General features: G+C 45.8%; 1 protein-coding gene across 3 annotated transcripts; it reads left to right on the forward strand.

Moving 5' to 3' along the window:
- Positions 1–15,126: 15,126 nt before the first annotated feature.
- Positions 15,127–115,839, forward strand: LOC147112523 (uncharacterized). 3 transcript variants are annotated; one of them, XM_085996851.1, is made up of 12 exons: positions 15,127–15,791; positions 32,070–32,168; positions 36,362–36,446; positions 44,985–45,158; positions 70,237–70,482; positions 76,643–76,717; positions 83,357–83,455; positions 92,334–92,449; positions 93,808–93,924; positions 102,042–102,155; positions 105,140–105,290; positions 111,395–115,839. In XM_085996851.1, exons 1-12 carry the CDS (start codon positions 15,489–15,491, stop codon positions 111,460–111,462), a joined length of 1,647 nt encoding a protein of 548 aa, XP_085852977.1. In that variant the 5' UTR covers positions 15,127–15,488; the 3' UTR covers positions 111,463–115,839. The 3 variants fall into 3 exon arrangements, with proteins under 3 accessions (XP_085852977.1, XP_085852978.1, XP_085852976.1); XM_085996850.1 differs by having other exon boundaries at positions 15,135–15,797; XM_085996852.1 differs by lacking the exon at positions 83,357–83,455 and having other exon boundaries at positions 15,134–15,797.
- The last annotated feature ends 28,340 nt before the right edge of the window (positions 115,840–144,179 follow it).

The raw sequence follows: 144,179 nt of genomic DNA on the forward strand, positions 1-144,179 counted from the left end.
AAATTGGCTGAGGGATAGGAGGCAGAGAGTTGTGGTGAACAGATGTTGTCCCGACAGGAGAGAAGTATGCAGTGGGGACCTCCAGAGATTGGTATTGGACCATTGCTTTTCTTGTTATATATAAATGACCTGGACTTGGGTATAGGGAGTACAATTTTGAAGTTTGCGGATGATACAAAACAATGCAACGTCGTAAATAGTTAGCAGGATAGTAGCAGACTTCAGGAGGACATAGATAGACGGACTGGTGAAATGGGCAGACACATGGCAGATGCAATTTAATGCGGATAAGTGTGAAGTGATGCACTTTGGGAGAAACAACACGCAGAGGCAGTATAATCTAGAAGCGCAATATTTTGAGAGGGAGTGCAAGAAGAGAGGGATCTGGTGGTACATATTCACAAACCTTTGAAGATGGCAGGACAAGTTGATAAGGTGGTTAAGAAAGCGTATGGGATACTTGGCTTTATAAATAGGGGCATTGAACACAAAAGAAAGGAGGTCATGCTAAACCTTTATAAAATCTCTGGTTAGGCCTCAACTGGAGTATTGTGTACAATTCTGGGCACCACACTTTAGGAAGGATGTCAAGACCCTGGAAAGAATACAGAAGAGGTTTACCTGGATTATACCAAGGCTGATGGAATTCAGTTATGTAGAGATACTGGAGAAGCAGGGATTATTCTCCTTAGAGCAGAGAAGGTTAAGGGGAGACCTAATAGAGGTATTCAAAACTATGAGGGGTTTGATAGAGCAAGTAGGGAGAAAATATTTCCTCTGGCAAGTGGGTCAGTAACTAGAGATCATAGATTTAAAATAATTGGTAAAAGAAGTAGAGGGGAAATGAGTAAGTTCTTCACAGAGGGTTGTTAAGATCTAGAATGGACTCCCTGAAAGGGTGGTGGGATCAGATTCCATAGGAACTTTCAAAAGGCAATTGGACATGTACTTGAAGAGGAATAATTTGCAAGGTTATGGGGAAAAAACTGAGGTATGGGACTAAATTGGACAGCCCTTTCAAAGAGCCGGCACAGGTATGACGGGTGGAATAGCCTCCTTCTATGCTATAAGATTCTATAATTGTATGATTTAGCATATATGTAATCTGTGTTGTAGCTTCACCAGGTTGGCACCTCATTTTCAGGTACGGCTGGTGCTGCTACTGACATGCTCTTCTATACGCCTCATTAAACCAGGCTTGGTCCCCTGACTTGATGATAATGGTAGAGTGAGGGATATGCTGGGCTATGAAGTTATAGATTGTGGTGGAACACAATTCTGCTGCTGCTGATGGCCCACAGCTCCTCATGGATGCCCAGATTTGAGCTGCTGATTTGTTCTGAATCTATCCCATTTAGCACAGTGGTAGTGCCACATAACACGATGGAGGGTGTCCTAGGTGTGATTATACAGGTCACTAGTTAGACCACGTAGAATCCTAGAATGATACAGCACAGGAGGCCATTCAGCCCATCATGCCTGTGCCAGCTCTTTGCAAGAGCTATACAATTAGACCCACTCTCCTGCTCTTTTCACATAGGCCTGTAAATGTTTCCACTTCAAGTATTTATCCAATTCACTTTTGAAAGTTATTATTGAACATGCCTCCACCACCCTTTCAGGCAGTACATTCCAGATCATAACAACTTGCTGCGTAATTTTTTTTTCATGTTGTCTCTGGTTCTTTTGTCAATTATCTTAAATCTGTGTCCTCTGGTTACCGACCCTTCTGCCACATGAAAGTTTCTCCTTATTTACTCTATCAAATCTCTTTCCGTAAATGCTGCCTGATTTGCTGAGTGTTTCCAGCATTTTATATCAGATTTCCAGCATCTGCAGTATTTTGTTTTTGAATCAGCAGAGTGATAGTAGGAATCAGCAATGGTGCCGTCAGACAACAGCTGCACATCGCTGAGTTCTTCACCAATGCTAAATTCAAGTTGACGTGTGGGCCCCTTCAAAAATGTGATCCCATGAATGGGCGATGCAAGATCATGCGGGGTGCTGTAGCCATTTCTCTGAGGCTGAATTTGACAAATCCAGAGCATTGACTATTTTCCATAATTTGAGCTGCAAGGTTGGTTTAGTGAGGCACACTTCATTCAATGTGAACAGGTGAGGATGACGTCATTTCAAGTGACATCATTAGCAGAGCCGTAGATTTTTAGCATGTGTTGAGAATGACATCACCGAGTGACCCGGCTCATGCGCAGGATGACACCGGGGGTCGACCGAAAAGCAGAAGTACCTACACTGTCGCTAATCACACCGTCATACTAAACACTCTGAGTGAGAGATGCGGTGACTGATGGGTCATTGTGTGTGGGTCATGGATTTTTAACAAGTTTATTGGGTAGAAAGTGTAGGGATGGGTCACCTTTTACATTACTGAGAGAATATTGACAGTGTCATGACTTCCGGATTTAATCAAGTCCAATGATGTCACTTGCCGCACACGCGCCAGGCTTTCCCAGAAATCAACGTGCTGCTGTTCATGGTCAAGAGCGTGATCCAGGTCTGGGGAGGAGGAGAGGAAGAACGTGGTGCAGGTGTATAGGGGGTGTGGGAGGGAGGGAAGAAAGTGATCCAGGTCTAATAGCGGGAGGAGAACGTGATCCGTCTTCTCATCTGGATCACATTCTACCCCTCATCCCTCACCTTTAGACATGGAATACATTCTCCAGCCCCGCATCTGTTCTCTCCGTGCTCACTCCCCACAAGCTCCTGACCTTGCCCCCTCCCATCTCCTCCATCCCTCCCTCCTCCCGATTTCCACTCTCACCATGCCTTCCAATCCCCTCTCTCCCACTCCCCTCCAGACCCCTCTCTCCCTCCCCCCTCCGGTCCCCTTCCGGTCCCCTCTCTCCCTCCGGGAGAAAACAAAGAGTAGGTATAAACGGGTCTTTTTCAGGATGGCAGGCTGTGACTAGTGGGGTACCGCAAGGATCGGTGCTTGGGCCCCAGCTATTCACAATCTATATCAATGATTTGGATGAGGGGACTAAATGTAACATTTCCAAATTTGCTGATGACACAAAGCTAGGTGGCAGTGTCAGTTGCGAAGAGGACGTGAAGAGGCTTCAAGGGGATCTCGATAGGCTCAGTGAGTGGGCGAGAACATGGCAGATGGAATATAATGTGGATAAATGTGAAGTTATCCACTTTGGTAGAAAAAACAGAAAGGCAGAGTATTTCCTAAATGGTGAAATATTGGGGAATGCAGATGCTCAAAGGCACCTGGGTGTCCTTGTACATGAGTCACTGAAAGTGAATGTGCAGGTGCAGCAAGCCATTAGGAAGACAAATGGTATGCTGGCCTTCATTACAAGAGGATTTGAGTACAAGAGTAAAGAAGTCTTACTCCAATTATATAGGGCCTTGGTGAGACCACACCTGGATTACTGTGTACAATTTTAGTCTCCTTACCTAAGGAAGGATATACTTGCCATAGAGGGAGTGCAACGAAGGTTCACAAGATTCATTCCTGGGATGGCGGGACTGTCGTATGAGAAGAGATTGAGTAAACTAGGCCTGTATTCTCTTGAATTCAGAAGAATGAGAAGGGATCTCATTGAAGCATACAAAATTATTACAGGGCTTGATAGGATGGATGCTGGGAAAATGTTTCCCTTAGCTGGGGAGTCTAGAACCAAGGGCCACAGCCAAAAGATAAAGGGTAGGCCATTCAGGACTGAGATGAGAAGAAATTTCTTCACACAGAGGGTGGTGAATCTTTGGAATTCTCTACCCCAGAGGACTGTGGAGGCTCAGTCATTGGGTATATTCAAAACAGAAGTTGATAGATTTCTAACTAGTAAGGGCATCAAGGGATATGGCGATAACGCCGGTGAATGGAGTTGAGGCAGAAGATCAGCCATGATCTCATTGAATGGCGGAGCAGGCTCGAAGGGCCGAATGGCCTACTCCTGCTCCTATTTCTTATGTTCTTATGTTCCCTCTCTGCCTCCGTTCCCCCTCTCCCACCCATCCGATTCCCTCGCTCCCTCCCTCCTCCGGTCCCCCTCACCGCCACCCCCGACCCTCGGTCCCCTCTCTCCCTCCACACTCCGGTCCCCTCTCTCCCACCCACTCTCCGGTCCTCTCTCTCCCTCCCCCACTCCGGTTCCCTCTCTCCCTCCCCCACTCCGGACCCCTCTAACCCACCCTCTCCGGTCTCCCCTCTCCCACCCTCTCTCCGGTCCCCTTTCTCCCTTCCCCCTCCGCCCCTTCTCCCATCCCCTCTCTCCCACGCCCTCTCTGGTTCCCCCTCTCCCCCACCCCATCCCCCCCACCCGAGTCCTCTCTCTCCCACCCCCCAGCCACCCCCAGTCTCCTTTCTCCCTCCCCCATCTGGTCCCCTCTCAACCGTAACATGCGGTGCGCATGTGCGGCTCCAGTGAGGGGCCGGACGGTGTTTAGGCTTGACCCCAGATGCCGTGCCATCAATCACAGCGGAGACTTTGCACGTGTTATAAAGTGCTGGAGAGGCTCCTACTCCACAGACTAGCCCCCATCATCGAGCCAACCATCCCTAAGGAGTAAGCGGGCTTCCGCAGCAGCCGCATCTGCTGCAACCAAGTGGTAGCTTTAACAACACACATCGAAGCAGGCTTCCAGCGCCAGCTCAAGACCGCCGTAGCACTCGTGGATCTATCAGCAGCATATGACACAGTATGGAAGCATGGACTGCTTTTCAAGCTCTCCACCATTTTACCCTGCAGAACAATGATCCATCTTTTCAACTCCATGCTTAGCAACCGACGCTTTTGTGTGTACACTGGCACCCAGAAGTGCAGATATAAGACATTGAACAAGGGATTCCCACAGGGTTCTGTCCTAGCACCCATGTTATTCAACATTTACATCAGTGACCTGCCCGAAACAGAGTCCTGCAAGTTCATATATGCTGATGACATTGCCTTGGCCACGCAAAACATGAATCTATCCATCACCGAGGAGACCCGGACCAGTGATTTGCTGAGGATGGAGGCCTACTTCCGCTGATGGCAACTTCGGCCAAACCCGCAAAAGACCATCACCTCAACATTTCACCTCAACACCCATCAAGCAAACCAAGCTTTGAAAGTCTCCTTTTGCGGCGCAGAGGTAATCCATGCCAAAACCCCTCCTATTTAGGAGTCAAGCTCGATTGCACCCTGTCATAGAGACAACATCTCCAGAACCTTGGGAAGAAACTAAAGAGTAGTCAACTTGATCCAGAAACTCGCTGGATTCAAATGAGGAACAGACGCTCAAACCTTCCATACGGCAGCACTAGCCCTGGTGTACTCTACAGTGGAGTACTGCTCTCCGGCATTGCTATCAAGCCCACGTCAAATCCATTGATGTCCAGCTGAATTACGTAGAAACATAGGAGCAGGAGTAGGCCATTTGGCCCCTCAAGCCTACTCCGCCATTTAATGAGATCATGGCTGATCATCCAAATTCAGTACCCTGTCCCTGCCTTCTCCCCATATCCCTTGATCCCTTTTGCCTTAAGAAATATATCCAACTCCTTCTTGAATATATTTAATGAATTGGCCTCAACTGCCCTGTGTGGCAGAGAATTCCACAGGTTCACCACTCTCTGGGTGAAGAAATTCCTCCTCATCTCTGTCCTAAATGGCTTACCCCTTATCTTCAGACTGTGACCCCTGGCTCTGGACTCCCGCGCCATTGGGAACATCCTTCCTGCATTTAGTCTGTTTAGTCCTGTTAGAATTTTATAAGTTTCAATGAGATCCCCTCTCATTCTTCTAAACTCCAGCGAATATAAGCACAATCGATCCAATCTCTCCTCATACGTCATTCCTGCCATCCCAGGTTATCAGTCTGGTGAATCTTCGCTGCACTCCATCCATGGCAAGAACATCCTTCCTCAGATAAGGCGACCAAAACTGCACACAATACTCAAGGTGTGGTCTCACCAAGGCCCTGTACAACTGCAGCAAGACATCCTTGCTCCTGTACTCGAATCCTCTCGCTATGAAGGCCCACATACCATTTGCCTTCTTAACCGCCTGCTGCACCTGCATGCTTACCTTCAGCGACTGGTGCACAAGGACACCCAGGTCTCATTGCAGTTCCCCTTCTCCCAATCTATTGCCATTCAGATAATAATCTGCCTTCCTGTTTTTGCCACCAAAGTGGATAGCCTAGCATTTATCCACATTTTATACTGCATCTGCTATGCATCTGCCCAATCACCCAACCTGTCCAAATCATACTGAAGTTTCTCAGCATCTTCCTCACAGCACACACGCCCACCTAGCTTTGTGTGATCTGCAAACTTGGAGATATTACATCTAGTTCTCTCGTCTAGATCATTAATATATATTGTGAATAGCTGGGGTCCTAGCGCCGATCCCTGCGGTACCCCACTAGTCACTGCCTGCCACTCAGAAAAAGACCCGTTTATTCCAACTCTTTGCTTCCTGTCTGCCAACCAGTTCTCCATCCAAGTCAGTACCTTACCCCCAATCCCATGTGCTTTAACTTTACACGCTAATCTCTTATGCGGGGTCTTATCAAAAGCCTTCTGAAAGTCCAAATACACCACATCCACTGGTTCTCCCTTATCTATTCTACCAGTTACATCCTCAAAAAATTCCAGTAGATTAGTCAAGCACAATTTACCTTTTGTAAATCCATGTTGACTTTGTCCGATCCTGTCACTGTTTTCCAAGTGCTCTGCTGTTACATCTTTTATAATGGACTCTAGCATTTTCCCCACTACCGATGTTAGGCTTACCAATTTTCTCTCTACAACCTTTTTTAAATAGTGGGGTTACATTAGCTACCCAACAATCCATGGGAACTGTGCCAGAGTCTATAGAATTTTGGAAGCTGACCAGCAATGCATCTACTATTTCTAGGGCCACTTCCTTAAGTACCCTAGGATGTAGATTATCAGGCCCTGGGGATTTATCGGCCTTCAATCCCATCAATTTCCCTAACACCATTTCCCTACAAATACTGATTTCATTCAGTTCCTCCCTCTCATTAGACCTTATGTTCCCCGATATCTCTGGGAGGTTATTTGTGTCCTCCTTTGTGAAGACAGAACCAAAGTATGTATTTAATTGGTTTGCCATTTCTTTGTTCCCCATTATAAATTCCCCTGGTTCTGACTTCAAGGGACCTACGCTTGACTTCACCAATCTTTTTCTCTTCACATATCTATAAAAGCTTTTACAGTCAGTTTTTATGTTCCCTGCAAGCTTACTCTCATACTTTATTTTCCCCCTCTTAATTAATCCTTTTGTCCTCCTTTGCTGAATCCTAAACTGCTCCCAATCCTCAGGTTTGCTGCTTTTTCTGGCCAATTTATATGTCCTCTCCTTGGATCTTATGCTATCCCTAATTTCCCTTGTTAGCCACGGTTGCGCCACCTTTTTTGTTTTATTTTTATGCCAGACAGGGATGAACAAATTCTGTAGTTCATCCATGCGATCTTTAAATGTTTGCCATTGCCTATCCACCATCAACCCTTTAAGTAACATTCCCCAATCCATCCTAGCCAACTCGCACCTCATATCATCGTAGTTTCCTTTATTTAAATTCAGGACCCTAGTCTCTGAGTCAACTACTTCACTCTCTGTGGTAAACCACTTTTATCGTTCACTATCGTTACACTATGGTTATCACTGTTTATATCGTTACACTATGGTTATCACTGTTTACACTGTTGTATCACTACACAAGGTCACATCTTGCCACGCTGTTATACCTGGGCTGACCACAGCTGACTCCGCCCATGGCTCCGCCTGCTTGCCCAGGTATAAAGGTGGTCGACTGGCTGGTATTCCTCCTTGTTGGATCCGATCACCCACGAGGGTGGGCTCTGTTATTTAGCCAATAAAAACCTATAGTTACTAACTTAACTCGTCGCTTTTCATGAACTGAATTGATAGGTATATCAATTTTATTGGCTAAATTTTGAAATGTCTACAACGGAGCAGCCAACGACCAGTCAGACGTACAGCCCCAGCCAAACGGCCATCTACAACAGCCCCAGCAGCCGGCCTGGCTACGAGCCCTCCAGCCGCCGTACCTGGATCTAAACCCACAGGCTGCGAATTCAGCCCTCGACTTCGAACACTGGCTGAGCTGCTTCGAAGCTTACCTGGGAGAATCCGGCGTGCCTCCGGCATCCAAACTAAGAGTTCTGACCGCTCAGGTGAGCCCTAAAGTATTTGCACTCATCCGGGACATTGCCACATACGAGGACGCCCTCAACCTGCTAAAAGAACAGTATCGGAGCCCTGTAAACTCAATGTACGCCAGGCATCTCCTAAGAACCCGCTCGCAATAGCCAGGAGAGTCGGTTGATGATTTCTTACGGGCGCTGCAAATACTCGGCAGGGACTGTGACTTTAAAGCCGTAACAGCTGCAGAACATACAGATGGAAACATCCGAGATGCCTTTGTGAAAGGCCTTCGGTCAGACTACTCACGGCAAAGACTGCTGGAATCAAAGGACCTCGACCTGAAAACAGCTGCTATCCTCGCTCGCTCCTTGGAAGTGGCCCATCGGGACCTCGAGGCGTACTCCAGGTACTGTGCTGCGCGACCCTGGGACTCGGGCCCGACCCCAGCCGCAATACCCCTCGCACCGCCGCCTCTGGGACCTACCACAGCATCGGTGTCCCGGAACCGATCGGGACCGCCACCCCCGGTACCGGCTGCGACATCGGAGCCCCGCGATCGGGCCGCCGGCTGCTTTTTCTGTGGCCAGGCGAAACACCCGAGGGCGCGCTGCCCTGCAAGAAACGCGACCTGCTCCGACTGCCACAAGAAAGGCCACTTCGCGAAGGCCTGCAGGGGGAAAGCCACAGACGCCAGCAGTGCCTCATGCGAGTTGTGGGGGCGGCCATCTTTCATCAAGGCCACAGATGCCAGTATCCCCTCGTGTGAGTCATGGGGGCGGCCATCTTTGATCAAGGCCACCGACGCCAGCAGTGCCTCATGTGAGTTGTGGGGGCGGCCATCTTCTCCGCCATTTTATTCAACGTCGTGGGCGCCGCCATTTTGTTCACCACACTCGACCGCCACCTTGTCTCCAGACCTGACCACCGCCTCACCCGCAGACTACAGCAGCTCGCTCAGCCATACACTAGCCTCCATCACACTTGACCAAGCTCGCCCACATCACCTGTCCAAGTCCATGATGGACATCAAAGTAAACGGCCACGTCACGACCTGCCTGTTCGACAGCGGAAGCACGGAGAGTTTCATCCATCCAGACACGGTGAGCCACTACTCCCTCACTGTCCGGCCAACGCGCAACCGGATCTCGATGGCGTCGAGGTCGCATTCTACAGACATCAGCGGCTACTGTGTTGTGACCCTGTCGGTTAGGGGCACGGAGTATAAAAATTTTAAACTTCTCGTCCTGCCCCAGCTCTGCGCTGCCGTCCTACTAGGGCTGGATTTCCAATCCCACCTTCAAAGTGTCACTTTGGCATACGGTGGACCCCTCCCCCCACTCACAGTCTACAACCAGCAGCTTTTAAACCGCCCACCGCGTACCACCTGCGGCCTATCCACCCTCAAGGTCCCGCCCCCCTCCCTGTTCGCTAACCTCACCCGCGACTGTAAACCCGTCGCTACCAAGAGCAGGCGGTACAGCGCCGGGGACAGAGCTTTTATTAGCTCTGAAGTGCAGCGTCTCCTGAAGGAGGGCATCATCGAGGGGAGCACCAGCCCCTGGCGTGCCCAGGTCGTAGTCGCTAAGACCGGCAATAAAAACCGCCTGGTCATCGACTACAGCCAAACCATAAACCGGTACACCCAGCTGGACGCATACCCCCTTCCCCGCATATCTGATATGGTCAATCAGATTGCACAGTACCGGGTATTCTCTACCATCGACCTTAAGTCGGCCTATCACCAACTCCCTATCCGCCCTGAGGACCGCCAGTATACCGCCTTCGAGGCGAATGGCCGCCTCTACCACTTCCTTAGGGTTCCCTTCGGCGTCACCAACGGGGTTTCGGTCTTCCAAAGGGAGATGGACCGGATGGTTGACCAGAACGGGCTGCATGCCACATTCCCTTATCTAGATAACGTCACCATCTGCGGCCGCGACCGGCAGGACCATGATGTTAATCTGGAGAGATTCCTCCGTACGGCCCAACGGCTGAACCTCACCTACAATAAGGAGAAATGTGTGTTTAACACCTCGCGTCTTGCCATCCTCGGCTGCGTAGTAGAGAACGGAGTCATCGGCCCCGACCCCGAAAGAATGCGCCCCCTCATGGAGCTTCCCCTCCCCCACTGTCCAAAGGCGCTGAAGACAACCCTGGGGCTCTTCGCCTACTATGCCCAATGGGTGCCCAATTATGCGGACAAAGCCAGACCCCTCATGAAGTCCACCTCCTTCCCCCTGACGGCAGAAGCATGCGCAGCCTTCTCCCTCATAAAGGGAGACATTGCTAAGGCCACAATGCACGCGGTGGATGAGTCTATCCCTTTCCAAGTGGAGAGCGATGCATCCGACTTCGCCCTAGCTGCAACCCTTAACCAGGCGGGGAGATTGTGGCCTTCTTCTCAAGGACCCTCCAGGGCCCTGAGATCCGACACTCTTCGGTCGAGAAGGAGGCCCAGGCGATCGTGGAGGCAGTACGACGCTGGAGGCATTACCTGGCAGGCAAACGATTTACCCTCCTCACCGACCAGCGCTCAGTTGCTTTTATGTTTAATAACAAGCTGAGGGGCAAAATCAAGAACGACAAGATCTTGAGGTGGAGAATCGAGCTCTCCACCTACGATTATGATATCTTGTACCGGCCTGGTAAACTGAACGAACCCCCAGATGCTCTATCACGAAGTACATGCGCCAACGCGCAAATCGATAGACTGCAGACCCTCCACAACGACCTCTGCCACCCCGGGGTCACCAGACTTTACCACTTCATTAAGGCCCGCAAACTGCCCTACTCCATCGAGGAGGTCAGGACCATGACCAGGAACTGCCAAACCTGTGCCGAATGCAAACCGCATTTCTTTAGGCCGGACAGAGCAAGCCTGATCAAGGCCACCCGCCCCTTCGAGCGCTTGAGCATCGATTTTAAGGGGCCCCTCCCGTCCTCTGACCGTAATGTGTACTTCCTCAACATTATTGATGAGTACTCCCGTTTCCCCTTTGCCTTCCCCTGCCCAGACATGACCAGTACCACGGTCATCAAATGCCTGAACGACCTCTTCGCCTTGTTCGGGTTCCCGAACTATATACATAGCGACCGGGGCTCATCCTTCATGAGCGAGGAACTTCGCCAGTTCCTACTAGCGAGAGGTATTGCTGCAAGCAGGACCACCAGCTACAACCCCCGAGGGAACGGCCAGGTGGAAAGAGAGAACGCGACTGTCGGGAAGGCCGTTCTCTTAGCCTTAAAGTCTAAGGGCCTCCCAACCTCTCGCTGGCAGGAAGTCCTCCCGGCAGCGCTGCATTCCATCCGGTCACTGCTTTGCACTGCCATTAACGCCACCCCCCATGAGCGAATGTTTGTTTTCCCCAGGAAGTCGACTACGGGAACCTCGCTACCAACATGGCTGACTTCTCCGGAGCCCGTCTTGCTGCGAAAGCACGTGAGGGCCCATAAAACAGACCCCCTGGTCGAGAGGGTGGACCTCCTGCACGCCAACCCCCAGTACGCCTATGTGGCATACCCAGGCGGGCGGGAGGACACAGTCTCCTTATGAGACCTTGCACCCTCGGGCACCCCTGAGACACCACCGTTACCCCCCACCACCCCCCCAAATCCAGCCCAGGTAGACAGCATGCCGGAACCCCACGAGCCTTCGCCGACCACGCAGACACCAGCATTAACATCGGATACTGCACCACCGCCGCCGCTGCTGCGCCGATCAGAAAGGCTTACGAGTCCTCCGGACAGACTGACATACCCGAACTGGTAGTACACTTCACCCCGCCGGACTCAAATTTAAACAAGGGGTGAATGTGGTAAACCACTTTTATCGTTCACTATCGTTACACTATGGTTATCACTGTTTATATCGTTACACTATGGTTATCACTGTTTACACTGTTGTATCACTACACAAGGTCACATCTTGCCACGCTGTTATACCTGGGCTGACCACAGCTGACTCCGCCCATGGCTCCGCCTGCTTGCCCAGGTATAAAGGTGGTCGACTGGCTGGTATTCCTCCTTGTTGGATCCGATCACCCACGAGGGTGGGCTCTGTTATTTAGCCAATAAAAACCTATAGTTACTAACTTAACTTGTCGCTTTTCATGAACTGAATTGATAGGTATATCACTCTCCATCTTAATGAAGAAGTCTATCATATTATGATCGCTCCTCCCCAAGGGGCCTCACACAACAAGATTGCTAATCAATCCTCTCTCATTACATAATCCCCAGTCTAAGATGGCCTGACCTCTAGTTGGTTCTTCGACATATTGGTCTAGGAAACCATCCCATATGCACTCTAGGAATTCCTCCTCCACAGTATTGTTACTAATTTGGTTAGCTCAATCTATATGTAGATTAAAGTCACCCATGATAACTGCTGTGCCCTTATTGCACGCATCTCTAATTTCCTGTTTAATGCCATCCCCAACCTCAGCATTACTGTTTGGGGGTCTGTATACAACTCCCACTAACATTTTCTGCCCCTTGGTATTTCTCAGCTCTACCCATACAGATTCCACATCATCAGGGCTAATATCCTTCCTTACTATTGTGTTAATCTCCTCTTTAACCAGCAATGCTACCCCACCTCCTTTTCCTTTTTGCCTGTCCTTCCTGAATATTGAATACCCCTGGATGTTGAATTCCCAGCCTTGGTCACCCTGGAGCCATGTCTCCGTAATCACAATTATATCATATCCGTTTACATCTATTTGCGCAGCTAATTCATCCACCTTATTATGAATGTTCCTCGCATTAAGACACAAAGCCTTCAGGCTTGTTTTTTTAACACTCGTAGTCCTTTTAGAATTATTATTTACTGTGGCCGTTTGATTTACACACTAGATTTCTCTGCCATCCACTTTTGCTTTTCTCCTTCCTGTCTTTTGCTTCTATCCTTGCTTCCCTTTCCTCTATCTCCCTGCACAGGTTCCCAACCCCCTGCCATTTCTACAATGAGAATTATCACCAGTACGCTTTTATCGACACCAACACCTTGGCTGCCCATGCTTGCAAACATCGCACCACCACACCTACACCGCGAATATGCAGTCTCCAGACAATATAGCCACTACACCAGCAAAGATATGCCGATCCAGGCCAACTTGAACAACCTACCACCAACCCGTCTCAAATCTAGGCCATTTTGGACCATTGCTGAAGCCCTTCAGCGATCTCTCCTCAGCCTTGATGACCGATGGCGAAATGCTTGGAAGAACTGCAACATACGGAATGGATTCCTTATAGAGGACCTCACAGTAACAGTGGACAACCATCAACTGCCTCAGAACTAGTCATGGTAGATGCTGCCACCTTCTCCATTGATGGAAGATTAAAGCATCCCCTTCATGCAACTGTGGAGCTCCTAATCAGACCCTGGAGCACATCATTGAGCACTGCCCTCAGAGGAAATTTGCAGGCAGCCTACAAGATATCCACACTTACACCAGAAGTTTTGGCTGGATATCCGACTTAGATATTAACATTTGATTTGCTACTACCATATGAAAGAAAGATGGCAGAGTGAGGATGGGAGAGTTATCTTACACTATCCTTGCGCACCTCCTGATATTAGATTCAGAGTAGTTTTGCTGGAGGGCTGGCAGCGGAAACCCATCTGATGTCTTAGCCCCAGTTAGTGTACGGCCTGTCCAGAATAGGAAAATATGGGGACAAATACATAACTGATATCAGAAGTTGCACTGATCAAACTGTTACTTTTAGTTTGCTTCCTTCAAACTGAAGATAAATTCCCTGAACTATCTAGTAACAGGGACTGTGACACAGTGATCCCCAGTTCTTTTGCCTCTGTAAACTGCGTTCGGCTGCAGTCTAAGCTGACGGGTGGAAATCTCTCTGCAGGCTCCAATGGTCCACGATGAAGCACATAGGGTGCGCAGCAAAAAACTGCCCCTGGTTCAGGAAAACTTGACAAAGGGTAAAAAATATCGCCAACAGCCAAGCCCCAGTCCGTCATTTTCCGCTCACTAACATTAATAACTGGAAACGTACAATTTGGCAATACGCGCTTTCATCTAGTGCCGGAGGACAGAAGCGGAATGTATACCCTTAAACTGCATGGCTGGCCCACAGGATGGAGAAATAACCTTGGTGCTCCTCTGAGGTTTGGATTAATACACACTGGGGTAATCATTGTTCTGGTCGCCATGTGCAATGACATTGTAAATGCCGTCTTAAAGATTTCCTCTGGCAGGCATTTCTAGCAAAATTGTAAATGCAAAAGAACTTGTTTGTGATTTCACTAATAATATCAATCAGATTAAATCTTCATATGTGCAACGTCGCTACACATAGCAACGGTGCAATTCCTACTCCATTGTAATGCTGTTTCCAGGTGTCGGCGGTTTGGACTTTCAACAGAATGATTCTTGGAAGTTTTTATGGCACCGCACACCTCCCCTCTGCGGCTTCTCTCCGTGGCTATGTAGTTAATACAAGTATCAAATCGTAAGGAATTTACAAGTCGTTTTTGTACATGCTAAAGGAATATAAGATGTAAATATTTTGCAAATTGAGAAAGGTCCTTCAGTACCCAAAGGGAGACAAAGCCTTTCCACATCGCGCTTAGAATAGGGTCAACATCTTTCAATGGAACTGTGCCTGGATGTCTTGTCACGGGTTTTGTTTTAAAAGCGGAACCACGAGACAGAAAGATTCCCGGTAAAAGCACATTTGGCGCTCGTATTCAAATGATCGATATTTCCTTTTGTTATTCCAAATTTGCGGCTGTAATTTGCACACTGCAATTGGCACATGATTAATCTGCTTTGCTCGAAGTCGAGTCTAATTCCCAGAGCTCAAATGTTCATCCTGTATCTAACAGACAAGCAAGCTGCACTATACAAACTAATCAATCGGGGTGGGGGGTGATAAATCGAGACAGTCGATTGCAATCGTCCAATCGACATTACCATCACGAAAGGTGATGAAAATAGTTTTTCCCCTCCCCAAATAGTTATTACATTTCCCACGATTTAGATCATCAACAAACACTGATACCCTAACTGCCTCCTCCTACCACAGTGTTACTACTTGCACTTGCCTGCCTACGACCAAGCTTTGATTTGAAGTGTGTTTTTGAACGATTTGGTCTTTCATGGCCACCGTCACATTTACAGTAGCACGCATAAGTTGAAGCATTGCAGGAAGAAAAGTTTGTGCAGCCCGTGAAAGTGAAGCTTTGCTTTGTGGAAGGTCGCAGGCTGCCGGGGCTTGGGCCGCGCGCCCATCCGCCTGGGCTCAGATTCGGATTTGGAACAGGCGGCGCCCAGGGCCCGGGCCGTTCCATTCGATCCATTGTCTCTCGCCATGCTCGAGCCGCTCGCTCGCTGGCTGCAGGTGCTGCTGCTGCGAGGCACGGAGTTGCTGTCCGGAGGCGGTCTCTCTGATCCCGCTCTCGTTATTTTGCCCTCGATCGCTCTCAGCCTGCTGGTAGGTGTGGCGGTGCTGGTGGTTGTTGTTTTTGTGCAGCAGAGTCGAGGCCATGCTGCCTCCGTTGCTGCGAGCAGGGCCCTGGCGATCGAGGAGTATTTGCTGCTGGAGGAAACCGCAACGACTTGGAAGAAACCCAAGCAGCACGAAGAGCCGAAGAAGAAAAAGAGAAAGGAGAAGGTGAAGGTAAAACTGAAGGGAAGGAAGGGGGGGAAGGTGGAGGAGATTAGAGAACGGTGTGCAACGGGTGGAGCTGGGCATTTTCAAAACGCCAATTGAGCTTCATCTGAACAATACGCAATGGAGTGTGGCGTCTGCACTGGACCGTTACTTCAGCATCTCATGACTGGGCAAAAATCAGGGCAATAACAAAACAAATCCAGTATTGTCAATCTGTGATGATGGAACTTTCACAAATTGGGCCGATGGTAAATAGAACGGACATTGTTAATAAATACAATCAGCCGTTAACAATAAGAGTGGAGTCCAGTGCATTACAGGAATACGCAGTCTGTTCTTCCTCCGTTATATTTATCTGGAAGAACACCGTGGTTGAAGCGTGCATGGCGCGATCGGGTTTGCATATAACGGCCTTAATGACATACTACGTTGAGTGAACCATATTTATCTTTAAGTATGAGGTTGGTTCTCCAAAAAAAAGTTTCTTACCCTATAAGTGCACGCGTACCTATGGAACTACTGCCCTGCTCCTTTTTATTCGGACTGGGATTTACCATTGATGAGGTTCCTGCACCTCAGCAGCCTTTAGCTATTTATTATATACAGGGTATATAATGATATACACTTGTACATGTGAGGGAAGGGACCCATCACACTCAGGATGACCGTGTTTGGAGACATTTTCACTTCTCGGTGGACAATTTGACCATCGTTAATGATCAATTTTACTCATATGGGGAAAAAAATCACATTTTCATTCTGGAACGAGCCAAAGTACGCCAGCGTCTATATGAATAGTTTACGCCAGAGAGCTGGCTCAAGTTGTTGCTGAGGCTAAATGTCAGTGCTAATTTTACCGGGTGCTATGTATTAACCAAGTAAGTAATCGCGAATCCTCACTTCAAGCACAATAATGCAGCCCTTGGTGTGTCAGATTGTGGTAAATATATATTTCACTACTATAAAACTGTGCAAACTAATAAACAATTATTAGTTATGAAGAATCAGCACTTTGTATCGTGTGTGCCACTTGTTCACTGGACTGAACCGAAAATCCAAGCTCACCTGAGTTTCAGAGATTGACTCAAACTGAGTTAACTAAATCCCAGTTCTGACGAAGGGTCATCGACCTGAAACGTTAACTCTGTTTCTCTCTTCACAGATGCTGCCTGACCTGCTGAGTATTTCCAGCATTTTCTGTTTTTATTAACTTAATCGTTGCTGGGCTAGTTAGAATATGAAAACAATTTTATTTGTAATCCCATCCCAAATATATTATAAAGCAGCTCTATGATTTAATGATGGCTCTAACCTAGAGTTTTTAAATTAAAGTACTAGTTGAATGCCTATTTTAGTACTTTACAACAACACTTTTTTATAGTAAATTTTTGTACCCCTCAAACTAAGTCTTTTTCCATTTTGGCATTTAATATAGGTATCAACCACTCCCATGCCAGGCATATGATGGCTTACTACAGAGTAAAGTTTCATTTCCACTGCCCCAAAATTCTCATCAACTCCAGCTCATAAGAGCATCCATTACTGTAATGGTGTGAAGTTTTGCTACCATATGAGTGGTTGAGGTGAATAGCACAGATGTATTTAAGGGAAAACTAGAAAGTACATGAGGGAGAAAGCAATAGAAGGATATGTTGATAGGGTGAGATGGAGAAAATAGAGTGGGAGGAGGCACGTGTGGAGCATAAACACCAGTTGGGCCGACTGGCCTAATTCTGGTCTGTAAATTCTATGTCATTTTCTGGACTTTTGCACTAGGAACTGGACTAAGATAGTTTCAAACTTAGCTCACACAGGACTCCCACAGCTGGTAGAAAAAAGAGACTAATCCTTTTAACATGGATTGAACTTGGAACCTGGTTCCAGAGATGGGAGAACAATGTGCTAACCAATTGTGCAAACTAGTTGTTTCTTGTTTATAAATTATGATATTTTAAATAAGAGATAGGCTACTATGGTACTACATTAAATGCATGATGAGACGGCTGTGCTTTTAAGAGCTCTGATTTCAAAATTGCAGTCCTGTCATTAAAAAGTCTCTTTTTAAAACTTTAATAGATATATATTTGAACTCATAGTATTTAAATGGGGACTGATTATTAAATAGGTTTTAAGAATGGTTACTTTAATTATACATAGAGTTCTTTTATTATGGTCAGGAATTAGAATTAGACTGTAAAATCTTAAAAACAATGTGTGCATCTTGAAAAAGCTTAACTGTCCTTTGAAAGCTGCCCTTTTCCATTAATATATGCAACAAAGTGAGAAGAACGGAATGTAGGCATTTTTCTCTTGTTCCCAATGGACAAACCCCCATGTCCGCTTCAGTCTGATCTTCTGGCACTCAGACTTTTTCTTACATTTACAAAAGCAAAATACTGCGGATGCTGTAATTTGTTTTGTTTGGCGAGAATGGAGTAGCTTTGCTTCAGAGCAACGGAATAGTAGAGATTCAAATCGAATGTATGAGCCTAATTTGGCTCACATGTCTTTCTGTACTGGCCATGCAGTAATCATTTTGCAGATCCTTAGGTGTAAGCATATGTGCACATTAAGATTTGAAGTTACTCCTTGTAGACCAACAGAGAGAAGGGCAAATGCAGTGCCTCTAAAATCATCAGTTGACAATGTAAATAATTGCTTCCCCACTCACGCACACACACAGGTCATATGTCGTACTATCTCAGCCTCTAGCTACTTTTATCCACTACAAGATGAAACCATACGATTTTCTTTACAACCAACAACAACAACTTGTATTTATATAGTGCCTTTAACGTAGTAAAACATCCCAGGGTGCTTCACAGGAGTATTATAAGACAAAACATTTGACACCGAGACACATAAGGAGGAATTAGGGCAAGTGACCAAAAGCTTGGTCACAGAGATAGGTTTTAAGGAGCGTCTTAAAGGAGGAAAGAGAGGTAGAGAGGCGGAGAGGTTTAGGGAGGGAATTCCAGAGCTTAGGGCCGAGGCAACAGAAGACACGGCCGCCAATGGTTGAGCAATAATAATCAGGGATGCTCAAGAGGGCAAAATTAGAGGAGCGCAGACATCTCTGGAGGGTTGTGAGGCTGGAGGAGATTACAGATTAAGGGAGGGGCGAGGCCATGGAGGGATTTGAAAACAGGGATGAGAATTTTTAAATCGAGGTGTTGCTTAACCAGGAGCCAATATAGGTCAGCGAGCACAGGGGTGATGGGTGAACATGTCTTGGTGCGAGTTAGGACACAAGTACTCGAGTTTTGGATGACCTCAAGTTTACTTAGGGTAGAATGTGGGAGGCCAGCCAGGAGTGCGTTGGAACAGTCAAGTCTAGAGGTAACAAAGGCATGGATGAGGGTTTCAGCAGCGGATGAGCTGAGGCAAGGGCGGAGACGGGCGATGTTACGGAGGTGGAAATAGGCGGTCTCAGTTATGCCGCGGATATGTGGTCGGAAGCTCATTTCAGGGTTAAATATGACACCAAGGTTATGAACAGTATGGTTCAGCCTCAGATAGATGTTAGGGAGAGGGATGGAGTCACTGGCTAGGGATGGAATTTGTGGCGTGGGCCGAAAACAATGGCTTCGGATTTCACAATATTTAATTAGAAAAAAATTCTGCTCATCCATAACTGGATGTAGGACAAGCAGTCTGACAATTTAGAGACCGTGAAGGGGTCGAGAGAAGTGGTGGTGAGGTAGAGCTGGGTGTCGTCAGCGTACATGTGGAAACTGACGCTGTGTTTTAGGATGTTGTCGCCAAGGGGCCGCATGTAAATGAGAAATAGGAGGGGGCCAAGGATAGATCCTTGGGGGACACCTGAGGTAATGATGCAGGAGCGGGAAGAGAAGCCATTGCAGGTGATTCTCTGGCTACGATTGGATAGATTTAGAATGGAACCAGGCGAGTGCAGTCCCACCCAGCTGGATGATGTGGAGAGGCGTTGGAGGAGGATGGAGTGGTCAACCGGGTCAAAGGCTGTCAACCAGAGTTAATGGCGCCACCACATCATTTGTCCAATCTCTTTTACATTCTACACTGCTAAAAGCAATAATGTCTCACAATTGCCAATTTAAAAAAATAACTGAAAGGTTCTCAACTAGTATGCCTGTAAGAGAGAGACTCTTTTGTTCTTATGCAGCTGTTTCTCAACAATTTTATAGGAATGTTTTGCCTTGTGCTTAATTCCATTGTATCATAATGAGATCATGTACACAATCATTCTCCCGCCAACCCCCTCCACCCATAATGGGCCAGATTGTGCTTGAGCGGGCCCCGTTAGACTTTCCAGCACCCTTCAGCTCCAGACATTTTTGCTTTGTAACTTGCTGGAAGTGCAAGCTGATAATGAAGTGGCAAGGATAATGGGACATCTGGGACCTTCGTTAATGGCAGGACCAATCGTGTATCTTCTTAACCAATGAGATTTAAAGATTGGGAAAGAAACAGCGGAATGAAGGAGAAGGAGGGTGAATTAGAGTCAAACCAGGTACATTGAGAGGAAAAAGGGACAGAAAGGGGAAGTAAGAAAAAAAATGTAAAATTTTAAATTTGGCATTTTAAAAATCTCTAACAACGATTGACTACATGCAGGAATGAGATTTAACACTTGAAATTGTTTCTTTTCTGGGCCAGAGAAGTTGATTGACATTGTATTAATAATTATCACATTGTTAAAAAGGTACTTACACTCTTAATTACCAGACTTAACTTTCTGTGGTGAGTTTAACGGGCAATTAATGTGAAAATCCAGCAAGTTCTTAAAAATTGCGAGGCAAACAACAGAGAGACAGAAATCGACCAGCAAGTTCTCAACTCATGGTGTATCTCTTAATCCCCTGAACTTGCTGGCTGATTTGCACATTTATAACAGCATGTGTTGTTAACAGGCCATTATTTTTGCAGCCCAACATATTTTCAAATCAAACTTAAGATATAACTCAATTTGAGACCATCTATGATTTATACACTGGCTACTACTGATTGTAAAAAAGCCCATCAGCTACTGATAATTAAGTTCTACCTGCAACACCCAAGAGGAACCACCCAAATGGCATTTTATAAATGAAAGCCAGCATTCAGACAGTGATAGTCTCTCTGGAAGGAGGCGTACTGTACCAATGAAAAGAACAAATGGTTGTTTTTGACTCTTATAATCTTGGTGGTTTCTCAGTATACTGCTCTTACCATTGATTTCTTTCTAGAGAGTTTTGTCCTGATGTGACAGGTCTTGTTTTAACAGTACTGCCGTTGCTTCTCACTATAGTTTGAATGTGTGAATGACTAATGATCATGTGGATTATGCAGATAAATAGCAAAATGGCTTGCATGGGATCTTACAACGGTATCGCCTTTAAGATAAGAACAATTCTTTTTTCTTTATATATTATATGTCACATTTGATATTGAACTCTCTTGAGCCCTCAGAATATGCAGATCTCTTTCACATAAGGTTAGCAAAAAATATTTTCTCCAGTTTCCAGTGCTGAGTATTGTAGAGCTAGGGAAGTATACAGAACCATAGAATACTTCTTAATTTATAGTGTTCGTAGATAAAATCCTTTGAAAAGATTACATATAAACATTATTATGTGCATATCAAATGGAATGATAGCATAGTGGTTATGCTACTGGATTAGTAATCCAGAGACCTGGACTAATGATCCAGAGACATGAGTTCATAATCCCACCACGGCAGCTGGGGAATTTAAGTTCAGTTAATTAAATAAATCTGGAATAAAAAGCTAGTATCAGTAATGGTACTATCATGAAACTATCAGATTGTCATAAAACCCATTTGGTTCAATAATGTCCTTTAGGGAAGGAAATTTGCTGTCCTTACCTGGTCTGGCCACAGCAACTCTTAACTGCCCTCTGAAATGGCCTAGCAAACCACTCCGTTGTAATAAACTGCAACAAAAAACGATAATAAGAATAAAACCGGATGGACCACCTTGACACTGACTTTGGTCATGACAACGCCACACCTGGCCCAGTTGACCCTGCAAAGTCCCCCTCACTAACATCTGGGGACTTGTGCCAAAATTGGGAGAGCTGTCCCACAGACTAGTCAAGCAACAGCCTGACATAGTCATACTCCCAGAATCATATCTTTCAGCCAATGTCCCAAACTCCTCCATCACCATCCCTGGGTATGTCCTGTCCCACCAGCAGGACAGACCCACCGGAGATGGCGGCACAGTGGTATACAGTCAGGAGGGAGTGGCCCTGCGAGTCCTCAACATCGACTCCGGACCCCATGAAGTCTCATGGCTTCAGGTCAAGCATGGGCAAGGAAACCTACTGATTACCACCAACTGCCCTCCCTCAGCTGATGAATCAGTACTCCTCCATGTTGAACACCACTTGGAAGAAGCACTGAGAGTTTCAAGGGCACAGGATATACTCTAGGTGGGGGAACTTCAATGTCCATCACCAAGAGTGGCTCGGCAGCACCACTGCTGGCCGAGTCCTAAAGGACATAACTATCAGACTGGGCCTGCGGCAGGTGGTGAGAGAACCATCACGAGGGAAAAACCTACTTGACTTCATCCTCACCAATTTAGCTGAAGATGTTTGTGATTTTGTTGGTCTCTAGATTAGATATTGTTTTAGACAATTTCATCAGGAACACCAACTTAAAAGTGCACCATGTCAGAACTGGCACTGCTGAAAGTCCTCTGAGGGGTGATACCAGCAACAGAAAGTTGTCAAGTATTCTCTTCATTATTGGAACCAGAGATGTGGGAGGTAATTTTAACCCCCAACAACTGGTGGGTTTGGTTCGAGTGGGATGTTAAAATTTTTATATCCTCAAACCCGAACCCAAACCATCTCGAACCCGCCCACTTTCAGTTTTAACGAGGATGGGACAGGACGGGCAACCAACCTGCTCCCAGGAGGCGGGTCAGTCATTTAAACATTTTAACAAGGCTGCATGCCTCAGATATTATCTCTCTTCCAGCTCAAAGCTGGCCGGCCGGGTTTCCCGGGCCTCGGGGAAACCCGGCTGCTAAAGGGAAGCAAGGACGACTGCGTGGAAGCGGTAAGTTCTCATCCAGCACTGCTTGTGGGCCAGGAGGAGCAGGAGTGCTTCACCCTAGTCCCTGAAGCTAACCTCGCAATCGGACACCTCCCCACCCCCCCCCCCACGGCGATCTGACCCCTTGCGCGTGATCGGACCTCCCCCCCTCGCGTGATCGGATCCTGTGATCACTGACCCCCTACCCCTGCGATCACCGACCCCCCTATCTCTGCCCCCGATCTCTCTCCGACCCCCTGCGATCACCGCCCAACCCTCCAAACCACACTGTACCCACCCCTTGCACCACCGCCCCCCAACCCCGTCCCCTCACGATCTCTATCCCAAGGAGATGAAAACCTACCTGCTCCTGGGCTACAGCCTCTTCTGGAGCATTCCCCGTCCAACAGGGCGCAAAGTCTGTCAATCAAGCTGGCTTCCGGAACCTGCTATAAAAAAACATGCATGCTGTGGTGTTAAAACTTGGGAAACCCGGACTTCGAAACATCGTCCCCCATGCCCGGCTTGGAAATCCCTCCCCAGTAAATATCGGGCCATAGTTTCCAACTTTTGTTTCACGACATTACAACTCATAACTAAAGAGAGGAAACAATATACATATCAGTATTTTACCAGATGTTGAAGAGAGTTTATCATGGTGCTTAAGGCTGTTGCAGTTTATGGAGGTGAAAGAACATTACCTAATTGTTTTTCTTTCCCACTGCTGATCAGTGGAGTTAGAGATAGTTGCATAGTAATACCTGATAGCTATCTTTTTAATACCTTACTAGTGGATCTTCTGTGACATTTTTCATTGAAATTTGGATGATATGCTGTTTTATGAAGATAAGGAGGATTATATGATCTATTGGATAATGTATAGTACTGATTATTTTAGTAAATGGGAATAAAGGAAATGTTGGTCAAATACATTTGATTAATTCAAATAAAGAAATTATGTAGGAATTCAAAATATGTCATTGTGAACATTTTTTAAAAACTAATTGACCTCCCATGGCATTGCGTTTGGCGAGTTAACACCAAGCCTAGTCTTCAGGTGAAGCAGGGTTAGAGGGAGGGGCTTAATTGGACCAGGGCACAAAGACATAACCCAAGATCATGCATTCTGGGGTTGAAAATCTGCAGCCCCTGTAAATTCAGTGTGAGTCTGCTGGAACGATCAGAAACTAGGCAGATGCCCAGTTACACTTGGTTTGGACCTGGTGCTGAAGATTCCGGATGGCCTTGTGGTGGCAGATGCTCTGCTGACCTCTTACAAGGCCACTGATGTAAGGAATGGGCTAGGGACTCTGAAAACTGGAGTTCCCATGGTCAGGGCCTGCTCAGCGATCTGGCTAATGATCATGGTTTTTATATCTCCTTTTCTCAATATATCAACTTGCCAATCTCAGCTGGCTGACCAACTGGCAGTTCTGGATCTCCCCTGGGGATCTAGGCCACGAACCTGATCTGGACCCCACCCCACCCCCCCCCCCCCCCCCCCCCCGCAAAGATTTTAAAAAAAACTTGTTTTCTTAAATGACTTTGAGGCGGCTGCAGGGGCACCAATATTTTCTTCTGGGGTACTTGGCCTGGGACTATCCAAAATTTCCAGCCTCATTGGTGGGTGGATGTCCCAGTTTTGCCCCATGCCCACTGAAATCATGCAACTTACATGACCTCCCCGACTCCACAAACATTGGTGGGGTCAGGTGCATTTCAGCATTTGTTGCTGAGAGGAGCCTCTCCATGGATTTTCAAGGCCTGTCTTCTAATTTTCATATTTCCACTTGTGCTCAGACTTACCATCCCATGGATTTTTGGAGCCAACATTTGTAAATCAGAGTTGATGAGTAAGGCCACTGATAAGTGATTTTCATAAACCATGGAATATGATCTATAACACAATTAAAATTTTTAGAAAATCCCATTTAATAAAGCAATATTTGACTTTGTCACCTTAAACTAGTAATCCTAATTATAAGCGGATGATGAAATCCGGGAGGATTGTTAATTGAATCTACAAAGTCAAACTACTCATAATTAGGCTTGAAAATAAATAGCCAGGATGTTTGCTATTTTACATGGGACCTAAGTAGCAACGAGTCTGTAGCGCTCTCTTAATAAAGAGTAAGATTTAAAGTTTGTAATCAACTAAATCCTAAAACAACAACAACTTGCATTTATATAGCGCCTTTAACGTAGTAAAACGTCCCCAGGCGCTTCACAGGAGCGTTATCAAACAGAATTTGACACCGAGCCACATAAGGAGATATTAGGGCAGGTGACAAGGAAAGTTTTAAGGAGCATCTTAAGGGAGGAAAGAGAGGTAGAGAGGAGGAGAGGTTTATGGGGGGAATTCCAGGGTTTAGAGCCTAGGCAGCTGAAAGCACAGCTGCCAATGGTGGAGCGAATAAAATCGGGGATGCGCAAGAGGCGAGAATTGGAGGAGCGTAGAGATCTCGGAGGGTTATAGGGCTGGAGGAGGTTACAGAGATAGAGGGGCGAGGCCATGGAGGGATTTGAAAACAGGATGAGAATTTTAAAATTTTAAGATTTGGATATAAAATTTTCTCTCTTTTTGCAACAACTTCAAACATCCTGCCAGAGAAACTGTTTAAGCAGAAGAAAACCAGTGATGTGTGTGATGCAGTGTTTCCTGTGATGGAACATTACTTTAATTAGAAAAGTGCATGCTGTCGGCTATTATTACCCAGGCGAGTTACTAAGTGCCCTCACAGATGTTTTTGCTTACAGCATTGTTCTCAGCAGGGTTGTTCCCCAGTCTCTCTTATATGATGGACTTGTGAGGAAGAGATTAAAATCTATACCAGTGGTTCAATAATATGAGAATGAAATGGTGGACAAAATAGTGTGAATGACGTAAGAAAACTACTAGGCACTTGGTCTGAGTATTAAACAAGGCTTTAATCAACTGTTTTTCAACATGGAGATCTAGTTGTGTCTTTCACTAGTTCCTGTTAAAGAATGCCCTGAGCAAGCTGGGCCCATGCCCGAGTATATATACTCTCCCTGGACAGCGCCACCAGCAGGCCACCCAGTATTACTTCATAAGTCATTTCCACATGAATGACAAGATTCATGTCAGTGAATATGTTAAGTATTTTGCTTGCTGAGGCTTACTGAACTGATATGGATCTTTTAAAGAATGCTCAATGTATATTAGATAAAATCTATAGAAAGTGCTCATTCAAAATGTCTCCTTTTTCCACCAATTTTGCTCCTTCCTTGCACCTCTCCTGAAGGTGTTGACTCCTTGTTGGGGTGCAGCTCCACAGATACTGGTTGCCTTTCAGTACTTTGCCTGTATAATCCTTCTTTGCATGTGAGCTCAGATAGTGAATGTCTGCAGACTATTTGACCATTGGGGTATCACAATTAAGCCTAGTTCTGTTTTCACCCCATGCCTACATATGCAGACTTCTAGTAGTTACTGCATAGTAATCAGAATTAGGAATCCCCGGCCAATTTTGACTCCTTAAATGAGGGTTGCAGAGGCTAACTCTGATGCCTGTATTGTCTCTCTGGCGTAGATCAGCTAACTCAGTACAGACTGAGGATCAAACCTGGGATCTTTCTGGTCCGTATGGTTCAGCTATTCATTGCGAGTAATCGGCGGCCCCCAATACACACTTTCACTATTGACTTTTCTCTGAATTGAAATAGCTTCTGCCCATTCCTGATTGGTATTTTGCAGCCAAATATTACACATCGATAAAAAAGACCAACTAGCAGGTTTTGTGGTCATAGATAGTTTGTCACACCCAGTGTGCACTTTTGTGAAGCCAAATAATACACAGAATAATTCTGTACTGCACTTTCAGCAGAACCTCTGACACATGCACCAACAAAAATCATACAAAAGCCCCAAACTATCAAAGCCTATTTTATTAATATCTATAAATAGATTTGAAGTTTACCACACTGTGTTTGTCCCGTATAGCACATGTGGTATGTTAGATAAAACCTCTGTTTTTTAAGTGCACACACATGTTTTCCACTGCTAACATCCATGGAACTTGACGACTGGACTGTTGTATGAGAAGGGATTGAGTAAACTAGGCCTGTATTCTCTTGAATTCAGAAGAATGAGAGGGGATCTCATTGAAGCATACAAAATTATTACAGGGCTCGATAGGGTGGATGCTGGGAGAATGTTTCCCTTGGCTGGGGAGTCTAGAACCAGGGGCCACAGCCTCAGGATAAAGGGTAGGCCATTCAGGTCTTCACACAGAGGGTGGTGAATCTTTGGAATTCTCTACCCCAGAGGGCTGTGGAGGCTCAGTCATTGATTATATTCAAAACAAGTCGATAGATTTCTGACTAGTAAGGGCATCAAGGGATATGGCGATAGGGCCGGTGAATGGAGTTGAGGCAGAAGATCAGCCATGATCTCATTGAATGGTCGAGCAGGCTCGAAGGGCCGAATGGCCTACTCCTGCTCCTATTTCTTATGTTCTTATGTTGACATTAAAAGGAGCAGAATACCACGGCAAGAAGACAGGCAGCATCAGCTGGTAATCTTCGTACCAGTTCAAGCTTTCCACCCTGTGAAAAATGATTTTATTAGCACCAATGTTCTGATGTTACTTTTAACGTCCTTTGCATCAACTTACACTGGGGCTGTGTGTACAGTACAAGAAAGCAACCTGTCCTTAATGGAGCAGCAGTGCATGCAAACACTCAGACCATTTAGGGAGATGTTTGCTGACCTGTGCCACCTACTGAACGATGAGTTGCTGGAGCAAGGGTAACATTTCACCAGTGGTTTCCTGATCTGCCACCATAACCATTGCGCTGTTTTTATGGGGTTTCTGCTGAAGTCACAGCGGGAGATCGAAGGAACCCCTGCGGAAATTCTGGCCAAATCTTCAGTCTGCATTGCTTCCTTGTGGTAGTCAAGATAAAGACAGCTCTCAGTTTCAATGCTACTGGTAGTTTTCGGACCCAGCAGAAGATATCACAGGGCTAAGCTGGCATTCAAAACACAGAGCCATAAATCAGGTGTCTAATGTGCTGTTTGGCCAGGAACACAGGTGCATCAACTTTTTCCAGGCTATAAAATACAAATTTGTGTTTATTAAGAAGCTTATATTGAAATACAAATAGATAAACAGATTGGAAAGCACTACTTAACTTTCACTGACACATTAAGTAGCTTTCCGCACCCAATATAGTAAGCTTTTCAGAGGTCTTGCAATCCTTTTGTTTTCAGAGCTGTCGTTCTTGAATTCTCAAGAGTAGATGCACAGATATATTTTATAAGTCATTTGTACAATCCGTGACAAGGTAGGTATGCATCCACACACCCATGTGGGATTGCCAGCCCCCCATCTCAGAGGCTTCTATTAGAAGAGTTTTGAAGCTGATTAAGTCAATTATAAAGGAAGGTGCACAGAGTTAGCCTGTGTAGTTGAGTCAGGGATAGTAATTTTGAATCCAGTGAGAACTTATGCCACTTATATCCTGTTGTGCCAAATCAAGCATAGGGCAACCCGATTCACTCATACTATTTAAAACACAAGGCATGAATAACAGTGAATAACACTTCTTTCCCATATAGCATCTCTCTCTCTCTATTTTCTAAGTATTATAAGAACATAAGAAGTAGGAGCAGAAGTAGGCCATACGGCCCCTCGGGCCTGCTCCGCCATTCAATAGGATCATGGCTGATCCGAATCTAGACTCACGTCCACTTCCCTGTTCTCTCCCCGTAACCCCTAATTCCCTTATCTGCTAGGAAACTGTCTATCTCCATTTTAAATTTATTTAATGTTGCAGCTTCCACAGCTCTCTGGGGTAGCAAATTCCATAGATTTACTACCCTCTGAGTGAAGAAGTTTCTCCTCATCTCAGTTTTGAAAGCGCAGCCCCTTATTCTTAGATTATGCCCCCTAGTTCTAGCCTCACCCATCAGTGGAAACATCCTCCCCGCATCCACCCGATCAAGCCCCCTCACAATCTTATATGTTTCGATAAGATCGCCTCTCATTCTTCTGAACTCCAATGAGTAGAGTCCCAACCTACTCAACCTTTCCTCATACATCAACCCCCTCATCTCCGGAATCAACCGAGTGAACCTTCTCTGAACCGCCTCGAGAGCAAGTATATCTTTTCTTAAATATGGAAACCAAAACTGCACGCAGTATTCCAGGTGTGGCCTCACCAATACCCTGTATAACTGCAGCAAGACTTCCCTGTTTTTATACTCCATCCCCCTTGCAATAAAAGCCAAGATTCCATTGGCCTTCCTGATCACCTGCTGCACCTGCATACTAGCTTTTTGTGCTTCATGCACCAGGACCCCCAGATCCCTTTGCCTGACTTTATTGGAAATTCTGTGCTTTCATTACAAATACGAATTGAATACCTTGCCTGTTCTAGGCCAAGCTGACTTACAATAGCAGACCTAGAACTGGTACAATTCCAGGAGAAGACCCTGCTCGCCTGGGAGGCTCATCAAGTTGACTTAATTAGCGTCAAAACTCTTCTAAGAATAGAAGTTAGGTTGCGTTTTCTCCATGTGTGGGAGTCTGCAATAATTGTAGCCAATTTACACATTAATTTCAACTGTCACTCCATATTTACACCACTTTGTGATAGCATAAAGGGAATTCAGAAGAAACTTCTTTACCCAGAGAGTGGTGAGAATGTGGAACTCGCTACCACAGGGATTGGTTGAAGCGAATAGTATAGATGTGTGGTGATTATTCTTGTTTTGTAAGAAGTATTGTGATTGGTTGCCTGTTTCCTGCCTTGAGATATATGCTGTAAACTCATTGGTAGTTGATGTCATGTGATTTGTGGTGGCCATCTTAAATTCAGTTCTCTACAGCCTTGGTTGGGACTGGGTGTTGAAGATGTGCTGCTGGGTTTTTAAGGTTAATAAAGCCTAGATTTAGAAAGGCAAATCTACTCTTTATTTCAAGATGCATTTAAGGGACGATTAGATAAACATACGAGTGAGAAGGGAATAGAGGGGTATGGTGATAGATTTAGATGAGGAAAGACAGAAGAATGCTCAAGTGGAGCATAAACGCCAGCATCGACTGGGTGGGACGAATGGCCTGTTTCTGTGCTGTATATCCTATGTAATGTAATCTAGTAGGACATTCACAGACTATGCAGGTTGCTACAGATGACCTCACAATCCGTTGACCCTTTTAAGTTCTAGTGTTGAGTTACCTTTGTCCTTTTATCCAAATCATTGAACCTCTTCTTGCTCTCATCCACGGTCTACGAGTGGAGGCTGGGGACACAGCGCTCACTCGTTGCAGAACTCATGCCAGGCATGCTAGTGCCTGATGTTTGGGGTATTAATTCCAACTGAGCTGAAAAGAGCCTTTGTCTTTTCCAGGTCCATATCTACATGTTTGGACAGAGCTTTTCTTGTATATTGCTGAGACATAATAGTGCCAGATTTGGACTCTGCAGCTGGCCTAACATTGCCGGGGGTGGCGGGGGAGGGAGGGTGGAGGGAAATCCCTATACATTTTGACTATCATTTGCCAACTCAGGTCAAAATTTTATTATCTTACAAACTGTACTCTATTCTATTGTTTTGACATACATCTGTCATCTGCAGAGAATGGAACAAATCCTGTCATTGTAATACTCTGAATAATAATCAAACATCATTTCCTTTAAGTCATTTTTCATAAGTGCTCTGCCTCATGTATCTCACATGGGAAAACACTAGCTCTGTAAGGGGTAAATAGCAAATATTTTAAGGAGTTTCAGTTCTCATCAACAGCTTTTAATAAATGGTATTTGAATCAGTAAAACCACATAGAAAGAATCTTGTAATCCTATTGGCTGAAAGAATAACTATTAATATAAGTCTACACTTGTGCAACAAACTTAAATGCCCCGAGCTTTACAGTTACATCATGATCCCTCTACTGAGGGCCACGAGGAACCATGTGGCATGTTTTATGCTGGAATAGAAGCTTCAAGCTAATGAAACTACTCAACTATACCTCATATATTTTGATCACTTCTTTGTTCCTTATTCTACTGTAAACGATGCTTCAACTTATTGAGACATTTACTGAGCTATTCTAAGATCAGAACCAGTACCAAAGGGATTCAACTCGATCAATTCAAATGGACTGCTCCTAAAAATAGCTTTTTCAATATCAGATCAGCTTTTGAAGCATATACATCTATAAAACTGATTTTCTGTCAGTTTTTTAAGTTGGTATTAATTGAGAGTATTTTGCAGTAGGTGCATTCAAATCTGATCTTCTGATCAGATGGCTTATGGTTGGCACTCCAATTAGCTAGTTAAAATTAAAAACTGATTTAATATTTTGGGTCCAACGGGGAATACCTGCTGAAAAGGCACAACAAGTGGTAAATGAGCAGTATTCCTGATAGTGATTTCAAACCAGAAAAGTTGTCTGTGGTATATATATTATTAACCTGCATGGTAACAGTAGCGTAGTGGTAATGTCATCTGGGCTAGTAATTCAGAGGCCTGGACTAATGATCCAGAGACATGAGTTCAGATCCCACCACGGCAGCTGGGGAATTTAAATTCAGTTAATTAAATAAATCTGGAATAAAAAGCTAGTATCAGTAATGGTAACCATCTAACTATCGGATTGTCATAAAAACCCATCTGGTTCACTAATGTCCTTTTAGGGAAGGAAATCTGCCGCCCTTACCTGGTCTGACTCCAGACACACAGCAATGTGGTTGACTCTTAACTGCCCTTTGAAATGGCCTAGCAAGTCACTCAGTTGTTACAAAACACAATAATAAAAATGAAACCGGACCGACCACCCGGAATCGACCTCGGCACCAGTTATGGACACGGCAACAGCACACCCAGCCAGTCGACCCTGCAAAGTTCTGGGTCAAAATCCTGGAACTCCCTCCCTAACAGCACTGTGGGAATACCGTCACCACACGGACTGCAGCGGTTCAAGAAGGCGGCTCACCACCACCTTCTCAAGGGCAATTAGGGACGGACAATAAATGCTGGCCTTGCCAGTGACGCCCACGTCCCATAAACAAATAAAAAGAATTTTTTAAAAACTGCTCATTACTCTTTTTAAAAAATAGTTTCTCCACTAGGAGCTTCTGCTTTGTATTAATGTAAACATTTTAATATTTAAAATGAGGTAGAATCTGCTACTGCAGTATTTGCTAAGTACAAACATTTCATTTGCCATGTACTTCGATTTTTATTGGAAAATTAATAAATCTATTTCCACTTTTCTTTGAAGGAGCCAGTGAATGGACATCCTCCTTTATTAAACGACATACAGCTGATTGCTATGGAAGAATCTAAAGGTTCACTAGCTACAGAGAAGAAAGCTCTTAAGGTACGTCGAAGACAATCATCATTCAGTTCATTCTTTGATTGGTTGAGCATTCCCAGTGGCTCAGTGGGTAAATGCACCTTAAGACATCATCACAGAATCACAGAAACCCCACAGTGCAGATAGAGGCCATTTCGGCCCATCGAGCCTGCACCGACACATATCCCACCCGATCCCCGTAACCCTTACACCAACACATATCCCACCCTATCCCCGTAACCCCACATATTTTAATCCCCCTAACACTAAGGGTCAATTTATCATAGCCAATCAACCTAACCTGCACATCTTTGGACTGCACATCATACCCATGTTCGAACAGAAAATGCTGGAAATACTCAGCAGGTCAGGCAGCATCTGTGGAGAGAGAAACAGTTAATGCTTCAGGTCGATGACCTTTTGTCAGAACAGAAGGTGTCAAGTTCAATTCCTCATCTAGTAGGTTTCAGCCACAGCAGTAGACAGGGTGCTATAATTTGTCTTAGTGGCCCTGGGCTAGAGAGGGGAAAAAATAGCAGGAGCTCCCATTCTAAATTGCTGTTCAATTACTCTTGGTAGCAAGTACAAATATGAGGATATTGAGTGAGGAGAGGATTGGGCTCAGCTGCAATGCCTTCCTCAGTTGAATAGCCTACTGACACTTCTGATTAGGCTTACACATGAAGAACGATGACTAAGGTAAGGTACTGGAGGAGCATCACCACCAGTGGATCCATACCCCAGCAAGAATCATCACTATCAGGGAAAAAATTGGCAAAAACAAACCTGTAATATCTGATGTAGTAAAATCAAATTTATACAATACATGTAGCATCTGGACCTAGTGATTTACACTGCATTAACTTGCATTTAAATAGAGTCTTTAACATAAAAATGTTCCTACAAATATAAATTAACAGAGAAATGGACACTGAGCTATGGGTGGAGAGATTAAGAGGGGCCTGGTTGAAAAGATGGGTTTTGAGAAAGCGTTTATAAGAGAGAGAAGTGGAGAGATGAATTGGTTTAGGAAGGGAGTTCCAGGAAGTGGAGCCAACACAGCTGAAGGCTCTTCAGCTGATGTGGAGCAAATAGACGATGGGGGAGAGGGAAGGATGCATTGAAAACCAGAGTCAGAGGACGGGAGAATGCGGGTTGGGGGGTCGGGGAGGCTGTATGTGGCTCAAGACGTAATATGCGGCAAGGCCAGGGAGAGATTTGAGATGAAGACATGGGGGTTTAATTTTAAAATATGCTAGGGGACAAGAAGCCAGTATAGGTCAGAAAGGACTGGATTGCTGAAAGCATAGAATCATAGAAATTTACGGCACAGAAGAGGGCCACTTGGCCCATCATGTCTGTGCTGGCCGAGAAAGAGCTATGCAGCCTAATCCCACTGTCCAGCTCTTGGTCCGTAGCCTTGCAGATTATGACACTTCAGGTGCATATCCAAGTATCTTTTCAATGCGATGAGGGTTTCTGCCTCTCGCACCCTTTCAGGCAGTGAGTTCCAGGAGATTTAATAGTGGTTTCTAAGATTATGATAAAGGTTTTGGTAGGGTGAAGAAGAAAAGACAGTGACAAAGGGGTCATGAATTAAAAATTGTCAGGAGAGACTTTAGGAAACCTTTCTTTACGCAGTGAGTTCCTATTGCATGGAATGCTTTGCCATAGAGTGTAATTGAGGCAGAGACTATTGTATCTTTTAAGGGAAGAATAGATAAACATTTGAAGTAAAGGAATACACAGGAATATGCAGAGAGAGCAAGACCACTGCTTTAGATTAGTTTTGGATTGCTCTATCAAAGAGCCAATACAGACACAATGAGCCTATGATATAAACTTCTGTGGTTCTGTATATTTGTCCATCTGAGACTTGATTAAAACCACATGATGTTCCCTTCTCTTACAGCTTGCTTCTAGCAGCATTAAAATACATTCAATTAAAGCCGCAGCCACTTGGTAAACATACATTATGTGGGTTTGCAGGACATGAGCAGAACAGCTGCATAAAGTATTTTTTGCATTTCACTTGGTCTGGTTGTCAGGAAAGTTCTCCAGCTTTATAGGACTTTTTTATTTCACCGATGATATCTCTCAAGTGAGTGTCCCAGCCTCCTAATAAGTACAGTGGTGGTATTGGTGATTCATGCTTTATGATTCCATTGATCTCACCCAGATCGCATAGCAACTGGCCAGGTTTTTAAAAAAAGGACCACAAGCTTAAGAAAAGTCATGTCCTAAACTCCAATGACAGTGTCTGTGGTTCAGTCAACTTGCATGAGATAGCAAGCCTTGTCTGTGCATCTGCCCACAGCTGCAAACATATCTGCCTCCATGATCAACTCAGTGTGGTGCGTGTTTGGCAAAGGGATGTGGTATGTAATTGGTCTGTTACTGAACCCCGTTGACTTGGAACGGTCGGATTTGTGTCAAATATGTTCTCTGCGCTTTCATTGTAAACCTCTCCTTCAGTTGAGACACCTCCAGCATAAGCTGTGTGGAACTGTCAACAATTGCACATTTATTTTCATATTATTGCAGTTGCTTCTTGTAATTTAAATCATATAAATAATGCCCTCCAGGTGTCTGAACTAAATGGCATTTGTGAAGCCCTATGTAAGCACCCGATAACAGAGTCTTCAACTTCTTCCAGGAAAAATGTCAAATATAGAAAAGTATATTTAATAACAGCCTGTAAATATAAACGAATCATCAAGTGCAACAGAGCCTTCAGGACTTTGCCTTGTGCATCTAACTTTCCCCTCCCACCACCCTAAGGATGGGAGGAGCCACAACCCCACTTTCCCACAGCTCAGTTCATCATGATTGTTTCAGTCGAGGGTGAGACTAAGGATGTGAAGGCCTTAGAGATTTACAAAATGGTTCCAGGGATGAGGGACTTCAGTTACGTGGGTAGACTAGAGAAGCTGGGGTTGTTCTCCTTAGAGCAGAGAAGGTTGAGAGGAGATTTGATAGAGGTGTTCAAAATCATGAGAGGTCTAGACAGAGTAGATAGAGAGAAACTGTTCCCATTGTCGGAATGGTCGAGAACCAGAGGACAGCGATTTAAGGTGATTGGCAGAAGAACCAAAGGCGACATGAGGAAAAACTTTTTTACGCAGCGAGTAGTTAGGATCTGGAATGCACTGCCTGAGAGGGTGGTGGAGGCAGACTCCATCGTGGCTTTCAAAATTGGGAATTGGATAAGCACCTGAAGGAAAAAAAATTACAGGGCTACGGGGAAAGAGCAGGGGAGTGGGACTAGCTGAGCTGAGCCAGAGAGCTGGCACGGGCTCGACCAGCCGAATGGCCTCCTTCTGTGCTGTAACCATTCTATGATTCTATTCAGATCCAGACAATTTGAGTCAGTGGCACATCAAGCCCCTTCTTCCTATGAACCATGTATAGTCTGCTCCATAATCCCAGCCCATTTAATCTGAGGAATTGTTCTGCAAATTTCTCGCTGCCCTCTATATAAAGCCCAAGAAAGCAAAACTCCAGAATGTCTATTCAATCTTACATCACACATTTTTTGACCAGTTATCTTCCTTGACTTGACATTTCCATGATCCGCACAGTTCAGCTATCACATGGCAAACAATGACCTCGATCCATCCTCATAACTCCTGAATCACCAGGTATTCTTGCAGCTGTTGTTTAAACTAGTTACTCAACACATTAACTGCTTCAGATTCCACTTCTTTACAAAGCTTTCGGTTGCCATATCTATGTTCAATATGTTAATTATTTTAAATACTTATTATTAGACATGCATTAGAGCTAAAAGTGGGTGTAAATTGATGGGTGGAGTGGCACAGTTCCAAACACTTCATTGTAAAAATTTACACAGTAACTCCAGAAAGACAGCCCTGATAATTTACAGCATCTGCATTTTGATGGCTTGACAATGGAAAATTAGCATTAAGCCACTGTGTACCTTGTCATTTGGGTTCATACTTCAGCCAAATTCCAGATTAAAAAGGGCCCAGAGACAACCTACTAGAAATATGTCACAGCCATTTGCAGCCCATTAGTATCTGATCTTGATATGAAAATAACAGGCAGCCACAAGCAGGAAGTTTAATCAAACAATGTTTTTTTTTCTATGTATGTGTGTTTGTGTTTGAAAACTCTGTGTTCTCCTCCTCCTGTGGTTAAATAAAGCATTCTGAACATTACAGAACTCTGAAGGCATTGTTTCTATTCTTTCGTAGGCCAAGAAGAAAAAGCAACGATTAGATGAGAGATCAAAGGAACAAAGTGTTTCAGGAAATAGAGAAAGAAATGAGGAGGAAGCTGGTGAGTTTGAAAACCACAAGTAAATGGGATCCTGAAATTGTGAATGTTCAGTTAAGGGAGGAACATTTTCTGTGGCATGGATTCATTTCCTTTCCCTTTACTTCATCAGTCAATAGATCAAAGAACTGTTTTCTGCTGAATTGTGAACAAAATACTTGTAAAAGACCAGTAACACCCCATCCTGACTTGGAAGTATGTCGCCGTTCCTTCATCATCGCTGGGTCAAAATCCTGGAACACCCTACCTAAAGTACTGTGGGAGTACCTTCACCACACAGACTGCAGCAGTTCAAGAAGATGGCTCACCACCACTTTCTCAAGGGCAACTAGGGATGGGCAATAAATGCTGGACCTGCCAGCGCGCCCACATCGCATTAACCAATAAAAAAGAAAAAAGTTTGGGAATGAGGGAGAGCACATGATGATTTCGATGATGTATGATGCCATCACCAATGCTAGCTATGTTGTGAGCAATGTTCCCTGTAATTTTTTTTTTCGTGGGCGGCCTCGTTAAGTGGCTGCACGGCCCATTCAAATCTTCATGCACACGTGGTTATTCCCATTGAAAAACCAGTGAATGGCCTGCGCAGGACCTTCAGACCGCCGGCAATGTTGGTTGAGAGGTTAATTAAAATTAACTAAGAAGTAAAATAAAGTAAGCAGATGCTCGCACATATGGGATTATTCTCAGTTAGAACATAATAACAAAAGAAATAGGAGCAGGAGTACCGCCATTCGGTAAGATCATGGCTGATCTTCTACCTCATCTCCACTTTCCTGCACTATTCCCATATCCCTTGATTCCCTTAATACAGTATTCAAAAATCTATCGATCTCTATCTTGAATATACTCAATGACTGAGCCTCCACAGCCCACTGGGGTAGAGAATTCCAAAGTATCACCATCCCCTGAGTGAAGACATTTCTCCTCATCTCAGTCCCCTTATTCTGAGATTGTGACCCCCGGTTCTAGACTCCCCAGCCAGGGGAAACATCCTCCCTGCATCTACCCTGTCAAGTCCTGTAAGAATTGTATGGGGAAAAAATTCAGCTGGTTTGCGCCTCCCGTTAGCGCCTTAAGAGGGCGCTAATGGGGCGCAATGCAACTCGCGCCCGGGCGCGGCGATATTTGCGCCTCGCGAAATGGACCGGACATTTTGCGCTGGCGCTAAACAATACCGCCCGATCTCCTGCGCACGCAGATCTTGACGTCATTCGAGAGTGCAACGCCCTTGTGACGCCCTGGGATGGAAATTGAGTGGCGCCCCCCTCCTTTCCGCCTGGCGCAACCAGCGACAGGTTGACTGGAACGCTTCCCAGTCGCTGTGGTGCTGGAGGTCACTATTTAAAGGGGCCTCTTCCTGGCTTTTGTGTGGTAGCCATTTGTGCACCACTCGTTCTGAGAGAGAAAGAGAGATTTTGAGAGAGAGAAAGAGAGACTTCTGCATTGAGTCAACACTGTCTGAGGTAGTTTTGGCTTCTGACCATAACTTTGCAGGTACTTTGGTTTTCGACCTTCATAACTTTGATTGCCTAGATACTATGGGGGCTGCAATGGTCATCGTCCTGCTCCATCACATTCGGAGAGCACAGAGACGCAGAGAGAGAGTGGCAATCATGGCCAGACTGAGGAGGGCCAACAGGCCTCTGTACAGGAGACCTTACCCTCCCAGGGTTTTTCGCCAACAGTTCTCCTACATTAATATGTCTGAGGAGCAGTGTTTGCGAAGGCTGCGCTTCAGCAAGGAGGTGGTCACTGAGCTCTGCCACCTGCTTCAGCCAGATCTGCAGCCTCAACTGAGGAGCAGGACATCTCTGTCGGTGGCAGTGAAGATAACAGTGGCTCTCAACTTTTATGCCACCGGCTCATTTCAATCAGCTACTGGGGACATCGCCAATATCTCCCAGTTCGCGGTGCATTGCTGCATCCGTCAGGTCACAAATGCCCTCTTTAAAAGGAGATGAGAGTACATCTCTTTCCCCATGACCCCAGACAAGCAGCAAGAACGCGCAACGGGCTTTGCGATGATAGCGGGCTTCCCCATGGTGCAGGGCGCCATTGACTGCACGCATGTGGCTTTGCGTGCACCGCAAGAGAATGCCGAGGATTTCCGCAACCGAAAGGGCTTCCATTCCTTAAACGTTCAGTTCGTCTGTGACCACAGACAGCTGATACTCGCTGTCAATTCCCACTTTCCTGGCAGCAGCCATGATGCCTTCATCCTGCGCCAGACTTCTGTGGCAGACCTTTTCCAGGCACCGCATCACCCAGGTGGTTGGCTTCTCAGGGACAAGGGATATCCTCTGCACCTGGCTGATGACACTGCTCCGTATGCCCAACACACCTGCTGAGCTGCGATACAACGAGAGCCATCAAGCTACCAGGAACATTGTTGAGCACACAATCTGCGTGCTCAAGCAACGGTTCCGCTGTCTGGACCGTTCTGGAGGAGCCCTTCAGTACTCGCCTGAGCGAGTCCCCCACTTCGTTGTTGTGTGCTGCATGCTGCATAACCTTGCAATCCTCAGGACCCAGCCAATGCCACCAGACATTGGAGCACCACCAGAGGAGGAAGAAGAGGAGGAGGAAGATGAGGAGGATGATCATCAGCAGCACCAAGGTAGGAGGGAGGCACACAATGTACAAAGTGGAACAGCCATCCGTCAAAGGCTCATAGCAAGTCGCTTCTAGGCCCCTTCTGAGGAAATGGCTTCTGCCATTCAAACAACCTGAATGAAACCATCCCGAAACCCCTAAGCCGGTCAAGGCAACAATGATTGCAAAGACCAAACATGTACATTTTGAATACAGAAACTTATTTATTTTACAAACGCTGTGTGTCTCATTTCCGCAGGACAAACTAATAGAAAGAAACACAAAAAAAAAGTCATTAACATAACTGGCTCTCACAACCTGGAGACAATATCCAAAGCAGTTTTAAAAAATTTGACCACGAACCTCGGCCTTTAATAAAACAATGAACAACATTTTGTCACACCTCCTACTTTTTGCCCTTCGAGGGTGATCTCCTTCCCTTGTGAAATTCCCCTCTTCCCACCCTGCAGCTCCTCTGTAATGGGACCCCAGTGGCTGCAGCAAGGCTGGTGGAAGGCTGCTGAGTGTCAGAAACTGAGACTGCAGATGCCCTTGAAGGACGGCCTCGACCAGCTCTGGGCCTGGAGGGCCCGGCTGCAGACTGCACCAACTCTGCATGGGCGGCAGCAGTCTGTCCTACAGGCGGTGGCAACTGCAGTGGAGAAGTGCCAGTGGTGGCAGCAGGAATGCTGTCATCTTGAGAGAGGACAGCACCTCCCTGCTCGACCGACACACTGGCACTCCCACAGGGCAGCACTTCAGCATCCGGAGCAATCTGCTGGAGCACAGATTGCTGGCCTGCTGCGGCACGGTGAGAGCCCCGGGGAAATGTGTCCGAACCAGCAAGGATGGCAGCAGTCAGTGCTCGCGTGGCCTCAATCTGAGTCTGCATGAGAGCAGTCAGAGATGGGGTCATGGCAGCCAGTGACTGAATTGCAGCACTAAACATTTGCGTGGCATCCGCCTGTGCTACAGCGAAGTGCTCCACTCTCCTTGCCAGTGATTCAATGGATTCGGGCACCCTTGCCACTGCAGCCATGAGCTCACTGTGCCTGTGCTCCGCCTGGGCGCTCATTTCAGCGAAGACCCGCTCCTCCTCTGCGTCCAGTGCAGCAGGACTCGATGGCATATTCTCCCTCCGGGGAGAAGGCCCCCGAGCTTCCCTACCCCCATCGCGTTGCTGCAGCCCGCTGGGTCCTGGAGCTTCACCCTCATCAGACCCTTCCCCCCTGCTCCCCTCCAGGGAAGGCGTGTTCCCAGTGTGGGCATGGGCTTCCTCGGGAGAGGGTGGCGCTGATGCTCCGGCTTCCTCTTCCTCCTCGCCTTCAGCTTCACTCCCACTGGCAGCTTGAGGGCCTGCCTCCTCACCTGGTGAAACACCATCTGAAAGCAGGGAGGTACAAGAGTGGCTTTAGCGTGAGGACAGGGTGGCATCAAGGGAGGCATGAGTGCAGCGATTTAGTGATTTGTATTGAAAGTGTCAAAGGCTGGTGTTGTGAGGAACAAGCGGAAGGAGAGAGGACAAAAACGTGATGACCTCACCATTGCTGTCCAGAACGGGGTCGGCGTCTCCAGTGGCGACGGGACCAATCACCCGGCTTGCCACAATCCTGTGGACGCGTTCCTCAAGATCGCTGAGGGGTTGCAGCTGAGGCCGCCCTCCACCGGTCCGTTGCTGCTGTCTCCTATTATGAGACAGCTTGGCCTGCAAGAAAAAGGACGGCGTCTGAGTAAATATACAGCCATGGGCTTGCCTGAAATGCCTCCCATAGTTGAATAGCCCTTACTGTATGCAGCCATGGACTTGCCTGAAATGCCTTCCATAGTTGAATAGCCCTCACTGTATGCAGCTATGGTCTTGCCTGAAATGCCTCCCATAGTTGAATAGCCCTTACTGTATGCAGTCATGGTCTTGCCTGAAATGCCTCCCATAGTTGAATAGCCCTTACTGTATGCAAAGTGTGGAATGTGCGTGTGTGTTTGATGAAAGGGCCATAGGTGTTGGATGAGTGTTGGGCATTGGGGCTTTCAAGATCCTCTGGCCATAAAGTGAGGTTGAGATGGAGGGATGGAGAGGTTTTGAAAAAAAGGCACTCACCCTGACGACCCGAGTGAGGTCGTTGAACTTTTTCCTACATTGCAGATGGGTCCTAGGCACCATGCTGCTTGAGGTGACTCTCTGAGCCACCTCCCTCCACACTCTTCTATACTCACGTGGCAAAGGCCTCCTGCCACTCTCTGGGTACAGAGTGGATCTTCTGCGCCCCACCGCAGCAACCAGAGCCTCCAAGGCCCGCTCACAGAAGCGCTGTGCTCGCTCCCTGGCCCTCTCCATAGTGTTTGGCTGCTAGATTTAGTCACAGCTCTGCCCAGGCCGAGATTCAAGGCTCCAATGAGCAGGGTGTGGTTGCAGAGCAAGATCGACCCTCCCCTTTAAGAACTGACCGGCGCCAATGTGTCTGTGTTCAATCGCTAACTGGCAGCACCTGCGCTGCGCCCGCCCTCTGAGGTAGCGCCTCGCACCTCGGCCTTTGCGCCTTAAGAGAGGTGTGTAGCTCCTGATTTAGCGCTCCAATCACCTCCAGGGGCGATAAAAGCCAAGTTTGCCGTCGGAGGCGATAATTAGCGCCAGGTGCTAAACTTTGCGCACGACTGCTAATGGCGCCCCAAACAGGGTTATACTGAATTTCTCCCCCTATATGTTTCAATAAGATCACCTCTCATTCTTCTAAACTCTAGAGAATATAGGCCTAGTCTACTCAATCTCTCCTCATAGGACAATCCCTCCATCCCAGGAATCAGTCTGGTGAACCTTTGTTGCACTCCCTCTATGGCAAGTATATCCTTCCTTAGGTAAGGAGACCAAAACTGTACACAATACTCCAGGTGTGGTCTCACCAGGGCCCTATATAATTGCAGTAAGAAGTCTTTACTCTTATACTCAAATACACTTGTAATAAAGGCCAACATACCATTTGCTTTCCTAATTGCTTGCTGTACCTGCATGTTAACTTTCAGTGATTGGTGTACAAGGACACCCAGGTCCTTCTGAACACCAACATTTCCCAATCTCTCACCATTTAAAAAATACTCTGCTTTTCTATTTTGCCTACCAAAGTGGATAACTTCACATTTCTCCACATTATATTCCATTTGCTATGTTCGTGCCCACTCACTTAGCCTGTCTATATCCCCTTGAAGCCTCCTCCCAGCTTTGTATCTTCAGCAAACTTGGATATATTACATTTGGTCACCTCATCTAAATCATTGATGTAGATTGTGAATAGCTGAGGCCCAAGCACCGATCCTTGCGGTAGCCCACTAGTTACAGCCTGCCAACCCGAAAATGACCCATTTATTCCTACTCTCTGTTCAATCCCATGAGCCCTAATTTTGTTTAATAACCTCTTGTGTGGTACCTTATCGAATGCCTTCTGAAAATCCAAATACACCACATCCACTGGTTCCCCCTTACCTATTCTGCTAGTTACAACCTCAAAAGATTCTAACAGATTTGTCAAACACAATTCCCCTTTCATAAATCCATGTTGACTCTGCCCAATCCTATTATTTTCTAAGTGCCCTGTTACCACGTCCTTAATAATAGATTCTAGCATTTTCCCTACTACTGATGTCAGGCTAACTGGTCTGTAGTTCCCCGTTTTCTCTCTCCCTCCTTTCTGAAATAGTGGGGTTACATTTGCTACCTTCCAATCAGTGGGAACCGTTCTAGAATCTATGAAATTTTGGAAAATGACAATCAATGCATCCACTATCTCTATAGCCAACTCTTTCAAAACCCTAGGATGTAGGCCATCAGGTCCAGGGGATTTATCGACTTTCAGTTATCAAAGACCTGGAAGGGCTTCCTGGTAATAACCACGGAAATGGTTGGATTTGCAGTACCAGTTGATCCACTGCTGCTACTTTTGGGAAACTTCCTTTTATCTACTTGAGGAAGGAAAGTCTAGAGAGGGTACTTTTTTGTCCACAGTATGCCCCCATTTTATAGAAGAAAATAATAGCCGTAGCAGAATTTTGATTGGCGGTTTTCAAAAACTCATCAATTTTCTCACTCCATGAAGACTCTCATGGGCACCTACTTCAAACTGTCCAAGACATGCTTTGAAGCCACCGAACCCCAGGAGACCTGCTGCAGACCATGGATGGAGTTCGCGAAATAGGTTCCCATTCCTCAACCTCATGAAAATCAGCTACTTTTGTCTCATGTGAGATGAGCTCACCATGTGCATAACAGTTATGAAATCAAACTATCTTCCTCAACCAAATCAATCAAAAAGGACTTTCTGCCCTCCCTTTATCACTGACAGTGACTGAAACAATGGCCTATATTGGTCGTGGTCACTTACATATTGCAGTACATCTGTTAGCAGCAGTAGATGAAAATGCTGCCAAGTGTTAGATAGATGTAATTATCAACAGAAGTAACTGTTACTTGGATCAAATGTCTATTCTCTTGTTTTGTTTTTTTTAAATTTATATTTGTTCATGGGATGTGGGCGTCGCTGGCAAGCCAGCATTTATTGCCCATCCCTAATTGCCCTTGAGCAGGTGGTGGTGAGCCGCCTTCTTGAACCGATGCAGTCCATTTGGTGAAGGTACTCCCAACAGTGCTGTTAGGGAGGGAGTTCCAGGATTTTGACCCAGCAACGATGAAGGAACGGTGATGTACTTCCAAATCAGGATGGTGTGTGACTTGGAGGGGAACTTGGAGGTGGCGGTGTTCCCATATGCCTGCTGCCCTTGTCCTTCTAGGTGGTAGAGGTCGCGGGTTTGGGAGGTGCTGCCGAAGAAGCCTTGGCGAGTTGCTGCAGTGCATCTTGTAGATGGCACACACTGCAGCCATGGTACGCCGATGGTGGAGGGAGTGAATGTTTAAGATGGATGATGGGGTGCCAAACACGCGGGCTGCTTTGTCTTGGATGGTATCGAGCTTCTTGAGTGTTGTTGGAGCTGCACTCAACCAGGCAAGGACACTCCTGACTTGTGCCTTGTAGTTGGTGGAAAGGCTTTGGGGAGTCAGGAGGTGAGACACTCGCCGCAGAAATACCCAGCCTCTGACCTGCTCTTGTTGCCACAGTATTTATGTGGCTGGCCCAGTTAAGTTTCTGGTCAATGGTGACCCCCAGGATATTGATAGTGGGGGATTCGGCGATGGTAATGTCGTTGAATGTCAAGGGGTGGTGGTTAGACTCTAGCTTGTTGGAGATAGTCATTGCCTGGCACTTATGTGGCGCGAATGTTACCTGCCACATATCAGCCCAAGCCTGAATGTCGTCCAGGTCTTGCTGCGTGCAGGCATGGACTGCTTCATTATCTGAGGAGTTGCGAATGGCACTGAACACTGTGCAGTCATCAGCGAATATCCACACTTCTGACCTTATGATGGAGGGAATGTCATTGATGAAGCAGCTGAAGATGGTTGGGCCGAGGACACTGCCCTGAGGAACTCCTGCAGCGATGTCCTGGGGCTGTGATGATTGATCTCCAACAACCACAACCATCTTCCTTTCTGCTAGCTATGACTCCAGCCAGTGGAGAGTTTTCCCCCCCTCGATTCTCATTGACTTCAGTTTTACTGGGGCTCCTTGATGCCAGACTCGGTCAAATGCTGCCTTGATGTCACCTCTGGAATTCAGCTCTTTTGTCCATGTTTGGACCAAGGCTGTATTGAGGTCTGGAGCCGAGTGGTCCTGGTGGAACCCAAACTGTTGTTATGACAACAAATCTGTATGCAACAAATCTGTCATATGCAAGTTGGTTTATACGTTTGTAATGCAAGCTTTTTGAATGATCATTTTTTTTGCCTACATCACAACATTCACAGCACATCAATAGTAATTCATTGTGTGAAGTATTGAGATGTTTCAACATGATAAAGTGCTATATTAATGTAAGTTTTATTCTTTTATTATTTTCTAGGAGACTGGGTAACAAAAATCAGCAACCGAGAAAAACGTCAGTTGAGAAAAGAGCGTCAAAGGAAGAAGTGTGACATGACTGGTTTCTTCGATCCTAATTTTCCTTCTTATTCTGATGGAAGCAGGACTGCTTCAAGAACAGCTAAGGACAATAGGGGCTCGGATGATCAAGAAGGTATCACAAAACGCTACCACTGACCTTTTGTTGGCTATGTAGGTTGAAATTTAAAAACATGGGGCATATCTTCAGAGAGGATGTTATTAGACTTTTTCTGCCCCAGTTATTTTCCAGTTATGGCAGTAAAGCCTTCATTTAAATATTTTAATTTACTGTCAGCAGTAAAATTTAGGAGCAGGTGGTGATTAACATCCCAACCCAATTTACATTTAAATAATCACAAAAGCATTATTCTATTAGTGCTTGTGAGGGAACATAATGTACTGAGAACATTCTGAAAATTCCCCCAATTTTTCTTTAAATCAGTTCGATTTTTATTTTTAAATCTGTAGAATTGGCTAACATAAGGACCGTGATCTTTTCAAATGTGTTAGACATTTAGCTGTTAACAATTTGTTTACGGCAAACGTGCATTTTTAAGACACCTGATAATTAGTTCAATTATTGAGTACCTGGTGCTCGAATTTCCACGGGATCTCCCGATCATCCATCGTAACTTCAGCGAAAGATCTGTGGAACTCCGAGAGGAACGGCGTAAATGCTGGTTATGCTGTATCTCCGGGGCTTCCACGAACCTTCCGCCGAAGTTACGGTGGACAATCGGGAGAACCCCTACAGAAATTCAACCCTTTAATAATATTTAAGTTTTCAAACTGCACCTGTAACCTTTTCTTTGTAAATTATTTTTTTAATTATTTTTACTTCTGCGGTTTCCCAACCAGGAAGACAACCTGCTTTTGGACCTCCACAAGTGCCGATCTATTTTTGTTCACTAGGCACTGTGTGACAACGCCCAGGTTGACTGCATTTTCTTTCCCTTCTGTGGAAAACCATTAACTTCCATTTGATGTCTCTACTATGGCATACTTGAGATCAGGAACATAACATCCAAAGTATTACTGACACAAAATGTTATTCTCCAATACATTGTACTACAATGCTGTCAAGCTGGCTGCAGAAAGGAGGCTCCAGATTTTTGAAGCTTCTTAATTTAACATAAAATGAGAGAATGCATCTTTACTGTCATAGATGTGTTTAAAGGTGGTTGAGGTAGGTGGCATTCCAATATAATGTACGAGCTCACACTCATGATTCTCTGCTTGGATGTTAGGTACTATCCCACTGGGAGACGTTTGCTGCCTTGTCCTCTTGGGCTGAAAATGCCAAACTGTATGGGGGCAACAGTAGAAAGTAAATAAAAAACAGAAAATGGCAATGGAGATTTGACCTATTTGCCAGTGCACAAACATTTGGCAGTCTAAAACTGACACTGATGCAAATCCTTTCTTTAACATATGTTGGTTCAGGCATCAATGCAGTAATCTCGGTCTTCCTTCCCCCATATCTTTTAATGATACTACAAAACGTACAAGGTATATATGGATGAGCTTCAATTTCCTCCAGCTAAATATTGGAAAGACTGAAGGCATTGGGCTGGATTTTCATTGAGGAGGCGGATAGGAGGCGGGACTACAACTTTCGGGGTTGTAGTCCCGCCTCCATCGAGTTCTAGCCAACCCACGCGATTTTGACTTGATTGACCTTGCTGAGCCCGCCCAGTGGGCTCAGCAGGCCAATTAAGGGCCACCCGACAACAGGTGATGTCACAGATTGATATTTCATCTGTCAAGACCTTTTGACAGATGAAATATCAGCGTTTGACAGCTGTTTGAAGCTGTCAAACACTGACAATCTGTACTCCAGGTTAATTCCTTCCTCTCAGGATGATTTAGCGATCTCCCCGGAACAGAAAGCTGAATGCTGGAACTTTTGACAGCTCGCGGCCATTCTGCTTTCTGTGTCGGTGAGATGAGGGACTCCCGAGACCTGAAGGAAGGCTGTAAAGGTAAGTACATGTAAGTAAAACTTCTTTAAACACTTTACACACACCAAACACACTTACCTTTGCACTCATGCATCCATCACTCACCTGAACACCGGACATCTCGACCCCTCCAAGCCCTTCATCCCAACGGCCCACCTCGCTAACTTGGCGTGGTTTGGAGCCATCGGGAATCCCACATTTCACCAATGAAAATAGGGATTAGGCTAAAAACTGCCTGTTAACTACCTGTTAACAGGCAGTTAATTGGCACTAATCCCCTTCCCGCCTCGGGGAGGCGGGTCCCAGTGCGGGTCGGGTATCCGCCTCCTTTGAAACTGGCATGGAGGCGGGTTGGGGGTGGGATGGGTTCGTGCCCCCCGATTTTGGGGATTTTAACCCCCCACACGCCTCCAATCCCGCCTCCACGGCCCAATGAAAATCCTGCCCATTGTCTTCATCCCCACCACAAACTCTGTACCCTTGCCAACGATTCTTTCCCCCTCCTTAAGTCACCATCTCAGGTCAAATGTATTCGACCCCGAGCTGAGCTTCCGACCCCGGGTCCTCTTTATCACAAAGACTGCCTACTTCCACATCTAACATCATCACCGCCACCCCTACATAACCCATTTGCTTCTGAAAACCTCATCCATGCCTTTGTTACCTCCAGACTCATCTATTCTTCAGCTCATCCAAAACTTTCCAGGTTGTATCCTATCACTTACCAAGACTCACTCGCTTACCATCCATGTCTTCGCTGACATACATTGCCAACCAGTTCCCCAATGCCTTAAATTTTAAATTTGCGTGCGTATTTTAAAATCCCTTCATGGTCTTGCTCCATCCAATCTCTATAACCTCCTCCAGTACTATAACCTCGCCCCCCAAACTCTTTGTTCCTCGGACTCTGTGCTCGTGTGCAGCCCCTTCCCTTCACCCCGCTATGTGGCTATGTCTTCAGCCACCCCTGCCGCATGCTCTGGACTTCCCCCTTTAAACCCTTCCACCTTTCCACCTCCCTCTGTTCCCTGCAGCCATGATCTTATTGAATGGCGGAACAGGCTCAAGGGGCCGAATGGCCTAATAATGCTCCTATTTCTTACATTCTTAAAGCTCACCTCTTTTACCAAGTTTTTGGTCACCCATCCTAATATCTCCTTGCTTGGCTCGGCATCCATCCATTACGACTCTGAAGCACCTTGGGATGGTCTTCTATGTTAAAGATATTACATGTGAAAGTTTGGTAAATGGAGCTCACTGACTTTGCAATAAGATGTGTTCCTGATGGTAAGGCAAGTGTACTAGGAGGTCCCAGAATTCAGCCCTGTAGCTTCATAAACATCTGTTTGCCTAAAATAACCTTGTAAGACACAGATACTGATATTAGTACAGCGCCAACTAGAAGTAAATTGGAACATAGTTTTTTCATAAGAAAAATATATTTTTTTCATTACCAAAATATAACTTCTTGGCAAACAAGTGAATGGGTTGTACTGAATTTTTTTTCATAATGAGGCTCCATAGTTAGAAAGTAATGGGTTGGAATTCACTGGAGTGGGTAGGCATATATTTAATGTAAGACTCAATTAAGTTACTAAATAGTTAGAAATATTAAAAAATGTTTAGAAAGGTTTTTGGTTAAAAACAAAGCCATGTCTAAGACATAAATTGTTTTAGATCTTTTGCAGATTTATTCGGGTGTTTCAGAGCCTGTTGTGTTAGATTAGACTCAGGGGTGAAATCCTATCACTGGAGGCCTGAGGCTGAGTTGGCTGATGATATTGTAATAAATAGCTACGGCTGTCATGTCCTGTATTCTGATCTGGATTGCAACTGGCTGAAATAGAATCCTCTAATACATGCAATGTTTGCCTGTTCCATGGACGGTTACATCTCGAGGTCAACGGTTTGATGTAAACAATACCAGGGCTGGGAGTGAGCATGTTTCCTTCGAATACTAGAGTAGTACAAAATACCCACAAAATAATCTATTAATAGATAGCACAAAGTCAGACATTACTGTCAGGATAAAGATTTTTTTTTTAAACTGGAACTGAAATCTGAAATAATAAAAAAAAATGTAGGAGAAGCTCAGCAAGTCAATCAGCATCTGAAAGAGAAAGACAGGTTAACCTTTCAGCTGGGATTCTTCATCAGCTGTGATGAACACTTAACAGTTCAATTTGATGGGTGGACTCTTGTAATGAAGAATCCCACCCAAAACATTAATCTGTCTTCCTTTTTCATGTATTGCTAATCTGTAGAATTTTCTATTTTTACAATTTTCTATTGTAAGCACTCACAGATAATGCTAGCACCAACTCAAACACTACTGTCAGGGTGAACTCTTCTGGGTAAAGTATTGACCCCTCCTTAATGGTCAGTTTCATAACCAAACTCATCCCTGCTAAAGCTCTCACTGGGAAGCCCAGGAGTGAGTGGGGTGCACTCTGTAGGGTACAAGGATGGCTGTGGAGACTGTCGGCACTCATCCTGACACTAAGGCCGGAATTTTGTTCACCTGGGCGGGTCGGGTGTGGGCGATCACCGTGGCGGGTCGCGACCACGGTGTCGATTCCATCCCACTCCGGAAATTGACTTTGCGTTAATGGGGCCTATTAAGCCCGCCCTGTGCATTACCCGACCTTATTAAATGTTGCGGGTCTGATAATGCGTTTTCAGCCGGGATATTTAAAGGAGCCATGGCCACATTGCATTTGAAGGTTCATCTAGGAGTGTGCAGGCAGCACACTACTGCACAATTGGACTGCTGCAAACATTTCCAGAGATGATTGCACAGAGGCAGAGGGCTGTACCCAGGTTCTCCGATGACTCCCTCCATATGCTTGTGGAAGGAGTCAGAGCACGCAGGGCGGTCCTCTTCCCTTCTAATGGGCAGAAGAAACCTCCGCAGGAGACCAAAAGAGCCTGGCTCCAAATAGCAGAGGCGATAAACAGCAGGGATGTTGTGAGGAGGACCTGGGTGCAGTGCCGGAAACGTTTCAATGATCTCATTAGATCAGGAAAGGTGAGTACAAAGCCACACTCTACTTCATCCTGCTGCGCCTCTCATCACATCCCCATCACTCTGCCTTCCCAACCCTACTCCTGCACATCCTTACTCACACCAACAGACCTTGCATGTCCACCCATCTTTATCTACATACTCACATCCCCATCTGACTAGCCACCCTCACACTCGCCCTCATCCTAATGAAATCATACCAACTAACAACACACAAGGAGGCCACGTGGCTTTGGCACCCCACTCCATCATAGTCTCCCTCTAAAGATGTAACCCATCCATTCCCTACACTCATTCATCACTCTCACTCAACCTTCTCTTCTTTCCCGCCTTGCAGGAAAAGAGAGCCCACAATAAGAGGGAGAGGGAGAGAACTGGAGGTCGAATGCCATCATTGGCGACCCTAACAACAGCAGAGGAGACTGCCTTAGAAGTTTCGGGAGTCGCTGAGCAGCTGGAGGAGGGGGACATCTCAGCAACCTCGTGACAGAGTTACTTATATATGGCATACATCAGTCACTCCTGTGGCACTGATGTCAGTAGCGAGTGAATAGTCATCAGCTGCATAATGATATCTGTACTCATTCTTCATATGACATATCTAACTCATCTCTTTACTCTTCCACAAGTCCATCAAGAGCCCCCCCCACCACTGTCCAGAAGGAAGAGGAAGACGCCTCCTCAGAGGAGCCTCCAGCCTCTGAGGGCGCACCGTCACCAGACATAAGCGCACCCAGCACCAGCGCAGATACGCACACCTTGGTGGGTCCCATACGAGATAGAGTGGTGTTGTCACCTAGTGTCTCACAAGTGAGCAAGAGCTGATGTTGGAGACGGACAGCAGTGGAGACTCCTCGCCGGAGGGTGCAGGATGCTACCAGCTCTGCTCAGCTGCATGAAGACGCTGAGCCTCGGGGGCCATCCGGAAAGAGGGCACTCCTGGAGGTGCAGCGGGCTTTGACAGGTTTTGTGAGCGCGGTGTCTGCAAATGCGCAGAAAATGGAGGAGTCCATCTCCAACATGAGCACCACTGTGTCGCAGGCGATGGTGACTGTAGGCTCTTCAATGGATAGGATGGCCACCTGCATGGAGCAGCTAATGCACCACTCACAGGAGCACAAGGTCTCTATGGAAAATAGATGGATATCTGTGGAGAATAGTTGGCAGAGACTCATAGACTTCTTCTCTAGGAGGGATGTTAATATAGACGTGGGGCCTCATGGCCCCACTGATGTGCAGCAAGGTGTTCTCGAGCTCCTTTTTAAAAATTCATTCACAGGATGTGGGCGTTGCAGGTAAGGCTGGCATTTATTACCCATCCCTAATTGCCCTTGAGAAGGTGGTGGTGAACCGCAGAGGGCAGTTAAGTGTCAACCACATTGCTGTGGGTCTGGAGTCCCATATAGGCCAGATCAGGTAAGGATGCAGTTTTCCTTCCCTAAAGGACATTAGTGAACCAGATGGGTTTTTATAACACTCTGATAGTTTCCTGACACTAGCTTTTCATTTAATTAACTGAATTTAAATTCACCAGCTGCCATAGTGGGAATTGAACTCATGTCTCTGGATTATTAGTCCAGGCCTCTGGATTACTAGTCTAGTAACATAGCCACTATGCTACCGTACCCCGTGTTTGCTAGCAGGGAAGTGCGGATGGCCGATGAGAGGGATGATGGTGAGAGGGCACATGGAAGTGGGAGCTCTTTTCAAAGTGCTCACACTTCTCCCCCGTTGCCACCCCCTCAGTCAGAGCCCCAGATGCCTCTTCGGACAGCGATGGCCGAGTCTGCACAGTTGCAGGAGGAGCAGACTTTGGTGGGGCCATCAGAGGCTCCAAAACCATGGGGACGTCCGCCAAGAGTGTCTAAGCAGTCGCAGCAGGGAAGTAAGCAGGCTGCCTCTTCTGCTGAAGCCACAGGAATAGCACCTCATAGAAGCATGCGTAAGAGAAAGATGACACACAAGTATATTCACAAGGGTAGCCACTTGGATGTTTTAGTCAGTATTTCTGTAAATTTTCCGTTCGTGTGATGTCACACATAAAAGTCTTTATTTTCACCAGTTTCCCATCTTGGACAAATTGGTGTGCACCTTTGGAAGTAGCTCAGTGAGTTGGAGTGAATGATGACACGTAACGTTACCTCCAGCAATGGTGGTCAGTGTGAAAGGAATGGCTTGGTCATTGTAGGGATGCTTTATGGTGTTGCTGTGGGGTGGTGCCAACCTGGTGCAGCATGTGGCAGCCATATGGGTGTACTGCATAAAGTTAAGTAAACCTGGCCATGATGAGGCCACCCCAGGCCTCCCGGGCAGCAATGTACTTGGGTGCTGGTGGGATCTGGACCGCAGGTTCCTCCTGCTGCTCCTCCTCCTCTGAAGAGGCTGTGTGCTCAGTGCCTTGATCCTCATGCAGCGCTAATCCTTATTGCTGTGCTATGTAGTACAGGGCGCAGCAGACCACGATGATTCTGAAAACCTTGGCTGGTGCGATCTAAAAGGCTCTTCCAGATCTGTCAAGGCTTCTGAAGCGCATTTTCAGCATGCCTATTGTCTGCTCTATGACACATCTGGTGGAAATGTGGCTTTCAATATATCTCTCCTGGGCCTCAGTACTTAACCTCCTCAAGGGTGTCATGAGCCACGTCTTCAGTGGATAGTCCTTGTCTCCAAGCAATCAGCCGGACAGTCTGTTCAGAGAACCGAAGAGCTGAGGGAGGGTGTACTGGCGCAGGATGAAAGAGTCATGGCAGCTGCCAGGGAATTTGGCACACACATTGTATGATGATCTTCCTAGGGTCGCAGACAAGCTGCACATTGAGGGAGTGCAAGCCCTTGTGGTTGACAAACACTCCTGGGTGATAATGGGATGCCCTGATGGCCACATGTGTCCAGTCGTTGACGCCCTGCACCCGTGTGAAGCCAGCCAGTGTGGCAAAGCCGAACGCTCGCTCAGTAACACTGGTTTCATCAGTGGCAAAGTTGATATAATTGGCTGACTTGTCAAACGGCATCAGTGACCTGTGTGATACATCTGTGGGCTGCCGACTGCAAGATACCGCAAACATCTGCTGCAGATCCCTGGAAAGAGCCTGAGGTGAAGAAGTTGTGGGCGCTGGTGACTTTGACAGCCGCTGGTAAGGTGTGTCCACCCGCTCCTCTGGGCTGCAGGTCTTGCTCCAGCAATCTGCAAATGTCTGTGATGACCTGGCACGACAGCCTGAGTCTCCTTTGGCACTGCTGCTCCGTCATGTTGAGGAAGCTCATTCTCTGCCTGTTTCCCCTGTGTTGGGTGTACTGCCTCTGGCGCGGCGCAGCCCTGTGCTGATGATACTGTCCTATGCAGCATCAGGTGGTTGAGGAGAAGGTTGGTGGTGTTGGTGCTGCTGGTGTTGGGGCTCATCATGCTCCGATGCTGAGGACCAAGGTGAGACAGTTTATACCCATGCTGATAGAATAGATGGCATGTCAAGTAGAGATGACAGAAGCAATCTGTCAATGATGTGATGTGTTCTAACAATGAGGTGTCACTGGATGGCGACTTTGCTGGAAACACTTGCAACCTGTAGAAAGCTAAATCTGTGCTGGCAATGAAGTCAGCAACAGCTTCTGCCTGAGGAAAGTGATCAGCTGTGAGGTGGGAGTTTTTATTGTACTTTCCATGCTGTGCACTAATCAGCTGGATCAATGGCCACTCAACTTCCGCCTCAGGTTGACAGAAGTGGTTCCCAAGCTGCGTGATTCCCGTGGTCATCCAGTGAAATTTGAAAGGTAGGTTTAAACAACTACCTGATAATTATTTAAATTAGCTTGCCCGCCTCTGCCATTTGAGTCACCGCCGTGCCGGCAAACGCGCCCGTGGGAAAGGCGCGTGGGGGCGGGATGACGGTGGGTTTCCGACCTGCTCCAAGGTATTGCAAATTTCCCATCTGATCGCACTCACACGGACCCCAGAAAATTCCAACCTAATTGTTCTCCTTTCCATTTGATCTGTGATGCGATCCTATAGTTTTAATACTGTGTAAAGAAGCACAAAAGAAAACCATGAGACTGCCATGTACTAGCGAAAGATGTTGCAGCTTTTTACCAGGAATATTGGGGAGGACTGTCTACATGAAGCACATTGTAAATTAACGAGCATTAGTGGCATTATGCCCTGGCTACAGTACCCTGTTTGTGCTTATATTTGTGTTCACTTTAAAACCTTTCTGTGTTGTAAATAGAATTATTTATTTGTGACACTTAAAGCACTGGCCCATGCTGAATAATGTTGTATTTATATACTATGGTGTTAACTAAGTGGTGCCACTAACATAGATTCATAGAGTTATACAGCACAGAAAGAGGCCCTTCGGTCCATCATGTCTGCGCCGGCCATCAAGTCCTATCTATTCTAATCCCATTTTCCAGCACTTGGTCCGTAGCCTTATATGCTATGGCGTTTCAAGTGCTCACCTAAATGCTTCTTGAATGTTGTGAGGGTTCCTGCCTCTACCACCCTTTCAGGCAGTGAGTTCCAGATTCCAACCACCATCTGGGTGAAAAAGTTTTTCCTCAAACCCCCTCTAAACCTCATGCTCCTTACCTTGAAACTATGCCCCCTGGTTATTGACCCCTCTACTAAGGGGAAAAGTTCCTTTCCATCTACCCTATCTATGCCCCTCATAATTTTGTACACCTCAATCAGGTCCCCTCTCAGCCTTCTCTGCTCTAAGGAAAACAACCCCAGCCTGTCCAGTCTCTCTTCATAGCTGAAATGCTCCAGCCCAGGTAACATTCTGGTGAATCTCCTCTGCACCCTCTCTAATGCAATCACATCCTTCCTATAGTGTGGCAACCAGAACTGCACACAGTATTCCATCTGTGACCTAACTAGCATTTTGTATAGCTCCATCATAACCTCCCTGCTCTTATATTCTATGCCTTGGCTAATGAAGGCAAGTATCCCATATGCCTTCTTAACCACCTTATCTACCTGTCCTGCTGCCTTCAGGGATCTATGTACATACACACCAAGGTCCCTCTGATCCTCTGTCCTTCCTAGGGTTCTACCATTCAATGGGCCAGAAATTTGGGTCGGAGCCTTCCCGTGGGTGCAAGCCCCCGACCTGCACTTACCTTGCGCGCCAGCCATTGTGCTGTGGGCCCGCGTGGGATTCCGATCCTGGGCCTCCTCCAACTGCCGGCGCGCAGTGCTTGCGTATCCCAGGGGCGCAGTTAATTCGAAGCGTCCCCTGGGATCACGTGGGCCATGGAGAGCCAATCATAGCAGGGAATCTCTATTCATAGATTTGACAGGAAGTCCTGTCAAATCTATGAATTAGAGATCGGCCCCAAAACCTAACTAAAACTTCAAATAATTTTTTTTTTAAATCACATTTTTAAAATAACTATAAATTACATAAAATAACTATTTTAAACTAATTTAAATTTTTGAAAAAATTAATTACAGTTTTTAACGGGGCTAAAAATAAACTTACCTTTCTTTAAAGTATTTAAAAATAATAAACCTGTGGAAAATATGTTTTAATTTTACTTAATTCACCACTTACCTTGTTAAAAGCAGGCCTTGCAACTGCGTTTTAAAAGCATAGCTGCTGGAGACTTACCCTCCCGGAGAAACCTGTAAAAAAAACGGAAGTTCCAGGCATACGCGCTGCCTCTCCAGCGCATGCGTTCGACCTGGGAACCCCTTCTTTCAAGGGAACGGAAGTTCCGGTTTTCTGCGCATGCACAGTGCATGCACGAAACCGGCACTTTCGTTGGCCCTACGAGCGAGTACCCAGCGCATACTCACCCATGGGGACCCGAATTTCTGGCCCATTGTATATTCCCTTGCCTTGTTAGTCCTCCCAAAATGCATCACCTCACACTTTTCAGGGTTAAATTCCATTTGTCACTGTTCTGCCCATCTGACCAACCCGTCTATATCGTCCTGTAGCCTGAGGCTTCCCTCCTCGCTATTTACCACTCCAGCAATTTTCATGTCAGCTGCAAGCTTACTGATCATACCGCCTACATTCATATCTAAATCATTAATGTACACTACAAACAGCAAGGGACCCAGCACCGATCCCTGTGGTACACCACTGGACACAGGCTTCCAGTCACAAAAACAACCTTCACCCTCTGCCTCCTGCCACTAAGCCAATTTTGGATCCAATATGCCAAATTGCCCTGGATCCCATGGGCTCTTACCTTCTTGACCAGTCTCCCATGCGGGACTTTGTCAAAAGCCTTACTGAAGTCCACGTAGACTACATCAACTGCACTACCCTCATCCACACACCTAGTCACCCCCTCAAAAAATTCAATCAAATTGGTTAGACATGGTCTCCCCCTGACAAAGCCATGCTGACTATCCTTGATTAATCCTTGCCTCTCCAAGTGGAGACTAATTCTGTCCCTCAGAATTTTTTCCAATAATTTCCCTACCACTGATGTTAGGCTCACTGGCCTGTAATCCCCTGGTTTATCCCTACTACCCTTCTTGAATAATGGTACTATGTTAGCTGTCCTCCAGTCCTCTGGCACCTCCCCTGTGGCCAGAGAGGTTCTGACCAGTTTGACTTTATCTTTGTACCAACACTAGCTCATATTTGCATTGGTAAGCTTTGAAAGCTATGGTAAAATTTGCACTAAAAAGTAAAAATCCTCTCCCACTTGAGGTCCCTCGCCTATCATGCACTATTCATTATCTGATAGTATGAACAGGAGACCCTTGGAACCTCTGCTAATGTTGCGCTGTGTCACTGATTTATAGGCAGTTGCTGATCTGGCCCCCCTTTTTGTGAGGATTGCCTTGCCTCCGTTCAGCAACTCCCCAATAAATTGAGCCGAGATTGGAATCTAACTGTGTGGTAAATCTCAGGCAAAAGCACATTTCTTACCGCTCCATGTCGATGCACCACAGAGTCTTGCTATCTTTATATCTGGCTTTTTATCAAACTTGTGATTTGAACAGTCACCACATTAACCGCAACCGAGGATTCCCCTCTACCGTGGTTGACACGGCCCTTGACCGTGTCCGTTCTGTCTCCCGCACTTCTGCCCTCACCCCTGCCCCTCCCTCCCGGAACCACGATAGGGTTCCCCTTGTCCTCCCCTTTCACCCCACCAGCCTCCACATTCAACGGATCATCCTCCGCCATTTCCGCTACCTCCAAAGTGATCCCACCACCAAACGTATCTTCCCCTCCCCTCCCCTTTCAGCATTCCGTAGGGACCGCTCCCTCTGAGACACCCTAGTCCACTCCTCTATCACCCCAAACAGCCCTTCCCCTTCGCCTGGCACCTTCCTGTGCAAGTGCAGGAGATGTAACACCTGCCCCTATACCTCCCCCCTTCCCACTGTCCAGGGCCCCAAACACCCCTTCCAGGTGAAGCAGCGATTTACTTGTACTTCTTGCAATCTAGTATACTGTATTCGCTGCTCACGATGCGGTCTCCTCTACATTGGGGAGACCAAACGCAGATTGGGTGACCACTTTGCGGAACACCTCCGTTCAGTCCGTAAGGGTAACCCTGAGCTTCCGGTCGCCTGTCATTTTAATTCACCGCTCCATTCCCACTCAGACCTCACCGTCCTTGGCCTCTTGTATTGTTCCATGGAAGCTCAACGTAAACTCGAGGAACAGCACCTCATCTTCCGATTAGGCAGTTTGCAGCCTTCCGGACTCAATATCGAGTTCAACAATTTCAGATCATAACCTCGGCCCCTATTACTTTTTTACTTATAATTTTTTCCACCCCTTTGTTTTGGGTCTTCCTTCCCCCCCCCCCCCCCCTTTCCTTTTGTTTCTCTCTCCCACCTGGCAGCTGTCGCTTACCTGCCAGTACACTTCACACCTAATCTCAGCTGCCTTTTGTCTCCACCGGCCTATTACCATCTCGTCTGGTTTCGAATACCTTTTATTGTCTCTTTTACTTCTTTTGTTCAATCGCAGCCCTGCCTTCGATCTATTTTCTTTTCTTTCCAGTTTTGAAAAAGGGTTTCGACCCGAAACATCAACTCAAATTTCTCTCCGTGGATGTTGCCTGACCTGCTGAGTTTTTCCAGCATTTTCTGTTGTTATTTTGGATTTCCAGCATCTGCAGTATTTTACTATCGTAATAAAATTTAACGTGTGTCTGGGGTAGTCATAAAAACAAATGCAAAGAAACTTAGAGAACAGACCTGAGTACGTCATATAATGCAGCATTGTGACAGCTACAACAATGGATGGTGCAATTACAGTAGTGCAAGGTATAAAACATTATGTACAGTGTAACAACTTCACATATTTCCTCATTTACAATGTTATCAAAAACACAAACTCCTGAAAATAATGTACTTCACGCATACAAGTATATGTCATGGCTGTCAGCAAGAGCTGATAAATATCTGCACTTATGAACCTGGCAGTGACCCACTTGTGACTGCTTCATTTTGGACTACTCCCATCAGTGTCGTTCATAGAAATAGTCATTATATCCCACTGCAGCTCAGGCATGTCCTCTTTATATTCAGTCTTCCTTTGAATTCTGCTTATTGGTTATCTGTTAAAATGGTTTGTAACGTGGGCCGGCATTGTTGTCAGCTCGACCAATCGAAATAACCACACCAGGCCAGCAGAAAAAAGAAACCCAACCAATAATGAGTAGCTCCAACAGGGCACCTCGTGGCAAAGGGCAAGCAGCAATCCAAACTTTCTTTCATAATCTTAACCCCAATTAAATTTCCTCAAAGACTCTTATCCAAAGAAAACAAGTCCAACTTCCCTAACCTTGCTTAATGATTTAATTTTTTGATTGCCTCTTCCTCTCAAGAGCAATAATATTTTTCCTATGATTAGGTAACAAGAACTATACCTAGTACCACAGCCTGTTTTGATTTATGCTCTGTTCCTTTCCTAATTCAAACTAGTATCTTGTTTCCTTTTTTTAAATTTCAGCCAAACGTTCATAAAATGGTAGGATTACATAGGATATACGGCACAGAAACAGGCCATTCAGCCCAATCAGTCCATGCCGGCGTTTATGCTCCACTCAAGCCTCCTCCCGTTTTTCCTCATCTAACTCTATCAGCGTAACCCTCTATTCCCTTCTCCCTCATATGCTTGTCTAGCCTCCCCTTCAATGCATCGATACTTCTCGCTTCAACCACTCCCTGTGGGAGCGAGTTCCATATTCTCACCACTCTCTGGGTAAAGAAGTTTCTTCCGAATTCCCTATTGGATTTCTTGGTGACTATCTTATATTGATGGCCTCTAGTTATGCTCTTCCCCACAAGTGGAAACACTCTCTCTGTATCCACTCTATCAAAACCTTTCATAATTTTAAAGACCTCTATTAGGTCACCCCTCAGCCTTTTTTCAAGAGATAAGTGACCCAGCCTGTTCATCCTTTCCTGATATGTATACCCTCCCATTTCTGGTATCATCCTTGTAAATCTTCTCTGCACCCTCTCCAGTGCCTCTGTATCCTTTTTATAGTATGGAAACCAGAACTGTACGCTGTACTCTGTGTGGTCTAACCAAGGTTCGATACAGGTTTAACATAACTTCCCTACTTTTCAATTCTATACCTCTAGAAATAAATCCTAGTGCTTGGTTTGCTTTTATTATGGCCTTGCTAACCTGTGTCGCAACTTTTAGTGATTTGTGTATTTGTACTCCAAGATTCCTTTGTTCTTCTACCCCACATAGACTCGGTGGCACCCTCCAAGTAATGTGACCTCCCTATTCTTCCTACCAAAATGTAATACCTCACATTTATCTGTGTTGAACTTCATTTGTCAATTATATGCCCATTCTGCAAGTTTATTAATGTCCTCCTGTAATTTGTTGCAGTATTCCTTAGTATTGGCTATCCCCCCCCCCCCGCCAATTTGATGTCATCCGCAAATTTAGAAATTGTGTTTTTGATTCTAAAGTCTAAATCGTTAATGTAAATTGTGAACAACAGTGGTCCCAGCACTGATCCTTGCAGAACACCACTACCCGCCTTCTGCCGCTGTGAATAGCTACCTTTTAACCCTACTGTCTGCTTTCTGCCTTGAAGCCAGCTAGCTATTCATTCTGCTGCTTGTCCCTTGACTCCGCATTCTCTGACCTTGTTCATCAGTCTATTATGGGGTACCTTATCGAAGGCCTTTTGAAAATCTAGATTAATTACATCTGCATTACCATTATCTACTCTCTCTGTTACCTCTTCAAAAAATTCAATGAGGTTGGTCAAGCAAGACTTTCCCTTTTGAAATCCATGCTGACTACTCATTACTATGTTTTTGGTTTCTAGATGTTCTTCTATTTTCTCCTTTAGTAGGGATTCCATTATTTTTCCTACTACCGATGTTAAGCTGACTGGTCTATAATTCCCTGGGCATGTTCTATCCCCCTTCTTGAATATAGGTATTACATTAGCTATCTGCCAGTCCTCTGGCACCACACCTTTTTCTAATAAATTATTAAATATGTGTAGTAATGCCTCTGCTATCTCTTCCCTAGATTCTTTTAAAATGCGTGGATGCAATCCATCCGGACCAGGGGTTTTATCCTCTTTGAGTTTCATTACTTTATTTAATATATCCCCTCTTTTTATTTTAAATGCACTTATCTCATTACTAATCTAATCATCCAATGTCATGTCCACCTGTTCTATCTCCCTGGTAAATACTGAAGCAAAATAATTATTTAATATATTTGCCATCTCTATCGTTACCTGTGGTATTACCCTTAATGGCCCTATTCCCAACCTTTTTTTATTGATGTGCCTGTAAAATATTTTACTATTTTTTATGTTCCTTGATAATTTAATTTCATAGTTCCTCTTTGCCTTCCTAATTGTTTTTCTGACTTCTCTCCTAATCTCTTCATATTCTCCATTATCATGCACTCCCCTGCTGTCTGTGTACAGGAAACTTTGGTTTATCCGGAGGTTAACTGTCCGGAATGCTTGAGCCACCGGCAAAATTCAGGAGTCGGTTCAGTAAGTTTTTTTTCTTTTCGTTGCTTTTTTTTCACCAGTCAGGCTCTGCAAGGTCTAGCTAAAGCTGTTGCTTAGCTACAGAGACGCTTGCAAGCTACGGCCGACTGTTTAGAAGACAGGGTTTGTTGCTAGATACGGAGCTCAAAAGCTTCCGTATGTTTTAACATTAGCGCTGGTTTGTCCGGCAGTTTTGATGGGACGGCAACAGCTCGGTCCCGTCGGTGCTGGATATCACAAAGTTTCCTGTACTTAATGTATGCCTCTTTCCTCACCCTCAATTGTTCCCTTATGGCTTTATTCATCCATGGAGTCTCATTATTGTTTAGTTTTTTCTTTCCTTTTAGCGGAATATATTTTTTCTGCACTCTGTTGAACACCGTTTTAAATGTTTCCCATTGCTGTTCTACATTGTTGTTTGCCAATATTGTTGCCCATTTTATTTTCCCAAGTTCTATTCTCAGCCCCTCAAAATCAGCTTTTCTCCAATCTATTACCCAGGTTTTCATCATACTTATGTCCTTCTCAATTATCATCTTAAAGCGTATTATATTATGGTCACTATTGCCTAGATGTTCCCCTACTTTTACTTCTCTTATCTGCTCTGGTTCATTCCCCATTACTAGATCCAATAGCGAATCCTCCCTTGTTGGGCTTTTTACATATTGGGCTAGAAAGGAGTCCTGTACACCTTGTAGGAACTCCATTCCCTTATCCCCTTTACCTACCTCTTCTGTCCAATTAATATCGGGGTTGTTGAAATCCCCCATGATTATTATTCTATGTTTTTTACTCATTTCCCTAATTAATCTACATATGTCTTCCTCCACCTCCCTTCCACTATTAGGTAGTCTGTAGACTAGACCTATTAGTATGATTGATTCTTTATTGGCCCAGTAATTCCGGGCACAACGCATGAGTACGGACGGGGTACTCACGCGTGTGGCCGGAAGAATTGCCGGTTTTCAGCATGCACAGCGCATGCGCTGAAAACCGGCATTTCCTGTCCTCTGACCCAAGGGGTTAAGAGGCAGAATGCGCGCGACTGCACAGGCAGCGCGTGCGCAGTAAAATTCCTTTTTTTTTTTCAGAGTTGCGCGCGTGTAAAGGCCTCCGGTCTTTACGCGTGGAAAAACAAGACGTAAGTATTTAGTTTTTCAGGTAAGTGGGCTTTTAGTACAATGTAGAATTTTTTTTTCCACAGGTTTGTTATTTTTAAAGAATTTACAGGATGGTAAGTTTAGTTTTAGACCCTATTTTTAAAAAATTTATCTTTTTCAAAAAATTGATTAATTGTTTAAAACATTTTTTAAAACTTATTTATAGTTATAATCAGTGGGATGTTTTTTAAAATTTTATTTAAAGTTAAAGTAGTGTTTTGGCAGCCCATACTTTTCATGAGTTTGACAGCTCTTACTGTCAAACTCATGAATGAGTTTCCCCTCCCCTGATTGGCTGCACAGTGCTCACCTGATCCCAGCCGGCACATCGCACTAACTACGCCGCTGGATCAGGTAAGCACATCGCGCCGACAGCTGAACCGGGCCTGTGACAGGAAATGCAAGCAGGCCCGGGCTTCAGATGTCGGCGCGCAGGGTGAGTGCAGATCGGGGGCTTGCACGCGCGGCAAGCCCCCGATCCTAATTTCAGGGCCAGTATCTTTTATCTCTATCCGTATGGATTCTATTTTTGTCTTGCTGATAGCTGCGTCACTTTTTTCTACTGCCGTTATGTTATCCCTAATAAGTACAGCTACTCCACCTCCCCTTTTTCCCTCTCTATCTTTTCTAAATATGTTATACCCTGCAATGTTTAATTCCCAGTCCTGATTTTTCTATAGCCTTTTCTCAGTAATCCCTACTATGGTTCCTCACAACGCATGGTTGCCTCCAGTTCCCCTGTTTTATTACGGACACTGTGTGCATTGCTGTACAGACAGATTAACTCATTTTTAATAGGATTTCCTCTCACTTTATTTTTAACCATCTTTTTAGACTCCTGTTCTATAACTCCATTTATTCCCTTGCCAACAATGTCCTACCTTACTTTATTCTTTCCCATGCTCTCTTTTCCTGTTTTATTTATAATTAGGTTGGTTATGTTTCTTGTAGATCCCTCCCCCCCCCCGCCCCATCTTACTAGTTTAAAGCCTTTGCCACTTCCCTATTTTCCCTTTCCGCTAGGACACGGGTCCCATCCCGGTTCAGGTGGAGCCCGATAGGATGAAAAGTAGAGTGTGTGAGTGTTTTTTGATCGTTGTGAGCACTTTACTTCCTTGGTTACTGAATGGTGGTACATATCTTTTAAATAAATACACACATGTGAAGTACATTTGTCTGTATTGTGTGATGTATGTTCCCGCTGATTTTTTCGGAGGGGGCACAGCCCATTCAAATTTCCACGCACACGCATTCTTTCCATTTTAAAGCCGCTTAGCGGCCTGCGCAGGACCTCCGCTTAACAGGGACATTGTATGTCGGGTGTTTTCTACTAAAATTAGTACATGTGGCTAAAGCGGTGTCAGCAAGTTCTATTGGCCAGCACTGTTGTAAGAGAAATAAAGAATAAACCCAAAAAAGTACTTAACTCCTTCCCTATAGGATAACTAGGAAATAACTAGGACTAGCACAACAATAAATGCAATGACATGTGCATGGAGGGTTAACGTGTAAGTAGAATGCTACTGTTCGAGATAACATCTGGAGATTGACATTATTCCAAAGTGAATACAGTACTTAGATGGACTGAGATATGATATTTAAGGTCTTTTTCCCAAGACCTATAATTCCCCAGGGAGGTTGGGTTGGCCAGCCACCCTCACTTCATATAATTTTAATAGAAATGCAGTCCCTTGATGTTGTCGTGCATGAAAGTCCAGTAACTCACTTTAGGTGGAGGGGGAAATGAGCTTTTGTTCAACAGCTCCTTTGAGAGCTGTTATTGAAGACCTAGCAGTGAAAAGAATAGCTGCGGGGGAAGATTATGGATACTGTGATTACAAAATTGATAACAACCATCAGAGGCACCATACTCTTTGTTTGTACCTAAATATAGCTTTGTGTCACTGAAAGTTTTAACAGATACTTAACATTTCGCTCTCTGTTTTTAATATTCAAAATTGAGGCCATGTCACTGTAGGCAAGTCTTGACTGGAGGTCAGGTGCCTCCCAGGGAAGTATTAACCCTAAACTGTTATCATGCACCTCCGATTCCTTGGATTAGAGAGGAATTAATGAAGATCTGGTATGAGGTAGCCCACTTGCTCTCTCAGTTACAGTTGTTGGATGGCAAAAAAAGGGGGATGGGGGAAAAAATTAGTTAGGAAAAATAATCCAAAAAGTAATGATGTAGATCTGTGTTCACAGAAAAATGTGGTTGGACACTGCAACTGTAAAATAAATATAGCAAAGTATTGACTGCTGTTATTCAAAGTGTAACCAATCATATTTAGTTGCACTCAGATTTCCACACACACGAACATAGGAACAAGAGCAGACCATTCAGCCCCTTGAACCTGTTCTGCCATTCAGTTAAATCATAGTTGATCTGTACCTCAACTCAATTTATCTGCTTTTGATCTATATGCCTTTCCTAGTCTCTCGTCATTAAAAAAAAATTCTAATTTGTCTTTCTTTGATCCAAAATGGATGGCATCACACTTCCCCACATTGAACTCCACCTGCCAAAGTTTTGCACACTCATATAATCTATCTATGTCGTGTTGTATCTTTCGGCTCTTCCTACAAAACTTCCTGTGCCTCCTAACTTAATGTCATCTGCAAATTTTGATATACAACTCTCTATTCCTTCATCCAAGTCATTGATATATATGGGGAAAAGCTGAGGTCCCAGTACATATCCCTGGGATCATCACTTGTCACATCCCGCCAATCAGAGTAGATTTACTTTATCTCTATTCTCTGTGTCCTACTTCCAAATATGCATGCTTTTATTTTTGCTAATAATCTCTTGTGTGAAACCTTATCAAATGCCTTCTGGAAATCCTAATTACTTGTTGTACCTGCATGCTAACTTTTTTTGATTCACGTACAAGGACCCCCAGATCCCTCTGTACCTCAGCATTTTGTAATCTCCCCCCATTTAAATAATAATGTGCTTTTTTATTTTTCCTACCAAAGTGGATAACCTCGCATTTTCCCACATTATACTCCATCTGCCAGATTCCTGTCCACTCACTTAGCCTATCTATATCCCTTTGGAGATTCTTTGCGTCCTCCACACAATTTGCTTTCCCACCTATCTTTGTATCATCAGCAAATTTGGCTGCATTACATGCGGTCCCTTCATCCAAGTCATTAATATAGATTGTAAATAGTTGAGGCCCCAGCACTGATCCCTGCGACACCCCACTAGTTACAGTTTGCCAACCGGAAAAATGACCCATTTATCCCGACTCTCTGTTTTCTGTTAGTTAGCCAATCCTCTATCCATGCTAATATATTACCCCCAACCCCGTGAGCTCTTATCTTGTGTAGTAACCTTTTATGTGGCACCTTATCGAATGCCTTCTGGAAATCCAAATACACTACATCTACTGGTTCCCCTTTATCCACCCTGCTCGTTACATCCTCAAAGAACTTCAGCAAATTTGTCAAACATGATTTCCCTTTCATAAAACCATGCTGACTCTGCTTGACTATATTATGATTTTCTAAATGTCCTGCTACCACTTCCTTAATGGTGGACTCCAGTATTTTCCCAATGACAGATGTTAGGCTAACTGGTCGATAGTTGCATGGTTTCTGTCTCCCTCCTTTCTTAAATAGGTGCGTTACATTTGCGGTTTTCCAGTCCGCTGGGACCTCTCCAGAATCCAGGGAATTTTGGTAGATTACAACCAATGCATTCACTATCTCTGCAGCCACCTCTTTTAAGACTCTAGGATGCAGGCCATCCGGTCCAGGGGACTTGTCCACCTTTAGTCCCATTAGTTTGCCTAGCACGTTCTCTCTAGTGATAGTGATTGTTTTGAGTTCCCCCCCACCCCAATTGCCCCTTGATTATCCATTATTGGGATGCTTTTAGTGTCTTCTACCGTGAAGACCAATACAAAATATTTGTTCAAAGTCTCTGCTGTTTCCCATTATTAATTCCCCAGACATTTCCTCTAGGGGACCAACGTTTACTTTCGCTACTCTCTTCCTTTTTATATACCTGTAGAAGCTCTTACTGTCTGTTTTTATATTTCTTGCTAGCTTACTCTCATAAGCTATCTTCTCTCTCTATCATTTTTTTAGTCGTCCTTTGCTAGTTTTAAAAAATTTCCCAATCCTCTGGCCTTTCACTATTCTTCACAACATTGTATGCTTTTGTTTTCAATTTGATACCATCCTTTACTTCCTTAGTTAGCCACAGATGGTTCATCTTTCTCATTTCTTTCTCTCTGGAATATATCTTTGCTGAGAGCTTTGAAATATCTCCTTAAATGTTTGCCCCTGCTTGTCTACAGGCTTACCCTGTAATATATTTTCCCAGTCCACTTTAATCAAGTCTGCCTTCATACCTTTGTAATTACCTTTATTTAAGTTCAGGACATTAGTTTGAGACCTAGCTTTCTCACCCTCAATGCTATCACAGAAATCACAGAAACCCCACAGTGCAGATAGAGGCCATTTCGGCCCATCGAGCCTGCACCGACACATATCCCACCCTATCCCCGTAACCCCACGTATTTAATCCCCCTAACACTAAGGGTCAATTTTTATCATAGCCAATCAACCTAACCCGCACATCTTTTGGACTGTGGGAGGAAACCGGAGCACCCGGAGGAAACCCACGCAAACACGGGGAGAATGTGCAAACTCCACACAGACAGTCACCCGAGGCCGGATTCGAACCCGGGTCCCTGGCGCTGTGAGGCAACAGTGCTAACCACTATGCCACCATGCTGCCCTCTTCTCAAGAGGATCCTTCACTTCAAGATCATTAATTAATCCAGCCTCATTACACATTACCAGATCTAAAATAGTCTTCTCCCTGGTTGGTTCCACAACGTATTGTTCCAAGAAGCCATCCCGTATACACTCTTAAGAACTCTTCCTCAAGTCTACCTTTGCCAATTTGCTTTGTCCAATCAATATGAAGATTAAAATCTCCCATGATTATAGCCGTATCTTTCTTACAAGCCTCTATTATTTCTTGATTTACACTCTGTACTACAGTGTGGCTACTGTTTGGGGGCCTGTAGACCACTCCCACCAATGACTTCTTACCCTTATTATTTCTTATCTCCACCCAAACTGATTCTACGTCTTGATCTTCGAGGCCAATATAATTTCTCATTATTGCACTGATCTCATCCCTTATTAACAGAGCTACACCATCTCCTTTTCCTTTCTGTCTATCCTTACGAAATGGCAAATACCCCTGAATATTTAGTTCCCAGCCTTGGTCAACTTGCAACCACGTCTCTGTAATGTCTATCAGATCATACCCATTTATTTCTATTTGTGCTGTCAACTCATCTTTCTTGTTACGAATGCTGCGTGCGTTCAGATATAGAGCTTTTAATTTTGTCTTTTTACCACTTTTCCCTACTCTGACCCCTCTTTCTGATGCACTCTTATGTGTATACGCTCTGTCCCTTCCTGTCACACTCTGGTTATCATTACCCCTTCGCTACCCTGCACTTTTGCCTTCTCATTTGCCTTTGACTTTTTCAATTTTCGCTCAGCGTATCCCTCCCCCCCACTATTTAGTTTAAAGCCCTATCTACAGCCCTAGTTATTCGATTCGCCAGGACAATGGTCCCAGCCTGGTTCAAATGAAGCCCGTCTCGACAAAACAGCTCCCTCTTATCCCAGTACTGATGCCAGTGCCCCAAGAATCGAAACCCATTTCTCCCACACCAATCTTTGAGCCACTCATTCATCTCTCTGATCTTATTTACCCTATGCCAATTTGCACGTGGCTCTGGTAGTAATCCAGAGATTATTACCTTTGTGGTTCTACTTTTTAATTTAGCCCCTAGCTGCTCATACTCCCTCAGCAGAACCTCCCTCTTTGTCCTACCTATGCCGTTGATACCTACATGGACCACGACAACTGGATCTTTCCCCTCCCACTCTTCTAAGTTCCTCTCCATCCCAGAGGAGATGTCCTTTACCCTGGCATTGGGCAGGCAAGCCTTCGGGACTCACGCTCTTGGCTGCAGAGAACAGTGTCTATCCCCCTAACTATACTGTCCCCTACCACTGCCACATTTCTTTTTGCTCCCCCGACTTGAATGGCTCCCTGTACCACAGTGCTATGGTCAGTTTGCTCATCCCCACTGCAGTCCCTGCTCTTGCCCACACAGAGAGTAAGAACCTCGTAACTGTTGGACAAGAGCAAAGGCTGAGACTCCTCCACCACTACCTCCTGGGTCCCCATACCTGCCTCGCTCATAGTCACACTCACCTGTCCCTGACCACGGACCAAATTTGAATTAATTAATCTAAGGGGTGTGACTGCCTCCTGGAACACAGCGTCCAGGTAACTCGCCCCCTCCCTGATGTGTCTCAGTGTTTGAAGCTCGGACTCCAGCTCATCAACACGGAACCGAAGTTCCTCAAGCAACTAACGCTTACTGCAAATGTGGTTGCCCTGGACCTCAGTGGTGTCCACCAGCTACCACATGTTGCAGCAGTAACACATCGCCTGCCCTGTCATCTCTAATGTATTTAATTAATTAAGTGTTTAAGTTTTGAACGTTTAGTTTTTAATCCCAGCTCTTAATTTAAACCAATGCCCAAGAAAAAGAGAGAAATACTGACCAACCAATCGCTTCCCTGCTTTCCTGTGACGTCACTCCTTGTTTATTGTCCTTCTTTAAATTGCCGGTTCCCTCACAGGTCGGTCCGCTCCCGCTGCTGCTCCCAATAGCTTGGTATGGGCCTCGGGCTTTATTTACTCACTCCGCTTTCACCGGTTCCCTCACAGGTCGGTCCGCTCCCGCTGCTGCTCCCAATAGCTTGGTATGGGCCTCGAGCCTCGGGCTTTATTTACTCGCTCCGCTTTCACCGGTTCCCTCACAGGTCGGTCCGCTCCCGCTGCTGCTCCCAATGTAGTTTTATGGGTTTTTTCTCCCTCCTTTCTTACGTATACGTGCCTCATTTGTGGCTGGTCAGAAGTTTTCCATTTTCCCAAAGTAGTAGATCATACAATTTCTAAAAACTGGCAAAGATCGTAAATCAGCTCAAAAGCTTAAATGCTTCTAAATATCCTGCCCTGGTTGTTCTATTTTTGAAGGTAAAAACCCATACATTTTGTACTTCCATTTCCTTGTGCGGTAAAACTCACTAGAAAGAAAGAAAGACTGACTTACATTTATATAGCACCTTTCACGACCACCGGATGTCTCAAAGCGATTTACAGCCAATGAAGTACTTTTTTTTTAGTGTAGTCACTGTTATAATGTAGGAAACGCGGCAGCCAATTTGCGTACAGCAAACTCCCACAAACAGCAGTATGATAATGACCAGCTAATTTGTTTTTTGTTATGTTGATTGAGGGATAAATATTTTTTTGGCCAGGACACCGGGAATAACTCCCCTGTTCTTTTTTAGAAAAGTGCCGTGGGATCTTTTATGTTCACCTGAGAGAGCAGACGGGGCATCGGTTTAACGTCTTATCCAAAAGACAGCACCTCCGAACAGTGCAGCACTCCCTCAGCATTGCCATGTCAGCCTAGATTTATGTGCTCAAGTCCCTGGAGAGGGACAGTGAACCCACAAACCTTCTGACTCAGAGGCAAGTGTGCTACGCACTGAGCCACAGCTGACACTAATCCAAGAGATTTTTTAAAATGGCCATGAAGCAGAAAGTGAGCAGATCTGTCACCACTGGGCAAATCTGAGGTGTGAGATTTTCAATAGTCAGTCAGTCGAGGAGTGAAGACACAGCCATGCAGCAGGTTTGCACCTCTCAACGCCACATAAAAGAATTCTTCTGAGAATACTTATTTTACTGTTGCTTTCCAGAAAAAGGATCCAGTCAATAACAGCATTAGTGACGATGGAAAATCTGTAGCTCTGCAGTATCTCAGATTTACCTGGGATATTTACATGTTGGCATTAAGTTGACTCATTCACACTTTGATATGCACTGCAAAGACAGAATATTTTTTGAAATTATAAATCTGTCTCTTGAACTGAATCATGAATAACTGTGCTTTATAAATAACTGTAAAAGAGACTGAAAAATGTTGCACGTTCTGTAGCAGATGATATTTAACCTGCTATTGTCTTTTCATTTCTTTCCAGAGACCATTGCATGGAATGTTCCACCTGATTCTCTAGGTGATACAGTGTCCAGCTGGAATGAGGCAACTGACAAAGCCAGCGGTTGGCAGTTCACAGGGGGAGGAGATGCCAGCACTGTGGCCTGGGGACCCTCGGACAGACCAAAGGCTACCTCAGGTTGGGGAGTAACTAGTAAGGACTTGAGCAGCAGTGGAGTCGAGTGGGACACGACAGATTCTGTTGAGCAGGACATCTTTGCCAATATAGGTCAGTATCCTTAAAGTTGTTTGTAAATGCAGTAAGAGCTAGGGACTGGATGATGCAGTGGATTAAAATGACAGCCCAAACTGGTGGGATAAACTGATGTGACAAAAGTCTCTTCCTTGTGCTGGGAATTAGGAGCCCATGTGAGATAAGCATGGGTAGTCTCAGTACGGTTCCTAGTTAATCTGATTCTAGGCACAAAACTGTCCATAATTCAACATTAAATTGTCCATAGGAGGGTTGAATGTGGAAATCTCACACTGGTGCAGTGAAATCTGTGAGGCTGGGGTTAAAGCACATTGTTGAAGCACTGAAGAGGAATTTACCTAACCCACGTTAAATGTGACGTGAGGCTGCAACTGACAAAAGCAGCCCAGCTGGTACTTCACAATGGGGGAGCGCAAGAGATGCCAAAATTGTGGCCTGGGTACTGTCAGACAGCCCTGGAAGTTATTTATATTAGATTCGAACTTTGGTACTCAAAGACTAGAGGGAGCCTTGTACGAAATATATGGCCTAGAAATTCTCCATTAAGGCTGGTTTTGTTGAAAGAAATAGCGGCCGCCTGATTTGACGCCATGACTACTATTTTGGACATCACCACACGCCATAACTCCCTGTCCTAACCACACACAGAAAAATGTGTGTGTAGCAGCCCTGCAGAGATGCTGTCAGCGCTTCTTAAAGGGACACACATCTTTCAGGTAAGTTTGGATTTCAGTTTTTGGACTGTTTTATTTTATATTTTATTGAAGTAGTGGCTTGGTGCAATACATTAAAAAAGTTAATAAAGTGTGCAGCGAGTGCTGCTGGACACTTGCAAGGCTTTGGATGGTAAAGGAAGGCCTCTGAGAAGACAGAAAATGCTGGAAATGCTCAGCAGGTCAGGCAGGATATGTGGAGAGAGAAACAGAGTTAACGTTTCAGGTTTAGATGCTGCCTGACCTGCTGAGTATATCCAGCATTTTCTGCTTTTATTTCAGATTTCCAGCATCCACAGTATTTTGCCTCTGAGAAGACAGCTTGCTCACAGTCCTGGGGGGCACAGGAGATGAAGCAGAGGCAGCAAAGGGGACAAGCCTCTCGCAGAGGGGAGAGGAAGAAGCAGAAGAAGGAATCAGGGGCAAAACTCTCCACTGGCTTGAGTCATATCTAGCACAAAGGAAGATGGTTGTGGTTGTTAGAGGCCAATCATCTCAGCCCCAGGACATCGCTGCAGGAGTTCCTCAGGGCAATATCAGAGGCCCAACCATCTTCAGCTGCTTCATCAATGACCTTCCCTCCATCATAAGGTCAGAAGTGGGGATGTTCACTGATGATTGCACAGTGTTCAGTTCCATTCGCAACTCCTCAGCTAATGTAGCAGTCCATCCCCGCATGCAACAAGACCTGGACGACGTTCAGGCTTGGGCTGATAAGTGGCAGGTAACATTCGCGCCACAGAAGTTCCAGGCAATGACTATCTCCAACAAGCGAGAGTCTAACCACCGCCCCTTGACATTCAACGGCATTACCATTGCCAAATCCCCCACCATCAATATCCTAGGGGTCACCATTAACCAGAAACTTAACTGGACCAGCCACAGTGGCTATAAGAGCAGGACAGAGGCTGGGTATTCTGCGGCGAATGTCTCACCTCCTGACTCGCCAAAGCTTTTCCACCATCTACAAGGCACAAGTCCGGAGTGTGATGGAATAATCTCGACTTGCCTGGATGAGTGCAGCTCCAACAACACTCAAGAAGCTCGACACCATCCAGGACAAAGCAGCCCGCTTAATTGGCACCCCATCCACCGCCCTAAACATTCACTCCCTCCAGCACCGGCGTACCGTGGCTGCAATGTGTACCATCTACAAGATGCACTGCAGCTACTCGCCAAGACTTCTTCGACAGCACCTCCCAAACCCATGACCTCTGCCACCTATAAGGACAAGGGCAGCAGGCACATGGGAACACCATCACCTCCAAGTTCCCCTCCAAGTCACACACCATCCTGACTTGGAAATATATCGCCGTTCCTTCATCGCCGCTGGGTCAAAATCCTAGAACTCCTTTCCTAACAGCATTGTGGGAGTACCTTCACCACATGGACTGCAGCGGTTCAAGAAGGCGGCTCATCACCACCTTCTGAAGGGAAATTAGGGATGAGCAATAAATGCTGGCCTTGCCAGCGATGGATGCCCACATCCCATGAATGAATAAAAAGAGGCGCAGAAGAGGAGGAAGCAGAAGAAGGGATGCAACCCAGACAGCCGCTTTCGGGTCGGGATAGCCAGGATGGAATCATACTAGAACATAAGAAATAGGAGCAGGAGTAGGCCATTCGGCCTCTCGTGCCTGCTCCACCATTCAATAAGATCATGGCTGATCTGATCTTGGCCTCAACTCCACTTCCCTGCCCGCTCCCCATAACCCTTGACTCCCTTATCATTCAAAAATCTGTCTATCTCCACCTTAAATATATTCAATGACCCAGCCTCCACAGCTCTCTGGGGTAGAGAATTCCACAGAATCACGACCCTCTAAGAGAAGAAATTCCTCCTCATCTCCATTTTAAATGGGCGACCCCTTATTCTGAAACTATGCCCCCTAGTTCTAGATTCCCCCACGAGGGGAAACATCCTCTCTGCATCTACCCTGTCAAGCCCCCTCAGCATCTTATATGTTTCAATAAGATCACCTCTCATTCTTCTAAACTCCAATAAATATAGGCCCAACCTGCTCAACCTTTCCTCATAAGACAACCCCTTCATCTCAGGAATCAACCTAGTGAACCTTCTCTGAACTGCCTCCAATGCAAGTGTATCCCTCCTTAAATAAGGAGACCAAACCTGTACACAGTACTCCAGGTGTGGTCCAGGGGGAAGTGGGATCTGAGAAGGAGGATAACGTATGAGGATACCAGCATCTTGTATCCTTTCAGCCCCGCCGCTGACCAAGGGCTCAGCCATGCCCCTGCCAAGAATGGCCAGCACCGTCTCTTCCAAGGGGGTGAGGTGAAGTTAGGAATGTGAGGTGTCCCTAGTGTTTAGTAGAGATTGTTGGTAGGTGAGTGATGGTGGGGGGTCGAGCATTGAGCAGTGTGTGAGGCTAGTGGTGCAGTTGGTAGGAGACAGCTTTTGAAGATGCATTCGCTGACCTTGACCACTGGCCTGAGGTTATGAAACTTCTTTGGGCACTGGAGCCAGGTCCTGGGGCGAAACTGCTGGCAGTGACAGCCTTGGCGATCTGGTCTCACATACTTCTTTCAGGAGGGCCTCTTGGACCCTGTGGGTAGAGGACCTCTCTTATAGTGTTGACCCCCTGCACAAAGCTGGAGTGCTGTGTACAAGACTCTGGGAGCCCTTTCCCTGGCTTGTTGAACCATTTGTGTTAGTGTTGAAGCACTTGTACCCTTTTTACGTACAGAAGGCAGTTCAGCTTTAAGAGCTGAAGACTGCCATTTTGGAATTATTTTTAATTTTTGTTTCAGAGCACAGTTGAGCTCTAAGGGCTAAAGACTGCCTATTTTTAAATGATTTTAATTTTTTTAATTTTAGAAGGCAGTTCCCCTTTAAGAGCTCGAGACTGCTTTCTAAAATGACAGCCTAGCTTTCAGAAAATGCTGCCTCGCTCCAGGGGCGCTATGGCCTCGCTACATTGGGCCTCCTGCTGAGCGCACTGCCTGAAACAGTGTGTTGAACTGTAGGTTCTGCGCTACAATCATTTAGTACAGCAGGCAGCACAAAAATAACGGTGCTGCCTATGCCCTTACGGGCGTGAATTAACCTTTCCCCATGGTGGCACCACCCATTTTCACATGTTACCGGATTACTCAGCCTAAATGTTTTATTACAGTTATAAAAAAGCTACAATACAAGAAGTAAAGGATTAAAATGCAAAGATTTTACTGATAGCATAGTAAAATAAGAGAGATACAACCTGTCAACATCTACAAGGTTTCGAGGTGATTAATCTTGAATCGCCTTGCGGTAACACGTGAGCATGTCCAGTCTCGCTCCGAGAACGTTCTACTATTCTATGCTTTACGTCTGCCTTATATACATTAAATCACTCATTATATTATGGGAACTTTGAGCCTGCTTTTGTGTCTATATGTCAATAGATTTCCCCAAGCCAAGCAGCCTCCTAACAGCTCCTGCACATTTCAAAATAGGCAAACACAGTCAACCAACAGTTCCCATGCTATGATCCCATAACTTAAGCTATCCACAGTAGACAAAATGTCTTCTGATGTAGGTGTATAAGGACAGTTACATAAACTGCTGACAATAACAATTTTGGGCTAGAAATTCAGTGCATTTGTGCCTCTCGTTAGCGCCCCCGGGGCGTAAACGACTTTCCGCCTGGGCGCAGCTAAATTCAGCGGGAGTTTAGTGACGGCGGTAACCGGTAGCTCTTCGCTCCGCTGCGTAGGTGATGACAAATCCGATTCAGGGGGCGGGAACGGAGTGGCAGGAGTCTCGCAGGGTGCTAACTAAAGGGGAGGTGGCAGGCGGGGGAAAAAAATCGTCTGACTTGTCGTGGCCCGTTGCGTCTTTGAACGCAGGGTCTATGTCGTGATCTGGCAGCCCGGCACTTCTCTTGAGTGCCGGGCTGCTGGCACGGCACCCCGGTAGTCCAGGTAGGGCTCAGCAGAGCTGTGGGCTTGGGCCCTCCCCTTTAATGAGGGGAAGAGCCCTTCCATGCGGCAGCGCTACGTGGCCCAGTGCGTAGTGCTGCAGAACGCGGGTGAGCACTCTAAGAAGGAAGTGGAGGGCTTGAATCAGTGCTCCACCACCCTCATGGGGCGCTAAAACTGAAATTAGCGATCGCTGGCGCTAAATTTAGCGCCCAGGCGATGTTAGCGACCCAAAGTGGTTGCTAATGAATTTTACCCCCTTAGTATCTGAAAGGCCTATTTTACTGAAAAGCCTGCAAAATCTACTTTTCTCACAAGTCCCACAGCTGCCTCAGGATGAGGAAGAAATATATTCAGTGCCAAGCAGTGACTTCAGTTAGCACAAAATTTACCTACCTTGGGACATTTTATTTATGTCGAAGTATTATATAAATGCAAGCTGTTGGTTCAGTCTTCCACCATTGTTAGATAGTGATATGTGCAACAATTGTTCCATTATATACATATTTCTTTTTAACCTGTTAAACCCGATGGTCTATTTGCCTACCAAAGAAAGTGACCAAAGAATTTTCACTCCTTTTTTTTTAGAAGCATTCAAGAGGAATTGTCTATATCACTTTCTAATTTGTCACTATCCGGTGTTGGAATTTTGTGCAGACTGCTGGGGTATGTGAGAAAGAAAAGATGAGGGAAAGGAGGCCTAGCTGGGCAACAAAAGAAGCCAAAATTTGGAGAAAAAGGGCAGGGAGGAAACAACGAGAACACAAGTGAAAGAGGGGAATGCTGGGGGGGAAGAAAAACGCTAAGGGAAGTTTGGAGCTACATAGTTAGAGTTGTATTATGCAAAGATGCTGCTACCCCTGCTTTCTAAAGTAGGTGACGTTCTGCTTTAATATTACTATATAGAAAATTTTAAAGAGCATGAGCAGATACTGTCAAGATTTATAAAAATGGACTTTGCACATCTACTTATCTGCAAGTTTTAGGGTGCGGGAGTCATGTACAAGTAGGTTTGGCTGAGAATGATTTAATGTGGAAGCTTCTACATTAACATTGCAATGTTAAAAACTTTCCAAACTAATTGTATTTTATTCATGTATATATAGGGGACTTGCACTCTGTTGACATCTTGAACAGAGCTCAGCAGGCAGCTTGTTTGCAAATAAGAATTTGGTTGCAAACTTGAAACTCTTCAGGTCTATGGCCCATTAAAATGTGAAATCACCGAATCTTACAAATTTTAAAGGACTGTTTTCCCTGATGGGGAGTTCTTGGCATCAAGCAGCTCGCACAGAGAGAGCTGGTTGGGAAAATGGGGGAGTGGTGCAGCCCTGATTTAATCAGGAGCTTCTAACTCACGATTTCCTGATCAGCAATTTCTGCGAGCAATTTTGCATGCTGGGAATGCCTGATTGGGGAATCAGCCCTTTTATAAGCATTCATTCATATTCCAACTCGAATGAACCAACTCGAAGCCAGTGATTTGAGAAGCAACTGTTTTGTTGCTTTGTCATGAATTGATCTTGCTGATTTGTGTTTAGGAACATGGGACAACAAGGCAGGTGTAAAAAGCCCTCCTGTGACCTTTGGAGCTTTTCCTGATCCTCCTGAAGCAAGTAAGTGGCAGAAAATTCTCCTGTCTACGCACTACTTTCAGTTAATTTCATTGCCAGCAGTGAGCTATATTGAAAATAACAGAAAATGCTGGAAAAACTCAGCAGGCCAGGCAACATCCGTGAAGAGAGAAACAGAGATAACGTTTCAGGTCTGGGACCCTTCATCAGAACTGGAAAAAGCTGGAGATGTAACATATTAAGCAGGTGCAGAGACAGGGGGGGGCAGGGTTAGGAGGGGAGGAAGAAATAGAAAGAACATCCTGTACTTTTGTAAGAGGCAGGAAAGATAAAATGTCTTATCTCTTCCTATCTCGACTCTTTTTTCTCCCCTTGTCCAGTCTCTTCCCACCTACATTCGCGACTCTTCCGACGCCCTCCGTCACTTTAGCAGTTTCCAGTTTCCTGGCCCCAACCGTCTCCTTTTCACCATGGACGTCCAATCCCTCTACACCTCCATCCCCCACCAGGACGGCCTTCGGGCGCTCTGTTTCTTCCTTGAACAGAGGCCCAACCAGTCCCCATCCACCACCACCCTCCTCCGCCTGGCTGAACTTGTTCTCACATTGAACAACTTCTCCTTTGACTCCACTCACTTCCTCCAAATTAAAGGTGTTGCTATGGGAACCCGCATGGGCCCTAGCTATGCCTGCCTGTTCATGGGACATGTGGAACATTCTTTGTTCCACTCCTACTCAGGTCCCCTCCCTCACCTCTTTTTCCGGTACATCGATGACTGTATTGGTGCCGTTTCCTGCTCTCGCCCTGAACTGGATAAGTTCATTCACTTTACTTCCAATTTCCACCCTGCCCTCACCTTCGCATGGTCCATCTCCGACTCTTCCCTTCCCTTCCTTGACTTCTCCGTCTCCATTTCTGGCGATCGGCTTTCAACAAACATCCACTACAAGCCCACCGACTCCCACAGCTACCTGGACTACACTTCCTCCCACCCCGCTTCCTGTAAAGACTCTATTCCATTCTCCCAGTTTCTCCGACTCCGCCGCGTCTGTTCTGACGATGCCACCTTCCATACTAGTGCTTCTGACATGTCTTCCTTTTTCCTCAACCGAGGATTCCCCTCTACCGTGGTTGACACGGCCCTTGACCGTGTCCGTTCTATTTCCCGCACTTCTGCTCTCACCCCTGCCCCTCCCTCCCAGAACCAGGATAGGGTTCCCCTTGTCCTCACCTTTCACCCCACCAGCCTCCACATTCAACGGATCATCCTCCGCCATTTCCACCACCTCCAGCGTGATCCCACCACCAAACACATCTCCCCCTCACCTCCCCTTTCAGCATTCCGAAGGGACCGCTCCCTCCGCAACACCCTGGTCCACTCCTCAATCACCCCCAACAGCCCTGCTCCTTCACCTGGCACCTTCCCGTGCAAGCGCAGGAGATGCAACACATGCCCTTTTACCTGCTCCCTTCCCACTGTCCAGGGCCCCAAACACCCCTTCCAGGTGAAACAGCGATTTACTTGTACTTCTTGCAATTTAATATACTGTATTTGCTGCTCACGATGCGGTCTCCTCTACATTGGGGAGACCAAACGCAGATTGGGCGACCGCTTTGCGGAACACCTCCGTTCCGTCCGTACGGGTGACCCTGAGCTTCCGGTCGCCTGTCACTTTAATTCACCGCTTCACTCCCACTCTGATCTCTCTGTCCTCGGGCTATTGCATTGTTCCAATGAAGCTCAATGTAAGCTCGAGGAACAGCACCTCATCTTTCGATTGGGCACTTTGCAGCCTGCCGGACTCAACATTGAGTTCAACGATTTCAGATAATTATTCCTGCCCCCATTTTTCATGCAGTATGATTTTTGCCATTCCCATTTGCAACATTTTATCTTTCCTGCCTCTTACAAAAGTACAGGATGTTCTTTCTATTTCTTCCTCCCCTCCTAACCCCCCCCCCCCCCCCCCCCGTCTCTGCACCTGCTTAATATCTATTACATCTCCAGCTTTTTCCAGTTCTGATGAAGGGTCCCAGACCTGAAACGTTAACTCTGTTTCTCTCTCCACGGATGCTGCCTGGCCTGCTGAGTATTTCCAGCATTTTCTGTTGTTATTTCAGATTTCCAGCATCCGCAGTATTTTGCAATTATATATGCTATATTGAACTGCTTTATAAATAGAGGATGCTGAATGGCAGCCAGTAAATCATAGAACAATAATACACTTGAGTTTAAATTATGCTATAAGCTGAGAGGATAATGGATTTTTAAAATATTTTTAATAAATAGCATCAACAGTAGCCTTACTGTTTGTTGTCATGGGTTTCTGTATTAAAGAAGTGCCATGTGATGCAGGACTCCACAAAGGACCTTTCTGATGTAGCACCACACAGAATACCAGTTGTTTTTAATAACTTATCACACGTGAATGTACTACTAGGACATACAGCCCCCATTTTCCAAGGCTTGTAGCACAGAACCTTACTGGTGGTAAGCTTGGATTGAAAAATTGGACCCCGAACTTTGTGGGCCCAATTTTCCAATATGCATTTTTGAGCAGAGCAAAGAATCAATGCTGCCAAGAAAAACGCACATTTCTGTAGGCAAATGATTTAAATTGTGTTGAAAGTCACAAGCCTGGCCAAGGCTCTTCCCCCAGCGTGCACCTTGCTCATTTAAAATGGGCACACGACAATTGTAGTGCGTATGGATTTTCAGAAGGCGTTCAGTAAGGTGTCCAGCGAGAGGCTTGCTAGAATAATTCAGGCTTATACTATAAGAGGAAATGTAGCAACATTGATAGAAAATAGGCTGACAGACAGGAAACAAAGAGTTAGGGTAAATGGGTGTCAATCAAGATTGGAGAAGAGCTGTAAATGATGTACCTCGGTTCAGTGCTGGGTCGACTTGTTCTTGGTATACATAAATGATTTTGGCTTGGGCATAGGGAGCATAACCTTGCAATTTACGGATGAGACAAAAATAGGGGGTTTGGTGAAATAGCAAGGATAACTGTAAAATACTTCAGGAACACACATTGAGGTTGGTTGAATAGGCAGACAGGTGGAAGATGCATTTTAACGTGGTTCAGTGTGAGGTAATTTCTTTTGGGGAGAAAAAAACAAAGAATGCTCAATAGAACGACTCTGAAGGGTGTAGATGAACAGCAAGACCTAGGGATTCAAATACATAATTCCTTGAAAGTGAAAGCGCAGGTAAAGTCATAAAAAGGCCAACAGCATTTTAGACTTTATAAATAGGGGCATAGAGTACAAGAGTAAATAAATAATGATGAATTTATACAGAACATTGGTTAGGCCGCTGTTAGAGTACTGTGTGCAGTTTTGGGTGATCCATCATAGGAAGGACATTAAAGCCTTAAAGAATGTGCAATGTAGGTTCACCAGGATGAAAAACTTTAGTTATGAGGAAAGACTTGACATACTGGAACTATTTCCACTAGAGCAGGGAAAGTAAAGAGGTGATTTAATAGATGTTGAAATCATGAAGGAATAGTGATAGAGTGAACAGGAGAAGACTAGTTCCTCTGGTTGGAGAGTCAGCAACAGAGGGTCAACAATTTGAAATTGACTCTAAGAAAATGAGGAGAGAAATTTGGAGGAACTTCTTTACATGGAGGGTTATTAGATCATTGAATGCGTTGCCACAGGAAGTGGGTGAGGCGGAGACCATTGCATCCTTTAGGGGAAAATGGAAACATATCTGAAGCAGAGGAAGATACAGAGCTATGGGGAGAGTGTGGGATTAGTTTTGGATTGTTTTAGCAAGAAACTGGCACAAACACAACTGGCAAAATAGTCTTCTATGCTGTAAACCTATATGGCTCTATTGTTCCCTTGCCAGAAAAACAGGCCTGACCAGCTTTGGAGTACCTCATAAACCAAGGTTGCTGTAGTTTCATTGGATAAAGTCCAGTGTTTTTTTTGCAGTGTGCATTTTTCTACTTGTGCAATGAGCATCTTGCTCACTTTTATTTCCCTCTACATGTTTGCTTTTTTGTGGAAGGTTTCAGTTTGATAAGACACATTTCCCTGGAGAGTTGCCAATTATTGCTGCAGTAGAAGTAGCAGCTAATAAAGTTGGAGGATGAAAATCTCTTTGCATGAATTGGATGAGGAGGATCAATTCATGACAACACCTCAAGGGATATGTTCTCTTCCATAACTACCCAAGGACACATGTTTACAGACCAGGCCATTCATACCTGGGTAAGTCACAGGACACCTGTCTTCAGTGCCTTAGCTTCAGCGAAGAGGCAGTGACCAAACTACGCCAGCTACTGCAGGATGATTTGCGGACAACGTTAAGGACTGGGATGGTCCTTTCTACAGCTGTGACGGTCACTATGGTACTAAGCTTCTATGCAGCAGGATCCTTTCAGGCCATTGCAGGGGACATCTACCAGATAAGCCAGTCTGCAGTTCATTCCTGTATAAAGCAAGTGACTGGCATCATGTTTTCCAAAGTAAGCACCTTTATCACTTTCCCACTGGAAAGGATACACCAACTGCAGAGGGCCAGAAGCCTTTACCACCTTCTCAATAGTCCAGGCCATTATAGACAGAACCCATGTGGCCATCAAGATTCCACATGTCAACCCAAATGCACACATTGGCCAAGATTTTCCGGGGGGTCAGAGGGTGTGATCGGTGGCAGGTCGGGTGGGAAAGTTTTTCCCCAGCGGACGTGTTGAAAATATAGGTTTCAATGTTTGACACCACATTAACAGAAATTTTACATGAACATTGCATAAAACACCCAAGTGGCTACCCTTGTGTGTTAGTTGGTATGATTGCACTAGGATAAGGGTGAGTGTGAGGGTTGGCTAGTGAGATGGGGACGTGATAATATAGATAGAGAGGGATGGGTGGAGTTCCAAGATAAGTTGGTATGAGTAAGGATGTGCAGGAGTAGGGTAGGGAAGGCAGAGTGATGGGGATGTGATGCGAGGCACAGCAGGATGAGGTGGAGTGTGGCTTTGTACTAACTTTTCGTGATCTTCTGAGATCATTGAAAGGGTTGCGGCACTGCATCCAGATCCTCCTGACCACATCCCTGCTTGTGCCCTCCTCTGCAATGTGAAACCAGGCTGTGTTGGTCTCCTGGTGAAGTCTCTTCCGTCCATGAGACAGGAAGAGAACCTCCCTGTGTGCTGTGACTCCCTCCATAAGCAGTCACGTGCCTGGGTGCAGCCCTGCACCTCTGTGTGGTGATTGTCAGTGTTTGCAGCACCTCAATGCTGTAGAACACTGACAGCACAAATGTCAAAATGAATGTGGCCGTGGTCCCTTTAAGGAAACCGGCTGGTGACGCGTCATCAAATGACGTCACCAGACCCACTTCCTCTAATTGGCCGGGAAACGCGCTGGACGGGCTTAACAAGCCTAATCAAGGAAAATTCATTTCAGACAGCGGGATGGAGACAGCAGCGGGGTCTGGACCCGCCACTGACATTGCCTGCCACAGACCCGCCGAGGTAAGTAAAATCGTGGCCATTGTCAGGAAGGAATCCCATCAATCAAGCATGTGGTTTCAGGCCCACGGAAATGTGACCCTGCCCATTAGCAGGCAACTGCCACCATGTTTTTATTCTGCAGAAATCCCTTGTGCTTATATTATTTGACAATCCTGAGCGAATGAATGGAGACCAGAGTTACCCTTTGCAGCCATGGCTGATGACCGCAGTTGGAAGAGCAACACACAGCAGCAGGGCACAGATACAATGAGGCCATGCCATCACCCAAGTTACTGTGGAGCACGCCACAGGGATGCTTAAGCAACAGTTCCATTTTTGGATCGCTCAGACAGGGTGCTGCTCTACAGTCCAGCCAGTCTCCGAAATTATCTATATCATTTCCATCCTGCACAATCTTGCTCCTCCGCACTTGGTGACTTGTGATTTACCCAGTGCCCCTGCTTCAAACTCACTACACTCTCCAGGGTGCTGGTATCTCAGCTGGTGTTTGGGGCAGATAAAGTGCTGGACACAGCATGCTGCAAAGTACCTGATACTGCTTTGTCTGGCCTCTGCATTTTGGGAAGAATCCAAAAGAAGAGAAAGGGAAAAATTTACAATGCATCCTTCTGACATTGGCGTCCAAGATGTGTAAGATTGTAAGACTTTTACGTGCGTCATGCAGCAGTTTTGTAAAAGTAGCCCCTGCTATGAGGATTTAGAGAGGCAGCCAGTGTAGTTTCATCTACAGTTACCGATGGGGCAGAAAGCCAGCGGTCGTGGTTCTGCCCCAAAGTACAACCCCGCCGCCCCCCCCCCCCCCCCGCAAGCTGGTATTATGCTGTAATTGCAGTCTTATGATTCCTGCTATTTCACCCCTTATATATCATACTACATGGCTGTACATTATGTATTCTAATTACATCACGTTAGGTAAGTAATTAAAATGACAAAAGATGAAATGAATATGTTAATTTTAAATGGAATTTATATCGACGAAATTACGGATACTGTGATAATGCAAAACTATTTTTCCTTACGTTGCCATTTATTAGCAAACTGTAATACTGTCTCCATGAAATGTGTAAATTAGCACATGGAGATGACGTCATTACATGTGTTATAAGTTACGTTACAAGCTTATCAATTGAGTTTTTAAGGACATTGTGAATTGGTTTGACACAAATGTTCTTTTTGCCTTCAGTTTCCCAAGACAATACATCATCTCAAGATAGTCTGTCCAGGTGTCACTTGAGTGCCTCACTGTCATCTCATACAATTGATGAAGCATGGCTTGGACTAGGTAGGAGAGTCCCATTATTTAAACCCTAATATAGTCAGTAAAGGGGTTAACAACATTTACATTGTTATAATGGAAAGTACAGTAGCTTATCTTTATGATGTGCATTATAAGACAATTAAAAAAAGGGCCCACCTGATGTTATGGACAGAGTTGAAAGCAAATGTCTTAGTTGGTATGAGAATAATGTCCAAGTGCGCAAATTATTTGTTACCAGGTTCACATGCAATACGCCCATTTGAATTGAATGCTTTGGTTTTTTAACATTAAACGGTTGCTTTTTCTAACAGTCGCTCCCAACAAATCTTGTGATTGGGTTACTGGCTTACAAAAGGGGATGAACTGAAACTGGAAGATGGAGGTGCCTCTCTCACACTGTCTGCAAGAAATAGCTTCAACCTGCATCTCTGTTGAAATCTTGTCTCCATTTTATTATGGCTTGTGCTCCTCTAACCAGCCGTCCTGCCAAGCTAAAAATATTCAATCATATTTGCCGTCCCTCCTCACTGCATCCTCGTTTTATTGAAAGCGGGACTGATTATACAGTTTCCTAATCTTAATTCATTCTTTCCCAAGGACCTGAAAACTGTGGAACTGCTAACCCACCTCAGCCTTCCCTTCCTGCTGCAGTCCTCAGGATTTTAAGACCCAAACTTAGTGTCGCCCACCCACTACTTTCTGTCGTATGTTATCTTCTGTTTTCTTTTATTGTAATTAGAGTGATGCACTTTCAGTAGGTGGTTAGTATGAGGGAGATTGACAGCATGCACCCCAGCAAGGCCCCAGGGAAGCTGCAGGGGAAGGCCAGCACCTGGCTTATCCGAGTTCCAGGCCTAATTTTTGGCCCCTCCACCAGACTCTCATTGAAGTTACGGCATGAGTGTGCTGGAAGGACCGCAGAATTTTGGCCCCTCACTGTTTAGTTCAATAACATAAATATGTTTTATTTGATTTTTTTTCTCAGAACTCGATAAAAGCATATTCCTCAGGCTTTTGGTGCCTTTCAATATTAAGTAATATTAAGAAACTACACCAACTGACATTTAAGTGATTGCAGATACTGACTGTTATGGCAGCACATTAAAAATTCTCAATTTCAATAAACTCATGAATGGCATCTAATCAGATATTGAACTTTTTTTCACGACTGTAATTGGCTCAATGGCATTTTGTGGCACAATGGAGCTCGCTACACGGTAAGTTAATAGTTTTGGTTATGGAACAGTGCTAAGCAGAGTTTGGGTCTGGGTGTTTCCTTGAATTAGAATCATAGAATGGTTACAGCACAGGAGGCCATTCGGCCTGTCGAACCCGTGCCGGCTCCTTGCAAAAGCACTTCAGCTAGTCCCACTCGCCCGCCCTTTCCCCATAGCCCTGCAAAATTTTTTCCTTCGGATACTTATCCAATTCCCTTTTGAAAGCCATGATTGAATCTGCCTCCACCACCCTTTCAGGCAGTGCATTCTTGATCTTAACCACTCACTGCGTAAAAAAGTTTTTCCTCATGTCGCCTTTGGTTCTTTTGCCAATCAGCTTAAACCTGTGTCCTCTGGTTCTCGACCCTTCTGCCAATGGGAACAGTTTCCCGCTGTCTACTCTCCACACCCCTCATGATTTTGAACACCTCTATCAAATCTCCTCTCAATCTTCTCTGCTCCAAGGAGAACAACCCCAGCTTCTCCAGTCTGTCAACGTAACTGAAGTCCCTCATCCCTGGAACTATTCTCGTAAATCTTTTCTGCACCCTCTCTAAGGCCTTCACATCCTTCCTAAAGTGTGGTGCCCAGAATTGAACACATTACTCCAGTTGGAACTGAACCAGTGTTTTATACAGGTTCATCATAATTTCCACACTTTTGTACTCTATACCTCTATTCATGAAGCCCAGGATCCCATAAAAAAATTTAACTGCTTTCTCAAACTGCCCTGCCACCTTCAACGATTTGTGCACACATACCCCTAGGTCTCTGTTTGTGCACCCCCTTCAGGATTGTACCATTTAGTTTATATGTCCTCTCCTCATTCTTTCTACCAAAATGTATCACTTCACACTTTTCTGTGTTAAATTTCATCTGCCACGTGTCCGCCCATTTCACCAGCCTGTCTATGTCCCCTTGAAGTCTATCACTCTCCTCCTCACTGTTCACTATACTTCCAAGTTTTGTGACATCTGCAGATTTTGAAATTGTGCCCTGTACACCCACATCCAAGTCATTAATATATATCAAGAAAAGCAGTCCTGGTACTGACCCCTGGGGAACACCACTGTATACCTTCCTCCAGTCCGAAAAACAACCATTCACCACTACTCTCTGTTTCCTATCACTTAGCCAATTCCGTATCCATGCTGCCACTGTCCCTTTTATTCCATGGGCTTCAACTTTGCTGGCAAGCCTATTACATGGCACTTTGTCGAAAGCCTTTTGGAAATCCATGTACACTATGTCAACTGCATTATCCTCATCAACCCTCGCTGTTACCTTCATCAAAGAACTCAATCAAGTTAGTTAAACACGATTTGCCTTTAACAAATCCGTGCTGGCTTTCCTTAATTAATCCACACTTGTCCAAGTGACTGTTAATTTTGTCCCTGATTACTGTTTCTAAAAGCTTCCCCACTACCGAGGTCAAACTGACTGGCCTGTAATTGCTAGGTTTATCTTTACACCCTTTTTTGAAAGGAGATAAGTCAGAAGGAAAGTCATTTCAAGCTGTTCTCCTGTAGCTCTTAGTGGTCAATTATAAGGCAACATGGCAGACAACTAGAAAGAGGTCACTTGCCTGTCCACCCAGGATGGTGTATGCTGTAATGCGGGTGAAATGAAAGCTGACATTTTTATTTGAAACCCAATCAGTAAATAATGACTGATGGGTGAGTAGTTCTGTCTACAGCCACTATGTGGTGCAACAACTCTGAATCACTTGATTCACCCTCTCCTTTACATTCATGTGAACCCTTTACTTTCATTTCAGTTGGTACAACCAATCAAAACGCACCAGACATTCAGCAGGCATTGACGTCAATGGAAAGGAAAATTGGACCGGGTGTATAACCGGCGGCCAATCTGTTACCACCAGTTTCCCAGCTACACCCAAGATGAAAATTACCCCCCATATCTTTCCACCCCAGGCTCAAGCCCAGCCCTGAAGATGAGATGAAAGTCTCCTTTTTCTGCCATTAGTAATGGTCTTATCCAAAATGAGTTTGGGCAGTTGCGGTTGAGTTCCTAAAGGATGTAAGTTCACAGCACAGAACAGCTCACAATTTTGCACAAGCTGGCAATCTCATTCAGAGAAATCAACAGAGTGACTGGGAATGGAAAAGTTCATGCTGGTTCAGTAGGGATGCTTAAAATTGGTGAGGAATAAGGCACATTGGTAGCAGGGCAGAAGAAACTTAATTGTGCATATGATTGTGCTGCAGCTGAACTCAGTACTTGATGCTTACACCAAGTGCAAAAAGTAGAAAGGCGATCCATTCCCCAGAAATGGCATTCCTCATCTTAGGGAACAGAGAATAAACCTGTCACTTTAAACCGGATTTCCTGATAAAATTGTAACTCCATAATTGCAGGATGCAGTGTTGCACTAAACACTTCCTGATGTATACAATACACTACACTACAAAAAAATGCAGCTTTCTGCTTTGGCCATTGAATCTATCTTCTATCTATATTTTTTATACATATAAAGCAGTTCTTCTGTCCGTCATTCCATCTGTCTGCCTGTCTGTCCGGCTATACACTCTCAAGTTATAGAGCGTACCTACACGTGTGTTACATCAAAAGAAAGCTTACGATTCTAGAATGGTCGTAAGTGTATTTACGTTTCGGTGAGACAAAAATTGTGCCAGCGGTATCCAAAAAACGTTCAAAATTCCGCTCATTATCTGCTCATTAGCATTGAGTGACGTCGAGGTCGACCAATCGTACGGTCGAGCGACCCGACGGTCGACCAATCGCTGCGTGGCGGGGGCGGGTTCCTGGCGCGTGCGGGCGGGCCCTCCTAGAGTCAAGTGACGGGACGATTGACCAATCCTACGCTTCGGTGACCTGATGGTCGACCAATCGGTGCGTGTGTGGGCAGGCCTTATCGTTCTGAACCGAGGTGAGTCGCCGCCATCTTGATTCCAAACTTTTCATTTTTTCCCGCTTTCTGCGTCTTTAAAAAAAAAGTTGCTTTTAAAACACATAGGCCTAGAAATTCGGTATGGCCCCGCCAGGTCTTTTGCGCCGGAAATTTTGCGCTCGCCAGGATTCCCGTAGCGCCCGCCTAAAATTCAGTTGCGATGGGCCAAGACGGCGGCGGGCGCTATTGCAGGGTTTGGCCACCTCGCTAGGGGCGATGAATGTCACTTTCAGGCGTCCAGCTGCCGCTGCGGCACCCGATGCGGTGCGGCAGGCTGGGGTACTGCAGGCCTCCTCCTCCTCTTAAGGAGGAGCTGCCTGCAGCCGTCAGATCGCCGGTGGATTCCCCCGGCAAATGAGCCCGGCACCACGGAGAAGTGCCGGGCTCGCGGGACTCAGACATCAATGCCGCGGGGGGGTGGTGCAGGAGTCCGGGGAGGGAGGTGCGGGCAGGCGGCCGCTGGGAAAGCGGCCGGCCGCCGCTCCACCTTTATGCGCCGGCCTTTCGGAGCTGCAAGACCCCGTTTCACAAACGCTGTTTGCGGCTGCCACGGGCGAGGCGGCCGCAACTGAATTTGGCCATCGGGCCGGAATAGCATTGCAACCGGGGCGCTGCGCACACCGATGACGTCATCGGTGCCGGCGCGGCGCTACCGGCTAACGCCGATGTTAGGGTCCATCTGAATTTCGGGCGATAAAAAACTTCAGGCGCAAACCACTTTATAGCCAATAAGTGGGCGCAAACGCAACTGAATTTCTAGGCCATATTGTTTTTAAAAAAGTTAATTACTTTCTAATCTCATTAATTTTCCTACCTTTCCCCGTTTTTGCAGGTAGGCCTCGAAGCCTGGGCGTCTGTTGCCAGCCATGCTGGACCCTAGGCAATTGTTTTGTGGCAAGCTCCTCCCACCCCCCTCCCCCCCCCCCCCCCCCACCCCTTCGGTCACCCCCCCTCTCCTCGGTCCCCCCCCCCTCTCCTCGGTCCCCCCCACTCTCCTCGGTTCCCCCCCACCCCGTCTCGTCGCTCCCGCGTCCACTGACTCAGGCGGGAGCACGGGGTCTCCTGGGCGGTTGCGCCCGTCTCTCTTCCCCGCTCGGCGATCTTGAAGCGGGCTCGGGCGGGGGGGCGGGGCTCGGAGAGCGGGGCTCTCGGGAGGGCGGGGCGGCCGGGGCTCGGAGAGCGGGGCTGCCGGGGCTCGGAGAGTGGGGTTCTCGGGAGTGCGGGGCGGGGCTCGGAGAGCGGGGCTCTCGGGAGTGCGGGGCGGGGCGGCCGGGCCTGGGAGAGCGGGGCTATCAGGAGTGCGGGGCGGGGCGGCTGGTGCTCGGAAGGACGGGGGCTCGGAAGGGGGGGAAGGGTTATCCCGGCAACCGGGCGTGGCCGTCTCTCACAGCCTCAAGGCGGCTCACGCCTGTTCCCGGGGCTTGGCTCCATTTGCGGCCGCGGGCCACTCGCCCTCTCTCCTTCCCTCTGTCTCTCTCTCCTTCCCCCCCTCCCCCCCTTCTCTCCCCCCCTCCCCCCCTTCTCGCCCCCTCCCCCCCTTCTCTCCCCCCTCCCCCCCTTTCTCTCCCCCGCTCCCCCCTTCTCTCCCCTCCCCCCTCCCTCTCCCCCCCTCCCTCCCTCCCCCCCACCTCCCTCCCCCAGTCGCTCTCTCTCTTCCCCCCAGTCGCTCTCTCTCTTCCCCCCAGTCGCTCTCTCTCTCTCTTCCAACAACAACATACCCTCGAAAAAGCCTCGGCACCTCCGGGCACTCCAGCTAGTAATAATATAAATTGGACTGTTGATCAGGCAACTGATTTTTGTCTCATTACCACCTCGTTTGCGCTTAAAAACAGGGTAGTAGCCGCCCGAAAATAAAGCATATGCTTTAAAAATAAACAGGTCTAAAACATTTCTATTTACTGGCCGAATGTTGACTCCCACTTCTTTATTTCAATACCCACCTACTTTAGCATCATCATGGTGGCAACTAGGGATCCAGCTAGAATGCAGCATCAGTATATTCTGGGGTAATTTTGCAGGTTCTGATCTATTTTTATGCCGCAAAGTTCACCGCTTTAAGGACCTCTACTTCCTTCTGCTTTGCTCATGAATTGCTCCAATGATAATATTGAGTAAAAGAAATTGCATTTATATAGCACCTTTCCCTGAGCAACTCCTTTCCCCAGTAGCGGACCAGCACTGCAGTTTCTGGCCACACGGGACAGGCGGGCACCAGGGATGCACCTGAAATGATGCTTCTGCCCGCCATCCTCATGCTAATTGGTTGCCCTCCTGCAAACTCCAGCATGGTCATCACTGGATGAAACTGGCGGGTGTGAGCCCAGCACAATCACTGGGTTCATATCACAAAGTAATTCAGCCCCTTAGTAACATGAAGCATATTATATAACATTTTCATTGGATAAATACTTGAAGAAAAATTTGCAGGGATACGGGGAAGAGCAGGGTGTGGGACTAACTGGATTGCTCTTCGAAAGCGCTGGTGCAGACTTGATGGGCCGAATGGCCTCTTACTTTGCTGTACTATTCTATGATTCTATGAAAGCCAGGAAACTGTGCAGATGGAAAGTCAGCAAACGACATATTCATGTACAATAGCAAAATACTGCGGATGCTGGAAATCAGAAATAACAACAGAAAATGCTGGAAACACTCAGCAGGCCAGGCAGCATCCATGGAGAGAGAAACAGAGTTAACAGGGGGAATTTTGCCAGCCCTGGGGAGGCGGGACTGCCAGGAAAATGGCAGAAACTGGGAGCGGGTACCGAACCCGCTCCCAACCTGCTTCCGTGCCATCTTTCCGGGAGGCGGGTCACCGACTCGCGCAGGGACTCGTCTCCTAGAGGCAGGAAGGGGATTACAGCCACTTATTAAGAGGATTATCCCCATTTTACCAACCCAAGTGCGGGCTCCCCGATGTCGGGAAATCCCGCCAGGGTCAGCGAGGCGAGCAGTGGGTCTGCGGGGGTGAGGGGGATCGAAAGTGCGCTGAGGAGGTGAGTGATGGGTGCAAGTGTGGAGAGGTAAGTATGTGAGGTGAGTGAAAAGTGTTAGAAAAAGTTTCTTACCTTTGTTTCTTCCTGCAGGCTTCAACCCTTGGGGATCCGGAGGCTCCTCATCTCCACGGCAGAGATGACAGAATGGCTGCTGCGTTCTCCGATGCAACAGCCATCTGCCTTCTGCTCATGAAAGAGCTTTGGTGAGTCTTGAGTACAAGGACTCACCAAAGAACAGAGATTGTCGGTGTTAGATGAAACGTCATACGCTGACGTTCTGTCACCGGCTTTCCCTTAATTAGCCTGCTAAGCCTGCAGGGCGGGCTTAACAAGGTCAATCAAGGGAAAATAGCGTGGGTTGGCCGGACGTCATTGGGGGCGGGACTGAAACCCGACAACCAGCAGTCCTGCCCCCAACGCGCCCCCATTGATAAAATTCCCCCCAACGTTTCAGGTCTGTGACCCTTCGTCAGACTGGTAAAAGTTGGAGATGTAACAGGTTTTAAGCAGGTGCAGGGAAAGGGGTTAGGGGAGGAAGGAACTAAAGGGACAGTCTGTGCTAGGATATATAGGACATATTCATATAACTAACCTGTTAGTGTGAGTGTCTGGAAGTAGCCAGTGTCTGCTTTGTGTTTCTTCAAAGAGGACAGTTTGTTTAAGGTAGCACCAGTTTGGTGAGTGGTGGTGGTGGAATGCCTATTTTGTTGATTATTTGGCAGCAGGAAAGTCAGTTACACGGGAAATGGAGAATAATTATCAGTCAATTATGACAATAATAATATAATAAAGGATTTCAGATGATGCCATGGGATATGAAAACGAAGATTAAAGGTTCTTAATCATCTTCATCGGACCCTTAGATCATTGCTTTCAATTCAATAGGAGGCATCTGTTCTTATTTTCTAGCATGCATTTTGCCGAGTTTTCCTTGTATTAGATGTTTTCTATCTTCACAGTATTTGTGTGTTTGCTGTTGCTGTTGGAATGGTGTATTTTGTGATGTATATATTTGTAGGAATGTTAGTTTGGTAGCTGAGGAGCTCTATGGATGCTGGCTTGTACAAAATATTGGAGGAGCAGGACTGAGGAAATTCATAATTTTTCCCCAAAAATGGAAGGTGATAGCGATGCTTGAAAGAATGTGATAACAGTTGTTTAAACCTTTTTACGCAATCAAAGCAACCTACAGTAGTGTCTGACACCACACATAGAAGAGAGAATGACACTAGGGGAGAAATGTTCAAACAAACTACAGCTGGGAAAGCCATGCTGATTCATCTTCAGTAAGCAATGTACTGTTGCCGTTTGGCATGTTATTTTTATGCTGGTAAAACCACTGGCTTTGACTTTGGATTTGGCAGGCCTGTTCTCCGCGTTACTCCATCATTAGTGGGTTTAGGATTTATGAGGAACCAGTGCAGGCCTAATAAATTTAAACAGTCAAACCTTGAAGAATGACAGACAATAAAAGGTATCACAACAAATAGAAATAGAGCATTGGCCACAGAACCCCATCTGACCCTTCCCAGCCAGACAGGTAATGAGCAGTAACAAGTTTCCCGTCCCACTGAGGCAAAGCCTAAACCCTAAGGAAGTAATTCACATAATTGAGGGTGCTTAATTTTAACATTAGTGAAATAGTTACTTCCCGAAGTTGAAACCTATGAAGGGCTTCCAATATTGTCCGATCATTTTTATAGTGAATTACAGAAAAATTCATGAATATGTTAAAATGATATGCCTTTGTTTTACAGATGACCCCTTTGCAGTTGACCTTAACTCAGATTGGAACCCACCGACAGAGGAATGGGGCAACTGGACAGGAGAGGAAACCGTAACAGCCCAGGAAGTAAGGAAAGAGAAGCTGAAGGTAATAATGAAAAGGTACTACCTAAACAGAACTGCTAATGAAAAGACTCAGGACTTCTTAATGTCCTACAATAAAACTCAATAGTAGCTCTTTTGATTTGTGTTCCAACTCAGTTTTAACACTGGAAGTCAGTTGTGGAATACTTCACATCAACTAGCACACAGCATGTGACTGAGCTATGCATAGCATGGTGCAGATTGATGTTTTGAAAATATTTAACTTGTCTCATTTACTGTAAGCTTTCTGACTAAGTCATTTTTAACCAAATTTAATATTGGCTGTCATGAAAGTACAGCTCTGGAATTTGCGTTGATGACATCAGTACATTTTTAAAGAAAGAATTTGGTTTTATAAAGCAGCTTTCATGACCACAGAAGTCCCAAAGCTCTTTAAAGCCAATTAAGTATCTTTGAAGTGTCACCATTGTTGTAACGTAGGGAAACATGGCAGCCAATTTGACACAGCAAGTTCCCACAAACAGTAGTAAGATAAATGACCAGATAATCTGGACGGAATCTTAACTCCCAAAAACGGGTGGGTAGGGGTCGGTGAGATGTTAAAACTTTATCTGCAGCTGCAGCCTCCTCTGGAGTGCTCCCCGCCTGACTGGAAGTCAAGCCTGTTAATCAGGCTGACCTCGGAGCGGAGAACCTGTCAAACCTAAACTACGCACGCTGTGGAGTCAAAACTCCACGTCATGCGGGGAAACCCGAACTTCCGGGTTTCCTGACAGAAACTTCGCCCCCCCCACCCTGCCCCTGTCAAGATTCAGGCCTCTGTTTTAGTAATAACAACAGAAAATGCTGGAAAAACTCAGGTCTCTTAATGTCTCTTCTCTTTTGTTCTCTCCCAGCCTGGCCTCTTAATCTATTTCATTTCCTGTGCTTCTTTAGTCTTGACAAAGGGTTCACCTGAAACGTTGACTCTATTTTCTCTCCACGGATGTTGCCTGGCCTGCTGAGTTTTTCCAGCATTTTCTGTTGTTATTTCGGATTTCCAGCATCTGCAGTATTTTGCTATCGTACTCTGTTTTAGTAATGTTGGATGAGGGATAAATATTGGCCAGGACAAAGGGAGAACTCCCTTGCTCTTCTTCGAAAGGTGCCATGGTATCTCTTACGTCAACCTGAGAGGGTAGCTGGGGCCTCGATTTAACATCTCATCTGAAAGATGGCACCTCCAACAGTGCAGGGCTCCCTCAGTAGTGCGCTGAAGTACCAGCCTAGTTTCTTTAACCTTTAGCAGCTTTAACATTGAAGAATGTCCCAAATGCCATGTATTTAATGTGAGTGAGAGACCAGCGATTAAAAAGGAACTCCAATGACTTCCCTATGTTGCCATTTTTTCCCATTGTCTAGGTGTCTGAAGAGGAAGAAGAAAAATCTCAGGTGAACCCTGCTGGCAGTGGGAAGTCAAAACGAAAAAAGAAAAAGAAGAAGGGCAAGCAAACAGAAGATTCTGTTGGAAGCGAAGAGGTATGTTCACTTTGTAAAAGCCTAAAATGAGTAGTTTGATCTGTTGTGTCTCAAGGGGTTTTATACCCTTACCTATATAACAATTAAGAAGGACTCCAGGGTGGAGAGTTTAGTTAACGGCCATTTTATTTACAATGTGCTGCTTCACTCAATGCACTACATTTCCCATAGTGCATTGCAAATCACCACTACGGTATCCCATGTGGGACAATTCTAATACACATTCAAAATACACAACATATTTCCTCCCCCTTAAAATAGAATGTCCACAAAACAGAATAACTGAAAATGACTATAACTTTGGAAGAGAGGGTAGACTACCTCTACACTCCGCTAACCCTGGGGATTATTCTGCCCCATGCATACCGGTTAGCACTAACTGTAACTAAGGCGCTCTGGAGGCTGACTTTCTCTTTGGGGGTAACGCCTAGTCTCAGGAGCAGGCTCTGGCTGGCTCTCCCGTGACCCTGCAGGCGTGGCTTCCTCCCTCGATGGCACAAGAGTGGATGGTGCTGCCATCTCAGGGTCGGACGACCAGTCCCTGCTGGAGCCCCCAGCAGGTCCTTGATCCTCTGTTTCTTGGGTTACCTGTGGCGACTGTCTTGGCAGTAACTGGTCTACATGCCGTCTCCATGTTCAGTCGTCTCCGGTGCGGACTCGGTATGAAACGGGGCCCGTCTTTTGAATGACCGTAGCCGGGACCCACCGCTCCGGGGTGGTGCAGCTACGCGCGAGGACTTTGCCCCCCACCACAAAGTGTCGTTCTTTGGACCTCTGAGCTCGTCTGCTGACTTGATCCTGCTGATTGGCGTGCACCACTGCTTCTGTGGACGTTGGCCTCAGCAGGTCAAGGCGTGTCCGTAGCTGCCTTCCCATGAGTAGATAAGCAGGAGATGCTCCAGTCGTAGCATGAGGCGTGTTTCGGTATTTCAGCAAGAAAGCATTCAGGCGCTGCTTTAGAGGTGCATCACTTCTTGCCGCTTTCAACGCGCGTTTCAGCATTCTGACAAATCTCTCCGCCAATCCATTCATGGATGGATGATAAGGCGCGGAGAACGTGTGCTGGATTCCATTGCTGTTGAGGAACTCCTCCATCTCCTGGGATGTGAACTGTGTTCCATTGTTGGTTACGATCTGCTCCAGCAGACCAAATCGCCCGAACATCTCTCTCAGAGTCTCGATGGTTTTCTCTGTAGTGGTAGTGGACATTACTGCAACCTCCGGCCATTTGGAATGGGAGTCCACCACGACCAGGAACATCGCTCCTTCCACTGGTCCCGCGAAGTCCAGATGGATCCGTTGCCACGGTGTCGCCGGCCATTCCCATGGATGCAGTGGCGCTGCTCTTGGCGTATACCTGGTTGTCTCGTATGATGGGCATGATTTCGCTTCAACTTCAATTTCATGATCCAGACCGGGCCACCAGAAGTAGCTTCGTGCCAGCTCCTTCATCCGGACAATACCACAATGTCCTGAGTGCAGCTCGTTGAGGACATGTTTCCGCAGCTTTGGTGGTATGATCACTCGCATGCCCCAAAGGAGGCATCCTGACGTGACAGACAACTCCTTCCCTCGTGACAGGTAAGGTAGGAGCTCAGGTGGTGCGTCTGACACCCGTGATCCGTCTTCTCGCATCACCCGATCCAGCACCTTGGATAGCGTAGGGTCCACTCTGGTCTCTTTTTTGACCTGCCGGGCCGTGACAGGGGCATTGCTCACCATGTCAAAGTAGAAAATCTTCTGCTCACAGCCTTCAGAGGGCACAGGCAGCAGAAGTCTTGACAATCCGTCCGCATTGCCATGTGCTGCTGACCTCCGGTATTTGATGTTGTAATTGTGAGCACTTAACATCAGCGCCCAGCGCTGCATCCTGCACGCTGCCAGGGAGGGTATTCCTGTGTGTGGACCAAAGATCGATGTCAGAGGACGATGATCCGTCAGCAAGGTGAATTTCCTTCCGAACAAGTAGTGATGGAACTTTTTGATTCCAAAGATTATGCCCAAAGCCTCTTTTTCGATCTGCGGGTATTTCACCTCCGCCTTGCTCAGGGACCTTGACGCGAATGCAATCGGCTTCTCTTCACCTGAGGGAAAGATGTGGGACACGACCGCGCCGACGCCATAAGGCGACGCGTCACAGGCCAGCTGAATCTGCAACGATGGGTCAAAGTGCATCAACACTCTGGGGTCAGTCAAAGCTGCTTTGGCTTTCTTGAATGCAGCTTCACACTCCTTCATTCACGCCCAGGCCTTGCCCTGACACAGCAACTCATGTAATGGCTTCAACAGTGATGCCAGCTGTGGAATAAACTTTCCGTAATAGTTCAGGAGACCTAAGAATGACCGCAGCTGGCCGACATTTGTAGGTGCAGGAGCGTCGGCAATGGCTTTCACTTTCGACGGTGCTGAGTGTAGGCCGTCCACGTCGATGACATGGCCTAGGTACTCCACTGATGGCTTGAAAAATTCGCATTTGTCCTTGCGAACACATAAGCCATATTCACAGAATCACAGAAACCCCACAGTGCAGATAGAGGCCATTTCGGCCCATCGAGCCTGCACCGACACATATCCCACCCGATCCCTATAACCCCTACACCAACACATATCCCACCCTATCCCCGTAACCCCACGTATTTAATCCCCCTAATACTAAGGGTCAATTTATCATAGCCAATCAACCTAACCCGCACATCTTTGGACTGTGGGAGGAAACCGGAGCACCCGGAGGAAACCCACGCAAACACGGGGAGAATGTGCAAACTCCACACAGACAGTCACCCGAGGCCGGATTCGAACCCGGGTCCCTGGCGCTGTGAGGCAACAGTGCTAACCACTATGCCACCGTGCTTCAAGTCTTCCCAGTGTCTTCGTCAGGTTCAGCAGATGCTCGTTGTCGTCCTTTCCTGTGACAAGGATATTGTCGAGATAACATTATACCCCTGGAATGCCGCTTAAGATCTGGTCCATAGCCCGCTGAAACAATGCTGGTGCTGACGTTATACCAAAGGGTAGGCGGCAGTACCTGTAGAGGCCTTTGTGGGTGGTGATGGTGAGGTACTTCTGTGAGTCCTCTTCTACATGCATCTGCAAGTAGGCTTGGCATAGATCAATCTTGCTAAACTTCTGACCGCCTGCTAGACCCGCGAAAAGATCTTCAATGATGGGGAGGGGGTACTGTTCAGCTGAGAGCACAGGATTCACTGTTACTTTGAAATCTCCACATAAGCGAACCGCACCGTCACTCTTCATCACTGGTACCATGGGCGTGGCCAACTCACTGTGCGAAACCAGCACCAGGACCCCTATCTTGACCATGCGCTCCAGGTCAGCCTCCACCTTTGGCCTGAGGGCGTAGGGAACGTTCCTGGCCTTCAGGAATCGTGGCTGGCTGTCAGGCTTCACCTTATGTTTGACCATAATCCCCTTCATACTCCCCAATTCTCCGTCAAAGACAGCCGCATGCTTTGTCAACACTGCCGCTAGCCCCGCCTCTTCGACTGACACCGCATTCACTTTTTTCCAATCCAGATGAATTTTCTCCAACCATGGCCTGCCCATCAGGGATGGATAGTCACCCTTGGACCACGTAAACTGGCAGCATCACGGTTTGTCCATTAAGCTCCACCTTGACCTCCGTCTTACCCAGCATTGGGACTGTTTCCCCAGTGTAGGTTTTTAAGATGAGCTTGGCCGGCGTCAGTGATAGGTGGTTCAGTTTTTCTTTGAATAGCTTCTCTGAAATCAAGGAGACAGCGGCCCCCGTATCCAGCTCCATTTTGACCGGTATTCCCTCTAGTAGTGGAGTGACTCCATAGCCTGATGAGCCTCCATTCACCGTTAACACATGGAGATTCAGCTCCCCATCAGAGTCTGTGTCACTGTCTTCCTGTTCTTGTTTCACCATGTGTAGGTTTTTCTTTTTAGAACACCAGTTGGATGTGTTTCCTTGTTTGTTTTTGTGTGTCTCTGTGTAGGATTGTTTGCTTTGCCCTTTACACACACGTTCAATGTGTCCTTTCTTTTCACATTTCCGACAAGTCAGGTCTTTACACCAGCAGTCAGATGGCTGATGACCTGACCTTCCACATCTGTAACACTCTCTGGCGCCCCTTGCATGCTTATCCGGTGTAGCTGCTACCCTGTGCACTCTTGTTGCAGCCCCCAACAGCTGTGCATCTTTAGCTGCTAACTCCATAGACACAGCGAGCTCCACTGCTGATTTAAGCGTCAGTTTGTCAGTCGTGAGCAAGCGCTTCTGTGTTGCTTCACATCTTAATCCACACACAAACCTATCACGGACAGTGTCATTTAGAGTTTCACCAAACTCACAATGCTCAGTTAGCTTCTTTAGCACTGCAACATATTTGGCTATGGACTCACCCTCCCCTTGGTTTCGTTTGTGAAACCTGAACCTCTCGGCAATCAGCAGCGGCTTGGGTGCGAAATGTGTTTCCAAAACTTCCACAATCTGGTCATATGTCTTAGCGCCGGGCTTATCCGGATGCATCAAACTCCATAACAAGCCAAATGTTTTTGCTCCGATCACACTGAGGAACGTCGCCACTTTCACGTCATCTTTAATGCCATTTGCAGTCACGAAAAATCCGAAACGCTCTGTATAAGCACTCCATTGCTCCGCCATTTCATCAAATGGTCCAAATGCTCCGGTTAGCATAGCCATTTTGTTTTTTTTTTCTTTACAGTCCTTTTCCTCCACTTTTTTTATTTTTACAGTCCTTTTCCTCCACTTCGTTTCACTGTATCGTTACTCTCCCCCTTCTTATTTGTGTAACACACGAACCGCCACCTTTACAAGGCGATTGCATCAGCACTAAACTGCGGGCGCGCCATTAAGAAAAGACAGGAACTTCTTACTTTAAACATCGCCGATTCCAGTGCAAAGTGATGCACAAGTCCGTCGTCCTCGTCGCCAGTTATGTTGTGTCTCAAGGGGTTTTATACCCTTACCTATATAACAATTAAGAAGGACTCCGGGGTGGAGAGTTTAGTTAACGGCCATTTTATTTACAATGTGCTTCACTCAATGCACTACATTTCCCATAGTGCATTGCAAATCACCACTACGGTATCCCATGTGGGACAATTCTAATACACATTCAAAATACACAACAGATCAGCCTTCAAGTAAGTCAGAAATGAAGCATTTTTTTGAGAATTTGAGAAACATCTTGATCTTTGTTATACTAACACCAATAAACACTACTTATTTAGCGTCTTTAACAGAGCAAAATACTCAAGGCACCAGGCAAGGGGGGAGAGGGAACAGACACTGAGAGGGATTTTTATCTTTTCAACAGGAGGTAACAAGGAGGGTCGATGAGGGTAGTGCGTTTGATGTAGTCTATATGGATTTTAGCAAGCCTTTTGATAAGGTCCCGCATGGCAGACTGGTCACAAAAGTAAAAGCCCATGGGATCCAAGGCAAAGTGGCAAGTTGGATCCAAAATTGGCTCAGAGGCAGGAAACAAATGGTAATGGTTGAAGGGTGTTGATACAAAAATTGGCCGTGTGGTTGATAATGAAGAAGAAAGCTGCAGACTGCAGGAAGATATCAATGGACTGGTACGGTGGGCAGAACAGTGGCAAATGGAATTCAGTCTGGAAAAGTGAGAGGTAATGCATTTGGAGAGGGCTAACAAGGCAAGGGAATACACTATAAATGGTAGGACACTGAGAAGTGCAGAAGATCAGAGGGACCTTGGAGTGCATGTCCACAGATCCCTGAAGTTAGCAGGACAGGTAGATAAGGTGGTTAAGAAGGCATATGGGATACTAACCTTTATTAGCTGAGGCATAGAATATAAGAGCAGGGAGGTTATGCTTGAACTGTATAAAACACTAGTTAGGCCGCAGCTAGAATACTGTGTACAGTTCTGGTCACCACATTACAGGAAGGATGTGATTGCACTAGAGAGGGTGCAGAGGAGATTTATGAGGATGTTGCCTGGGCTGGGGAATTTCAGCTATGAGGAAAGATTGGATAGGCTAGGGTTGTTTTCATTGGAACAGAGGAGGCTGAGGGGAGACCTAATTGAGGTGTATAAAATTATGAGGGGTCTAGATAGAGTGGATAGGAAGGACCTATTTCCCTTAGCAGAAGAGTCAATAACCAGGGGGCAGAGATTTAAAGTAATTGGTCAGAGGTTTAGAGGGGATTTGAGGAGAAATGTTTTCACCCAGAGGGTGGTGGGGGTCTGGAACTCACTGCCTGAAAGGGTGGTAGAGGCAGAGTCCCTCATCACATTTAAAAAGTACTTGGATGTGCACTTGAAGTGCCGTAACCTACAAGGCAACAGACCAAGTGCTGGAAAGTGGGATTAGGGTGGCTAGCTCTTTGTCGGCCGTCACGGACAAGATGGGCCAAATGGCCTCCTTCTGTGCTGTAAATTTCTATGATTCTATAACATTTTTGGATGAATTTTCTGCTCATTCAGGTGAGGAAGAATAGTACTGGGCAATGTAATCATTTTTCTCTTTATTCTGTGTCAGTATCATCTGTTTGAAAACAACAGGGAAACAATTGAATAATTTGCAAAACCAATCCTATAACTAATTTCTTATGCAATTCCTTTAAGATCTTTCAATGTGACACGGTGTTATGCAAATGTCATTAGATTATATAAGAACAATCCACATACCTATTAGCTTTCAAATGAATCCAGAACTATTCGGACTTTCAATATACTGTAGTCCAGAATGGTAAGTCTTGAACACTAGAGATAGATTAACTTTAGAGATTTATTGAACATTAAAATATTATTACAAGTAAGTAATACATCTAAATACTCACAAGATACCCATCAGAGAATAAGAGCTGCTCCTATCCAAGGTGTTTCTTAGCCTTGAATAACAAAGAATGCACAGCTCCATCCCATATTTATATCTTTCACTAAAACACACCTACTTTGGTCACAGGATTTAATGTATCCCTACCACCATGTGCTATCCATTGTCTAAGCCTGACATAAACCACTTCTGTCTAGTTCTGCAGTATGTTACATGGCCTGATTGACACGAAACTGCTAGCTGCTGTATCATGCTCCAGTTTTTCGAACTTTATCTAGTCTCACTACTTTTTCATCATGTGCCCAGCATGAGAACAGTTCATGTACTCTTTATACCAACTACAGATTGATTTTAACCCATTCACTGACAATGTTAACATGGGGGCATAAATATACAACAGCCATTAAGCGGTCAAATAAAGAATTTAGGAGGAATTTCTTTACACGGTTGAGTTGTGAAAATTATTTTATCCAGATGGCCCTTCCTTTATTGAGAATCAGCCTTACTTGCCTCCAGTGTTTCTCTGGCCTCCAACAGCCAATTCTTCAATGGGGACATTGTCTCCCATTTTTCTGGCCCCGCCATGTCACGTACTCCGGGAATGCCACTAAAATATTTAAATGAGCTTACCACAAGGTCAGCTCAATTTTGCAGAAATGCACGGAAAGCCCAGAACCGGGACCTCATTGTCGACCCCATAGTGTCCAAACATTCAGCTTTCCTCTTAGCGCCACCACTGACATCAGTGGATCTAACAGTTAAAAAATGTCTCAATCCAGCCTCAGCAGCTTTCCTACAACCTTCGATGTAAGGCATCCACATAGAATCATAGAACCCAGAGGGAGGCCGTTTGGCCCATTGTGCCTGTGCCGGCTCTTTGAAAGAGCTCTCCAATTAGTCCCACTCCCTTGCTCTTTCCCCATAGCCCTGCAAGTTTTTCTTTTTCAAGTATGTATCCAATTCTCTTTTGAAAGTTACTATTGAATCTGCTTCCGCCACCCTTTCAGGCAGTGCATTCCAGACCATAACAACTTGCTGCGTAAAGACATTCTCATCTCCCCTCTGATTCACCATTCATTGCTCAAAGGGTTAATAAAAGCAGGAATAAAACATGATAATTATGACCATTGCTATAAATTATTAGTGAGGTTATTATTCAAATATTTTTCACAGAAAAAGATGAAAGAAAAATGACTACAAAAGAAAAGGAATACATGATTAAAAATACTAAAAGTTGTTACAAGTGTTAGACTCAATTATTAATAAAGTGAAGATTAAATAAAACAAAATTGATCTTTTAATTCTAGGTGACACTGGAAAAATCCAGTACTCAATCACAAGCTGAACTTGGAAAAACCCATCCGGTTATTACTGGCTCTTCTGAGGTCCATTTCATTTTAACGGGTTCTGAAATAAATACGGTATGGTATTTTTATGTCCGTGGATCTTTCAGATGATCGCAGAGGTAGTGCAATACTTTGTATTGTCTTTGACATGACAGTAGTTATTTCTGTATTCTGCCCTGTTAATAAGAAGCATTGTAAAGTTTGAAACCTTTGGTTTCAAAAACTCTTAGGACAAAGATACAGTTTCAAAACGATTCACTCAGATGGACAGAGGAGAAGAGATTGTTACTCTTAAAACTTTGACAAAACCAAATTAGCTTTGTGTAGCAGTGGAGGGTACTGTAGACTCGCACTGACAGTGTCTACATAATATTTTCTCAATAACAATCCTGGGCCCTAAATTCATTCTTGCAGTCATAAAGGCACTTTGGCTGTAGCTCCATTCTGTTATCGCCACACCAAACTCTACTGGACCTCACTTTCCTCTGCCGAAGCTGCCCAATACTCTAGGATCATTCTGGAGAGCAAAGATAACCCCAGGCTCCTTTGTCTCCTTAAACTCCTCTCCCTTCGTCCCTCCGCCCTCACCTCTAATAACAAGTGTGAGGAGTTCCTGGCTTTCTTTGTCACCAGAATCGAGACCATGGGAGTGATTTTCATCTGCCTAGTGCCCTGTTCGCACTGAAAAAATGTTTATCAAACAGAAAATTTAAAGAACTCCTGGCCCCCACAAATACCTTCTAGCTCACAGCTAGCCCCCGTGCCTTCCCCCCGGGATTCCCTCACCACTTTAAGTGGTAACTTCTAGCTGCGCTCCACTGAGGAGCCGCTGGATTTCCTGAAGCTCACCAATCATGTTCAAATGAGGCCCAACCATGAAAATGGAGTCGGTGGCACTCTCAGTATAAGTTGACTGGGAGTGCATATGGTTGCAGGGAAATCCTAGATATGCCAGGCCCCAGGCTTCCATCGGGGCCTGCTTGGGGTGGCACCTCAGTCTGCCCCAAACATGTCCCGTGATGTCAGAGGGCAGGCCAGGCAGATGGCATTCTCATGCTGGGATGAACCCAGCCTGTGTAGTGTTTGAAGTGGGGTCTTCAGGCCTGGACCCACCTAAAATGGTGGCAGAAATACTTTTTTGGCCCCCTTCTTTGCGGTGGGGGCACATTTCCAACCACCCCACCCCCCTCCCCCATCCCTAGCAGGTATCGAAGATATTACCACAGTGACATAGGTACCTGCCACTTTCATGCAAATAATGTGACCTCCCCTTGACCCCAGAGACTCCACCAGGCCATCGTGCCCGCTCCACTGTACTTCTGCCATCTGAGGATTTCTGGCCCACGTTTATATTACTTCAAGACAAATTATAATTGCACGATCACAAGACAGATACGAATGAAGAAGACCATCCAGCCTATGCTAGCTATCCATTCAGAGTGAATCAACAGTGCCTGCATCAAATGTGTTAAAATTAAAATAGGGTATTGATTTAAGACTATCAGCATAAATAAAATATGGGCAGATTGTGACATATCATGCTAGTAAAGTAATAGATTTAATATATGGAAAAATTTCAAACTAGCCAATGTTAATAGCATCCTCCCCATTAATTGTCTGAATTAGTATTTTCAGTTTGTTGATAGTTGTTGCTGTATTAAATCCAGACCATGCAGTGGTAATAATACCACTAAAATACCCTTGCAAGGTCCATGATGACTCACCTAGCGTGCTATTGAGCCATACAGACCAGGAACAGTCACATTCAAGCCCTTGTCTGTGCGGAATAATCTGATCACAGCCAGGATGCAGTAAGAGTGTTGCAATTGGGCTCAGTGCCCCTGGGCTACAGAGTGGATAAGTCAGCCATGGTTCCCTCTCCTGAATAGAAACTAGTGAGCCTAACTAGAAAGTGAGTGAAATGCATGAGTGCACATATGCCTGTCGGTCTAGACCTCAGCTGAGGATCAGGCTCAGCTGTGATCTCCTTCCAATCACTGACTTAACAAACACATGAAGAATGGCTATTGGGGTGTCTGGGCTCATGGAAAATCTCAGGAGAGATTGGGAGAAAATGGTTCATGATCCTTGAACGATTTATCATGTGAAAGATTCAAATGTTATTGGAAGCACATTAATGTTTTCATGCTCTATTAAAATCACTGCCTCTGATTTGTCACACTGCTTGCCCGACATCCAGTATTGGATGAGCAGAAATTTCCTTCAATTAAATCTTCTTAGGCAGTCCCTCAGAACCGAGGATGACTTAAATTAAATATTGGGAAGTCCAAAGCCATTGTCTTCGGCCCCCACCACAAACTCAATTTCCTAGCCACCAACTCCATCTCCCTCCCTGGCCATTGCCTGAGGCTGAACCAGACTGTTCGCAACCTTGGTGTCCTGTTTTACCTTGAGCTGAGCTTCCAACCCCATATCCTTTCCATCATCAAGACTGCCTCCGTAATATCGCCCAGTTGCGCCCTTGCCTCAGTCCATCGGTTCTCTTGGCCAGCCTCCCACCTTTCACCCTCCATAAACCTCAGCTCATCCAAAACTCTGCTGCACATAGTCTAACTCTCACCAAGTCCCGTTCACCCATTGCCCCTGTGTTCGCTGACCTACCTTGGCTCCCGGTCCAGCAACGCCTTGAGTTTAAAATGTTCATCCTTGTGTTCAAATCCCTCCATGGCCTCCCCTCTCTCTATTTCTGTAACCTCCTCCAGCCTTACAACCCTCCGAGATCTCTGAACTCCTCCTATTCTGGTCTATTGCACATCCCCTATTTCCTTGGTTCCACCATTGGGGGCCGTGCCTTCAGCCGTAAGCTCTGGAATTCCCTCCCTAAACCATTCTGCCTCTCTACCTCTCTTTCCTCCTTTATGTCGCTCCTTAAAACCTACCTCTGACCTGTCCTAATATCACTTTATGTGGCTCAGTGTCACATTTTGCTGGATAACGCTCCTGCGAAGCACCTTGAGACGTCTTTCTACGTTAAAGGTACTATATAAATGCAAGTTGTTGTTGTAAAATGTATCACATTGTTTTGTTTTACATGAAAGCTCAGAGATGATTCTCAAAAGAAGATTCCGATGGATGAGGATCCAAAGGGAATGGTATTAGAAAGATCAGGAATTGGAGTGGAACAGTGTTTGACAGAGATTGCTCTTACTGAACCATGGAATACAGGGGCCAGCACATCATCCAGTAAAAGTAAGCCATGTGATTTAAAGTAGGAACAGATTTTCTTCTAGGACTCTTCCAGTTTTTCATAAACAATACTGTAATATGAAAAACCAACAGCTGAGCCACAATCTTACAAGTGTCCACAGGGATGTGAATGAAACACTTTAAAAAATATATTTAACATACTTTTATTTCATTTGAATTTTACTGTTTTGTAGAATTTGAGGTTTTAATAATTGCAAGTATTTATTTGTTAAAAGTGCTCAACTGTTTCGGGGCAATGCTGTACATTGGCATTACGTCAGCTAGTGCTAGCATCTGGTAGAAAGTGGGTTCATACCCACAGTGCTACAAGTGAGAAGTTCCTTAGCTCGGCAATGCCTCTCCATGCACAGGAAAAATGAGGTGCAAGGGAGGAAGAAAGGAAAAAAAATCAGATGGCAAGTAATCCTGAGAAAATCTCTTGAACCTCATAGCAGATGGTAATGAAGTGCCAGAGATCTGGGAGCAGGTCGTCTGCCTATGCTCTTGGATGGCACTTGGGAATCAAAATGGAGGAGTAAAGCATTTTTAAATTGGATGAGAGGATAAAGAAATACCTCAAATCAGTAGCTCCGATTTTGCAAGGCTCCGCTGGTGATCTACCACCATTTGTGGCAAAGAAAATCTGCAGGCTAAGGAAGGCTCCATGGTGGCCAGCTCAAGTCTCATTTTAATATAATTATGGCAGTCGCGTCCCACGCTGAATTTCACCCTTTCCTGTGAACTCCGCCCCCGGTACTCACCTCACCCATATAATTCACTGGCCAGGGCTGCTGAAGTTGGATTCTTAAAGCTAGATTTGTTTTGGAGTAGTTGATACTAAACTTAGAAGAAGCATTGATGTCAACTGGCTTTGCTCCCTGTGTTAGTTCTGTTGCTGTGGAGGGCACCATTTTTGCATATTGAGATTTTATTTTAACACAGGACTTTACCTCACTATTGTTGCTTGCTGCCGCAATTGCAGTTGCAGTAAACAAAGCTGAGGCTGGAAGTTTCTTTGGGGGCTCCTAGAATTTTGCACAATTTAAATAAGGAAGACAACTTTATGAGGGGGGCATCAAATGCAACTACACCTGAGGCATCAATTGTGGCAACCATCAGAACCCCAGAATCCTCTTTTATAGCTAGGAACATAGGAATTGCTGGATGAAAAAGGACCACGGTGCATCTAGTTCACCTTCTACCATCCTTGTAGTTGCATGATACAACAATAATGGAGTTGTTGACTAATCATAACAATCAATCTCCATCAATTAGTGTACAGCAGACCCAGACATGACGCGAGGAAAACCCCAGTGGTGGAAAGCTTTGGGAACCACAGGTCCAAAGTCACCTGTTCCTCCCAAGCATGCTATACTTACCACATGTCAGGTCTCAAACTATTCATATACTGTGTTATAAATCGCAACTTCTACAAGAAGTAACTCAGGAAGTACTACTGAACAGCCAGCTGAGGGCGCCGTCCGAGAAGTATAAATACTCGGGCGTGGGCCCACCTTGGCCAGAGACAATCTGGAAACAGGAAGCTAGTGACTACTAACTAGACCTCCATGTTTTGTTACAAGTCGATTAAGGCCTTGCTTTATGTACAACCAAGTGCGTAGTGAGTCTTTATTACGTCATACTGTATACCAAAATGTTATTTTCTAATGAAATCTATCTTATTTGCATCTGAATGAAACTGCTTCAACCGTCTCCCTCGGGAGTCTGTTCCATAGATTGACCTTTTATCCAAACAAAAATAACCAATTTCACTCAAAATATTCAGCCGCTTGGTTCTCAATTACTGGTTGCAGTATCACTGCAGTTGCAGTGTTAATGCTTTCCAAATGTGCAGTACTGCACTACTAGTTCCTCAAATCATTAATCTAGTAAGCAGTTTTACTAACAACTTTAGAGAACTTCTATTACAATATGGTCCATTCTGCAGAGTTGACAATTTATGAAGAAAACAATTTCCTTCACTATTTCTGTTATACACAATTGGTATTAAACCTGCATATCTTCCAGACTTCAGGCTATAAGCATTACTTTAACCTTTTCCAATAAGTACACAAAACAGGATTTGATTACAGTCATTTTATTTAAAAGATAGCAGAGTACTGGACACACAAATGATTGTATGACGTACTCAAACTCCTCAGACTTCCCAGGGCCTGTTGTTTACAGAGTTTGGGGAAGTGGAAAGGGAACATTCTAGCTTTAATATAAGCAGACTAAGGCCTAAAAATTCGGTAAGCTCGCCTGGACGCCGGAAGTCCCGCCCCAGAAGGAGCCGGGAACGCCAGCGGGATATTCAGTTTGAGCGCCCCAAACGGAAGCGGGGCGCTGAAACTGAATATCGCAGCGCAACACGTGCCGCAGCGCCACACACTGCGGCACGGCGCGCTGCGGTACTGCAGGCCTTCCCTTCTTAAAGGGGAGGGGCCTGCACCAGCGCGATCTCTGATCGCGAGTGCCGGCAAAAGAGCCCGGCACCGAGGAGAGGTGCCGGGCTCTCGGGACACAGCCGGCACTGCCCGGGGGGGGGGGGGATCAGGAGGCCGGGGAGGGCGGCGCGAGGAGGTGCTGGCAGGAGGCAACCGAAAAAAATGGCCGCCCCGCACCTCCCCTTTAATTTGCGCCACTACCGCCACAGGTAAGCCCCCCTGAACCGGTCGCGATTTGCGACCGGCGCTACGGGGGGTGGGGGGGCACGACCCAATATCACGTTCGGGGCGGTAGCGGGGTGCTGCGCACACCGATGACGTCATCGGTGGCGGCGCAGCGCTACAGGCTAACGCCACCATTAGCGCCCCGCTAAATTTCGCGGGAGGCGTGGCCAGTGGCGCTAAAGCCACTGAGTGCCCTCTTTAGGCGCTAACTGGTGGCGCAGCCCACCAAATTTCTAGGCCTAAGTGTGACTGCAGTCTGATTGTTGAAAATCTATGTCTTCAACCCCAATGTTCCTCCTTGCCGATAAGCAGCACTATAACAATTACATAATTAATTTTTTGTCATTTCTTGAATTTCTTCTGCAATTTCTGGCCCTAAAATCTTCTTGCAGTCTTGAGCTCTGGGTTCCAACTTTTTCTCCCATTGGACTTTTGCTCTAGATCTTAACCTTTCTTCTTTGTGGTTTCCAACTCCAGCTCCAAAATTTGATTCTCTGCAGCCTCCAGCTTCAAGTCCTGAACTTCCCCCGCCCAACTCCACTCACCCCTCCCCTTTCCAACTCCACCCCTCCCCCTGCCCCCACCCCTTCCAACTCCACCCTTCCCCCGCCCCCACCCCTTCCAACTCCACCCCTCCCCCTGCCCCCACCCCTCCCAACTCCATCCCTGCCCCCACCCCTCCCAACCCCACCCCTCCCAGCTCCACCCCTTCCCCCGCCCCCACCCCTCCCAACTCCACCCCTCCCCCTGCCCCAACCCCACCCCTCCCCCTGCCCCCACCCCTCCCAACTCCACCCCTCCCCCTGCCCCCACCCCTCCCAATTCCACCCTTCCCCTGCCTCCACCCCTCCCAACTCCACCCTGCCCCTGCCCCCACCCCTCCCAACTCCACCCCTCCCCCTGCCCCAACCCCACCCCTCCCCCTGCCCCCACCCCTCCCAACCCCACCCCTCCCAACTCCACCCCTCCCCCTGCCCCCACCCCTCCCAATTCCACCCTTCCCCTGCCCCCACCCCTCCCAACTCCACCCTGCCCCCTGCCCCTCCCAACTCCACCCCTCCCCCTGCCCCTCCCAACCCCACCCTCCCAACCCCACCCCTCCCAACTCCACCCCCTCCCCACCCCACCCCACCCCTCCCAACTCCACCCCTCCCCCTGCCCCCACCCCTCCCAACTCCACCCCCACACCCATCCCCCACCCCTCCCAACTCCACCCCTGCCCCCAACCCCCCCTCCTCCAACCCCCCCCTCCTCCAACCCCCCCCTCCTCCCAACTCCACCCCCCCTCCTCCCAACTCCACCCCCCCTCCTCCCAACTCCACCCCCCCTCCTCCCAACTCCATCCCCCCTCCTCCCAACTCCACCCCCCCTCCTCCCAACTCCACCCCCCCTCCTCCCAACTCCACCCCCCCTCCTCCCAACTCCACCACCCACTTCCTCAAGGTCCTGAGCTCTTCCCATGCCTGGTCTATTCCCTTGTTTGGATGATATTGTGTAAGTACAGGAGATTGTGAATTAGCAAATGAAGATTCCAGAATACCTGAAAAATATCATCATATAATTGGTGTGGTAAACTAACAGTGTAACTGCTAATTAAATAATAATAGTACCACTGTTGATTGTGCTTATGACCCATACAAGTTAGGTGGACACTGGTGAGCTCAATTTTATATAACTTGAAATATAAATTGTTGGAACAATCTAACTTTTTACACAGATAAACTGAGAAATTGAATTTGATCCTTTACCATTTATACTCATCTTTGCTTGAACCAGATTGTATTATCAAATCACTTTGTTTGAAACAAGCAAATTGAATTCGATCTGTGTCATTTAAATGCATTTGGTTCAAGGATAGTTTTAAAGCACCATTGGGAAATGAACTCCATTTTATTCAACTTCCAAGTAAATTCAATTTTTAGCTCAAACAGTGTCCTGTGATGTCAAACAAACACTAATTTACAGCTATAGTATAAATAGGGCCATGCCATCCCCTAGCCTCCCTGACCCACCCCGCCCCAGGACTTGCCTGAGGGCTGCCGCCAGCAAGGCAAACGATCTGAAATAGTTTTTCCATGTCGGGCAAACTGCCTGTGGAGGCATGACCAGTGCTGGCAGCTCCCCACAATTATTCAGATGAGGTCCGAGGACCAATTTCCATCGATCCTAGGGTTTCTTGCTTCGGGTACGTATTGTTTTCATAGTGCTGAGTCTGGGCAGGGAAATGGGCCCAGACTAATTTCTATCATAAAATCTCCCAGATCTCACACAGCAGGCCCCAGCCTGCCTGACTCTCACCAGGAGTTAAAATCTTGTCTATGGGCCTAGAAATTCGATGGTGCCATGCCTGCTCTTCAGTCACGAAACAGATACCTAAGATTTTTGGCCTTTTTTCTGACTCTGAAAATTTAATTCTCACTGCTGTGAAGACTTTGCTGGTGCTGCACTGTTTTTGACTGCCTTCACAACAGTTGTACCACAGTCATGGGTGGACTGCCTTTGGGGCAGTGGAATTTCTAGGCCAGTCTGAATGCTGTGAAGTATATCTATGAAATACTGAAATGAAGATAATTTTTTTTAACGTTTTCATTTCGTGGTGGGAGAGGTTATGAAGTAATTTTGCAACACTGAGTATTATTAAAAACATAGGCCTCACCACTGTCCTGATCTTTAAAAAACTCAGTCTTTTGTGTTTTGTCAGCAGAGCCCTTTAAACATGCTTAGTTTGGGATTCCTGTTTTCAATGCTTACATTTTTCCTCATTTTGGTGGTTATTTTTAACCATTTTCAGTTGCAGCAAATTCAATGCTTAATCAGCGCTTTCATTTTGTTTTTTTAACAAAAGCAAAAGTCATCATAATATTGGGTAAAAGCCAAAAAACTTAAATATCAGCCTCATATTTGGGAAAGCAGACATTAAATAAGGAGGCTCATGGGGCCCGATTTAAAATCCTGCCAGGCTGTCAAACTGGCCGGCTGTCAGGTGGGAGTCTGCATTCTTTTATTTAAATAAGGCACTGCAATTAAGATCGGCAAGGCCTCCACGTCCCCCGCCTTGTTGGCTTTCCTCCGCACCCTCCCACCTCCCTGTTAACATCGGGGCCATGTAGTCTGAGAGAGTCGGTGGGTATGGTGGTGCAGAGCTGGGATTTGTGTTGCAGTTGAGCTTGTAAATTTTATTCTGCTGATTCAGTTTTTATTCTGCCGATCTTTCATACCACAATTAAAATTTAATGTTAAGAATACATCCGTAATATCGCATGCATTAATGAACAAAGACCGATTTCACAAACTTTCAGTATAAGGGATAGTTTTATTGGGTTTTATTATCAGATTGTCCCCAAAACTGGAAATCATAAACATGCTGTAAGCAGCGGACAAATTATTCTGCGAACAATATTTAATCTCAAGTACTTTTTTTTTTATTTATCACAGATAATGGCTTCACTTTAGACTGTGCCAAAACAGAGAAGAAGAAAACGAAAGCTAGAAGAGAAACTTGACACTGCCTTTTTATTCATGCAGATGGTTCAGTTTTTTAACTCTGAAATCGTCACCAGTTACTGCTAAATTAGCTACAAGCGTTCCGCTGCAGGAAGCATTGCACTAAGTCCATAAAATGAACAAAGGGACAAAACAGTAGGAAACTCTGGTCTAGTCATGGAAACCACAGAGCAAAATAAAAGGAGTTGTTGAAGCCAAATGCTTATTGTTACTGAGAGGTGAAATTCAGCCACAGATGGGATGTATTTCCTACGTACTTTGTAGATTTTTCTATTCTAGCACAAAATGGAATGCAAATTAGCTTTGCCAGTTCCAAGCAGCCTCGATATATGGCAGTATAGAAACAGGCTAGACATCATTGTTTTTTAAAATTTTGCATATTTAATTGCAATCCATTTAAAACTGTCCATGTTCTCTTGGTTTACACAGGAACAGATGCGTTGTGTCTTATTGCGAAACTGTACTTTAAAACTAACCATGGCTGCCTGTCTGTGTCTTAAATCATACTACCGGTTCCTTGTAGGTAGGATCATACAGATCAAGAGGTGGTTTCTCTCGACAGTGTTGAGGTGTACATATGGGATCACTTCCACACTAAGAACAAAGCCTGCCGTTTGTCCACTGTCAGCTCATAGCAATATTATAGCACTTCAGGTATTACTCAGTAACCTTGCTTGTCCAGATTTAATATTTAAATTATATAATTTTGCATCTTTTGGTATGAAAATGCACTAAATTTCTTTTGCAAAATGTGCAGGGGAGCATGCCATAGAACCCCAGCCTACCCAACATGTGCAGGGGAGCATGCCATAGAACCCCAGCCTACCCAACATGTGCAGGGGAGCATGCCATAGAACCCCAGCCTACCCAACATGTGCAGGGGAGCATGCCATAGAACCCCAGCCTACCCAACATGTTTTGTACCTTTTCGTCAGCGGTGCCGATACTTTCAGACTTTGTTTTTTGACAAATCCTTACTTTCATCTTTAAAAGTGTTCTGTATCAGTCAGACTGATTTATTTGTAAACCCTATTATCAAACAAAAAGGGAAATAATCCCCAGAATTAAAATAGATATTAAAATTATCTGATCAGTTGATAAAATGATTCAATTATACACTACTGATGGGAGTACCTCTTATTCTAATCAAAAGAGAATCCTTGGATTGGTGTTACAGTTATTGACCTAAATAGCATTAAAGATACATATTTTCAAGAAATGTGGTCATTTTGCTATAAACCCAACCAGGGTAGCTGCACACATGTAGCAGTGCAAGAATTAGCTGAATTGTTCATTGGGGCCTTTTGAAAAGATCCACTTTTTTTGCATAATTTTGTTACTCTGGAATTTCAAGATGCAACATGATCATTTTTACAAACTTTAAGAATTAGTCATAGGCACTCAGTCTTACAATATAATAACCTGTTCATTGCCTTCTGAAAGTTAAAGTCTATTTACATGAACTTATTACATTAATAGACTTGAATTTTTTTGAGTTTCATCCAATGTGCTTACACTTAATGAACCATTGAGCAGTAATGTGACAAATAGTGTAATCTCCTGTGAGATGTGACAGCCTAAAAAATAATGATAATTGTTTAAACTAAAGGGATTTACAGTTTATTTGTTGTGACGGAATCTGACAACATCAAAACCTGAGTCGATGCTGCCAAAATGTGGAAAACGTCAACAAGTAATCCAACACAATTGACTACGGAGGCAAGAGCACACACATCAAATTATCTTACAGAAAGTAAATCAGCATGTATGACTTCCCTAGGTATACACCTTGTGTATTATTTGCTAGAGTATTCAATATTAGACATAATCCTGTATAAGATAGAGCAGAATTTCCTATTTTATTTGGATGAAAAATCAGTTAAAGGGCAATTTGAAATCAAACCAACATAGTGTTTTATGTAAATAGCCTACGAGTTAACATACAACCGATACCTCCTAAACCAGTATCCTTAAATATAGCATTTACTATTTAAAAAGAACTAAACTATCCAGATTTATAAAGGTGTTTGCTACAGTTGCTCACCCATTACATTTTTTTAACTATCAGTGATAAACCCATGCAAGGTTCTGAATGTTCTAACTGCATAAAAATAATGTTTTTCCCAGCTGTACAAAAATACAACTTTTTAACTGGTCATGTGGTGGCCACATTAGCCTTAATGTTGACTTAACAGTTTTATAGGAGAAGATTTAACAATTTTCACTAGCGTGTTCTTGTGAGACAGTATTTCTTTCCTTTTTATAACTCGGAGTGCTTTATTTCCTACCCCTCCCCCAACAGCCACCGTTTATATAGGATTATGATGTACTTCTGTGATACATTTCTTTCAAAATATCATCTGACTTCAGTATGCTGTGAAGTTAAGTTTTATGTCTGTTTTGTGTTTAGCTGACTTTTTTTAATAAACATCTTGGGCTGCAATGATAATTTGCTACATCAATTAATATTAAATTAAATTTGAAATGCTATTGTAGCAAATAACAGTTTAGTTAGTGTTGTCAGGTGTTTTACTCAAACCTATATATAACTGTAAAATCCAGTGTATGCGTCATTTCTCTATTTTAGTTACAGTACTAGTTTAGTAACGGAACTGTTGCAAGAGGAACCAATATATAAGTCATTCCCTTATAGCTTGGGAAACTTGAAAATGTGCAGGAAGTTGCAATACACCAGATTTTATGGTAGGTTTACGCTGGGAAAAAAGGTTTAACAAGGGAATTACATTTTTACAATAAATTACTTTTGATTTTCAGATTTGAATTCTGGGTTTCTGAAGCTTACTGATTTCCTACTTGTAAAATGCTGAGCAGTCATTTGGTTAAAGTTAGTCTAGAAATAAGTTGCTGATCTTTTGATAATATGGACAATTTTTTCAGTATAGGTCTGCATTATTGTATAGTATGTTTGCACTTTATTGTAGAGTTTGTGCGATATTTTTAGTTTGTGTTATATAATGAATGTTCTATGTTTCAACAATCAATGTAACAAAACAATTTGTTAAAAAACAAGTATTTATTGTGAGATAAATACGCTACGCAATGGGGAATAGCGGAACACGCAGTTTATCCTTTCCATAGTATAGACCTGCATTTCATGAAGGTCTTAAAAAGGATAATAAAATAATACCTTCATGATAGTAAGCCACATGTGTGGTGTAATCATTGTGTTATGTTAATTTATGTAGAATAATTGTTTTAACATACCTTTTACAATACTTTTGGATGTTATTCTCAAACTTTACATATGTAGCTGTGAAAGTGGAATTTGTACAGTGGAATTGTGATTTGCGATACAGTGAATACCATGAAGGTAATCTCAGCATATGCTGGTAAATGTTTGATAATTTTTTAATGTGTAAAGAGAGTGATACTTTACTTGACAGCTGATATTGAAAGTCTCATCTATTTCGGTATTCATTTTGTTAGACCTACATAAACTGCTTTTCAGAACTACATTTGAAAATATTTTCACTAGACATCAATTGGTCTACCCAGGCTATGTTTAACAACCATCTGAGCTATGCAGTGTGCCTTTAAAATATATTCCTCAGACCAGTGATGACCCCAGGTTCAATCCTTGATCTGTACTAAGTTAACTGATCTCAGCCAGGATGATGGTAGGGTCACTACAATTAGCCTTGTCAACCAGGGTTCCCACTGTTGATCGTTGCTGGAAAATATTTCTTGTGGAAGTCTGCTGATGAAAGGATCAGGCTCAACTGTGATGCCCCCCGTAGTCAAGTGGCCTACCCACACTCATTGTCTAAGCTGACATTTGAAAAATGGCCACTTAGGCAAAATGCGGAGGGCTGCTGGTGCCCTTGGAACCGTATTTTTGAGTGAGTCTGTGCCTTCAGGAGAAGAAGAAAGAAAATTAACAGACAAGAAATTACTCTTGCACGCTTTCATAGGTGAACTATCCAAAAATTTGTCAACTGTCTTAACAGTGCTCCTCATATTCTTTTATCACTACCACAAATACCATCAGAAGGTACAGATGTAGGAAATAATGTGCTGTAGGTCAACAAAAGCCATACTGTCTTTTAAAAATACCGTTGCCTTCTCAAACAGTGTGCATTTTCTTTGCAACGTCAGTTTAAATATTTTGAAGCCAAAAGGTAAACTTGGAAGATCTATTTTTAGCTTTGTTTTAACTGATGGGAAATATGTCAAAACATGTCAGATCATGCAGTGTTGGTTTGACTCTCAGAATCTATTAATTGTAACTCTGAGGACCTGTCCTTTGAATATGTATATAATTGTGGGCTATCAAGCCATTCAATATAGTACCTGAGGCTATCAGTCTGTGCATCTTCCATTTTAAATAAATGGCAAATCATGTTATCAAAAAGAAAGTGAAGTGTTTTGTTCTTTGTTAGGCTGACAACTAACTGGACCTACAATTCAGTCTGTAGCATGAACAGTTTTTTCAAGCTGACACCTAAAAAGAAAGATCTGGGCAGGCTATGAGTCTCCCACCACATGTAATTATATGGACAAGGAGTTTGTATCCTGCTGGGTCTCCAGTAAAAAAGATATTTGCTATATCTTTTAATTCTGTCAAGAGCAGTCTGCTGCAGCTGTCCGAAAGTGTGCAGCTGTGACATCACGTAAGTCCTACGGTGAGGGCCTTACGGAAATGCGTAGTACCATGCAACAAGTAGCAGTCCCAAAGCATGAGGGAACAAATGAGAACAGCTTTCTCTCACGGGTCTGTCAGAGCTTGCTGGTAGAATTCAAATGAGGTCTACAGCTATATGGTGTACAGAACAACAGTAGTTATACTTCAAAGTACTTCATTGTCTATGCGGCACTTTGACTTTCTAAAAGACATTAATGGGGAAGAAATTCAGTATCGCCCCGTTTGGGGCGCGATTATCGGCTGGGCGTGAAGTTTAGCGCCTGGCACTAATTATCGCCTCCGACTGCAAACTTGGCTTTTATCGCCTCTGGAGGTGATTGGAGCGCTAAATCAGGCACTGCACACCTGTCTCAAGGCGCAAAGGCTGAGGAGCGAGGCGCTAACTCAGAGCACTGGCGAAGCTCATGTAATGTCAGTCAGCAATGGAACACAGACACAATGGCGCCGGCCAGTTCTTAAAGGGGAGGGTCGATCTTGCTCTCCGTCCACACCCTGCTCATTGCAGCCTTGAATCTAGGCCTGGAGAGACCTGTACATCAAATCTGTTGGAAAGAACAATGGAGAGCCCCAGGGAAAGAGCTCAGAGTGCAGCCCCCGTATTCTCTTCTAAATCGATGCAAGGAAGATCAAATAAAAAAGAACCTGCAAAGTGCTGCTCAGTACCCAAACTCCTCAACACAGCTTTGAATATCTCCTGCAGTCTCTCTCAGTCAGAATGTGTGGTGAAAAAATTTTGCCAAAAAGAAAGGCAGGAAGCGGTCGCCTTTAAATAGCGCTCCCCCAGTCCCTTCCCGACTGCAAAACGCTCCCCTCAACCTGTCGTTACTTTAAGAAGAGTAAAACAAGGTTACACTGCAGTAGGAGTAAATTGGCACAGCAGGCAGTGGAAACCAGTTTTCTAACCAATCAGCAGGGGTGACTCATTTGGCTGTAAACAAACAAACAGTATAAAAAGACCAGTCCTAGTGCGAGCAAGCACTGAGTGCGAGTCATCAAAGAGTGCTCTGAGTTTGGGTAAGTGGGGTGTCAGGTGCTCTTTTCAAACTTTAACTCTGTGGGTTGTAGTTAATAAGGCCTTTCTGGTGCAGAGTGACTGTTGGTAAACCATTTAACTGGTGTAACTAGAGGGATTGATTTAATTTAAATCCAATTAATTAAAGGGGATACTAGCATCCAAAATCGGGCAGAGGGTGTCCATAACTAACAATAAAAAATTTAATTAATTACATAGAATGGAGCAGGTGAAGTGTTACTGTTGCGAGATGTGGGAGCCGGTGAACCCCATTGAGGCTCATGGTGATTATGTCTGTGACAAGTGTCTGCTGCTACAGGAACTCCAGCTCCGTGTTGATGAGCTGGAGTCTGAGCTTCAGACACTGCGACACATCAGGGAGGGGGAGAAGTACCTGGACTCTGTGTATCAGGAGGTGGTCACACCTATGAAGTTAATTAATTCAGATGTAGCCCATGGTCAGGGACAGGACAGTGTGACTACGAGTGAGGCAGGTACGGGGATCCAGGAGGTAGAGCTGGAGGAGCCGCAGCCCTTGTTCTTGTCCAACATGTTCAAGGTTTTTACTCCCTGTGGGGACAGGAGCGGGGACTGCAGGGAGGATGAGCAACCCGGCCACAGCACCGTGGAACGGGGGGCCATTCAAGAGGGGGGAGTAAATAGAAATGTTGTAGTGGTAGGGGATAGTATTATTAGGGGGATAGATAGAGTTCTCTGCAGCCGAGAGCAAGAGTCCCGAAGGCGTGTCAGGAAGGGGCAGAAGGTATGGAGTAAAAGGTAAAGTAATAAAAAGGGCAAAAGCAGGAACTAAGTGTCACGAAACATATTTGAAAGTTCTCTATCTGCACGTAGCATTCGTAACAAAATAGACGAGTTAATGGCACAAATAATTACATATGGGTATGATCTTGTGGCCATTACAGAAACATGGCTGCAGGGTGATAATGCCTGGGAATTAAACATACCAGATTATTTAACGATCAGGAAGGACAGGCAGGAAGGAAGGGGAGGTGGGGTGGCTATGTTAATAAAGGAAGGAATCACTGTAATACAGAGAAATGATATTGGGTCAAAAGATCAGGATAATGAAACAGTTTGGGTGGAGGTAAGGAATAATAAGGGGAAAAAAACACTAGTGGGCGTAGTCTATAGGCCTCCGAACAGTTGCAACTCTGTTGGACAGAGTATCAATCAGGAAATAGTTGAGGCTTGTAATAAGGGAACATCTATAATTATGGGGGATTTTAACTATCATATTAATTGGACAAATCAAATTGGGCAGGGCTGCCTTGAGGATGAGTTCATTGAGTTTATTAGGGATGGGTTTCTTGAGCAGTATGTAACTGAACCGACCAGGGGGCAAGCAACCTTAGATCTGGTCCTGTGTAACGAGACAGGATTAATTAAAAATGTCCTAGTAAAGGATCCCCTTGGAATGAGTGACCATAACATGGTTGAATTCCATATTCAATTAGAGGGTGAGAAGGTTGGATCTCAAACAAGCGTGCTAAGCTTGAATAAAGGAGACTATGAAGGTATGAGAGTGGAATTGAGTCGAGTGGATTGGGAAAATAGATTAAAGGGTAAGACGATACATGATCAGTGGTGTACATTTAAGGAGTTATTTTACAACTTCCAAAAAATATATATTCCACTGAGAAGAAAAGGGTGTAAAAGAAAAGACAGCCATCCGTGGCTAAGTAAAGAAATTAAGGATAGTATTCGACTAAAAACAAGGGCATATAAGGTAGCCAAATCTAGTGGGAGGATAGAGGATTGGGAAAACTTTAAAAGACAGCAAAAACTAACAAAAAGATTGATTAAGAAAGGGAAGATAGATTATGAAAGTAAATTAGCAAAAAATATAAAAACAGATAGTAAGAGTTTTTATAGTTATATAAAAAGAAAAAGGGTGGCTAAAATAAATGTTAGTCCCTTAGAGGATGAGACCGGGAAATTAATGGTGGGAAATATGGAGATGGCAAAAACATTGAATGAATATTTTGTATCAGTCTTTACAGTAGAGGACACTAAGAATATCCCAACACTGGACAAACAGGGGGCTATAGGGGGGAGGAGCTAAACACGATCAAAATCACTAAGGAAGTGGTACTCGGTAAAATAATGGGACTCAAGGCGAATAAATCACCTGGACCTGATGGCTTACATCCTAGGGTCTTGAGGGAAGTGGCGGTAGGGATTGTGGATGCATTGGTAATAATTTTCCAAAACTCCCTGGACTCAGCAAAGGTCCCGGCAGACTGGAAAACTGCTAATGTAACACCCTTATTTAAAAAGGGCAGTAGACAGAAGGCTGGAAACTATGGACCGGTTAGCCTAACATCTGTGGCAGGTAAAATTTTGGAGTCCATTATTAAGGAGACAGTAACAGGACATTTGGATAATCATAATTTAATAGGACAAAGTCAGCATGGTTTTATGAAGGGGAAGTCATGTTTGACAAATTTGCTGGAGTTCTTTGAGGAAGTAACATATAGGGTGGATAAAGGGGAACCAGTGGATGTAGTGTATTTGGACTTCCAAAAGGCATTTGACAAGGTGCCACACAAAACATTATTGCTTAAGATAAAAAATCACGGGATTGGGGGTAATATTCTGGCATGGATAGAGGATTGGCTATCTAACAGAAGGCAGAGAGTTGGGATAAATGGTTCATTCTCAGACTGGCAATCAGTAACTAGTGGTGTTCCGCAGGGGTCAGTGCTGGGTCCCCAACTCTTTACAATCTATATTAACGATTTGGAGGAGGGGATCGAGTGTAACATATCAAAGTTTGCAGATGATACTAAGATGGGAGGGAAAGTAGTGAGTGAGGAGGACATAAAAAACCTGCAAGGGGACATAGACAGGCTAAGTAAGTGGGCAGAGATTTGGCAGATGGAATACAATACTGGAAAGTGTGAGGTTATGCACTTTGGCAGGAAAAATCGTAGAGCAAGTTATTATCTTAATGGCAAGAAACTGGAAAGTACTGAAGTACAAAGGGATCTGGGGGTCCTGGTGCACGAAACTCAAAAGGTTAGTATGCAGGTGCAGCAAGTGATTAAGAAGGCCAATGGAATGTTGGCTTTCATTGCTAGGGGGATAGAATATAAAAATAGGGAGGTATTGCTTCAGTTGTACAAGGTATTGGTGAGACCGCACCTGGAATACTGCATACAGTTTTGGTGTCCATACTTAAGAAAAGACATACTTGCTCTCGAGTCAGTACAAAGAAGGTTCACTCGGTTAATCCCGGGGATGAGGGGATGGACATATGAGGAGAGGTTGAGTAGATTGGGACTCTACTCATTGGAGTTCAGAAGAATGAGAGGCGATCTTATTGAAACATATAAGATTGTGAAGGGGTTGGATCGGGTGGATGCGGGGAGGATGTTCCCGATGATGGGTGAAACTAGAACTAGGGGGCATAGTCTTAGAATAAGGGGCTGCTCTTTCAAAACTGAGATGAGGAGGAACTACTTCACTCAGAGGGTGGTAGGTCCATGGAATATGCTGCCGCAAAAAGCTGTAGAAGCTACATCATTAAATAAATTTAAAACAGAAATAGACAGTTTCCTAGAAGTAAAGGGAATTAAGGGTTACGGGGAGCGGGCAGGAATTTGGACATGAGTCTAGGTTCGGATCGGACATGGCCCTGTGGGTAGCAGAGCGGGCCCAGGGGCCGTGTAGCCTGATCCTGCTCCTATTTCGTGTGTCTAATTCTGTTAGATTCAGGAGATGGCTCTGTGTTAGTAGATTGGCGGTTAGGATCTTATTGAATGGCGGAGCAGGCTCGAGGGGCCGATTGGCCTACTCCTGCTCCTATTTCTTATGTTCTTATGTTCTTAGCAGCAGGCGGTAAGGCACTCAATATCCGGTCCGGGGCGTTGCACGCTCGACTGGCGTCATGATCTGCAGGCACAAGAGATCATGGCAGTAGTGTTTAGCGCCGCCGCAAACTGTCTAGTCAATTTCGTGAGCAGCGCAAACATCGCCGCGCACGGGCACTAGTTGCTTTGCCCCCCATTAGCGCCCTCTTAAGGCGCTAACAGGAGGTGCATACCAACCAAATTTTTCCCCCAATGAAGTGCTGTATAAATATATTTTTAATGAATCTCTCTTGTTATAAAACAAAGTACCATTAAATGCACCATGAGCAACATCATGGGAGATCTGATAGTTCAGAACAAAATGTCTTTGACATTTGTTTAAAAGCTCAGTTTAAATGCTTTAATGCTCATTTTCAAAGGAGCTACTTCAGACTCACGTTTCATTAGTGAATCACAAATGACCTGTGAAGTAGGGATTTCACAAATTCTCCAATTTTCAGCACCTTCTGCCATTGTCTGTCTTACAGATTGCATCAAATACCACAACAACTTCAGCAGTTATAGGGGATGTCATATGACTTATTCCTCAGCCTATTTACAGGTCTCAGGCACTTCTAAGAGTAGAACCTCTTCCTGTTCATATATGTCACACTGTTATGGGCAGTGTTTCAAAGGCCTGTCTGGGTGCAAATAATCACCCCTTGTGCTCGTAGGAAGCCAGCAGTACAATGGATTGCATTGCCCACTCGTATTGGGGCTACTGCTCTGACAAAAGTGATGAAGCATTTGGTTTTCCCAAATAAAACATCAGTCGCAACTTAATTTCAAAAATCATTATTATTTATACGTAACTTTCCACTACCTTATTCTTGACTATGGAGGACAGTTTTTTTAAATATTCGTTCATGGGATGTGGGCGTCACTGGCAAGGCCAGCATTTATTGCCCATCCCTAGTTGCCCTTGAGAAGGTGGTGGTGCGTCGCCTTTTTGAACCGCTGCAGTTCATGTGGTGAAGGTAGCCATTACTGTATCCAGTGCGCTCAGCCGTTTCTTGATATCACGTGGAATCGAATTGGCTGAAGACTAGCTAAAGACTGGCTTCTGTGATGGTGGGGACCTCAGGAGGAGGCCGATATGGATCATCCACTCAGCACTTCTGGCTGAAGATGGTTGCAAACGCTTCAGCCTTGTCTTTTGCACTCACGTGCTTGGCTCCACCATCATTGAGGATGGGGATATACATGGAACCTCCTGGTTTAGCCATTCGCTGCCAGATCTGCCTGGACCACATAAAGCATTATTGGGTCCTGCTGTCATTTGCCAAAATTTCTCACTATTCCAGAATCATTCTGGAATGCAGAGATAAAGCCCGGCTCCTATCCTCTACTGCTAACCATCTTCTTAAATCCCTTTCCCCTGTCTCCTCTACCTTCACCTCCGACAGCAAGTGTGAGGAGCTCATGGACTTCTTTGTCTCTAAGATTGAGACCATCCGTTCAGCTGCCTCTGCCACTTCCCTTCCTTACCCTAGCCCACCGGGCCAAACTTCTTCTAAGGTTCCCCCCTGCCCCAGCCCTGATCTCACATCTTTCTCCAGTTTCTCTCCGATCTCCCCTCATGACCTCTCTGCACTCATCTTGTCCATGAGACCCACCTCAAGCTCCCTCGATCCTATTCCCACCAAACTGCTGACCACCCAACTTCCTTTTCTGGCTCCCATGTTAGCTGACATTGTTAACGGTTCTCTCTTCTCAGGTACTGTCCCTCTCTCCCTCAAATCTGTCGTCATCACCCTTCTCCTCAAAAAACCCTTGACCTCTCCGTCCTTGCAAAATACTGCCCCATCTCCAACCTCCCTTTCCTCTCCAAAGTCCTTGAACGTGTTGTCGCCTTGCAAATCTGTGCCCATCTTAGCCGCAATTCCATGTTTGAATCCCTCCAATCAGGTTTCCGCCCTTGCCACAGTAACGAAATGCCTCTCATCAAAGTCACAAATGACATCCTTTGTGACTGTGACAAAGGCAAATTATCCCTCCTCGTCCTTCTTGACTTGTCTGCAGCTTTTGACACAGTTGTCCACTCCACCCTTCTCCAACACCTCTCCACTATTGTCCAGCTAGGTGGGACTGCACTCACCTGGTCCATTCTTATCTATCTAATCGTAGCCAGAGAATCACCTGCAACGGCTTCTCTTCCCACTCCCGCATCGTTACCTCTGGTGTCCCCCAAGGATCTATCCTTGGCCCAATCCTATTTCTCATCTACATGTTGCCCCTTGGCGACATCATCCGAAAACACAGCGTCAGTTTCCACATGTATGCTGACGACACCCACCTCTACCCCACTACCTCTTCTCTCAACCATGGTCTCCATGGTCTCTAAAATGTCAGACTGCTTGTCTGACATACAGTTCTGAATGAGCAGAAGTTTTCTCCAATTATATATTGGGAAGACTGAAGCCATTGTTTTTGGTCCCCGCCACAAACTCAGTTCCCTAGCCAGTGACTCCATCCCTCTCCCTAACATCTGTCTGAGGCTGAACCACTGTTCACAACCTTGGTGTCACATTTGACCCTGAAATGAGCTTCCGACCACATATCCGCAGCATAACAAAGATCGCCTATTTCCACCTCCGTAACATCGCCCGTCTCCGCCCTTGCCTCAGTTCATCCGCTGCTGAAACCCTCATCCATGCCTTTGTTACCTCTAGACTTGACTATTCCAACGCACTCCTGGCTGGCCTCCCACATTCTACCCTACGTAAACATGAAGTCATCCAAAACTCGTCTGCCCGTGTCCTAGCTCGCACCAAGTCCCGTTCGCCTGTCACCCCTGTGCTCGCTGACCTACATTGGCTCTCGGTTAAGCAGTGCCTTGATTTCAAAATTCTCATCCTTGTTTTCAAATCCCTCCATGGCCTCGCCCCTCCCTATCTCTGTAATCTCCTTCAGCCCCACAACCCCCTGAGATATCTGCGCTCCTCTAATTCTGCTCTTTTGAGCATCTCTGATTATAATCGCTCAGCCATTGGTGGCCGTGCCTTCTGTTGCCAAGGCCCTAAGCTCTGGAATTCCCTGCCTAAACCTCTCCACCTCTTTACCTCTCTTTCCTCCTTTAAGACGCTCCTTAAAACCTACTTCTTTGACCAAGCTTTTGGTCACCTGCCCTAATTTCTCCTTATGTGGCTCGGTGTCAAATTTTTTGTCTTTTAATACTCCTGTGCAGCGCCTTGGGACGTTTTACTACATTAAAGGCGCTATATAAATACAAGTTGTTGTTGTTTTATACTCTTGCTAAATGACAGCCTAATACTTTCAGCCTCCAGTGCCAAATCTATTTCTTCTGCACAGAAATATTAGTGAGTGAAATACTTTGAACCCATTTGTCACCTAGATAAGATATTCCTTTATATGGCAGGTGTCTGTTGTAAAACAGGAGGGTTTGGATTTTCACAGATTTCAGCCGTGGCTCAGTGGCCTCTGAGTCAAAGGGTTCAAGTTCCACTCCAGAGACTTGAGCATAAAATCTAGGCTGACCATTTGGCCAGAATTTTAACTTGGAGGCGGGTAAGAAGCGGGGGGACTGGAATGTGGTCGAGAAACTCGGGAGAACAGTTTGTTTCTCTGTTTCCCGCCCGCAGCCAGCTAAGTTGAGAGGCAGCTGGCTGTCGTGCAGGTAGCAGAGAGGAGGGAGGGATCAGAGATCTGGGAGGAGCGAGGTAGGAACGCCGGGGATCAGAGGGGGCCGGAGATCAGGGCGGGGGGGAGGGTAGAAAGGCCGGGGATCGGAGGGGGCCAAGGGTCGGAAGGCTGGAGGGGAACTCGGGGGCCGAGGATCGGAGGCTGGAGAGGAGCTCGGGGTCCAAGGATCGGAAGCTGGAGAATGGCTCGGGGGCCAAGGATCGGAGGTTGGAGAGGGGCTTGGGAATCGAGGATCGGAGGCTGGGGAGGAGCTCGGGGGCCGAGGATTGGATCTGGAGAACGGCTCAGGGGCCAAGGATCGGAGGCTGGAGAGGGGCTCGGGGGCCGAGGATTGGAGCTGGAGAACGGCTCGGGGGCCGAGGATTGGAGGCTGGAGAAGGGCTTGGGAATCGAGGATCGGAGGCTGGGGAGGAGCTCGGGGGCCGAGGATTAGATCTGGAGAACGGCTCAGGGGCCAAGGATCGGAGGCTGGAGAGGGGCTCGGGGGCCGAGGATCGGAGGCTGGAGAGGGGCTTGGGGGCCGAGGATTGGAGGCTGGAGAGGGGTCAGCATCCGAGGATCGGAAGGCTGGACAGGGGCTCGGGGGCCGATTGGAGGCTGGAGGGGGGTCGGGGGCCGAGGATCGAAAGGCTGGAGGGGGTCGGGGCGAGGATCGGAGGCCAGAGAGAGGTTCGGGGGCTGAGGATCAGAAGGCCGGAGGGGGGGATTGGAGGCCAGGGGGCGAGGGGGGTGTCGGAGGCCTTGGTGGAGGAAGGTTGGAGGGAGATCGGAAAAGTCATAGGTGGAGAAATTCGGTTGTTAGCGCCACTGATTAATGCCTAAAGAAGCCGAGAAGTGGGGCGCTAGCCAATTTCCGGGCAGGAGCAAGATGTCTAGCGCCTCGCCCCATATTGAGCATGCATTTAGCGCCGGCGCTAAATCTTAGCGCCCGCTCATGGGCGCAGGCTGATTATGACGTCATTTGAGTGTGCAACGCCTTTTGGGTGCCCCGGACCGGAAATTCAGTGGCGCCCCCCTCCATAGCGCCTGGCGCTAATAGTGACAGCTTACCTGGACCTTACCAAGTTGCTCTCGGGCTGGAGGAGCGTTATTTAAAGGGGACTGGTGTGGTTTAAAAGCGGCAGCCATTTTTGGAGCACAACTTCCTCGAGAGCTACAAAGAGTTGCTGAGCTGCACACTGAGATCCATTTGACCACTGAGCCAGCGCAGGCAGACGATCTTCAGCCTTCTGACCATCACCTTGCTGTTGGTGAGCCTTGACAACGGGGAACCTTCCTGTGGGCACTTATTATGGGGGCTGCATTGGAGGGGAACGTCCTGCTGCTGAATCATCTGGAAAGGGCACTGAGACGCTGGGAGAGGGGGGGCGGGCATGGCCAGACGGAGGAGGGCCAACAGACGTCACCACAGCAGACCTTACGCTGGCAGGGTTTTCCGACAGCAGTTTTCCTACATGAACATGCCAGCGGAGCAGTGTGTCAGAAGGCTGCGATTTAGAAAGGAGGTGGTGACTGAGCTGTGCCAGCTGCTTCAGCCAGATCTGCAGCCTCAGATAAGGTGCAGGACATCTCTGTCGGTGGCTGAGAAGATGTCTGCTGGCCTGAACTTCTACGCGAGCGGCTCTTCTCAGGCTGTGCGTCAGAGGCTGATCAGAAGTAGCTTCTAGGCCCCTCTCACGGAATGCTTGCTGCCATTCCAGGAAGAGGAATGGAACCGGTCTAATACCCCCAAGCCTGTGAAGGGCAAGATGCATGTAAATAGAAGGCATGGCTATTGTAAATGAAGAAAGTGTTTCATTACACAAAATGTGGCTCCTTCAAACATGAGAAAGCTATGGCAACAGAAAGCAAAACTAATACACTGACACATAACTGCCTCTCACACCCGGGAGACTGTCTAAAACATAAATCACATTCCGACCATCTTCCTTGGCCTTGATTCCACTGCGCCAACCAAAGCATCCAATGCCCCATCAGTGAGGCGTTCCGCCCTCTGCCTCACCCTTTCCATGTCTTGCTAGGCTGGTGCGCCACAGGTAGTCTCCCACCGCTTTGAAGGCCTACAAGGCAGTGAGTGTGTCTGGTGATGCCAATTGACCTGCCCCTTTAAGAGCTGGCCGGTGCCAGTGTGTCTCAGGGAAAGTGATTATTGACAGCACCCTCGCTGCGCCCCGCCGCCGCGAAATTGGGTTGCGCCGCCGGGTTAGCGCCTTAAGAGTAGCGTGCAGCGCCTGATTTAGTGCCGCAATCACCTTTAGGGGCGCTGCAACCCAATATTGTGCTAGGTGGCGCTAAATTGCGCCTGGCGCTAAACTTTGCGCATCGTCAGGACTAGCGCCCCAAATGCGGCTATACCGAATTTCTAGGCCATAGAGTTATAACGGCACAGGAGGCCATTTGGCCCGTCGAGTCCGTGCCGGCTCTCTGTAGAGCAATCCAAGCAGTCTCATTCCCCCGCTCTATCGCCGTAGTCCTGCAAGTTTATTTCCCTCAAGTGCCTATCCAGTCTCCCCTTGAAAACATTGAGTTTCTTCACTTCCACCACTTCCATCAGCAGCAAATTCCAGATCATCACCACTCGATGCGTAAAAAAGTTTTTCCTCACATCCCCATTGTATCTCTTGCCCAAAACCTTAAATCTGTGTCCTCTAGTCCTTGTACCATCAATTAGTGGGAACAGCCATTCCCCGTCTAGCCTATCCAAACCCATCATAATCTTGTACACCTCTATCAAATCACCCCTCAACCTCCTTTGCTCTAATGAAAACAAATCCAGCTTCTCCAACCTGTCCTTGTAGCTAAGATCCCCCATCCCCAGAACCATTCTGGTGAATCTCCTCTGCACCCCTCAAGGGCCTTCACATCCTTCCTAAAGTGTGGTGACCAGAACTGGACGCAATACTCCAGTTGTGGCCTAACCAGCGCTTTATAAAGGTTCAGCATAACTTTTCTACTCAATACCTCTATTTATGAAGCCCCAAGATCCCATATGCTTTGTTAACTACCCTCTCAATATGTCCTGCCACATTCAGGGACCTATGCACATTAACTCCCAGGTCCCTCTGTCCCTGCACACTCTTTAAAACTGTGCCATTAAGTGTATATTGCCGGTCCCTGTCGCGGGGAGTCCAATCGCGGGGATTTGGCGAGGCAGGAACGTTGGATAATAGGGGGCACATAGAGATGACGTTTCCACTTTTGGGGGAGACCAGAACTCGGGGCTATAAATATAAGATAGTCACTAATAAATGATGCGTTGAAATCCATCAGCCACAATTATGTGGAAAGGCACTTACTTCCTGGATCTAACAGTCCTCACCATCCTTTAGCTGGCGGGTTCCCCAAGGTGGAAACCCAGCCAGCCAGAGTTAAATTTAAAATGGAGCTTCAAAATGAAGCACGCAGCCTCATTATTATAATATTTAAAGTGCCAACTCATCTCCTGGGAGTGGGTTGGCTGCCTGCCCCCGTCCCAATTACATTAAAACCGGATGTGGGCTGGTTGGAGGCGGGTTGGGGTCGGGATTCAGATTTTTAACAGTTCAACCTCCCACCCAATCCCAACCCACTGCTTTTTGGGGTTAAAATTTCCCCCTTTAGTGCAGTACTGAGTAAGTACTACACTGTCTGAGGTGTTGTCTTCTGGATGAGATGTTAAACCTAGGTCCTGTCTGCCCTCTCAGTTGGACAGAAAAGATCCCATGGCACAATTCAGAGAAGAACAGGGAGATCTCTCTGGTGTCCTGGCCAATATTTATCCCTCAACCAACATCATTAAAAAAACAGATTATGTAGCCAGCGAACGGTAACTTCAGAGGGCGAGTAATCCAGAGGCCTGGACTAATGATCCAGAGACGTGAGTTCAAATCCCACCATGGCAGCTGGGGAATTTACATTCAGTTAATTAAATAAATCTGGAATAAAAAAGCTAGTATCAGTAATGGTAACCATCTAACTATCGGATTGTCGTAAAAACCCATCTGATTCACTGATGTCTGCCATCCTTACCATATATGTGACATGTGGTTGACTCTTAACTGCCCTCTGAAATGGCCTAGCAAGCCACACAGTTGTAACAAACCGCTATGAAACCTGATGGACCACTTGGCCCCGGCTACGGACACGGCAATGGCACACCCAGCCCAGTCAACCCTGCAAAGTCCTCCTCACCAACATCTGGCGACTTGTGCCAAAATTGGGAGAGCTGTCTCAACAGCCTGACATAGTCATAGTCACAGAATCTTACGTTTCAGCCAATATCCCAAGCTCCTCCATCACCATACCTGGGTATGTATGTTCCACCGGTGGCGGCATAGTGGTATACAGTCGGGAAGGAGTGGCCCTGGGAGTCTTCAACATCGGCTCCGGACCCCATGAAGTCTCATGGCTTCAGGTCAAGCATAGGCAAGGAAACCTCCTGCTGATTACCGTCCTCCCTCAGCTGATGAATTAGTACGCCTCCATGTTGAACACCACTTGGAAGAAGCACTGAGAGTAGCAAGGGTGCAGAATGTACAATGGGTGGGGGACTTCAATGGCTCGGTAGCACCACTACTGACCAAGCTCTGAAGGACATAGTTGCCAGTCTGGGCCTGCGACAGGTGGTGAGAGAGCCAACACGAGGGAAAAACCTACTTGACCTCGTCCTCACCAATTTACCTGTCGTAGATGCATCTGTCCATGACAGTATTGGTAGCAGTGACGACCGCACAGTCATTGAGGAGATGAAGTCCCGTCTTCACACTGAGGACACCCTCCATCGTATTGTGTGGCAGTACCACTGTGCTAAATGGGATAGATTCAGAACAGATCTAGCAGCTCAAAATTGGGCATCCATGAGGCGATGTGGGCCATCAGCAGCAGCAGAATTGTATTCCACCACAATCTGTAACCTCATGGCCTGGCATATCCCTCACTCTACCATTACCATCAAGCCAGGGGACCAACCCTGGTTCAATAAGGAGTGTAGCAGAGCATGCCAGGAGCAGCACCTGGTGTACCTAAAAATGAGGTGCCAACCTGGGGAAGCTGCAACACAGGACTACATGCATGCTAAAAAGCAGAAGCAGCAGGATATAGACAGGGCTAAGCGATCCCACAATCAACGGATCAGATCAAAGCTCTGCAGTCCTGCCACATCCAGTCGTGAATGGTGGTGGACCATTCAACAACTAACGGGAGGAGGTTCCATGAATATCCCCATCCTCAATGATGGTGGAGCCCAGTACGTGAGTGCAAAAGACAAGGCTGAAGCATTTGCAACCATCTTCAGCCAGAAGTGCTGAGTGGATGATCCATATCAGCCTCCTCCTGAGGTCCCCACCATCACAGAAGCCAGTCTTTAGCTAGTCTTCAGCCAATTCGATTCCACGTGATATCAAGAAACGGCTGAGCGCACTGGATACAGTAATGGCTACCTTCACCACACGGACTGCAGCGGTTCAAAAAGGCGACGCACCACCACCTTCTCAAGGGCAACTAGGGATGGGCAATAAATGCTGGCCTTGCCAGCGACGCCCACATCCCATGAACGAATATTAAAAAAAACTGTCCTCCATAGTCAAGAATAAGGTAGTGGAAAGTTACGTATAAATAATAATGATCTTTGAAATTAAGTTGTGACTGATGTTTTATTTGGGAAAACCAAATGCTTCATCACTTTTGTCAGAGCAGTAGCCCCAATACGAGTGGGCAATGCAATCCATTGTACTGCTGGCTTCCTACGAGCACAAGGGGTGATTATTTGCACCCAGACAGGCCTTTGAAACCCTGCCCATAACAGTGTGACATATATGAACAGGAAGAGGTTCTACTCTTAGAAGTGCCTGAGACCTGTAAATAGGCTGAGGAATAAGTCATATGACATCCCCTATAACTGCTGAAGTTGTTGTGGTATTTGATGCAATCTGTAAGACAGGCAATGGCAGAAGGTGCTGAAAATTGGAGAATTTGTGAAATCCCTATTTCACAGGTCATTTGTGATTCACTAATGAAACGTGAGTCTGAAGTAGCTCCTTTGAAAATGAGCATTAAAGCATTTAAACTGAGCTTTTAAACAAATGTCAAAGACATTTTGTTCTGAACTATCAGATCTCCCATGATGTTGCTCATGGTGCATTTAATGATAGTTTGTTTTATAACAACAGAGATTCATTAAAAATATATTAAAAGAGCACTTCATTGGGGGAAAAATTTGGTTGGTATGCACCTCCTGTTAGCGCCTTAAGAGGGCGCTAATGGGGCGCAAAGCAACTAGCGCCCGTGCGCGGCGATGTTTGCGCTGCTCAGGAAATTGACTAGACATTTTGCGGCGGCGCTAAACACTACTGCCATGATCTCCTGTGCCTGCAGATCATGACGTCAGTCGAGCGTGCAACGCCCCGGACCGGATATTGAGTGCCTTACCGCCTGCTGCTAAGAACATAAGAACATAAGAAATAGGAGCAGGAGTAGGCCAATCGGCCCCTCGAGCCTGCTCCGCCATTCAATAAGATCATGGCTGATCTGATCCTAACCGCCAACCTACTAACACAGAACCATCTCCTGAATCTAACAGAATTAGACACACAAAATAGGAGCACGATCAGGCAACACGGCCCCTGGTCCCGCTCCGCTACCCACAGGGCCATGTCCGATCCGAACCTAGACTCATGTCCAAATTCCTGCCCGCTCCCCGTAACCCTTAATTCCCTTTACTTCTAGGAAACTGTCTATTTCTGTTTTAAATTTATTTAATGATGTAGCTTCTACAGCTTTTTGGGGCAGCATATTCCATGGACCTACCACCCTCTGAGTGAAGTAGTTCCTCCTTATCTCAGTTTTGAAAGAGCAGCCCCTTATTCTAAGACTATGCCCCCTAGTTCTAGTTTCACCCATCATCGGGAACATCCTCCCCGCATCCACCCGATCCAACCCCTTCAGAATCTTATATGTTTCAATAAGATCGCCTCTCATTCTTCTGAACTCCAATGAGTAGAGTCCCAATCTAATCAACCTCTCCTCATATGTCCATCCCCTCATCCCCGGGATTAACCGAGTGAACCTTCTTTGTACTGACTCAAGAGCAAGTATGTCTTTTCTTAAGTATGGACACCAAAACTGTATGCAGTATTCCAGGTGCGGCCTCACCAATACCTTGTACAACTGAAGCAATACCTCCCTATTTTTATATTCTATCCCCCTAGCAATGAAAGCCAACATTCCATTGGCCTTCTTAATCACTTGCTGCACCTGCATACTAACCTTTTGAGTTTCGTGCACCAGGACCCCCAGATCCCTTTGTACTTCAGTACTTTCCAGTTTCTTGCCATTAAGATAATAACTTGCTCTACGATTTTTCCTGCCGAAGTGCATAACCTCACACTTTCCAGTATTGTATTCCATCTGCCAAATCTCTGCCCACTTACTTAGCCTGTCTATGTTCCCTTGCAGGTTTTTTATGTCCTCCTCACTCACTACTTTCCCTCCCATCTTAGTATCATCTGCAAACTTTGATATGTTACACTCGATCCCCTCCTCCAAATCATTAATATAGATTGTAAAGAGTTGGGGACCCAGCACTGACCCCTGCGGAACACCACTAGTTATTGATTGCCAGTCTGAGAATGAACCATTTATCCCAACTCTCTGCCTTCTGTTAGATAGCCAATCCTCTATCCATGCCAGAATATTACCCCCAATCCCGTGATTTTTTATCTTAAGCAATAATCTTTTGTGTGGCACCTTGTCAAATGCCTTTTGGAAGTCTAAATACACTATGTCCACTGGTTCCCCTTTATCCACCCTATATGTTACTTCCTCAAAGAACTCCAGCAAATTTGTCAAACATGACTTCCCCTTCATAAAACCATGCTGACTTTGTCCTATTAAATTATGATTATCCAAATGTCCTGTTACTGTCTCCTTAATAATGGACTCCAAAATTTTACCTACCACAGATGTTAGGCTAACCGGTCTATAGTTTCCAGCCTTCTGTCTACTGCCCTTTTTAAATAAGGGTGTTACATTAGCAGTTTTCCAGTCTGCCGGGACCTTTGCTGAGTCCAGGGAGTTTTGGAAAATTATTACCAATGCATCCACAATCCCTACCGCCACTTCCCTCAAGACCCTAGGATGTAAGCCATCAGGTCCAGGTGATTTATCCGCCTTGAGTCCCATTAATTTACCGAGTACCACTTCCTTAGTGATTTTGATCGTGTTTAGCTCCTCCCCCCTATAGCCCCCTGTTTGTCCAGTGTTGGGATATTCTTAGTGTCCTCTACTGTAAAGACTGATACAAAATATTCATTCAGTGTTTTTGCCATCTCCATATTTCCCACCATTAATTTCCCGGTCTCATCCTCTAAGGGACCAACATTTATTTTAGCCACCCTTTTTCTTTTTATATAACTATAAAAACTCTTACTATCTGTTTTTATATTTTTTGCTAATTTACTTTCATAATCTATCTTCCCTTTCTTAATCAATCTTTTTGTTAGTTTTTGCTGTCTTTTAAAGTTTTCCCAATCCTCTATCCTCCCACTAGATTTGGCTACCTTATATGCCCTTGTTTTTAGTCGAATACTATCCTTAATTTCTTTACTTAGCCACAGATGGCTGTCTTTTCTTTTACACCCTTTTCTTCTCAGTGGAATATATATTTTTTGGAAGTTGTAAAATAACTCCTTAAATGTACACCACTGATCATGTATCGTCTTACCCTTTAATCTATTTTCCCAATCCACTCGACTCAATTCCACTCTCATACCTTCATAGTCTCCTTTATTCAAGCTTAGCATGCTTGTTTGAGGTCCAACCTTCTCACCCTCTAACTGAATATGGAATTCAACCATGTTATGGTCACTCATTCCAAGGGGATCCTTTACTAGGACATTTTTAATTAATCCTGTCTCGTTACACAGGACCAGATCTAAGGTTGCTTGCCCCCTGGTCGGTTCAGTTACATACTGCTCAAGAAACCCATCCCTAATACACTCAATGAACTCATCCTCAAGGCAGCCCTGCCCAATTTGATTTGTCCAATTAATATGATAGTTAAAATCCCCCATAATTATAGATGTTCCCTTATTACAAGCCTCAACTATTTCCTGATTGATACTCCGTCCAACAGAGTTGCAACTGTTCAGAGGCCTATAGACTACGCCCACTAGTGTTTTTTTCCCCTTATTATTCCTTGCCTCCACCCAAACTGTTTCATTATCCTGATCTTTTGACCCAATATCATTTCTCTGTATTACAGTGATTCCTTCCTTTATTAACATAGCCACCCCACCTCCCCTTCCTTCCTGCCTGTCCTTCCTGATCGTTAAATAATCTGGTATGTTTAATTCCCAGGCATTGTCACCCTGCAGCCATGTTTCCGTAATGGCCACAAGATCATACCCATATGTAATTATTTGTGCCATTAACTCATCTATTTTGTTACGAATGCTACGCGCATTCAGATAGAGAACTTTCAAATATGTTTTGTGACACTTAGTTCCTGCTTTTGCCCTTTTTATTACTTTACCTTTTACTCCATACCTTCTGCCCCTTCCTGACACACTCTGGTTTTTAATTTCCCCACTGCTACCTAAGTCTATGACCTTCTCTGTTGTCATTTTTATTATTTGCTCTCTAGGAACCTCCCCCCCACTTGTTAGTTTAAAGCCCTCTCTACAGCCCTAGTTATATGATCCGCCAGGACTCTAGTCCCAGCACTGGCCAAGTGAAGCCCGTCCCAACGGAACAGCTCCCTCCTGCCCCAGTACTGGTGCCAGTGTCCCAGGAAGCAAAACCCATTTCTCCCACACCAGTCTTTGAGCCACGCATTTAACTCTCTAATTTTATTTGTCCTAGCCAAATTTGCTCGTGGCTCAGGTAATAATCCAGAGATTATTACCCTTGAGGTTCTGTTTTTTAATTTGACCCCTAGCTGCTCATACTCCTTTAACAGAACCGGCTTCCTAGTCCTATCTACGTCGTTTGTACCAACATGGACCACAACAACTGGATCCACCCCCTCCCACTGCAAGTTTCTTTCCAGCCCAGAGGAGATGTCCTTAGCCCTGGCACCGGGTAGGCAACACAGCCTTCGGGACTCTTGCTCTCGGCTGCAGAGAACTCTATCTATCCCCCTAATAATACTATCCCCTACTACTACAACATTTCTATTTACTCCCCCCTCTTGAATGGCCCCCCATTCCACAGTGCTGTGGCCAGGTTGCTCATCCTCCCTGCAGTCCCTGCTCCTGTCCCCACAGGGAGTAAGAACCTCGAACCTGTTGGACAAGAACAAGGGCTGCGGCTCCTCCAGCTCTACCTCCTGGATCCCCGTACCTGCCTCACTTATAGTCACACCGTCCTGTCCCTGACCATGGGCTACATCTGAATTAATTAACTTCATAGGTGTGACCACCTCCTGATACACAGAGTCCAGGTACTTCTCCCCCTCCCTGATGTGTCGCAGTGTCTGAAGCTCAGACTCCAGCTCATCAACACGGAGCTGGAGTTCCTGTAGCAGCAGACACTTGTCACAGACGTAATCACCGTGAGCCTCAATGGGGTTCACTGGCTCCCACATCTCGCAACAGTAACACATCACCTGCTCCATTCTATGTAATTAATTAAATTTTTTATTGTTAGTTATGGACACCCTCTGCCCGATTTTAGATGCTAGTATCCCCTTTAATTAATTGGATTTAAATTAAATCAATCCCTCTAGTTACACCAGTTAAATGGTTTACCAACAGTCACTCTGCACCAGAAAGGCCTTATTAACTACAACCCACAGAGTTAAAGTTTGAAAAGAGCACCTGACACCCCACTTACCCAAACACAGAGCACTTTTTGATGACTCGCACTCAGTGCTTGCTCGCACTAGGACTGGTCTTTTTATACTGTTTGTTTGTTTACAGCCAAATGAGTCACCCCTGCTGATTGGTTAGAAAACTGGTTTCCACTGCCTGCTGTGCCAATTTACTCCTACTGCAGTGTAACCTTGTTTTACTCTTCTTAAACCAACAGAATCCCAAATATTTAACTTTTCCCCTTTACTTAAACTGCTTAAGTAATCTTATCAAGAATGATTTAAAGAGAAATAACAATTAAAGAACTCTCACACTTACCCAAACTCACAGCACTCTCTGATGACTCGCACTCAGTGCTTGCTCACACTAGGTCTGGTCTTTTTATACTGTTTGTTTGTTTACAGCCAAATGAGTCACCCCTGCTGATTCGTTAGAAAACTGGTTTCCACTGCCTGCTGTGTCAATTTACTCCTACTGCAGTGTAAGTTTGTTTTACTCTTCTTAAACCAACAGAAGGCCATGAGAGATGGCAGGGTCGAGGAGGTAGCCGTGAATATGGGTTGGGGAGTTTACATGGAGGAAGAGATTAAGGGAGGATAGGAGGCTAGTGAAATCAGAGGAGTGAGAGCATGATGAATTGACATAGAGGTTGAAATCACTGAGGATGAGAAGTAATTTGGTGCAGAGGCTGAGGGAGGAGAGCATTGAAGATATCTCAATAATAAAATTTTTATGGTACTTGGGTGGGCGGTAGAGAACAAGAATTTTAAATGAGAGGTGATGGGTGGAATAAGGTGAGATGCTCAAAGGAGGAGAAACTGCTGGACGAATAAGGAGACAGACCAAGGTGTGATTTGGTGATCAGAGCCACACCGCCACCACGATGGTCTGAGCAGGGCAAGTGGTGGAAGGTATAGCCAGGTGGAGCAGCTTCATTTAAGGGTAAGGTGTCATCACCCCTCAACCAAGTTTCTGTCAGGGCCATGATGTCGATGCAATCATCCACGATAAGCTCATGGATGGCAAGGGCCTTGTTCGCAAGTAAACGGACATTAGAGTCATAGATTTATATAGCACAGAAAGAGGTCCTTCAGCCCATCATGTCCGCACCAGCCATCAAGCCCTATCTATTCTAATACCATTTTCCAGCACTTGGTCCATAGCCTTGCATGCTATCGCATTTCAAGTGCTCATCTAAATGCTTCTTGAATGTTGTGAGGGTTCCTGCCTCCACCACCCTTTCAGGCAGTGAGTTCCAGATTCCAACCACCCTTTGGGTGAAAAAGTTTTTCCTCAAATCCCCTCTAAACCTCCTGCCCCTTACCTTGAATCTCTGCCCCCTGGTTATTGACTCCTCTACTAAGGAGAAAAGTTCCTTTCTATCTACCCTATCTATGCCCCTCATAATTTTGTACACCTCAATCAGGTCCCCCCTCAGCCTTCTCTGCTCTAAGGAACACAACCCAAGCCTGTCCAGTCTTTCTTCATAGCTGAAGCGCTCCAGCCCAGGTAACATCCTGGTGAATCTCCTCTGCACCCTCTCCAATGCAATCACATCATTCCTATAGTGTGGCGACCAGAACTGCACACAATATTCCAGCTATGGCCTAACTAGCGTTTTGTACAGCTCCATCATAACCTCAGTGCTCTTATATTCTATGCCTCGGCTAATGGAGGCAAGTATCCCATATGCCTTTTTAACCACCTTATCTACCTGTCCTGCTGCCTTCAGGGATCTATGTACATGCACACTAAGGTCCCTCTGATCCTCTGTCCTCCTTAGGATCCTACCATTCATTGTGTATTCCTTTGCCTTGTTAATCCTCTCAAAAATGCATCACCTCACATTTTTCAGGGTTAAATTCCATTTGCCATTGTTCTGCCCATCTGACCAACCCGTCTATATCGTCCTGTAGCCTGAGGCTTCCCTCCTCGCTATTTACCACTCCACCAATTTTTGTGTCATCTGCAAATTTACTGATTATACCTCCTACATTCATATCTAAATCATTAATGTACACAACAAACAGCAAAGGACCCAGCACCAATCCCTGCGATACATCACTGGACACAGGCTTCCAGTCACAAAAATAACCTTCGACCATCACCCTCTGCCTCCTGCCACTAAGCCAATTTTGGATCCAATGTGCCAAATTGCCCTGGATCCCATGGGCTCTTACCTTCTTGACTAGTCTCCCATGCAGGACTTTGTCAAAAGCCTTACTGAAGTCCATGTAGACTACATCAACTGCATTACCCTCATCCACACACCTCGTCACCCCCTCAAAAAATTCAATCAAATTGGTCAGACATGATCTCCCCCTGACAAACCATGCTGACTATCCTTGATTAATCCTTGCCTCTCCAAGTGGAGACTAATTCTGTCCCTCAGAACTTTTTCCAATAATTTCCCTAACACTGATGTTAGGCTCACTGGCCTGTAATTCCCTGGTTTATCCCTACTACCCTTCTTGAATAATGGTACTACGTTAGCTGTCCTCCAGTCCTCTGGCACTTCCCCTGTGGCCAGAGAGGTTCTGAAAATTTGTGTCTGAGCCCCTGTAATCTCCTCCCTTGCCTCACATAGCAGCCTGGATACATCTCGTCTGGGCCTGGGGATTTACCACTTTTAAGCCCGCTAAAACCGTTAGTACCTCCTCACTCTCAATACTAATTTGTTCAAGTATATCACAATCCCCTGCCTGACTTCTATGCCTACATCGTCCTTCTCCAAAGTAAACACAGATGCAAAATATTCATTTAAAACCTCACCCACATCTTCCGGCTCTACACACAGATTGCTACTTTGGTCCCTAATGGGCCCTACTCTTTCCCTGGTTATCCTCTTGCCCTTAATATACTTATAAAACACCTTGGGATTTTCTTTTATTTTGCCTGCCAGTGTTTTTTCATGCCCCCTCTTCGCTCTCCTAATTTCTTTTTTATGTACCATCCTGCACTTTCTATACTCCTCTAGGGCTTCCACTGTTTTTAGTCCTTTGTATCTGCCAAAAGCCTCCCTTTTTTTCCTAATCCATTCTTGTATATCCTTTGACATCCAGGTTTCCCTGGGCTTGTTGGTCCCACCCTTGACCTTTACAGGAACATGTTGGTGTTGTACTCTCTCTATTTCCTTTCTGAAAGACTCCCACTGCTCTGATATGGATTTTCCTACAAGTAGCTTATCCCAATCCACTTTGGCCAGATCCTGCCTTAACTTATTAAAATCAGGTTTCTCCCAATTTAGAACCTTTATTTCTGGTCCATCTTTGTCCTTTTCCATGACTACCTTAAATCTCACCGAATTATGGTCACTGTCACCAAAATGCTCTCCTACTGACACTTCTACCACTTGCCCGGCTACATTCCCTAGAATTAGGTCGAGTACCACCCCCTCTCTTGAAGGACTTTCTACATGCTGGCTCAAAAAGCTCTCCTGGATGCACTTTAAAAATTCCGCACCCTCTAAGCCTTTCATCTCTGACTATCCCAGTTAATATTGGGGAAGTTGAAATCCCCTATTATTATTACCCTATTATTTCTACAGTTCTCTGAGATTTGCCGACATATCTGTTCCTCTATCTCCCGCTGACTGTTTGGGGGCCAAAGTGCTTCACCCCTTTTTGTTTTTACGTTCTACCCATATGGCCTCATTAGAGGAACCTGCTAAGATATCATCCCTTCGTACAGCAGTAATTGACTCCTTGATTAATATTGCGACACCCCCTCCTCTTTTACACCCCCCTCTGTCTCGCCTGAAGATTCTATACCCCGGAATATTGAGCTGCCAGTCCTGTCCCTCCCTCAACAATGTCTCTGTGATAGCAACAATATCATATTCCCATGTGTTCATCAACACCTTCAATTCATCTGCCTTACTCGCAAGACTCCTTGCATTAAAATAAATGCCATCCAGCCTTGCCATACTCCCTTGTGTCATTTCATATTTGCTCTGCCTTCCAGGCTGACTTGTTTTTTCCTCTATATTTGGCTGTGCATCACCCCCTACTATAGCTCCACTCCATATCCCATCTCCCTGCCAAGTTAGTTTAAACCCCCCTCCCCCCCAACAGTACTAGCAAACCTCCCCGCAAGGATGTTGGTCCCCGTTCTGGTTCAGGTGCAACCCGTCCGACTTGTACAGGTCCCACCTTCCCCAGAAACAGACCCAGTGATCCAGGAAACTAAAGCCCTCCCTCCCACACCAACTTTTTAGCCATGCATTCATCTGCTCTATCCTTCTATACCTATACTCACTAGCACGAGGCACCGGGAGGAATCCAGAGATTACAACCTTTGAGGTCCTGCTTTTTAATCTGCTACCTAGCTCCCTAAATTCTTGTTGCAGGACCTCATCCCTCTTTCTACCTATGTCGTTGGTATCAATGTGAACCACGGCCTCTGACTGTTCGCGCCCCCCCCTTCAGAATGCCCTGCAGCTGTTCAATGACATCCTTGACCCTGGTACCAGGGAGGCAACATACCATCCTGGAGTTGCTGCATTCCCCTGAGAAACCATCTCCCCCAGCAGTATCCAAAACGGAAAATCTGTTGGAGAGGGAGATGGACCCAGGGGACTCCTGCGCTACCTTCCTAGTTCTTTTACTCTGTCTGGCAGTCACCCATTCCCTGTCTGACTGTGTACTCTTTACCTGCCGTGTGTCCACCTCGTTAAACGTGCTATCCACGAAGATCTCAGCTTCGCAGATGCTCCACAGTGACTCCAGCCGCAGCTCCAGCTCCAAAATGCGGATTTCAAGTAGCTGCAGCTGGAGACACTTCCTGCACATGTGTTCGCCCTGGACACTGAAAGTGTCCCTGACTTCCCACATAGCACAGGAGGAGCACTCCATGCTGCCAATCTGCCCTGCCATGTCCTAACCTTAACTTACTCCCTTTACTTCCTTTAAATTAAAGAATATTAAATACACTAGGGACCTTACTTCACTTTAAACACTACTTACTCTAAACTAGAGACCTTACTTTTACTTCAACGATTGGACTGTAGAAATACTCACCAGGTCCTACTTACCAATCAGCTCCATGCAGGACAGAATGGCATGGTGTGAATTTGCAAGAGAAGGCTCAAGTTGTGAGAAGGAGGATCCAGAGGAGGGTTTCACTGCTGTTCCATCCAAATGGGCCAGACCAGATATGGGTGACAGGTTCCATTCCCTAAAGGACATTACTCAACCAGTTGGGTTTCCCTTTACAGCTCACAAATTACCAGTAATGCCAAACCCATCGTTTCATAAACCAAGAGACAAAGGGGGAGAAATTGGGTGAGTAGCGCCACCTGTTAGCGCCTAAAGAGGCAGTCAGTGGCTGTAGCGCCACTGGCTGTGCCTCCCGCGATATTCAGCAGGGGCGCTAATGGTGGCATTAGGCATTTGCGCTGCGCCACCACCGATGACGTCATCGGTGTGCGCAGCGCCCCATTCGCGCCCCGCGCCCCATTCGCGCCCCGTTCGCGATATTTGGTACCGTTCGCTACCCGCATCCAGTTCACGGGGCCTTACTGTGCCAGCAGCGGCGCAAGTTAAGGTGGAGGTGCGGGGCGGCCGACTTTTTCGGCAGCCGCCTGCCAGCACCTCCGTCCCCGGCCTCCTGACCTCCCCCCCCACGGCATTGCCGGCTGTTTCCCGAGAGCCCGGCACTTCTCCTTGGTGCCGGGCTCATTTGCCGGCACTCACGAGCGGGGATCGCGCTGTTGCAGGCACCTCCCCCTTAACAGTGGGAGGAAGGCCTACAGTACCGCAGCGTGCCATGCCGCAGCGCGTGGCGCTGCGGCACGTTGCGCTGCGATATTCAGTTTCAGCGCCCTAAGAGGGACATGGAGCGCCTCGAGCCTCGCCCCATGTCCCTCGAGGGGCAATGAAACTGAATATCTGACGATCGCTAAAGCCTCGAACGCTGCGCTAAATCCTGCGCTCAGGCGACTTTTGCGCCACTTTGGCGCCCCAACCCAATTTCTAGGCCAAACTCTTTAAAAATCATGAGATTTGGTATAGAATTCATGAGTTGCTTTTTTCTCAAACATAAATCAATGTAGATTGACAGTTGGTTTATAAACCTCAGTAGTGGCTTATTTAATCTCTAACAGGTCACAGCTCTTTACAAAAACTATATTACTGTATCTGAAAATGCTTCACAAAAAACTTTTAAAAAATCCTACCTGTTATCACCATGTTGCAATGTTTAGGTATTCCTCTTGAGTTTCAGGCGGGTGATTTTTCAGTATCAGGTAAGCACAAAATTATTGTATTCTAAATAAAAGTTAAGATTTTTAATGCTCGGTTTTTCAAACACTCAACGAGGCATGTGACAGTGCTAATGATATTGATGTGGGATCTGACGGTGGGTGATATTTGGGCTCAAGCCGCTGTGGCCTCAGTACGCAGGCCTGTCCCTGGAGTGACAGCCACAGTCCTGCTCTGCAGCTCACTGTCCGTCCTGTAGACTGTTTACTATTCCCATCACAGCACCAACAGCTGCCTGTGCCGTCTTCAATGAACAAAGTATTACTATATTTTTTTTATTCTTTCACGGGTTGTGGGCGTCACTGGGAAAGCCAGTATTTATTGCCCATCCCTAATTGCCCTTGAGAAGGTGATGTTGAGCCGCTTTCATGATAACTGAATGGTCTGCTATGTCATTTGAGAGGGCAGCTAAGAGTCAACCACATTGCTGTGGGTCTGGAGTCACATATAGGCCAGACCAGGTGAGGACAGCAGATTTCCTTCCCTAAAGGACATGGGTTTTGTGGTGTATGTGCCTTTAAGAGCAATTATGGTGTATGTGCCTTTAAGAGCCCCAGGTGTGCGTAATGCCGGTAATTGCCACTTGGGCTATATAAGCCTGTGTATTGTGTATATCCTTTAGAAGCCCCCCCCAGACTTGCTTAGTAAATACCTATGAACCAACTCCTGTCTTCAGTGTCTTTATCTACACACGGACACTACAGTGGCGACGAAGTGGAAACGGACTTACCTGCAATTCGGCAGCACCTCAAGGACATCGATTCCTCCAGCGTCCAGAAGACTCAAGGAAGTAAGAGAAACTGTGGTTTCACCAGCTGGCCAAGCTGGTGACAGGTACTGCGTTAATCCTTCCTGGGCGTCAGGCTGGAGCTCCAGCGGCGGGCTCTACAGCTGAGACAGGCAGCGAAATCGGAGGCAAGCAATAACGGACTGGGAGGGTGCACTTGAGAGACGGCCGGCGCGGCAAGCAGGTCAGCGTTTAGACCTCCGTCGGGAACGAGTCTCCAACAGTGAATAAACGGAAACCACAGTAAAACAGCGTTGTTATCGGTAGCAGCGGCGGGAAAGCACGGGAAGCGCCATATCGTTGCTACAGAGAGAAAAAAAAAGCGCGGGAAGCGCCATATCTTTTCTGAAATGCCTAAATCTGGTAATATTGAGGCTTTTGATGGCGAAATAGAAGATTGGACCACATACGTGGAAAGAGTAGAGGTTTATTGCACTGCAAATGGAATAACAGATGAAAAAAAAGCTTCAATACTTCTGAACTTAATGGGCGTGAAGACATACGGGCTGTTACGAAATTTAATCACTCCAGCCAAACCAAAGGACAAGACTTTTAAAGAAATTGTTGATACCCTGCAGGAGCATTTAAACCCAACACCGCTGCTGATAGCGGAACGATTCAAGTTCTTCAAGAGAAATCAACACAAGAATGAAAGTAACGCTGATTACCTAACCGAATTAAGAAAGCTATCAAAGTACTGCCAATTCGGAGCAGGACTATCGGATTATCTTCGAGACAAATTTGTTTGCGGTCTCTTAAGTGAAGGAACACAAAAAAGACTGCTTTCTGAAAAAGATTTAACATTGGACAAAGCTTTCAGTATTGCTGTATCATACGAAGCAGCAGCAAAAGGAGCTGCAGAGATACAACAAGAGACACAGGACTTCGGCACCCATAAAATGACACAGGAGTTCGGAAGATGTTATCGCTGTGGCAGATCCACCCATAACCAGAGGGACTGCTGGTTCAAGGGCAAAGCATGCAGGCAATGTGGTAAGATTGGACACATTGCACGGGTATGCCAATCTGGACAAAATAAATCCACTGACAGAAAACAAAAAAATCAATAAAGAAAAGTACAGGAAGGTACAAATGATGACGGACAATAGCTCCGAAGACCAGAATAGCGATAGCGACTCCGGAAACAAGAGACTAAGCTGTCTCAAATTACATAATGTACTTGCCAAAGAGGATTACCAAACCATTTGGGTTACCCTCACAATAGCAGGGTCCCCAGTTAAAATGGAGCTAGATACAGGATCAGCTCTAACCGTAATAAATAGACTAGATTACGAGAGGCTATTTTCGCATATACCTCTAAAAGACACATCCATTATCTTAAAAACATATACGGGGCAGAAAGTCTACCCCAAAGGAAAAATAAGGGTGCCTGTGGTATACAACGGCAAAGAAATACAAAAGTTGTATTTATACATTCTACAAGATGGTGGTCCACCGTTGTTGGGACGTGAATGGATAAGGAAGATACGTTTAGACTGGCACTCCATTCAGGCACTGACGGTGACCAGTAAGGAAAAAAACAGTGATGACATCATACCTGAACGATTAAAAGACATCTTGGCCAACGCCAAAGAAGTGTTTCAAGAGAAACTAGGAACCTTGAAAGGCATCACCGCCTCAATAAAAGTGGAAGATACTGCAATTCCAAAAT

The sequence above is a fragment of the Somniosus microcephalus genome, chromosome 9 (genome assembly GCF_052327205.1).
Source record: "Somniosus microcephalus isolate GS21.2 chromosome 9, FLI_Smic_1.0, whole genome shotgun sequence".
NCBI lineage: Eukaryota > Metazoa > Chordata > Chondrichthyes > Squaliformes > Somniosidae > Somniosus > Somniosus microcephalus.

Excerpts from the sequence above, each read along its gene's own strand:
- LOC147112523 (XM_085996850.1), top strand. The coding sequence starts at position 15,489 with ATGCTCGAGCCGCTCGCTCGCTGGCTGCAGGTGCTGCTGCTGCGAGGC. Across the intron at positions 93,925-102,041 it reads ATTCTGTTGGAAGCGAAGAG|GTGACACTGGAAAAATCCAG; the intron begins GTATGTTCACTT and ends TTTTAATTCTAG. Across the intron at positions 105,291-111,394 it reads CAGCACATCATCCAGTAAAA|ATAATGGCTTCACTTTAGAC; the intron begins GTAAGCCATGTG and ends TATTTATCACAG.